The sequence below is a fragment of the Mugil cephalus genome, chromosome 17 (assembly GCF_022458985.1).
Source record: "Mugil cephalus isolate CIBA_MC_2020 chromosome 17, CIBA_Mcephalus_1.1, whole genome shotgun sequence".
Taxonomy (NCBI): domain Eukaryota; kingdom Metazoa; phylum Chordata; class Actinopteri; order Mugiliformes; family Mugilidae; genus Mugil; species Mugil cephalus.
This window is the reverse complement of record NC_061786.1, coordinates 15,245,907-15,372,129: the sequence shown is the minus strand read 5'-3', so window position 1 is coordinate 15,372,129 and position 126,223 is coordinate 15,245,907. Positions and strand designations below refer to the sequence as shown.

Below are 126,223 nucleotides of genomic sequence, written 5' to 3'. Positions count from 1 at the left end.
GCAGGATGATGTTAGTGGAGGTGTTTGGGTCGTCTGGGTTGAGGGGAGGGGCCTCTCTGGATCAGATAGTTGATCAGTTTGGGATCTAGTTTGTAGGCCAGGTCAACACCATGTGCTGTTTTTCATTTTTCTTTGTTTTTCTTTTTTTTTTAGTTGTTTCCTAAACTATTTTTTTGTGTGTGTGTTTGTGCCTGTGTCAGGCTGCATCCTGCTGGGGATGGCTGCTGCCATCATGGAGTGTCATGGCTATAGGATGGGTTGTCTGGTCTGATCTGGTCTGGTCTAGGTGGGTGATACATCCACATGAACGCCAGGTCCCAGCAGAAAACTGAATTGTCAGAAGCTGGTCAGTGTTATTTACTTCTCCTGTCAGTGGTCGTAATGTTGTGGCTGATCGGTGTACTTGTGACAAATGATCAATGTCTAATTTATTCAAAGTTGATTAACCTTTATAATCAAAATGGCTGTAATCTGAGCCCAAAGCACCCAGACACTATTTAAATTTAAATAGTGTCACTTCATGTAAGAAAAACCAACACAACAATAAAGTCATTCTAATTCACTTATACGACTAATATACAACAAAAATGTTTATGGCAGTTCAGTTTAGTGCTTTCACTAAATTTGCATAAAGAGAGTATTCTGAAATCATCTAAAGCACAGCTTGCCTCGGGATATGAACGCAGTGTGCAATCGTTGTTTCCCAGGTTTTTATGGGATTTAAGAACATGTCTCCTCTGGTTTACTCATACATATAATAGTGGCTGTTGCCATGGTTTTGTTGCTTCATTAAGCAACATGTTGAGCATACAATGTTATGTTATAGAGCTCAGCATTGGTTTTGGTGTTTAGACAATGGAAAGCTGGAGAGCTTTTTTTAGGATGATGTGATTCACTGTGCAGTTACCACAATCACGAATGGTCTTTGATTTACAGCTGTATGTGGACCCAGGCGGTTTAAGCACATGCTGAAAGCTGAGTGAACACATAGTTCAACAAATAATCCAACTCGGGCAGAGCCGGTATCTCCAGACAGGCCGGGCCGAGGAGTAGTGGAAGAAGTCTTCAGATCGTACACTTCAGCTCAGTACAACAAAATGCCGCTGCAGCATAAATTCTATATTCAGAACATTACTTGAGGAGGAGCAGTGAAGCAGTCTGGCAAAATATGTTTGAGTCGAAAAAAAATGATGATTTAGATCTTTAGTCCGATCTGTTGTAACTTCTGAGCCCTTGGTTTCCTGTGAAAATGAAGAGAAGCCATGGTGCCATTTCTGTAGCAAAAGTATTTGCAAACGTGTATTTTGATCCACAAATGTGTGAAAAAAATCTTCAAATGCGTACACTGATTTATATGCGCAGACAGATCGGTAAGCGCGTACATCGATCTATAAAACGCTTGATCTGTAATTATTGCATATCTGTCTGGGCGTATAAATCAATGTATTTTTTTTTTTACGCATTTGTGGATCTGGCTACCCATTTGTGGATGTTTTTTTACGATCAAAATACACATTTGCAAATACTTTTGCTGCAATAATGGCCCCCTAGGAAGCGAAGCAAGGAGGAGAAACAAGGTTCGGGGCACCATACAAGCATTGCCCTGATTTAGTTTCGCAATTCTAGGTTAAGAAACATATGGTTGAGCATCCAAGTTCATGCGGCAGAATCAGAAATATTGTCTTTATTCCAAACATTTTTGTGGAACCAACGCAGCCACCCCGGAGTTTTTTCAGCTGTAACCATCGACTGTGTAAAGGAGATGGTCAAACCACCCCATGTCACCCATAGGATTCCTGAAGCCATTTTGAAGTTCAGTCTGGTGGCTCTAGCCATCTGCATCTTGGCTCTGCCTGACGCTGCCTAACTCCTGGCTAACTCGAGAGTGGACAGGGGAGGTGGAGCGTGAGTGGAGTGGGCAACACGTTTAACCATCTGCACCATTAACTGTGCGTCACTTGACATAATTTGAACCAGTTAAACACACAGCCACTGTACAGTTGTCACTAATGGGGAAATTAGCAACAGAGACCAAGAGAGAATCTCTTTTGGCTTCATTTTCTGCCCTGGAAAGTTACAGCATGGCTTCTACTTACAGTATCACATTTTTATTCAACTTGTTCTTGTTAAAAAACTGTGAATAAATTACAAAAAATCTGCACCACTTGAGAATAGCAGCAACAGCTACTAAAGGACTAGAAATGAAGAAGAATCTTTTTTTTTTTTTTAGATGCAAAGTGATGCTTGGGCACTCCTGAAATACCCTCAAGTATGGGTATGTGTTGGTGCATGAAACCACAAAGTGCAGAGATGCTATGCAGCTTCACGTCAGCTGCGAATCGTCCCATTCTTCTGTGCTCCAGGCTAGTTCATAAACTTAATGAAAGCCTTGACCTATCCTTGCGCCGATGCTTCCAGAGATGTTCGATCTGTAGAAATAGAATTGTAATTCTATGCCCAGGCACAATATACCTCTAATTTGTCTCTGCCCTGATTGAAACTTTGATTGCTATATATAAGTTTATGACAGTCCTTCGGCAGATTGAATGAACTGTTTTGGGGTTAGAATAAGTTTTCATGTCCCTCTTGGGCCTTTATTGTGCGGGTGAAATTAAGTTCAGTCCTAGATAGCAGTGTGAGGGCGCCTCAAACTCCAGTGGTGGATATCAGGGGGCGTTGGGACATTTTTAACTCCCTGGGCTATCTGTTGTGGCGAAGGGTGTGTTCATCTGTGGGCAAGATTGGCGCTAAATGTCTAATTATGTGTGATCCTATTTCCCACTTTCCCAGGGTACAGTAACAGTATGTTAATGCAGCACATGCTCTGTAATCAGTGATGTCAAACACCACATGAGGCGCAGTCACACAGATAAAGCTCCCCTGTGGCGCAGAACACACGTACCCTCTGTTGTCTGAGCTTTAATTATGTTCGTTTCACACAGGAAAAACCATCAGGGCCATTTTTGTGGGACTGTATTCTTTACCTTGCCAAAAAGATCACTTTGAACGTCTGCGGCTCATCGCAAAGAGAGTCAAAATGTAAATTAGCCCTTGTTATATATCCAATTGTGTCTTTAATAGTTTACCTTCCATGCAACAAGGAAACAGATTGTAGTCAGCCAACTCAGCATATACCGTATATATTTTTATTTTGTGCTCCTACCCAGAAATCCAAACGGTCCAGAGATATAATGTGTCAGACCTGGAAATGAGACAGCCTCTAAATTCAGCAAACCAGGTGGACACCTCCAGCTGGACCCCTTGCGCTGAGTACTTAGCTCCCCCACCTGAAATCCACTCAATTTGAAATGAACTGCGTAAACACACGCAGCTGCCAAAAGGACCAAAAATTAACTCTCATCCTTCACCTAAAATTGAGTCATTAGTGTTAAATGCATCCCATTAAGCTAATTCCTGTTCATCTATTTATGGTCGCACGTTAAGCCGGGTTTGATATTATATTTCAGGCACATACGTAGCAAAAGCTGAAGTGGACCGTAGGGAAAAATTTTGCGAGCTGAGCCATGTTTTGCTCCTTTAAGTTGTAACCTGCCTCCAACACTAAGCCTTGTGTTTCATGATTTTGGGAAAATCAGCAAAAATCAGCGCACAGATATGTCAATGAAGAAAGCTTTCATGGCGATCATAAACGTTTCACATAATCACAGTGTTTCAACTGATAGTTTGTAACATGAGAGGCGCAGTTTTATCATCAGGAGATGGAGGAGACCAAACATGGAGCTTAAAGATGATTCATATTGCACCTACGTTGGCAAGGCGGACAGACAAACAACTTTGAATAAATCACAATGTTGTTCTGTATAAGTTTAGTTTAACCCACACAGGTGTTTTGATTTTAATAAAAAAAAATTGAAAATATCAACGCAGAACCGATCATGAAAACGTTTTGGTGTGTATGACTTTCTTTCTTTCCCACTCGATAAATCTTCAAATCATAATTTCCATTTCCCTAAATAATTTAATTTGACATTTAATTTAAAGTGACATCTATGTCAAAAGTGAAATATATGATATCGCCCTTAAACTATCTAGTCAGGGAAACACTTTTGAACTTCAGTCTATACCGTACTTTATGATGTATATAACTCATGCCTCGGTGCGGCAGGGCTGGGTGGGTATCTGTGGCCGCCGTCTCAGCTCAGCGTGGGCCACCCTACACATTTTCCCAGTGGCGTTCTGCCAAACCCCAAGGTAGCAAGCCCTGAAAATGAGAGTGTTGCCTTAAGGAGTTTAAAAAAAGATACGGTTTGATCATCCTCTTTGGCTATTTATTCCCATACTTGTTAAGCTATATCTACAGAATTAGTTTTGCCGGGGAAGGAGGGAATTAAAGTTCAAATGCTTAGGTTTTTCTGCTACCTTACCATTATTGCTACCAAAAGGGCTGCAAATTAAGATTCTCCTTGTCTCTCGGCAACCACCAAAGGCTGAAAAATGCGTCATAAGGGACATGATACGGTAATTTGTGGCTTTGGCTATAAATATGTGGCATGATGCACAGAGGAGCATTGTGTGTTCATGGTTCCCATGGGCTTTTGTTTAGTGAGGGGTACCTGCTCCTCAGGCACAATGTGACTGCACAAACTGGGGGAATACTCAGTTTATCTTCGTATTTTTGATATTAAGCGATTAACCGAGGAATTAAATATTAAAGTGACACCGACTTACAGTCCTGATGAAGTGGTCTTTACTATTAAATATTATTTATCTGTGTCCTTTTCTCTTAAAGTGAACTGTAGAAAAACAGAAGTAGAAATGTTGGTAAAGGTTGTGAAAATACAGGAACTACCCCACAGCATTATGATTATTATTACAGATAAAGGAACGGCTGACTGATTTGTGTTTTTTGCCACTAGACATCAGAAATAAGTAGCATTGTATTTCCCCTTTTGCATATTGAGATTTTCGTGACAATGTACTGAGGTCACGCATGTTGTTGGGTTGTTAAACAGAACATTCCTTTCATTTCTATAACATCCAGTGTCAGTGCAAAACAAACCGCTCCGTTCTAGCCCGTTTAAATCCTACAGCCCAGACTGGAGACATTTAATTTTTATATTTAGAAAAGCACAAGAAGAAAATGTTCTTGTTTTCCCTCCTAGTTTCTGACTCTGTGGCTGCGCGGATATTTATAATGGGAGGCCAGTGTCTGGATACCCACCGTCGTTTCCTCCGTAACTGTTGATTTTTGAGCCTCTTCCGTCTGGCTTTCACCCTGTAGTGCCGTCGGGCCCCCTGCTGATCCCGTGCACTGAAACCCCCTCGCTCCCCCTGATTGTGAGAGTGTCTCAACAGACACCGCTCATTAAAATGAGGCAAACACTTATTTTGGAGAATTTATACAGAAGTGGGCGTATTTGTGTTTACGTCTGTTTATTTTTACCTGTCGGTTACTTGTTGGCTGACATCAAAGGTGAGAAAAACACTTTTGAATCCATAACCTCAAACGTTCAAAACAACATTAATGGTCCATGAGGAGGAAGGAGTGGACATGGTGTCCCTGGGTCCACCCAGAGGTCGCTAGTCATCAGACACGGCCCGAAAGATCAGCCACTCAGAGAGCAGCAGCCGTCACATCACAGCCGGTCCATATAAACTGTAAGAGGTCCCTTTTTTCATATCTCAAAACAGGCACAAAACAACAACAACAACCATGCTTTATGTTTTTCTCCGCTCCAATACCTTTCAACTGTCCGTCCAAGGGGTGCTTACAATTACTTAACAGAAGATTAAAACTGGACGGCTAGACTATAACAATTACAGGGGGCCGATACAGAGGAGTGGATGTGGCAATTTTCCTGCAGCCACATGAAAGCAGAAAGCAGAAAATAAGGTTTTCGCGAGTCGGTTTATTTGCACGAATCAGAGGTTTAATTTATCCACTCGAAGAGAGAAGTTTCAACATGAAGTGTTAAAAAAGCACAACTCTCAGACCCTCAATAAGAACGATAGAAAATTGGAACTGGAAAACTGAGGAAATCTTGGCAAACAAATCACAAAGAGCAGTAAATGATTTATCCATTTCCTAATTAGTCACCCACCCCCAGCCAATGCATTACAAGGCAGCCCAAATGCCCCAAAAAAAAGGTACAGTTCCAACCTTTTTAGGCGTCTTGCCTCAAAATGCATCGGGATGGAGAAACAGCTTAGCCTTAATGACAAAATTACAGCGCCAATAGACAAGTGCGTCACAGGTCTGCTGTCATCTGACTTAATGACATGTGTTTAAGTTTATTCTGAAGACTTCCATGCTGCGGAGACACAGGGGCTTGTGTGTTATTATTTTGAACCTGAGATGCCCCCCCGCCCCCCACTCCCCCTAATGATACGGGGACGACGGCGGTAAAGTGGAACCCTGATTTCGTATTCCCTGGACAACACAGACATGTCATTTGGTCGCTTGTAAAATTAGTTTATAAAATAAACCATCCAAATCTCTGCACTTCCTCAACCTGTTTGCGTGTTTGTGTTTCATTTTTAAACCTGTAATTGGGACTTTAATTTTAGGACGGCGGAGGATTCGAGGGGGTCGTAAATGTGTATTAATGCTGAGCTCAATAAAAAAAAAGTGTCTCACGTGCAGCCTCTGTGTTATTGACTTTCTATTTCCAGCTCTATGCGGACAAATATGCACAGTGGAAAGCATGATGGCGGGGATGCATATATACAGAAGTGGAGGCTGGTCACATTCCCTCTGGTCGTCAGGTTGACCACCGGTGGTTTCCCTGTAAAACTCCATGGTCTGATCAGTGAAAGAGAGTCCTCCACACTTCACTCTATAGCTATTGAAGTCTACAGTGTCTCTAGGAAATGGCTCAGACGTGCCGCCCCTAAAAAATGCACCGCTTGCTCTTTTGCATTTGGAAACCAGACGTTTACACAATGTATTTTTTCTAGAGAACAAGTCATATCCACAAAAAGAAAGAGTCCATGAATTGAGTTTATGTACCAGAAAATTGATCTGGTCCGGAAGTTGAGCCTCCAGACAGACACGGACAACAGACTTGAGTAACAATGTCTTTACAATGCAGAGTAACTGATGCAGCTTGTGTGCATCAACTCACCCCGCAGGTTATAGGCGAACTGCGGCTGTGCAAGGTCTCTCTGACAAACCCTGCACTTCAGCCCCTTGTCCACCCTGATCTGCGTTTTTGAGGCCTGCATCTGCTGAGGATGAGAGAATAAAAGGGCATTCATAAAAAAAATAAAATAAAATAAACAGGGAGTCAGGCAATGTCCTTTGCAGTTAAAAAATAAAATAAAAATAAAAGCAAAATATGTAATTAAACTCACCCAAATGACCTTGTGCGTGGAGAGCTCTGCCTGGGCCAAAGCCCGTTGCAACCGTGCCATCTGCTTCTGGTGGAAGCTTGCCCTGAGGGATCCAACTAAAAACCGTGAGACGAGCTGCACGGACCAGGACTCCGGAAGGAGCTGGATTACCTCCTCCACTTCAAAATCCCGACCGTGGCTGTTGAGCAGATCCACTGCGGCTCCTGCGAGGTCCCTGGAGGCCAGGTAGATCTGGAGCAGGGTGAGCAGCAGGACCTGCCTGGCCTGTGAGTCCTGGCCCTGGGCAGCCCTGCAGCAGTAGGCCTCTGCAGCCTGGAGGTCTCCCTCTTGATGAACTAGCACCTGTAGTGCCTTAGAGTGTTCACCAGTCCTACCAAGAAGAATGGCTTTCTCTGGGTGTAGGGCTGTTGACTTTACTCTCTCTGGGGGGAAAAAATGAAAAATGAAAATGCAATTCTGTAATTTGCTGTTGACACTCTGATGATTGATATCTTATAATCCATCCACGCACCATACACCGTGGAGTTGTCATAGAATTTGGATTCCCACAGCAGCTGCTGCAACTTCCTTCTAGTGACCCTCGCATTTGACTCTGTCTCCTCTTCCTCTTGCAGCGTCTGAGTAACATATGCCAGGGCCAGACGGCTGTGATGGCTCTCCTCCTGTGGACAGGTTACGTTAATCGCGTCTCTATACGTTTCGTAAAAGAGCTATTAAATTCGGTAGCTGCTGCCGTGCCCACCTCACTGTTCAGATCACGGATTAAAAACTCAAGATACAAAAGCAATGCCAGGGGATACTTCTCCAAGAGAGCAAGGACATCCTGAGTCTCGAACCGACCATCTGGCGGACGCTTGACGAAAACCTGCACACCTGCCTTTGTCAAATAAAGAAAAGCTGTTCAATTTAATGAGCACAATCACCTCGTAAGTGGGGCAATTTTGTTAATATAGAGGGTGGTATTTTAGAATGTGTTTATGCCTCTGACACAAAGTTACATTGTGCAACTCTGCCCTCTGCAGTTTCGTTGGGAATTTGAAAAATAGAAAAGGCACCTCTTGGTTTCTTTGCAGCGCCCAATCTGCAAATGTCCACACAGTCTCTTTGTCTTCCAGCTGAGTGAGAGTCCTCACAATGTGCCCGTATACATCCGAGCAGGAGGGGTCATTTTGGAAGCCATCTGCAATCTTCACCCAAGTCTGAAATAACATAGCCAAGGTAAAACACTTTTATACACAATGTTTCCGTAATAGTGGGAAATATTATGGGATAGTATACCTTTATTGCATCAATTTCCATTCCCTGGCTTTCATATAGGGAACCTAATGCGAAAAACCTTAAAATGAAAAGAGGTCAAACAGGAAAGGTTTGACACCATTCATTCTTTTCATATTTGCGTACTGAACAAAATACCCTATGCGTTTATGCGTGTAACAGCGTTTTCACCTGTCGTGCTGCTCCAAAACAGGAACACACCAGTCAAGGCTGCATTCATTGGGCAAAGTCACCAGCTGCTGCAGGTTTTCAGTGTCCTCCAGTTCTGCATACAGCCTCAGGAGGGCGCTGTCCACCTCTTTACTGCTCTTCAGGCCCTGCTCCGTCCCTCTCACTGCTCTGAGAAAGTCTCCCAGGAAGGCCAGGTAATGAAGAAAAGTGTTTCTGTCCTCTTGCCAGAGCACCTGGAGATCTCTGCCCTTGTTCGCTTGATGAGGACGAGATTGAAAGTCCTCGCTGAGACACGACTGCATGCTGGGATAGAGGCAGATGATTTCTCTGGGGTCCAAGTCACCTTTACTGTTCAGGCAGGAGTACAGAGTAGTGTTGGACTATAGTTTAGTAGAATTTAATGGAAATATTATCACTCTGCAGTTTTCTTAAGCATGCTTTGAATTGCTTTGGAGTGTGTTGGTTTTTTTTTTTTTTTTTTTTTTTTTTTCTCTCACTCTCACATAAATAGATCTCTGGCCTGGGAAAACCCCTCCTGGTAAAAATGTACAAATCCAGCGAGGCAAGTGATGGCCTTGTGCAGCTCCTGCCACTATAAAAACAGAAGAAAAGAAAACAAACAACCCCTCTTCTTATAACGGCCATAAATTGCCTAACAACCCATTATGCATAGGGAAAAAACTGAAGCGGAACTCTTTCTCTATCTCATAGGCAAACGCTAATTCAAGCAAACAGCATATATGACTCGTATTTACATGACGCATGAGATGCGGCGTCTATTATTACAGTAAATATCAACCACCATCTGCTGCCCCCCCTCGGTTGCATTCATCCAACTGGAACACACCTACGATGAACTCACACGTTCATGTAATCAGTCTACAGCGTGGCATCCTCCACCAACCTGTTCTGCTGCGATGAATTTCAAGCGCTATTGGTGCACCGCCATCTGGGTTTGTAATGCACGTTATCTACACAGCAGTAGTATGGATGAATGAGCAAAGAATTCAAATAGCCAGTACTGAGTACTGCCAAGCAAAAAAGTTTATATTTCAAAGCAGGAACATTCTTAAGCGTATCTCTCAATCCCATTTCACCTTGTGCGAGTCAACAGGACGATGGCTCTGGACACCCTCCAGCAGTGATAAGGCCTCCTCAACCCGCTCGTGTCCCGCCAGCGTCTGAATCTGCTCCTCGAGTGGCACCAGGCTCAGGCTGAAAATGTCTCCCTCCGTGAACACTAACACGCCATCTGAGGGGAGATTTGTTTTTAGTTTTCAGAAAAACGCTCAGCGTGCGGTAACAGTGGGCGCTAGAATGAGTGACTGAATTAGCGCAAAAGGTAGGTCGTTGGCCTACATTCTGCCAGCATCGGGTGGCGATGAACTGATGTCGCCAGTTTTACCTGGTGTGGAAAGCAGACCCTTCGCTCCGATGATGCTCACGGTCTGTTTGCACTGCTGATCTAACATGCTGTAGACAGACAGCATTTGGGGCTGCAGGGTTAGGACGTAAGGGAAACATACTCCTGCTGCCAGCACCTCCTGAGGCCACTGCAGGGGAGGACGCCGGCATATCCCCGTCTTCATCACAAACATGCCTGAGGGGAGAGGAGGGGGTAATGATGTCTTGGAAAAACAAACATCCCCTGGCTAAAAGGATTTATCATTCATAAGTAAAATGATTAAATCTGTAGCTGCTTTGGAGACTGTGATTACAGGCCAGAGGATATTTTGGCAGCCCTTACCTAAATTTTCGGGCCCTTTCAGGAGGAACTCCCCTCTCCCCACTGAGGTTACAACAACATGTTGCCTGCTGTGATTGTGAGGAAAAAGCTCCTCTTTGCTCCCAGTCTGGATGTCACAGAGCAGATATTTGTCGCTGGAGGCAACGCAGAGGCTCTCGCCATCTACAGCCAAGGCCATGGGATCTTGGAGCAGAGAGACTTCCTTCACAACCTCCCACCTGTCTACTCCCACCGCATGTATCCGGATAACTTTCCTGCGACTGGAGGTCGTCACCATCTCCACGCACGCAGCCGGTTCTGTTCCAAGTGACGAGTCGCACACCTCAAACAAAGACACATCCTGGATCTTCCGCAGAGTCGGAACAGGCTCTAAGGAGAACATGTTGAGGGCAGTAACGCTCCGGTCCCACAGGACTAGCAGATGGTTGAAAAGTGGGACTGCCCTCAGTTGGATTACTGAGTTGCTTGAGCCTAGTTTTCTTGCCCTACCTTCTCTGGTTTTGCTCTGGCCAGGACTCAGGTCTCCATTTGAGCTACTAGTAAGAATTAGGTGCTGGACTGTTGCATCTTTGGTCCCTATGTAAACATTTCGGTCATAGCACTCAAGACACTGGATGCTGGATTTAGCTTTATCTTTTGAGACTGCTTGCTTTTCATAGACATGTGCTTGTCTAAATGCTCTAAAAGCCATTTTTTCCAGGAGACAAATGCAGCTCAAGTCCAGAGGTAACTCACCAGCAAGCAGAGAAAAAGAGAGCTCTTTAATACCAAATCTTTTTACCTCTAAAATGAAAGCTGTGACACGTATCGAGTAAGATGTCCCTACCTCGCCGCTGTTCAGAGTTCAACTGATTTCTCCAGAAGTTTATGAAGTGTAAAGTCGTTTCACCTTCCCCCCCTCATGTGACAATATCCTGACAGGAAATCTGTGTCAGCATTTTCTGGCCCTCATTCTTCCGTGTGCAGAAACTTACGCAGCTCATCCAGCAGCCCTCTCCAAGAAAACCATCTTTTACAAGTATCAAAACAAACACACGGCGAGGAAGATGGATATTTTGAAGCGGCCACGGTTATGGTCACTTGTGTTCCTGGTATGTGCTGTGGTGGCTTTGGTCAGCGGATAACAGACGAGCAAAAGAGCAAATGAAATATCGAAATATATACAGTATGGCGGCTGTATTTGTTTACAACTTGCACGAGCTGGGTGTGATGGGGTCAAGAGGGGAAAGAAATGCAAAAAGATGTTTGTTTTGTAGCAGTGGTTGTCGTAGGGATGACTGAGAGGTCATGTTGTGGTCATAAAAAGCATTTTAAACTTGAACCCGGTGTCTCTTTAGTCATCACATACCTTCTTTGGATGGTATTGCAGAAAAAAAAAAAAAATATTAAGACAAACAAAACCAGGCTAAACATCTTTATTTGAACAATCTACCATAAAACACAAGAGAACCAAAAATCATGCATTGAAATGTTCTGTATTTTGGATAGGAATCATTTTCAGCACCAAACATTGTTTTATTCTTATCAAAAGTGCATAAATCTTTACAGAAAAACTATGTGTATATCTCTCTGCAAATAGTTTTTGTTACATTTCAGATCAGCCGCACAAACAGGAAATATTCCTGCATTGATAATATCTGACTATGAGCTGTGACTGACGCTTGTTCAGAGCTGTGAACTTCACTTCTCCCTCCCGCAGTCGGTGCACAAAATGTTGTCTCGCTGGGTGAGGAAGCCGCGTCCCACCAGTGACACGGCGCACTCCATGCAGCTGAAACACTCACTGTGCCAGTGGCGCTCCTCAAAGGAAATGTACTTGGCCCCAGCCAGACCTGCGCATATCAAAAACCAAACTAAGCATTTACATAAAGGTCAAGATTAATGTGTCGTTGCTGTGATGACAAACGCAGGCAAAATTTAAATAAAGTCAGGAAATATCCTAGATCCAAAAGACGTTGAATAAGGGCAACTGGATGTTTCTATAAGTTGCCCTTATTCAGTGCCTTTTGGATTACCAGGACATGGATGACTGAGAACTTTAACAGACAAAGATCTTATATCTTACTAGTGATAGGCTTGGTGCAGCCAACGCACTTCTTTGCATACAAATTGCTGAAACAGTCAAGGCAGTAGGGGTAGTTTTCCCTGGAAGTGAAACGCTGACCCGACAGCTGCCTTTTGCAGCCAATGCATAGGAAACATTCACGGTGCCATGGCTTATCTTGATAGGTCACGCCACCTGTTGTGATGGCCTGGGGAAAACACAAATGCGGGAAAAGAGGAAGCAAAAACAGAAGAGATACATAGCAGCATCGTTCCTCTTGATCTGCATCCTTTCACTATGACACCACAGTGCGAGTAACATTATAACACCTGAGTCAGGGGGATTTACTGCAGAGGTCAATACATATCAACCAATGAGCTGTAACCATACCTTCTTACAAGCACAGCACTGGTATGCGAACTGCTTCTCGAAGCAGGGCACACAGAAGTAGCCGGTGTCTTTGGGGATGAAGGACTTGGTTCCTATTGGCTGCTGGCAGCGGTGGCACAGGAAGCAGGTCTCATGCCAGCTGTTCCCCTTGTATTCCATTTTGCGGGAACCTGGCACACGGGACAAGAGCAGCTTAGTCAGCATATGGTAGCTCTGTGACAGAAACTCACTGCGGCCCAAAATAGTCCCGCTTTATCTGCCGGGATGGGATGACACACTCCTCTCCAAGAATTCTTGGACAGAAATTTGGGAAAGAACGAAATAGAAGAAATGACCGAACCACCAATTCTATTAAGTTGATGTTTAAGTTCTTTTGATGGTTTTATGCCCGCTAGCTGTCGCTGATCTGAAGATTTACGACTTAATCTTTGCTATGACGCAATAAACGGTTTCAGTTTTTGTGGGGTGGGTGTTGATATAAAGATGTGAAAAGATGTTAATATTTGGTTAACTGGGTTAACTGTGGACATGTTTCGGCTAACTGTCCCCATTTCCTGCACGTACCTGGCATGATGGTTTTCTTGCAGGTGTTGCACTTGGAGGAGTAATCATTGGCATGGCACTCGGTGCAGAGCAGCAAATCATCCTTGGCAGCAAAGGCCTTCTCCACCAGAGAGCGGCTGCACCTTGCACACTTGAAGCACTGCTCGTGCCAGTGGCGATCCTTGTAGGACAGGTCCTGTAATATATTCCATAGGTTACATTTGTTTGGAATTTGCATGGATGAAAACACACTGTAAAAATGACATGCATCAAAATGTTTCTCGTCTGTAATGGGTAGGTGTTGTTAATATCCACATATTTAATAATTAAGCACATTACTGTTGTGAAATCCATTGCTCTCAGAACAAGTGGGCTTTCCTTACCTTGCAGTTAGAACCAATTGGTAAAGTGCACCCATCACAGCAGTTAGAAAACAGGTTCTCATAGCACTTAGTGCAGTACTGCGTGTCCTCTTTCATTATGTACTTCTTCCCCAGCAGGGAGTCTTTGCAGTAATGGCAGTCGAAACGTTGGCTGCCGGACATTGTTGTTTGCTTTTCTTAGCTGCAGGTCAAAGACAGAAGGAGGAGGACAAGTGGACAATAAGGAGAGATGGAAAAAGCCCTGTAATACTCCAGGCAAATTATTCTCCCTCTCATCAAGCAAGAAAAAAAAAAAGGAGTTGTATTAAAAAAAAGTCTGTACCTCTGTTGATGTGGGACGGAGATGAAGCTGAAGCCAGGGACTGCAGAGACTGAGTGGTCCAGGCGCATGGATGGAGCAGGGATGAAAAGGGGTCAGGCAGGATTATGGGGTATCCACTGGGGGGGATCTTCTATAAATACGGGCCCTCTTATTAGTGGTAATCTCTGGGGAGAATGGTTATACTCCACTGCGTCATTCTGCACCTTTTAAGGGAGCTGATGGTGCACAGATCGCTAAGCCTTTGGACTGAATTCATCATCGCCGCTTTATCCCAAAATTGCTGAAAAGCGAAATGAATTGAAAAAGTTAGGACAAGAAGATTATTGTTGCCAAGCATGACGACCCACTATTGTGGCTATTGTCAGTGTCCAAATGTTTAGTCAGTTTTACATGCATACGGTAAAAGCTTAAATTTGAGCTTCGCCACTCACCAGTATCATTTTGGACATTGGTGCCAAAGCAGATAGTCGGCCGTTTGGATGCTGTGACGTATCTGGACACACTTGTGGCCTTTGTCAATGGCTTGTACACACAGAAGCAGTTGCAGATGGCTGATGAGAGGTATGTGCCAGCAGCTTTGTTGATGCCAGGTACTCTACTATACTGCCAGGACCTCTCAGTGGCTATTGAGAGCACCTTGGCATCACTTTAGAAGCAGGAAGCTGCAACGCTCTAGATGTTCAGTCCATACGTAGTGGAGGGGCAGAAAAATACACTTCGAAAACCATCTTTCTAACGGCAGCAGAAACAAAAGCGCATTGTGTGCTTTCAAGTTCAGGCGTAGGTGTCTAATTACATTCTTGGAACATGTGTTCATATCAGTTTTCCACAAGGATCAGAGAGGCAGACATCTTCACAAAAATAGCCCGGGAAGACCACGGGCCCAACCCACAGCCCTAATCCCTCGTATACAAACACAGGAAGGTCACTGAGAGTGTTGAGGCTGAGGGGAGAGCAACTCTGCGTGGACGAGCTATCTACTGTCCCTTCAGTATCGCCGCTCCTTGTACAGAAATTCATCTATAATTACACTCTTGTACTGAATGTAACCCATTTTTGGATCAACAGATGATGTCGGAACATGGTCCCGCAGAGTATGTAGGAGTTCTTCATTCCTCTGAGGGATAATGTAAAGGCAAAGTGCTATTTTTGACCTAAACGATGTGTGTTATGTAAGACTTTCAGCACGCCAACAACAAAACAAAACAAAGCACATATATTAGGAATTTACCTTGCTATTCTACAGGTTCCTCTAATATCTGAGTAGGTGGATCTGGCAGATTACACAGAGTTATCTTCTGCTCTAGATTAAACCGTCACTGTTTTGCATCCCCACCCCCTTGCCTCACAAAATCATACAAACCTTAAATAAACCGAGAGCACAACCACAGGAGAAATGCATTCATGGCCCCCCTCAAAAGCTTCTTATGTCTGTTGCATTGCTACACAGTATGTCAGTCATCATGTGACATACCGGCAGGATGGAGGTGACCTACATTATCCAGCAAACAAAAACGCTTGTCTCTTTGAGCATAATAAAAATGTCATGAAAACTAAATTGCACGCCAACAACAAGAAGAGATTATGGTGTTTATACTCGTTAATCTGCATTCGTGCTGGGTGGTTTTGTTATTTTATTATAACCACTGTGAATTGTGTCTGATGGACAACAGGTGCTGGTCTTTATCTGATGGATTATTAACTTCTGCATCAGACAGTGCCAGCCCTGCCGAGCAAATAGCCTGCTGATCTTGCATATTCCTTTTTGCCTGCTTAATCCTCTGAAGTCAACTCGTGAGCAGCTGCCAACTGATTTTGTATGCGGCCTGTCCAGACCAATAAATAGGCCTTTAGCTGACCCGGACTCGGGTGTCCTCTTATCTTTACGTATTCAGGCTTTACAATAAGGCGTTAGCTGCTGTTTTTTCCCTCTTAATCATATGATCTCAGAGAAGAAGAGAAGCATTTACTTTGGTGGCTCCTTTGAGGTGCATGACTTGTTGTAGGATGAGACGGATCAACAGCACACAGTTGCATCTCTCTGAAGCACAAAAGCTGTTGCACCAAAGCTGACAGCTGGTTGGCATGGCGATGACAGCATAAGTGGGATCCATTAGGTTGAGATGAGGGGTGGATCTAGCGGTTAATAGGAGGGCTCACACAGACCTGTTCCTTTGAGCAAGCCTCTGCTCTCCTGCGATGTGGAGACTTTGCTTTCACCACCGTATTTCCAACTGAACTGGATAGCCACATAGGGGGTTTGCAGGGGGCGAGGAGACACAATCTACTAAGTCTACAATCTCACAAAACCTTACACCTCTTCAGGGAGGCCCCGTGAGTGCCCGGGTAATGCCTACTCCAACTCTAGCCCCCCATACCCACCCCAGCTCTCACCAAAGTGAGTCATGGTATGAGTGGGTGACAGGACCTGTCACAGAGCCAGAGACATATGAGCTGCATTCACTAAAAAGGAGAAAAAGTTGTCTACTCCTAGGTATGCACAGCACATTAAAATGCTCTTCTTCTTTTCTCTCTCTCTTCAAGAGTGAGTGTGAGAAGTCAAACATACCTCAACACATCATTCTATGAAAAGCCCATTCTATAAAAACAAAACTCAGGCTTTCTGGGAAACGTTACTTCCCTGTAGGTAAAAGTGTAGATGTTTCACGCATCATAGCAAGAATGTCATCAGATAAGATTTATTTTCTGCTTAAGTCTGTTATTTGTTATAGGTGCGCTAGAGGTGAGGCATGGGAGAAACCAGCTGGACAGGTTGATAGAGTGGTATGGAAGATCTCAAATCAAAGCTCAGGTAGGCACAACAAACTCTGGTTATATATTGCATGGCTTGACTGCGGGATAGGTTCAGGCGTGAGGGCTGATCGGAGAGCTGTGGATGAATATGAAACCATGAATTCACACATAACAAACATTCACAATGTATTTGCCTGTGTTAACTTTGGGTTTCTGCAGTTTGGTGCTGATCTGGAGGTGCACGGCACATTTGTACGACTTTCTATCTGACAGCCTTGAAGGAATCAAAATATTTTTTTTGGACTGCACTAAAGCATTTAGTTGGGACTAGGCAAAAATAGAAGCGGAAAAAATGCTAAAATGCTCCATGTAGCTGAGAGGAATCACTCTCACTATGCCCCCACCCTCCTCCCCACTCTTGGATTACACGTGCTTTTAATCCACTGTTATTAAAAACATGATACAGTCTGTCAGAGACATGTTGCAAACACACACCATATCAAAGGAAGCATGTTCTGTGTGGCATTTAACAGTGCAAATATGAAATGCACTGCTTCTCTGTGCCACTGTCTTGAGTTCCACAAAGGGACAATCCACCCACACCACCACCACCTGAACTTTCACATTAATCCTCGACTGACATCGATGGATTATTTGTGCTACTGATCCCAGCAACACACATGCGCTCCGTTGACTGGGTGAGCTCGACGTGTCATCTCTGCGCGGCGGTGGAGACGACTGTAAATACCAGAGTGCTAACGAGGATATGGGGTAACTAACAACAGCGGGAGGAACACACTCCCCGCCCTCTCATCAATCACTTAGCAAGGCTTTTGGATAGCTTTTTATACCAGCAGCTGCATTGCATTTTTTTTTTTTTTTACCTTTTACCATTTTCCTTTGTAGCACAGATAAGAAGGGTCTCCTGACACACTTGCTAGCTCTGCCTTTAGCCTGTGTTAGACGGTGACCTGCAGTAATTATTATTAATAATTCCCAGTTGGTTCTAGGGTAGAAATCATTCAGTACATAATGTTAGGTCAGCTTGTCTTACAATAGTTAAGCTTTGAATCTATGTTGTAGCCTACAGAATTGGTGAACTCCAAAAAGGAGATTTCGACTTTCGATCGCAGTTGGTGTTGTTTACCACTACAGTGAAGTCCTTTTAGTTTATTTCATATTCTTACACTGAAAAATGGAACTCAATCACGTTGGAGCGAGTAAATGTTGAATGTGCAATCACTGCAACCGAGAAAGGACAGACCATATCGGAGGAGATGGTGTGTACAACCACTGAATTGCCAAAAGGGGGCCGAATTTTACACATTTCTCTGGCCACTTAGAGACACTAAATGAAAAAAAAAAGAAATTTTGGATCACAGTCTGCGTTACAGTGACATACATATCATATCTGGTGGTGCACAGAGATTATTAAATAAATATTAATTAAAGGACCCCCAAACTGATGGAGAGATTAAGTAGGGACCCCCTGCCTATTATATGTGTTCTACATTAAACTTGGCCTAGTGCTATTCATAAACGTACATGATTATTATCACTTTACATGCAATATTAAGCTATTCAAACAATGCACACGTTAAAATATTTATTTTTTTCTAATGTCAAACATGTGCAACAGTAGGGTGGCCGTGCAACTGCCGTAAACATAAACATACAAACATAGGGACTGAATACGCCCTCTTTAAATTTGTTGGGGAAAATTAATATATATATATATGTCTAATCAATCAAAGATTTTGCGTCAGTTTGACCCTACACAGACCCTAATACTGTAGCCTGACATGCACCTCCACAGAAATGTAACTGTTGCAGGCTGGAAGAGCTGTGATTGGTTTCGCAGACTGAGCCAGACTGACAGGTAAAGGGTACCTACACTGCCTAAATTTAACCGAATTTATCTACTCCAAACCAAAAAACTAAAACTACACTCATTCATGGTTTTAATTTCAATCAAATACATCATCAGGCATTCCTGTACAAAATGTTTGCTTCACTTGTGTTTGCTCATTTGTCCATATCTTTATTTTTCTTTTTGACACCATCAGTGACATCTACAATTAAAACACAACATTTGGCAAAATACAATGATTTGGCAAAAATCTTGTACTGACCGACTCACTGATTATTTCATTTAACTAGCAGAAAATGAGCGTTTCAGGAGAAATCACACACCTATATTCCATCCCACCCAAAATATAGTGTTTTTAAGGACACTGGCAAAATCAGTGCCAGGTCGTACAGTATCCAGAGACGTCCCCATTCAGTTTTTCTGGTGCTGCGACGCACTCAGAGACCCACAGAAAGAGGACACAGAAGTATCAGCTCTTCATGTTTGTTTTTGTGCAAAAAAAGAGAGGAAAAGGGAAGAGGATGAAAGACACAGACAGCACGCCAAAAAAATAAAAAAAATAATTAAAAAAATTAACTTATACTCCTTTAAGTTACCAACCACATTGGACAAGAAAGCTTTGTTTTCATACATGAGATGGAACTGTACAATATGAAGTGGCAGTTTCATAGTTAATTCGTGGGGCCGGGCAAGGTCTTAAATGACATGATTGTGGGCTCACAATAGCGTCCTTTTAAGACGGCCACCAACACAGTGAGCCACCCAACTCAACATGAATGGAAGTGCTATATCTCTGCTGCTTTTTGGCACAACTTTTTCAATTGGGTCATGCCAACAGGATTACCACATAACACAAAAATGTCTTGAATGCGAAACTGTCTCTCTTGATGAAAACGGCCACTTCACAACTCTAACAGCATCGTCTCTGCTAATCCTTCACGAGTGTCGCTCTTTATTTCGACTTGTTTCACAGCCTTTTGAAGCACCAGGCTTTACTTTACAAAGATACGGCGAAATAACATTCACTTCCTGACAACATTTGCATGTTATAAAGAGATCTGAACATTAAAAATATATACAACAACTTGCTTCTTTTGTCCACAAATGAAAAGACGTCTTGAGTTCCCACAGTTCGTTGCACATACGGGAATGATTTGCTAGTGGGCCCGTTTGATCGAATTGATCCTTTGACAAAACAGTTTCCTGCTCAGTTTGTTAGTCTAACCAGAAGTACGGTCAGCATTAGCAATGGTATCCATGGCAGAAGCCCTCTAGTTACTGGGTCAGCATCCAGTCGGAGGGCCAAGAAAGGATCAGTTTATGCTTTAGTCTTTACAAGGTTTATATACACGTTTGATGGTGGCATTTGGAACCATACTCATAAAAATAATTGGAATCGTCCTAATTTACATCAATGATGGTCCCTTTGACACTGAAAGTATATCAAAATGATAATCTAAAACATATTTGAGACTTTGACCAAAAAGTCCCGGCTCATCTTGCATAAAATGTTCACATGGTTTGCACAGTACTTTCTTGGAACTGTTTTGCCAGTAGCTGCTGAGTGCTGCTGAAACGCATTGCTCGTTTAGATAGTGATCTTTTTTTGTGGCATGATCTTGAGTGTGTGGTATAGTGCTGTAAACAGGAGTGTAAACAAAACCGTCCAGAAACATCTATAAATATATATGTAATGTTGAGTTCAGAAGCCCTGCCCTCAGTATGACATGATTGCATTCGTGCACATTTCTTTCGGTAGCTTTACTGCTGTGTCACTTCGGTCACATTTATACCACGTAAGAAGAAGAATCAACAACCCTGCACAATGAATGTTGCAAGGAAACATTCATACAATGAAAAACCAAATAGTAAAAAAATAAACAAAAAAAACATAAATCAATATACGGAAGTGCATTTGTAATTCGTAAAAAAAAAAATCTAAATCATAAATAATAAATGAATCAATGAAGGCAAAGTAAGGCTTAGTAAAAAATTAAATAAAAAGCTGGATTCCGACATTGTGCCCCTGAACCAAAAAAATGACCCACTGCTCTGGACAGAACAGTAATGAACCTCCATGTTTACCCATACACAAAAATCTTAAAGCATAACAAACACTGCATAGCCCTTCATGCACTATGCACCCCAGTACCACTTGTCAAGGTTAGTGAATGCCTTGTACTCCTTGTGCCTACGCAGGTAATCACAAGCCAGGCATGTGTGCTCTGCCCAGAAATGGGCCTTCTTCACTTTAAAGTGCCTCCGCCACTCAAAGTATCTGAGGTACAATTCCTCGTTCTTGTCCAGGAGCAGCAGGTAATTGGCCAGCTCCTTGGGTGATTTGAAGTCGTCCACGTGGATGAAGGCGCCTCCTGGGATGAAGTTCTCGTAGTTCTGCCTGGGCGGTCCGAGAACCACTGGCACTGTGCCTACGGAGAGTGGGTTGTACAGTTTCTCAGTAATGTAGTCCTTGTGGATAGAGTTCTCGAAAGCCAGGTAGAACTTACAGCTGGCCACGATTGGGAAGTAGTCTTTGTCAGAGATGTGCTCCCCGAAGGCCTGTCCGTATGTGTGAATCTCAATGTGTTTGTACAACTCATTGTAATATTTTGACCGAGCGTGTTCCTGGTTCCAGTTGCTCACAATCCAGCAGATGAGTTTGTTTTTGCTGGGTGGAACAAAGTCGTCCTCGGCCTCCGCTGCTACAATGGACCCATAAGGCACTTCAATGTCAGCATCCTGACGGTAATTGAGAGTCAGATTGAACAAGTTCCCTATCCCAGGAAGCTGAGACGAGTGTGACGGTGACTCTAAGTTCATCCATATCCACTTTTGGAACGATGGTCGCAGGTGCTGTGGCAGGTTGGACAGATCACTGCCAATGTCTCTGTGATGGATGATGACCCCATCTGACTTGTTGTAGAGGTTTCTGTCCGCTGTGATGAAGCAGCCTTCGATGTTGAAGAGGGAGCTGCAAACGGTCAGGTCATAGGTTTGTCCGAAGGGCCAAAGCCAGATCAGAACGGTGGTGACGTTTTTATCACTCTTGGTGGAGAAGATGTTCTTGACTCGGTCTGTGGATTCCGTTGACTCTAAAGGGCTTGTTAGCCAGCTAGTGGATGGTTTAAAATACATGAAAAACACAGTCACAAAGCATCCCAGGATGACAGTACCGAGCAGAAGGGGTCGTAGGATTTTGTGAGAAGCTGTAGATGACATACTCTGTCTGAAAAGGACACACCAAAGAGAAAACACAGAATAAAGTCACGGTCAACAGGAAACACCATCAACACTAATTATCTGATCATGTATGTGTCTTGCACATTACCATTATAAATTAATAATATCTATTATACTGTATATATTACACAAAACAGACAATATTGGGTTATTAAGAAAAATGTGAAGGCTCTTCAATCACATTGCTATACAAACCTGGTGTATTTGACTGAATGTTGAAATCCAAGCCCAAGTAGAGGTTGTGAGAATTGGAGGGCAAAGTTCCCAAACTGAATCGACAGCTGGATCAATCACCTCTGTCACTGACCGCTCATAGAAGAAAGCTTTGCAGGCCAGAGCTACCAGGTGCTTCTTTGCCGTTACACAGAATAGTAATTATCCTTAACGGTGTAATGAGGTGTTGATATTGAATGCACAGGTCTTCTTAGTGATACCTCCTTTAGGTGAACAGAGAGGGAGAGAATTATCAGAGGGGATGAGAGGGGATAGGCTAGGAGAACGAGAAGAAACAAAACCGTGTCTGGAGATCAAATGCAATACACATGCAGACATGAGCTTAATCTCCACAGTCTCTTAATTAGTCGGAAAACTTAGCAAGAGCACGGATATTATTTTAAGCATAGCAGGTTAATCATGAATATTATCTGAACATTTCCAGTTAAGCATGGTTGTGAGGTCAGCTGTTAGTATTATTATTATCATTTTTAGGTTGTTGTTGTGACAGTATGCTGCCATCTTAAGGTGGAGGAGATCAGAAAGCGCCCCTGCCTCTCGTGCTCTACACACCAGCAGGTTGCATAAAGAGGCCTTATGAGCAGACTGAGATCCCTAAAATAAGCATTTGGAGATGATGTTTTTGCTGCAGCTGAACCGTGTCAACAAGTCAAACGCTGATATCCTTTGTGCGATCTGCAAAATAGAGGCAACGTTCCCATCAGCTTTGCCATCACCTTTGACTTTGGTCCACCAATTGGTCTACATGGTAAGGCTACTCAAACCTGGAGAGCTGAGTATAACTCCTTTTAAAGACTCATGGTGATACGTTTTCATGGACAAATCCTCTTACACCGCTGAAATATGCTTTCTGACAGCGGCAGTGATAAGCTCTTTGGTTTACAGAGGACGCAGCTCACATATGCCTTCATATGTATATATATATATATATATATATATATATATATATACATATACATATATATATATATATATATATATATATATATATTATATATATATATATATTATAAATATATAGAGATCAAATCAGGCTTATTAAATATGTAGTGTGTGGTAAAGTCAGATCCGCAAAGATGGTGCTATGGCCAGAGTCTAATATAAGAGGGATTCACAATTTTTTTATTGTGCCCTGTCTCTGTACCAACGAAACTAGCTCATTCACATTTTAAACAACCTAGCTGTGGTTTTAGCAAATGCATTGTGATGTATTTGGGCCAGTGAAAGTGCACCACATGGGTGAGTAGTCTGCAGCGTTTGAAATGACTTGAGAGCAGAAAGAAGGAGAAAAAAAAAAAAAAAGATGCAGCCACAGATTTTGGCAGCATCAGTCACAGAGATGCATCCAATCCCAGAAGGGGTTTTTAGTAAGAGGTATACCACAGGCGAAAGAGCTCATGTCCAGGAAAATATACCTTTTGGTTATAGATTTGCCCCACGATTTGTGCATACTCTGTCAGAAAGGGCATTGCACTGGCTGAAAACGGACACTCCACATGCCAGCAGGTGAGGACTAATTTCCAGCCACCAGGCACTGAAGGTCATTTTAAAACGTGATGCTATATGGTGGAGCCGCTCTTTAAAATGGTTGTCTATTCGGCGTGGCACTGCGTTGAAGTTGACGAACAGCAGAGATCCATGTTGACCAAAACGACACCCCGGTTCCAAGGGAAAAACGCAAAGAATGCATATAACGGCGTGGAGGAGAGGGGGATGCTGAAACATGCAGGCTATAGTATTCACGCTGCAGACACAGCTAAGGGTAGCCATATGCGATTTAAAATACCAGTCACATTCACCAGTGGAAAACCTCATGCATTACAGTTAAAATAATAATAATAATAATGCAGTGCAAAAAGAAGCAAACAAAAAAGGGGGAAATGGGAAACATGCAGTCAGTGTGTTTTGACATTGACAGCGGAGATCGTTTCTAATTAGCTGGGGAGGATGCGCCGTTAAAAACAGGTACCGTTGCTCAGGCATTGGGTGAGGGGAGAGGAGAAAAAAAACATCCATGCATACTCACCATCTCGACAGTCAAAATAGTGAAAACAGAGCGATCTCCTCATTTCCTTCAGAGGTCCGTATCCTTCTCAAAGGCACCTTGCAACATACGGAAGATGGGGATGCGTTTGGAATAAAAAATCAAGCCGTAACCCGTCCGCCGTAGTCGCAGGGATAGATTCGGGCGAGAGCGCATCCATCGTCTTGATCTTGAAAAAACGACACCTACCGTAGCGATATGAGCCGATTCTTTCTCACTGCTCTGCACCGACGCAGATAAAGATGGCTGCGAAAATAATAGTAGGCTAATGATTTAAAAAAAAAAAAAAAATACTACTACCTCGTCAGCTTGCACACTAAATGCATGGCTCCGTGTGTGAGGACGCCATGTATGTTCAGGGATGTGATGCGATGTGGAATAAATCCCTGCTGGCTGCCCATGCGCTACCTTGCTCTGTTTACCGTCAATGCAGCTGTGGGCTGTTGCGGAGCTCTTGCGTATATGTTGGATGCTGAGATTTTCGTGGCTTATAAACGCTCCACGCGTCTTCCCCAGCTTTCAGCACACTAACAGATTTTCTGTGCTGATAGAAACCAGTAATGGCTTATTGGTGCGTCTCACTTGGCCAACGCCAAGATAATGGCAAACCTGTAAGGGACCACTGTTAGTTAGAGCTGAACTGTGTCCGCCAGTTAATGGTGACAGTGCACCACAGCCACTCACTTGTCTTCATTTATGCAAATGCTCACCACATTTGTAAAGCGATTCATGTAAATGAAACGAAAGGAGACCCTAGCTCTGAATTAAGCAACTCTATTTAAGTCTTCCACTCGTACACCCCCTGCTATCAGGTGATGTACTTAATTTATCATTTAAAGTAAGATATGTGAAAGAGTCATTCAGAGAAAACACCCCTGTATAACACACAGTTAAATGTCGCAGTAGACGTACAGTGTCATGTATACTGCACAATGTTTTCTTTGTGGTAAACTATAATTTCATTTTCAGTTTTGAGCGAATGGAATTCGTTTGCATTTTTTTCCTTTCTTTCTTTCTTTGTTTCTTTCTTTCTTTCTTTCTTTCTTTCTTTCTTTCTTTCTTTCTTTCTTTCTCAGTGACAATACAGGGTAAATAGTGAAATGCAACACCTGAAATCACACAAAATAATCCTTTAATCCTCTAAAATAAGATAATCCTTTAATGTATCCCAAAGATCAGTCAACTGGCTTGGCAGCTGATGACATTTTGGAGAAGACTTCAGGATACATTGCGACTTTCTTTTGGGTTTTAGTTAGGTTGGTGGTAAAACTGCGACATAAGTTGTTCAGAATGTTGAGTTGTTCATTGCTGGGAGAGAAGGATGACTAAACAATTTTCAGGCTACACAGCAAACACTCTTCCAGTGTTCCTGACTTTAATCCACCACTGGACAGTACTTTGAGTAGTGAACAGAAAGTTTAGCTAAGATATTTTAGCTGTGGACTGTAACTTTTTGTGCGTGTGTCAGAGGGATTACTAAATTACTGCCCACTCCTCCACTGAGCATGGCTTACTCCTGCAGGCAACTCGATCTGAGCTTTTGGTGGAATAATCTAAGTAATGGGAACTATCACTGTGGAGTATTAGGGATGTATGGGGCGCTGTCTGTAAAGTTGCACATGCTAATATGAGCACCCAGTTTTCCATACAGTTAGCTCTAAAACACTAAAAAAATGATGAGAGAATTTTTAAAGTCACTTTTTTAAATCACATTTACTAAATGTTAAATCTGAATGCTAATAGCTTATATGCTAATTGACCATGCCATTCAGCGGAAGTACCAAAATAAAAGCTTCACTCTGATCAGTGTTGTGATGGGACCGCTCCACTCTCAGACATTTCTCTGGAAAGCGTTGGAAGAGTGACTTTTGACTGAAATTCAGACTGTCATCTATACATGTGTTCAGATGCGACTCCTTCCAGCTTCGAACCACGACAGCACTGGTAAGTTTGTCCCCCAACTAGCTTAACATGTGTAGGGTGGAAGTTAATCTATCTAGCTAAAACTAGCAGCAGATTTAACCAACTCTTTGCTAGATTAGTTAGTTATCTGCATGCTGTGTGCAAACCACATTTGTTTTGATTCCGCAGCGACTGTCTGATGGACATTTACAATTCATATCATTCTAAAGCTAATGCTACTATACCTGGACAGAAATGTTTCCTCAGGGCTCCACCAGCTCTGAACATGGCACTGCACCAGAGCCAGCGACATCCACTGTCTCTACTGGGACAGCACATTTAAGAAACCCAATACGCATATAAACACCAGTATTTATCTATGAACAATGTTCAGGAGCTGCACCGAGGTGGACACAGCGAGGCTTCAGAGGACAGTGAAGGCATCCCACAGGATTTCTGGCTGCCCTCTCCCCTCCCTGATCCTGGACATCAACACTCGCGGTGCCTCAGCAGAGCTCGCAATATCACCAAGGACAATTCACACCCTGGTTCTCAGCTGTTTAAGCTGTTGCCCTCTAGGAGGAGCTACAGATGTATCGGTGCACGGAAAAGCAGACTGAAAAACAGTTTCTTTCCGAGAGCCATCACCACCTCGAACTCTCACATGCAACATTCTACGTAATATAGAATGTGCAATAACAGACTTGTAAGTACATTGATGCTGCTATTATGTCTATTTCTGTTTATTCTAAAAACCTGGTGCAATACATGTTTAGACATTTACACTTTCCCCACTGCTGCTCCACTTTTACCTCTGCTGCAATAAAAAACAATATGTATCTTATTTTATGTAGTTTACACAGACATATCCACTTCACTACCACATGCATATACCAAACGTTCCAGATTAATCTTAACTACATTCTGCAGGTATTTACAGAGGGGATTTTTCTCACTCATCATTCAGAGCCTCATTTATATAACATTTAACTTTTTTTTTGGGCTGTTGACAATATTTTGTGATTTATGGAGTGATAAAAAGAGACATCCAAAATCTCATCTCATCTTCCACCACCGCTTATCCTCATAAGGGTCACAGGGGTTGCTGGAAGCTGTCATTGGGCGCCAGTCTAATGCAGGGCGACATCTAAAATTCCCCCTACCTAAATACCCGGAAATATAATATGTTAACATAATGGTACATGAATTTTGAAGATTTCTATTCTGGAAATGTATGCAAATGAGTGCATATTTAAGTAGATAACTCCTCATTTGCATATTTAAATATTAATTCTCAGAAAACATGGAACACAAGAAAAAAAAATGTATTCATGTAAGTAATCAACTGGAGAAGGTTCATGGTGATATCTATTACTTAAAATGTGACAACATTTAAAACTCATCATAAAAATACTACAGATTAGGCCACCCCCATGACCAGTGACCCTGGGACTCTAAGGGCCTGATTCCAAATGAAGGTCATACCAGGCAAACACTTGCCAGGAACATAAACGTATCAGTTTATTCTAATCTTTATTAGACTATTAACCTTGTTTAGTTGAGGCATTTTTTTTTTTACTTAGTGTGGTGTGACTAGGGTGAGCGCCAACAGTACTAAGGAAACGCTTTTGGGAATGTTCTTCCGCGTTCCCGAAAGAACATGAAAGATAAGATAAGATGAGATAAGATAAGATAATGTTTTGTTCATCCCACAGTGGGGAAAATCTCATTGTTACCAGCAGCAGACATTCAATATTCAACATCACAAACAGTGCACACAGTGCAAATATGGGTGTACTAAAAAAAATAGAATATAAAAAATATCAAAGAAATATATAAAAAAGCTATATTACAACAATAACAATAATATAAATGTACGTATCTGTTCACACATCTCCCATTGGCAGGGAGATGTGGACAGTGCAAAAAATGGCAGGTATATAAACGAAATATAAACGGTAATTAATTAGTAACTACATGAATTAATTAATGTAGTTGTGGGTCTACTGGGAGCATGCCTGCTTGTAGAGCCTAACAATAGAGGGGAGGAAGGACCTGCGGTACCGCTCTTTTGCGCATCGTGGATGAAGAAGCCTGGCGCTGATGGAGCTTTCCAGGGCTCTGACAGTCTCATGCAGGGGGTGGGAGGTGTTGTCCATGATTGACGACAGTTTCGCCAATATCCTCCTGTCCCCCGCCGCCTCCACAGGCTCAAGACTGCAGCCCAGGACTGAGTCGGCTTTCTTCACTAGCTTGTTCACTCTTTTTCCCTATACTGCCATGATGCTGCTGCTCCAGCAGACGACATCATAGAAGATGGCTGACGCAACCACAGAGTTGTAGAAGGACCTCAGGAGGGCGCCCTGTATTCCGAAGGACCTCAGTCTCCGCAGCAGGTGAAGTCTGCTTTGACCCTTCCTGTATAGTGCCTGAGTGTTATCAGTCCAGTCCAAGTTCTTGTTTAGGTGAACATCCCAGGTACCTGTAAGAGTCCACTATCTCAGTGTCCGTTCCCTGGATGTTCACCCGTGGTGGGGGAGTGGCTTTGCTCAGGCGGAAGTCCACAACCAGCTCTTTGATTTGACATTAATCCGGAGGTGGTTCTGCAGGCACCAAGCCACAAAGTTGTTGTTCAGTTCTCGGTGCCCACTTCGTCTCCAATGTTGTTGATGAGACCGACGATGGGTCGTCCGAGGACTTCTTTAGGTGACAGTTGGTCGTGTGGTGGGTGAAGTCGGCAGTGTAGATAGTGAAGAGGAGAGGGCCCAGGACTGTCCCCTGCGGCGCTGCCCCATGCTACAGATCGCTGTGTCCGACACACAGTCCTTTGTCCTCACAAACTGTGGTCTGTTGGAGAGGGAGTCCAGGAGCCAGGCAGACAGCTGTTAGTGCACCCCAACGTGGTCCAGCTTGTCCCTTAGGAGTTCTGGCTGAATGGTGTTAAAGGCACTGGAGAAATTATAGAACATGATTCTCACAGTGCTTCCAGACTTCTACAGGTGGGACAGGGATCTCTGCATGAGGAAGATGACAGCGTCGTCAGCTCCGATGCCAGGCTGGTAGGCGAACTGCGGTGGGTCAGCAGATGAGCTCACCAGGGGGTGCAGTTGTTGGAAGACCAGCCTCTCCAGGGTCTTTGCCAGGTGGGCTGTTAGATCCACTGGTCGGCAGTCGTTGAAGTCGCTGGGTTGAGATGACGTGGGCACCTGTACCACGCAGGATGACTCCCACAGTAGCAGTACCTTTTGCAACCTCAGGCTCACGTTGAAGAGGTTCAGGTCGTTCATCCACTCCTGGTCTCTGGCCAGCTCAGATCTGGAGTTGCTGTGTCCTGAGATGGTTTTCAAACTCCTCCAGACCCCACTGACATCATTCTGCTGCAGCTGTTCTTCCATCCTCCTCCTGTAGCTGCCTTTTCCCTCCCTGATCTTCCTCCTCAGTTCTTTTTGCATAGTTCACCTGCTCCCTATCCCCCAACTTGAAAGCCCTCTTTTTCTCCTTGAGGAGAGCCTTGATGTCACAAGTAATCCAAGGTTTATTGTTGGAGAACAGTCTTACAGTCCTGGTGGGAATGGTGAGTCTGCACAAACGTTTATGTAATCAGTCAGTACGTTTACATGCACGTGAAAAAAAAAAAAAACGAATTATTGCCTTAATTGGACTATAACAGGAGAACTTAAGTGCATGTAAACACGTTACTCCCATTAAAATCGGAGTTCTCATTATCCGGCTGAGACACCCAGGTAGTGCGAGTGGAATCTGAGTTTTCAATCCGATAATGCATGTGCGCATGCTCCACAACCACTGCGCTGGCGTGTGACCCCGGAACAAAAACGTCCAAGAAAGCCAATCGCAGAAGAAGTAGACGAACGGAGCCGCTAGAAGAACCGTCTGAGGGACAGACACCAGAAGTAGCGCAACGTAACGTATGAGATTAAAAAATGTACTATTATCCGTCTGGTTGTTGTTTGAAATGCCGGTCTGCCACATGAACGACTCTTGTTTATTATATCACGCAATAGGTCAACCGGAAATAGGGCCGTGTTGACGTGGTATTATCCCGCTGAAAAGACACGTATCGCCACCTAGTGTGGAAGAGGAAAACAGTTATTCGATTGTCTTGTGCTGCATGTAAACTGGGAGAAGGACTGTAGTCAGAAAGTCGAATTTTGAGCATAGCTCGATTAAGCTCTGCATGTAAACACACTGAGCTGGTGAGACTGTCGGTGTCCTCCCCGTGGTCCTCACACGTCCCACGACAGGTCATGATCAGATCTCCCCAGGTGAGGGAGGGGGGCTGAGGTGTATGCCTCCTTAATGTTGGCGTAAAAGAGGTTGAGGGTCTTGCTTCCTCTGGTGTGGCAGGTGATGTATTGGTTGAATGTTGGCAGTGTGGAGGTGGGAGAGGCATTGTTAAAGTACCCAGTAATTAGGATGAGGGCTTGTGGATGCTGTGTTTGTAGCCTGTTTACAGTTGAGTGGAGGACGTTGCGTACGCTGCTATCGCGATTAGCCGGTTAGCTGGCCTGCGCTACTTAGGACTAACAGCTGATCCAGGGTGTAAACAATGGAGTGTGCGCTACCTGTTGAGTCATGGTGTAATGGACTGGGTAAAAATAAGCAGAAATGGTGACACAGTTTTAGCGTACATGATGCCACTCAGTAGACAGAAATGTTTGTGCAGAAGTCAGCAAAGGAATATACACAAAAAGACATAAGGACATATGGAGCTGCTGTAACAAGCGGCCACCTGGCGCGGCGCCATTTTGTCAATAAATGCGTCATCGTTACACAAATACACAGACTGTAATCACGAGGTGAGGTAGAAGAGTCGACTGCAATACTGCTTGGTAGGATTACAGGGACTACAGTGGCAATACCTTTATAGTTATTTGGTATAAAGGCAATAATAATAAAAATAAATCACTTATTTATTGGATATCGCGTTTGCCAAGGGGAAGCACTATGTGAAGACTGTTTTAAACCTTCTGTATTGTGTGTCAGATGTACGTTGGATGTACGGAGCCAGTGCAAGCAGGGGAATTTATTTATTGATTTATTTTCATAAGACAAAGACGACACAAGATGCAGTTTTTTAAATTAAGCTTTTTATTATTAAGGGGGAAAATATCCAAACCTACATGGCCCTGTATGAAGAGGTGTTTGCATGTCCCATTAAAATATAACTTAACTGTGCTTTATCACACCTGAGATCAATTTCTCTAGCCACACCCAGTCTGATTACTGCACATGTTCTCAATCATGAAATCACTGCCTCAATAGGACCTGCCTGACAAAGTGAAGCAGACCTGTAGACATTACGCAGAGATCCAAATAAATTTAGGAACAAATGAAAAAGAAAGTAATTGAGATCTATCAGTCTGGAAAAGGTCAGAAAGCCATTTGTAAAGCTTTGGGCAGGGACAAATCCTCCTAGAGGTCACAAAAGACCCTGCAACAACAGGGGAAAATGCTGGACTGACGAGACAAAAGTTTAACTTTTTGGAAAGCGTGTATCCCATTACATCTGGTGTAAAAGTAACACAGCATTTCAGAAAAAGACCATCGTACCCACAGTAAAAGCTGGTGGTGGTGGTGTGGTGACCTGGGGCTGTTTTGCTGCTTCAGGTCCTGGAAGACTTTCTGTGATAAATGGACCCATGAAAAGTCAAAAATAGTGAATCCCATTGAGATGCTGTGGCGTGAACTTAAAAAGGTGGTTCGTGCTCCAAATTCTCCAATGTGGCTGAATAACAACAATTCAGCAAAGATCAGTGGAACAAAATTCCTCCACAGTGCTTCAGAAGACTCGTCGCAAATGCTTGGTTGCAGTTGTCGCTGCTAACGGTGGCCCAAACAGTTATTAGGTTTATAATTATTGGTTGTTTTGTTCTTTCTTTCTTTCTTTCTTTCTTTCTTTCTTTCTTTCTTTCTTCTTCTTCTTCTTATTATTATTATTTTAAAATAATTATTAATGGAAGCTTTATATTATTTTATATATTCTTATTTTAATGTAATATGTAATAATAATTATTATTACTTCATTATTATATTCATAATTTGCTGATAATTATCAAATGTAACACCATGAATGGTCTCACACACATATATGGACATATTACTATTAACCATAACATATTATGCAATAAAACAGTATTTGCGTATGAAAATTGGATGAATCTACACTGTTATACTGAATGATACACTGATATGAAAATTATAGACAGATATGGAGAATCGTGCAAACATTAACCACCTCTAAAATAATTTGAGCGCACTGCCATTCTTTGTTATGGCCGTAAGGTTACTGTTTAATTACAGTTTGCGTTCAGATAAAAGTTTGTAAGTTGCTGGCAACCGTGCTACCAGTAGCAAAGACTGTACGCATCATTGCATTTGATTCTCAATTTTGGGGTTAAGAACATTGTTTGGACTACCTTTTGATATATAGGTTATTATATAATGTATGCAATTACTACAATTTTAGCAGTAACTGTTATAATTAGCAATAATCTATTTACATAATTTTTATAGTGCTGTATAGCATGATAGAATACAGTAGAAATAGACAAAATTACAAAATACATTAAAATACTTTTTGTAGTGTTACAGTGTATTTTTTTGGACTGTGAATCACATTATCTCAATGCTCTTGCTTTGTTACAAAAAATAGTAAAAAACAATAACTGTGACACCAAAGAGTGCCCATTGGCGATATGTTAGAAAGGTTGGCAGCAGCAGAGGTGACGGCAAAGATATGATTGTCTCAGATAATACAAACTCAATAGACATACAGGAAACCACACAGTCACAAAGTGTTGAACTATAGGAAATGAAATGATATTTGATTTGTGCAGTCATGGTTAGCCGCTGAACGTTTGCCAACAACTCGCAATATTTAGTTTCACAGTAAACTACAATTATACTGTAGTGGGAGAAAGTACGGCCATGACAAAGAGTGTCCGTATATAGACTTACACTCTCTCTCTTAAATGCTGATATTCATTTCGCTCCATTTTTCTCTCCAAACATGCGCCGTTCCATCCCCAAAGTAGAAGAATTACACCCTGTAATAGAAGTTACTATTTTTTTTTTTTTTTTTTTTTTTTGCTATTTTATTCATTTTTTTGGAACGAAGCCAGAGGGTTTGAGATGTAGTTTTGTGGTACTACAGTATTTTTTTGTAGATCGTTTTACATTCCAGTAGTGCTTTCGAATCACACATGTAACTGTAAGCTGATAACAACCAAACTGGCAGAGCAAGTTTCTTGGGAAACTTTAGATTGCTTTACATCCAAGCGTGCCAAATGTTCGTTATTGCCACACATGAAACTATAAGCTGCCAACTAGAAGGGCACGTTTCTTAGCAAATGGTGCTCCTTGTTTCTGTTCGCATATAGTAGAGCAACACCGAAATTAGTTTGTGGAAAACTATTCTTTATCAGCAGTGCTGCTAATCTTTAGTTAGAATGAGAGTAATGTAACGTCTTGTAATCGTAATACTATAAAAACTATTTTAGTTTACTGCATAATGACACATAACCATGCCCACGATTTACAAGTTGCAGCTTGTAAATTTAATTCCATTGCCTTTTGTTCAAGCCATTCAATAATTTTTAACCAAAACTATTGCTGGTATATCATGGGCATCATTGCCTTGTATAGTTCTGACAAGGTTATGTCAAACCCTCTTGCTTTGTTCCAAAAAAAACAAATAAAATAAAATAAAATAGCAAAAAAACAACAACAACCGTGCCACCAAAGGCTGCCCATTGGCCTGCCTTTTGTTCAAACAACTGCTTAATTTTTAACTAAACCTATTGTTCATCGTCATGGCCATCATTGTTCATAATGACCGCAGATAAAGAATAGTTTTCCACAAACTAATTTCGGTGTTGCTCTGCTATATGCGAACAGAAACAAGGAGCACCATTTGCTAAGAAATGTGCCCTTCTAGTTGGCAGCTTATAGTTTCATGTGTGGCAATAACAAACATTTGGCACGCTTGGATGTAAAGCAATCTAAAGTTTCCCAAGAAACTTGCCCTACCAGTTTGGTTGTTATCGGCTTACAGTAACATGTGTGATTCGAAAGCACTACTGGAATGTAAAACAATCTACAAAAAAATACTGTAGTACTACAAAACTACATCTCAAACCCTCTGGCTTCGTTCCAAAAAATGAATAAAATAGCAAAAACAATAGTAACTTCTATTACAAGGTGTAATTCTTGGAGATGGAACAGTGCATGTTTGGAGAGAAAAATGGAGCGAAATGAATATCAGCATTTAAGAGAGAGAGTGTAAGTCTATATACGGACACTCTTTGTCTTGGCCGTACTTTCTCCCACTACAGTATAATTATAGTTTACTGTGAGTTGTTGGCAAACGTTCAACGGCTAACCATGGCTGCACAAATCAAATATCATTTAATTTCCTATAGCTCAACACTTTGTGACTGTGTGGTTTCCTGTATGTCTCTTGAGTTTCTGTTATGATATCTGAGACAATCATATCTTTGCTGTCAACTCCGCTGCTGCCAACTGTGGTTTGCCAATGGTTTAAAGTGTATGCAAGAAAGTGAGTCATGCAGATCAAGGTATTGATGGAATAGCCTAGTCATTCAGTATATCCAGGTAAACAACTGACCTCGTTCTTTGGGCATAATGTTGCTGAACCTAGACCTGAGCAACTGCAGCAACCTCAGATCATGTCGCACTACCCCCACAGGCTTGTAGAGTAGACAATAGGATGATGGGTGCATCACTTGAAGCCTTTTCTTCTCAGTTAGTCTCACTGATTAGTGTTTTTTTTTTTTTTTAGTGGTTTGGCTACACAGCTGTTCACTCCCAATGTCTTTAGTTCCCTTCACGTTGTGCGTGTGAAAATGCTTTTACTTTCACTATTTAAAATAGCGCTATTGTTGTTTTCTTCAATTTTTCCTCTTTGACCCCATCTCAAGCAGACTAACATCTTTCCCACGGCCAGAGGATGTGTCTTTCCACATGGCTGTTTGAGAAATGAGAATCTACTCGTTCCATCATCAGTTGAGGTCAAATATATATACACACACAGACACACACACACACATATATACATTGGCATGCCATTCACGAAGTTAATCTTTGAATATATTGCATTAAACTTTGTATTCTGCCTGCTACCACAGCTGGACAGACAGCGAATCCACAACATTAGACCTTGACAGACTTTAATGATCCACGAGGGAAGTTATATGTCACTGTAGCTTCGTTGCACATAGAAATAAACACTCATAAAACCACAAGCATTCGCCAGAGTGTTAACAACGGCAACAATCAAATGCTGAGCCGACTGACTCATTTTTGCTGCAGGTACAAATACAAGATGGCGGCAGTGCCTTCATGACGTCAGTCAAGGTTCATTCAGCATATTCACAGTTTCATTAATGCCACAGTATACATGTGTACACACACATACACACACACACACACACACACAACCTTTTGACATTGTTGAGAGGAGAGCTGACCACTTCTTATTTATAATGTTGCTGACTCATACACAGAACAGTAATTGCAGAAGTGGTGAGATATTTGCAAGCCAGCAGAGATGTGCAAGCCGATACTGAAATATGGATAATTTCCATACCAGGTCTTTAAGCTCTAAAATCGTTTCTCAAATAAAAATGTAGATACTTTCAATACTTAAGTCATTCGAGTGGAATGTGAATAAATTTGAACTGTGGCAACACAGTAAACCTTGTGAAACACCTCAGGTTAAACCACAACACAGGATATGAGACGTTTATAATGAGAGGACAGAATTAAGATGTAAGTTTCCATTTTTTTTTTTTAGGTTTCCCAGACACATTACGGTGTATTTACATGAAGTGTCGGTATTGGATTGGTATCGCCGATACCAGTCTGAATTTTACTCAGTATCAGATCGGAAAAGAAGTCGGCTGTATCGGTAACATCACCACAAGTAAGCATGTGTTAGCTTGTCTAGGTCTTGGTTTGTGGCAAACTGCGTGATGCGTTAGCCGAAGTGCTAGCATAATCCTAGACTGACGCATTGGTGTGGTACTTTAAGATAGAAGAGCTTCGGATAAAAGAAAACTCCTTCCTGCGGAGTGTGTATAATACTCTATGTATAATGTAATGTATAATACTGTTCCGTCTATAAAAATATAAATAATGATAGTTTAGTTTTATCAATTTACAAAATGCGAAGTGAGCGTACAAATGAAAAATCTAAATCACATGCTGTCACTACACTTTGCCTTCAAACCAGCATCAGTGCTTGTAAGTACACTTGCAAAAAGTCAGGGATTTTGTAGGATTGTCACATGTAGGTTGAAACACAGTCTGTAACGAAACAGAAGTAGCTGTGTAGGAGGCCTAAAACTGGGAGAGGAACAAACTCTGCAACCGAAATGGGGTTGTTGAGTTGGTCACAGGTAAAAACACTATGGCAAGACTGAGCACAACAACAAAATACAAAATAGTTACACTGCATCAGCAAGACCTCCCCCAGACCAACAAGCAGACTGGTATTTCATGGTGCTATTACAGCTCTTTGGAAAAGGCACAAAAAACAGATAATGTTGAGGCTTGCGGGCGCAGTGGTCGGACAAGGAAACATGCAGCAAGCTTATTTCCCTTTGAAATTGGAAGATGTCCAGCAGTACTATCAGCTCCGAACTGGCAGAAACCAGTGGGACCCAGGTAAACCCATCTACGGTCCAGAGAAATTAAGTCGTTGGCAATCATTCTGCAATTATTTTTATTTTCTCATAGTTCAACACAGAGAGCTCTGTGTGTGGTTTCCTGTATGTCTGTTAAGTTTCTCTTACGATCTCTATGAGCCAATCAGGTCTTTGCTGTCATGTCTGCTGTAGTCAACTGTGGTTTGCCACAGAAAAGTCAGACAAAACTGTGCATGAGAATCCATGCTAGTCATGCAGGAGTTGTCTAGAGGACATTTCCAAATGCATTTCTGAATGTTTTATTCTTATGTTTTATGCTTTGCTGTTTTTATAAGATGATGTAAAATGTGTTATTATTATTATTAATGATAATAATCTGTCCTTATATATTTTGCATTACAGTAAAATACTAAAATACTTTTTATAGTATTACAGTTACTCTCAGTCAAACTACAGCATCAAAGACAGGCAGTATCACAGATAAGGATTAGTTTTAGGTGTTGCTCTGCTATATGCAAACAGAAACAGGGAACACCATTTACTAAGAAACATGCCCTGCCAGTTGGTTGATAACAGGTTAAAGTTTTATGTGTCACGCGAAAGCACAGTTGGAATGTAAAGAAATCTACAATATATAAAACAAAACTACACCTCAAACCCTCCTGTTTTGTTCCAAAGAAATAATAAAATAGTAATAAGTAGCAATAAAACTGTGTCACCACTTTTATTTAAACCACTGTTTTTTTTAAACAATTATTTCCTTGCCCAGTCCTGACATGGTTGTGTGGTTCATAATGTTTTCTGTAAATATTTTTATACTTTTGTTTGGAGAACAGTGCATGGATGGAGAGAAAAATGGGAAATCTATGTACGTGTGTGTTTAATTTTACTGTTTACTCTTTATACACCGCTCTCGACGACCGACAATGAAGGCTATTGTTCATTCTACCAGAAGCGACGTAATACTTTATGCTGTACAGTACTGAATAACATAATGAATCTAAAAGCAGTTCAAACAAGTTCTAACAGATTCGAATGATTTTAACCTAGTAATTATAATTTTATTCAGTTGCTCGAAAGTTTTTTTTCTTTTTTTTCTCTTTTTTTAAGTTTTTCTTTTTTCTTTTTTTTCTTTTCTTTTTACAAGAATTTCTTTCAAGAAATTCAAGCAGAAGTTTTTGGAACCCACCTTACACAGGGTGTCGGGAGTCAGTTTCTCCGTCGGGATGAGATGTGCGGCCCCTTAGTACCCCTCCCAATGAAATCAGTCCGATGAACGTGCGTTCAGAGGAAAGCTCTTCTACGGAATGATGCGCGAGTCGTGCGTTAACAGCAAAGCTCCCCCGCGACATGTTGTAGCGTGCACGTACGTGAGTTCAAAGTGAAAGCACGCCTTTAATATAACTAGTTCCTTATAGGTCGGAGGTTTTATAAGGACACTGTCTACACAGTGTCCTTATTGAAGTTTTGAAGTGTCCTCATTAAAGTTCGGCTTTCTTGCTGAATTTGTTAATGTAGTAATGTAAGTAATCACAGTATTTGTTAATTTATAAGTATATAATTTCTTAATAATATGTCCAGTTTTCGCTCATGCCCGCTAAGGATTTTGATGACTCTTATATAATATTCTCATAACCGTGGCAATAATGTAGATTTGTAACAAAAATTCAAACAAACATCATTGCCTTCCCTATTTCCGATATTGTTATGGTTCATAACGTGTTCTGTAAATTTGTTAATTTAGCGAGTAATTATAGTATTTTTTTTAATTTACAAGTTAATAGTTTTTATATGGTTCCGGCTCATGCACGCTAAGGATTTTGTTGGGAATATAATATTCTCAAAACTGTGGCAGTAATGTAGGTATGTAACAAAAATTCGATTGAAGTGCATAAACATAGACTCTGCCAGTGACGTTCACAACCAACCTTCGTCTTTCTCGCTGGTGTGCTGCTGAGATGAAACAGGATCTATTGGTCATATTTAGTGCGTGTTTTTGTGCTGATTCGTCTTGATACACTGCATTGAACTGCTACACAATTCTTGTACTTCTTTGTGCATCTCCCAGTTCCTCATCGTCCCACCATTCGGTGTCACAGACTTTTAATTTATTGCTTACCATGGATGGTGCCAAGTAATCAGTTCTCTTGGTGCCAAGATGTTGCCTAGGGCTCATCTCGACATTATTTATGTGTTTGTTTTTTGTTTTTTTGTTAGTTTTGCTTTTCGTTTCTGTTTTTTCATCATGGTAATTACCACCTTTGTTCAAAGACTGATGCATCAGTCTTTTTTTTTTCTTCTTTTCCACTCCTCCTGTCTGGCAGGACCTGCACTGGAATGACAAGATTGGATCTTGAAGTGGACTACTGTCATATAACAGATAGAAAAACCTGTAGAGTGTGTTTGAGGTTGTTTATAAGTGTTTATGTTCAGGAAAAAAACGTGTTATATGTTCTACAACATAAATCATGGGAATCACTGGGAAACCTTTGGACCTGTTGTTGATGTCAGTTATGTTAGGTATCACCCGCCTAGACTAGACCAGACATCCCAACCCTATAATGTTGCACAATGTACACACAGCGCTAAAGGACAACCCAGTTGTATTCAGTTATATTTAACTTCGTTTGTGTAGAATTGTCACGACCCGTCGGCCATGAGCTGGCTACTTTGTATGTGTGTGTGAGGGCTGCTGGTGGGTGTGGTTTGGGCAACTCCAGACTACACACCTGCTACTCATCTCACCTGCACTCCGGTTCCTCGTCACCTAATCAACTCCCCTATAAAGACCAGTCCGACCTTCCAGTCCCCGCCTGATCGTCGCATCAGCTTGTATGAGACACGCCAGAAAACCTGAATTTAACTTCGACAAGTAAACTTGCCTCTAACTCGCTTTTTTCCTGTCTTTACACCAGACCTTCACACCCTCTGCTTGAAACTAGATCTGCCTGCCAGCAAGCCCAGCACGACTCATTTATGTGTTTTCAAATAAAACTCACTGAAAATCACTTTAACAAGAATGGTAAGATGTAGGCTATGAAGCAGCTAAGCTACCACCGGCCGCTAATCCTATCGACATGTTTGCTTCGATCTTTGGTTCTGGTTGTATTTACCATATAGTTTCTATATCTGAGGTATTTACCTTGTGATCAGAGATTGTATGGTGCGTGTTTATCTAATGGACAACAGCTTCCGGTCGAACTTGCTGTCAGTATGCTTTATTTTATTGTTATGTTTCGTCGCTCCTGATTGTGTTAGATGTTGTCATGGTGACAGTTTACTAGTTTACGTCCAGAGGAAGTCAGATTTAAGGAGAGTGGGCACAAAGTGTACTGTTTTCTAACTTTCTTACTGTTCTCTAAATTTTCCTTTGGAGTATAGAATAGAATAGAACTATCCATCCCTCCTTGAAGGCAAGTTCAAGCAGCTTACAAGAACACATCACAAAAAAAGATAACAGAGAGCAATAAATAACCTGTAACAAGCCAAAATTGGCAAGGGCAAGCAATAGGTTTTAGTGTACTGTACCTGTATGGTATTTTGGAAGCAAAACTGGATCAGTGATTTGTCAATGAAGCTGTCAGCAAAATGTCCATCTGCTTTCAGTTGATGAAAATGGTCCATCCAGAACTGGGTGCATTCGTTTCTCAAGGTGCACCACCAGCGTTCGATTCTCTGATTACCGGTCCTCGGACCTAAAGTGACACACTCCGCTCCGTTTTCATCCTCGTCTTCTATGTTGCAAAGAAACCTCTGTATCGCTGCAAGGTGCGTGTTTTCAGTACTGTAGTGATGACATCCATTTTCATTTCAGACTACAGCCTTAGCATAGCTACGGTTTCGTTTCAAATTTAGACTTTTGATCTCCAGATTAGTAGTAGACTATCTCATAATTTTGATTTAGTATCTCATAATTATGACTTAGTCACAAAGTCAACTTTGGGGCTGAGCTCCGTCCTATTTTTGTGGACTGTTCCAACCATTGTCAGCTTTCTTTTGAGAAGCTCCTGTCCCAGGCTGTACGGTGTAAAAGAAATTGTCACAGGTAATGTTGTGGCCACTGAGGCCTTGTGACATATCTAGCACCACTCGTGTCCCCTGGTTTCTTTCCGCATCTCCTCCTTCCAGCTTCCCTGTATAAGCCGTTCGTCCACAGTTACAATGGGCCCAGGGTTATAAAGACAGGGAAGCCGGTCCACCCACTGGTCCCACACTGTGCGGATTGCTGCCAACTTGTCCCCCCGCCGTCTAACAGTTCTTGATTCCTGGTTGTCAAATCTGAATACATGGAAACTCTTCAGAGGCATGGTGGCTCTAAAAATTGCTCTGTGTGCGTGTGTGTCTGTGTGGGCATGCTTCTGTGTCTCTGTGTATGCGGGTCAAAATCACCCGAAGACAATATGAAGGATGTAAATGTGTGATACAAGGGTGAAGTGGTAGTCCTGCACGATCAGGGCCCAGGGCATGATTTTTGTTATACATGCGGGAGAGAAAAGTGAGAGGGTCTGTAAACACTGCCACTGGCAAAGAACTCGATCTGAGGTAAACGTCAAAGTGTTGGAGTGCCCACAGCAAAGCAAGAATTTCCTGTTCAATGGTGGAGTTTTTTACCTGGTGTTTGTTGAGCTTGCGGGAAAAGTACGATACCGGATAGTCTACCCCATCAGCATCTTCCTGTAACAACACAGCGCCGGTTGATGCCAGCCCCAACAGCGTTGCCATCAACCTCTACTTTGAAAGGACGAGTGAGATCAGGCGCAGCGAGTACAGGGCATGGCAAAGGAGCGATTTTACGGTTTCAAAGGCATATTGACAATCTGGGAACCACACAAAGTCAACTTTGGGGCTGAGCAAGTTTGCCAAATTCATACTTTGCCAAGTTGACTGCGAGCTGAAAGATGAGCAATTACCTGCTCCAAGGTCTGAATGTGTTCCACCAAGTGGGTGTGTACACGATCAGATCATAGAAATAGGCGTTAGACCAGACCAGACGCTGAAAGGTGGCGGGTGTGTTACACATACCAAAAGCCACGACGGTGCATTGCAGAAAGTAAGTGACAAAGGCAGAAATGTGGGAGGCACGTTCGGTTAGTGGCACTTGCCAGTAGCCTTTGAGCAGATGGTAACAACGTAACAATTTTTGTAAATCGGGCACTACAAAAAAATCCATCAAAATCAATGTTGCTACTGATCCTTGACAGGTCCACGACTCTAATAATCCCCCAATAAATATCCACTTTGCTTTTAGATTATTGAAAATATTTCAATTATTGTGTTTTATTTTTTCTTTTTCTTCAAAAAATTTATGATGCCATCACAAACACTGGCATATAAAGGGTTAAAAGTGAGAGAATAATCAAACTTTTGGTATTTGTGATTAGTACTGAAGTGGATTAAAAGATTTATGTAAAAAAAAAAACAACGTGACAATTTTAAAATCAGGTATGAGGGTTAATTAAGTGAACTGAATAATAAGAGTGAGAATAACTAAATCAGTAGATGAGGTCAATGGTTTATTTAAGTAGGGTGCTATTTGTGTCAAGTGGTGGACACCAAAGGACATTAAGGTAAACCAATTTAATACATTAAAGTAGTGCTAATTAAGTTGTACTAATCAATTTGTCGACTTCACTGCTGTATCATGATGCTTTAAGCATCACGTCCATTAGTCACTGGTCACCTGAAAATAACAATGTGGAGTCCTCCAAGATGACAAACAGCAGTTCTTCAAGTTTGCGGATTGGTGAATTTCAGTGTCAAAGTTTAGCTGCAGTACACTGAGAAGTCTTCAGAGAAATACTGCATTTTTTTAAACCTGTACTATCCCAATTTACAGCACGTGGTGGATTACTACTAAATGCTTTTGACTTTGCTGCCTGTTCTTATACAGGCTACAAAGCAAACTGAGAAGAGTTGAATTCTTGGTGTTAAACTAGACATACGCTAGTAGAATTTATTATACTCTGGGTAGAGTCAATCTATTATAATTAACTCTCAGTTGATAAATAGTTGTTGTCGTAACCGAGTGTCAAAAGGAAGTGTCACTAATTCAAACCTCTAGGTGTAAATGTTTAAATATTAACTCTGAACTTCTTACTCTAAACTCTGATCCTGTATTTAACACCTCAAGTGTTAAGGCAGAGTTGCTAGCTAGCGTGCTAAAGTGGTGCTAACGCTACACTGTGCCTTACTGTTGCATGTTTTAATATTTGTGGTTCAAGTTTGAAAATAAATGTTTTTGAACTTCCAAACTGCTTTTCCAAGTATTTTTTGTAGATTATATAAAAATTATATTGAGACCTTTTAAGTGTTATGGGGGTAACACTTCTGTAGTTAAGAAATAGTCCTCTGAGAGAGTTAATTCCTAGTACTACACAAAAGTGTTAAAAAAAAAAACAACACCGGTTGGTGTTAGGCAGTGTGTTAAATTAAACTACAAGAAGAGTCAAATTTACACTAACTTAGTGTAAAGGTGGACCCTTTAACTTAGTGGACCCATATAGATACTTTAAAAGTGTTGAAAGTGTTGAGACTAACTCTTACAGTGTTAATTTGGGTATGCTGATTTTACTGTGTATACACATACAAAGCACACAGTGCATGAGCTCTCTGTTCTCAGCACCACCTTTTAGTGACATACTTTTGTCCATCCTTTATGTAATCATCAAGAAAAAAACTGTAAAATTACAATTCATATTTTTCCTTACCACATATTTAGTGAAATTTGATTTTATTCTGTTACAACAGGATATCTTACCTTAATTATCCAGTATTTATTTGGCTGCTGTCAGTAATTTGACTGTTGTAGTCCCTACTTGGTATTTCCTAAGCTTCTTGTGGTTCTTATTCCTGATTTCCTGATAACCTTAGTGAGTGGGATTATATGCAGAGGATGTGAGACCTATGGAAACTTTGAAACCCAACATTGAGGTTTACATTGAAACAGCTAGTAGCTCATGTCCTTGTATCCGCAACTGCTATTACAACTAGAGATTTATGAGGTACAACGCAGATTGTCCTTCCCAGATTAACGCAAGGTCAGTTGATCTGAGATTGGAGATCATAAATAAGATGGGCAGTTGCCAAGACTAAGTGAAGGACCTTGTGAAAGTCTACCAGATGTAAATGCAACATTACGAACAATCCCTACCATGACCATCACTGACCAACAAGTTGATATTCAGTGTAGATCCTTTAGGTTGGGTTTTAAAGCTTCCATAGGTTCCATATCCTCTGCATATAACTCCACTAACACTCACTAGGGTTGTTTGCATCCCTCATTCCTCATCCGTGATTGCCTTGTTCCAGAGAAACACTTAAATTTTTCGCTGTCATCCTCGTGAGGTAGGCAGATGGTAAATAGACCTTAGTTAAGGGCCCGTTCTGGCTGTGTACTCAAGCCCCACCCTCCAGCCAGCGGCAGATGTTAAGTAACTTTGTACCACAAAGAACCAAGGACAATATTGGAACGGGAGAGATTTCATAATTTCTATCACTGAAAAACTCACAAAGTACTGCAATAAAACACTTTTAGTTGGAACACTGTCGCTCATAATTCACAACAGAAATAAAATGCATTTCTCTTTTCCAAATTAACGCCAAACACAACGATCACTTGGGTTTCATGCCTCTCCTTTACAACTTCCGTGGTAAGAGCAACACGATTCATGGACAGGCCTGGCTTTGGACGTGCGTCTGTTACACTGTTTAAAACAGGAACAGCTCAATAGTAATTTATAATCCCTATGTATGTTTAGACAACCACCAGACTGGAGTGTGTAACTGATATTTCCATAGACTGTAAATACCGATAACACGCCTCCACTTCCTTGTGTAGGTTAGACTGTAGGTATTGGGAAAAGGGCAGGGCAAGTTTGGAATTAAAGTCTGTGCAGTGTGGTCCGAGAGAGAACTAAATGAAACTTATCAGAAGAGCCGACAACTGCACACACATCAGTCTTATATTAACTACCTAAAATAACAGAAAAGAAATTGATGTGTAACTTAGTGTTTGGCCCAAGTCCCATCCACTAACACTAGAGGGTCTAGGGGAGCTGTGGAGTAGTCCATGGCTGTGGTGCCCTGAGCAAGCATCTAACCCCCAAATTGCTCCCCGGGCACACTACTGTGTGAACAAATGGATGGGCCAAACAGCAGGAACTGCAACTTCCCCACTGTGGGACAATTAAAATGTTAAAATGTAAAAGTCTATCAAAGGTTAACATGGAGGAAGCAGTGCGTACGATCTACACAACAGCCAGTTAGTTAATGGTTTACACAAATGATTAATTCGGACAAAACACGGTCTATATTTGTGGGAAGCCATGTGCAGACATGTTGTTCAGGAGATCAGGAACCAGAAAATGGGCATCCATATGAATTCCAGCTCCACCGGTTTGCAGGCAGAACAAAGTTAGTTAGTTAATCACTTCGTCTGTTGGTGGTTTATACTTTGGAACATACATTCAAGTGATGGGTGTGCATTTTAAGGCAATGACACCATGTACAAACACATATCCATTTCACAGACAATATATATATATATATATATATATATATATATATATATCTTGCCTTCCATCCTCCCGGCGGACTGCATTGTCATCCCTCTCCTATTTGCATCGGTCTGACTCATTAATATAATGTGTGGGATAAATAAACATCGGTCTTATGTCTTATCAGTACTTTCTTTTGTTGTTTTGCAATATGGGTTGAAAGCAGAGTGAGACAGTGGATTTATACCAGCAGACTTTACTCTACTTTTATTAGTTTGTCTCCTGTACACGCAGGAAATTGCTCCTCCCAGAGTTCATGCAAGGGCAGCTTCTCTCCAAAGTCTGTGTGCGGCAGTTGATCTGTAGGTTACATTGTTCCTTTTTCTTATTTCGCACCATTGTCTTTTTTTCCCAAAACCATTGTGTGTAGTAAAAGGGGAATTTTTTGTTTTTCACACTGTAAAATTGTTCTGTTATATAAACAGGGCTATTTGGCTAAAGTATTTGTGCTGTGTAAATAATCAAAGTTACAAAGTTTTTCAATGATCAATAACATTTCAAGCAAAAAATATCGGCATCGGCGATACTAGCCCTGTATTGTATTTACTTGATATCAGATCGATACCAAAATGATCAGTATCAGCCAGACGGAGACTGGAATGCACAGGTATAATAAAGCTCATAACTTTTAATAACAGAAATCTTGATTTTTCAGACAAAAGAACGAAAGCGCAGAAATAATATTCATTCATACGAATAAATTAGAGAAAGACATGAGACCACTCTCACAAATAAGCAGCCAGACACTGAGATCACATGACGATCACATTTTTGCCCCCCCGAGGCACACGAGAGGGGCTGGTTTCCATGACACCTTTACACCAGCATTCAGAAAGAGTAAGCGATGGTGGACATACACCACATTAAAAGTGGACCTTGCTCTGAGTATCAGCTGTGTTCAATGGCCAGACTCTGCGGCTGCATATTTATTCACAATTATGCTCCTCACATGCTTCTCACTTATCACTTAAACACACCCAGAGTGAATTCTGATGACTCAGCCACATCATGATTTTTTTTTATCTTATGTCCAAATAACATAGAAATCACGTGACGGGAGTATAGCGATGCAACTGTTGCAACAGTTTGTGTAATGAGTACAAACCCTCCACTGTAAAAGGACACTAAAGCCAATTGATTTTATAATCCCAAACTGTTCCTCTAACAGCTGGCATCAATAAAGAGAGAACAAAAGTTAAAAAAAAAAAAAAAGTAATAACCTTGCCATGCAAATAGTGGTGAGAGATTCAACGTAAATCATACAGCTGTGTAAACAAGAGGTAATTAATCATCCACAAAAATGTACCTGCAAATGCAAGACATACAGTAGATTAGTACATTAGATGTGGCATAATCATTTGCATTTCATGTTCAAAAACAAAACTTTATTTAGTTTTCCTTCAATTTGATTATACTGCTATGAATAAACAATAGCCATGCCTCCAAAGGAGATCACTGCTGCCATTTTCGGCGCTCCCCACCAAATATTACAGCCCATTTGCGAGTTATCTCCAAATAGATAGCTGGTTTGTTGGGTAGGTAGTCCAGATACTGCGTCTGGCTTGCTTTGGGAACTGCCATTTCGATCTGAGTCCCCTCATGCCACTCGTTGAAAGATGTTATAGAGATAAAATCAGGTTTGGCTTCTAACGCGGCACTGAGCGATGTTTCATAGTATTTGCCGTTGATGCGATTCCGAGTGTTTTGGAAGTTCCAGGGTCGAACGCTTGTGTCAATGTATCCTGGGCCCACACTCGGAATGAATATGAGGTTGTTATCTTCACAGTAAGCTCTAATGGAGTCCCAGTGGCGCTGAGTGGAGCCATAGGAAAATCCGTTCGTGGCAAAGTAGGTGTAGACGCCATCGAATCCCGCGGTCACTATATCCCTCTTGTGTTTCTCCTCAACCAGCAAGGCGATGAAGATGGCGTCATACGGGGTATCCCTGATGCTGTTACTCTCTGTGTGCTTCAGCAATTTGGCCCACTGCTCAGAGTTCATAAGATACGAGTCATACACATAGAAGAAAGGAAGAAGCTTGCCGGTGTTGGTCTGGTACTTGAAAAATGCTGGGTGCTCTCCATATCTGAGTAGGGGAGATATCAGTTAAACAACCAAGTAGGAAGACACGTGCAAACATGTTACCCTGAAAAGAGTCGTCTCTTCATTAGTAATAAAAACACAGAAAATAGCATGTCCTTGTAGTCGCAAACCTGATAAATTATCAATAAATCTAAGTAAGAAATACCCAAAACAATAGTCCCAAAACATAAATGATCTATAAGACCCCATGACCATTGTTTATGGTTCTGAGAACCATTAGAGACTTCTGATGATGTTGGTGTAATTTTACATACAGGGGTGCGATAATGTGAGATGCCTTTGGGGCCGTATTTAACACTTGAGTTCAGAGCCAAGACGCAATCTAATACGCAAGTCAGAACAAGTTGTGAGCGAGCGTGAGACCAGGAACACGATTCGATTAACACTTGTGAAACACTCACTTCTCAATAATGTATTTGACATTAGTGAACATGTTGACTTCATCCCGGCCTTTGTATGGCTCAATGTGAAAAGCAACCTGGAAACACAGAAAAACAGAGACAATGAATGACATTCACAAAAAGGTTAGGTACCAAAAAAACAAAAAACAAATCAATCTTCAAACCAGTATAACTATTCAAATAACTACTGATTACATACAGACCTTAATATGGAATTTATGTGCCACCTCCAGCAACAAAGGCACAATGTCATCTGTTGGCTCACCGTTGTCATCCTTCATATTGGGAGGATACCAGGAAACAGCAATGACACCTGGGAATAATCACAGTTACAGCTCTAACACAACTACTAAATCTGATTAACAAGAAAAAAAGAAAGCCATGTGACTGTACTGTTTGAAAATTAATTTCAAACCTAAAATCTAAAAAGCGATTCAAATAGATGAAAAAAAAAAAAGCGTGTTACCAATGGCTGCTGTGCGCAGCTGCTGCATGTGAGCTTCTATAACGGAGGGATCCCTGGAACTGTAAGCCCCTAAAGCAGGGTAAAAGTTGGCCCCTATGTCATCAGGCGGGCTGTGTCTTCCTTGTGGATATCCCTGAGCCACCTTTTTGTCCCAATGTGGCAGCTGGGGATGGTCCCAGTGGATGAATTTACCATCAAACTTGGGGCTTCCAAACCACGTGTAGTAGAAAGCGTGGACGTAGTAGTTCGGAGGAGGGAACCTCCTCAGCGTGGCTTCCAACTGGGCATCCTTCTCTGACTGAGCGGACTCATTCATTTTGGTCTCATCAGGCTTATTATCGCTGCCTCTCCGGATCTCCGCCTCCTTCTTTTGGACTGGGAGGAGCTCGACGCCTGCTGGGCTTCTGGACGGAGAGTCCTCCGGTGTGAACGCCTTTAGGACCACTGTTACGATGAGAACGAGCAGCACCAAAGCAATTAATGTGATGCAAGATTTACGCCTGAACCTTGCCATTCTTCAGTCGGTGATTGAGGATGTCCAGAGTTCATTGTTGAGACAGCAGTGAGGGATTGTAGTTGGGCAGTTTGTTGTTGAAGCTGGAGGACTGGAAAAACAAGGGATAGGCGTGTGTTATAAAAGGACTTTAAGGTGGCTACTAGGGAAGTCACAATCAGAATTGGACTTCAGTCAAGTTCCATCTTTAAGGCTTGTAGTGCCTCTTCTGTTTTAACGGTAGTCGGCTGGTGGCAAAGCTTCTGGAAATTTTATTTCAGATCGGATCAGGACTCATATTGGCCGATATTGATTATTAAAGAGTGCAAGGATTTTTGGGACATTCCTAGTTGCTATGCAAACTTCCATTTGCATAATTAATTATTAATTAAAAAATATTTGTCATTAGTTGCTTAAAACATCAGCTGAATATTTAATTGATCAGTAAACGCTCGTTGTTTACTTGTACTATTTTTTATTCTCTTTTTGTTTCCCCGTCCGATGACAAACCAGTCAAACGACAAACAGCTTAAGTTTCACACGAAGCTAAGGAAAAGCAAACAACTGTCACTTTTAAGAGGATGCAACCATTACATGCTTGGTAGTCTAGCTTGAGGATGAATTTAACCAAAAAAATAATAGTTAAAGTAGTCTCCAAGTAGTCACGTCGAGTGATTAATGCAATGACAGGAATACACTTACACAACAACAGTTCAACTCCACCTGCACTGAACGTTAGAATGAGCCAAACCTAAACGCACCGACTCAGCATTAATCTAAAACACACAGGAACGGGTTTGGCTTGTCTCTCCAAACTGCGATATGATTAATAACTAACACACCCGTTCTAGGAAAAATCTTCACCAACTATTTCCTTTAAAAGCTGCGCTCGGCCACAATAAGCACACTATGTGGAGCAGTGACTCGTCCCGGAAATGCCTCGCCTCACATCACATCACATCACATCACATCACGCTTATGCAGCGGAGACGGTTTTAGCGAAATGTTGGACAATGTCTGCCTCCCCTCTTTGGTTGGAGGGTGTATTACACACACAGACTTAAAAAAAAAAAAAAAAAAAAAAAAAGCAGTAGTACGTTTGGTTTTGTTTTGTTGCACAGTATTACCACGTGTCGTCCGTTTTTTGAAAATAAACATCCCAAGTGTCTCTAAGTTTACTTATAAAAATATGCTTTAAAAATATACAATACTTTTATACCATTGTGAGAAAAAGTAAGTGAAGAACACTGCAGACACTAAAAAATGAACACGATCATGACTTTGTATTGCTGTTAACATCTACTAATCTATCAAAGGCAACAGTGCTTCCGAGATAATTAACATTCCAACAAACAATAATCCGATAACTTGAATTTGTTTTTAATATATCTGTTGGTCATAATTTAATAATTACAATGACTTGTTTGAAGCAATCAAAGGTTATCCCTGTAGTAACCGGACAGACTCGCATTAACAATGGAAGAACCGCAGCTACGCCGACTTTCTGTATGCAGAAGGGAGAAAAGAAGTTATCCGTGTCATGAGAACTTAAACAACTTGAGGTCTGAGGACAGCGATGATGGGAGGACAGCTACAGCTGTGGGTACACAGGTGAGGAACGATAACACTTAGATAGACTTTAATGATGCACAAGGGAAATTACTTCGTCACCACCGCTTCATTGCACATAAAAGCAAACACTCATAAAACCCACAAAAAAAGATAAAATAAAATTTGATTACAGTAAAATAAAATAAGTATTATCTTTGAAAATAAACAGTGTAATCCAAAAATTACAGCATTAGACATATTTTCTCCAACTACTTTTGTATATTTGTTCAATAATGCTAATTCTGTAAATTTTTTGATTACACCGTTTATTTTATTTTGCTAGATGATACTTATTCTTATTTTACTTTAATCTAATCTAATTTTGTTTTATGTTTCTAAGTGTAATATACAAAAGTAGTCAAAACAGTGTCCAAGGTGATAGCAGTTTGGCCAGTTGCATAGCAACAGCAGCATATCATCGCATGGTGTTTCCTTGTCCTTGTCGCTGAGGGAGTGTGTCGCCTCTCGTGACACACTCCCTCTGGGTCCCATCAAGCGCACACAGTCCACCCATTTGATTCACACACACAACATTCACATACTGTGTGCACACAAAAACACGGTAAAGTTGTTTCTTTCTCATCTCTCATCCTCCAGAACTCAATATTCAGCTCCGAGAAAACCATCTACTACACTCTCCTCATCCTAAAAGTGGCACTGTGGATCACCTTTGTTTGGATTTTATCTCACCTCCACATGGGTCTGCCGTGTTTTATCTTGTCGCTGACTGTTTGGTTGTGTCCAGAGCCAATGCAGAGAGCTCTGAAGTCGGTTAAGAGGCGTCTGGAAGGTCAGGCTGCCTGTCACACTGCTTCAAATGAGTAACAGTAAATTCATTCTCACAATGACTTATTGACTGTACATAGTTGTAATAATAATAGGCATATGTGCAACATACAGCAGTAGCTGTCCATGAGTTCCTGACAGTATAGAGATTAGATTAGATTCATTATAATAATGAAACCATAGCAGTTCAGTTGGTTCCTCTTTCTCACGGCGAAACATTGTTATCTGACCTTTTTGTTTTTACCAACCAGACCAGTTTCAATCTGTAGACCAAGGTACCTATACAGTGGGGGAAATAAGTATTTGATCCCCTGCTGAATTTGTAAGTTTGCCCACTTCCATAGAAAGGATCAGACTCTGGTTTTTATGGTTGTTTACTGGTTATGGGTATAGACAGAATATCAGTCGAAAATGCATAAAAAACACACAATCTAAAAGTTATAAATTGTTATGTATTTTATTAAGGGAAATAAGTATTTGATCCCCAACAATACACTTAGAATTCAGGCCCCTACAGATTGGCTGGTGCGCATGTGGCACACAGCTGTGCTCAGTCAACTAATTACCAATACTCCTGATCTTAAACTTCACCGCATTATGGGGCCAATGAATGCAGCCATGTACTGTAACATCTTGGACAAAAACCTTCTTTCCTCAGCAAGAACACTGAAGATGTCTCGTGGGTGGGTTTTCCAACATGACAATGACCCAAAACATACTGCCAGGACAACAAAGGAGTGGCTCAAGAAGAAGCATATTAAGGTCATGGAGTGGCCTAGTCAGTCTCCAGACCTTAACCCGATCGAAAACCTGTGGAGGGAGCTGAAGCTCCGAGTTTCCAAGAGGCAGCCAAGAAACTTGAAGGATTTAGAGACTGTCTGTAAAGATGAATGGGCCAAAATCCCTCCTGCGTTGTGTGCAAACCTGGTGACCAACTACAAGAAACGTCTCATCGCTGTGCTTGCCAACAAAGGTTTCTCTACAAAGTACTGACTTGTGTTGTGCTTGGGGATCAAATACTTATTTCCCTTAATAAAATACATAACAATTTATAACTTTTAGATTGTGTGTTTTTTATGCATTTTCGATTGATTTTCTGTCTATACCCATAACCAGTAAACAACCATAAAAACCAGAGTCTGATCATTTCTATGGAAGTGGGCAAACTTACAAATTCAGCAGGGGATCAAATACTTATTTCCCCCACTGTAAGTCTGAACCACCTCTCTTGATGGTTACAGGCTGCATCTCATACATTCACGTGAATGGATCAGCACAAAGACAGACGCAAAAACCAACTTTGGGTTCCATCCATTTTATTTAATTTATAGACTTTCAAACAAACTTGTACAAATTGCAAAACAGCTTTTGGTAACACCGCATTGTTCTCATATGATCATTATAAGGAAATAAATTAAAGTGAATTAAAAGTAAACAGTGTAAATAGAGAACATAGAAACACAACAGAAAGAATCATACAACGAATAGCAAAAAAAAAGTAAAAATAAAATAAAAATAATAATAATCAAAGAAATCAAACAGGCAACTGTTTTCCACAAAAATTCGGCTGCATGTCAGTAGACTGAAGCTGAGCCGCTAACCAGGCTTGCTGGTCAGAGAATCTGGAGTACCTCCCTGTAGTCACCACATTTTGTTCTAAACTTGAGCTGTCTATTTTCAAATTTACAACACTGGATGTATACTAGTTTGTACTGCAGTACTGTATTCATACACCAGATGGCAACGCAATCACACACCAACGCTGTAACAGCCTGGCGCTGCCACCCACTCCACCAGTGCTCACCCTGTACCTCAACAGATTGGGTGATGTGAAAGCAAGATAGCTGGCATTCTACTAAAAAGCCTTAAAACGCAAAATTGTTTGTTACCAGGGTGTTATATACAAACTGCACCTAACAATTCCACTTTAGCGAAGCTTGGTGTGTGTGTGACCATTTCCTTTTCTTCCACACACACTGATAATTCAACACTCATTTTCTTCTCCTTACAGATTGGAAAAGCACAAAAACACGTATGTAGCGTCTCTGTGAACTTTCCACGAACACGAAATTCTAACTTTTCCCCCTCATCTTTTGTTATAAATCCACACTATTAGCAAGATGAGGGCAAATAATGAACACGCCAAGGAAACGGTCAATACCAGCTCTGTGTGAGAAGTGGCATGTTGCGGTGTGGGAGTGGAGTCGAGGCACAGGGAGGCATAACAGAGCGGAGCAATCGATCGAGTGTGTCCACTGCAAGCAGCATCTGATTTAGCCTCTACATTTCATTCACGCCGGCCGGCTCACATTCTTCACTACTCCTGGTGGAGGTGGACTTCCTCATCTGGTTACATGTATAAAATGTGCTCGTGCACAGCAACCACAAAGTGCACTGCACATCCTGTAATGACTTTAAAATGTTAAACTGGAGATTATGAAAAGTTATTTGTATCTATGGATTTAGCATCGCAAGGAAACCACAGTCCCAGAGGGAATACACACAGGAAGGATTCTCTCTGCTCTTTGAGAGGTCAAGGCAAAACAATGTTTAATCGCTTGTTTTATTTTATTTTTTTTTTAAAGAACTGGAAGGGATTTCTTCTTCAACTTGGTCATAACGCCCCTCTACATAGAGGAGGCATTTCCTTACACAACACCGAATCTCAGAACACCTCAGATAGCGTTGGAAGATAAACCACCAAAAAGATTATTTGTTAATAATAATAATAATAATAATATCAAAAATACCAACAAACAGGCAAAAAATAAAACAGATTGGTCACAGCAAATTTATGTACACATACACATTAAGAAAAAGAGCTGTCAGTGGAATCGAGGAGAGGGCGAGAGAGAGACGGGGGAAGAAGGGGGGGGAAAGATTTGGGCAATTAGATAAGCCCTGTATCTTCGCCATACAGGGGAGTTACAGAGGTTGCCATGCTGGCAGACCGGGAGGGACAAGGTGAGAAGGAAGGAGGAGAGCCACCGGAGCATGTTCACCTCTTCTTGGGGGCTTGGGTGGTGCGGGGTGGGGTGACGGGCCGGCCAGAATTCACGCCGCCATACTGGTACTTGGCCTTCTTCTCCGAGGGCTTTAGGATCTTTAAGACATCACAGACAAACAAGCAGAGAAAAAGAGGATGAACGTGTTTCTGGGATAATATCACAAAAGGCAAAAAAAACCCAAAACAACTAATGCCTACACGGTTCCCCGTGATTTTCACAGTACCTGGAAGGAGCACATGAGGGATTCGTCGACACTCATCATGCCGCCTGCGTTATCAAACTCCCCGCAGTAGTTTGGAGCAGAGAAAAGTGTGACCAGTTGGCGTTTGGCAAAGAACTCGTATCCGTCCTCCACAACCTGTTGGCAGACACGTGACGTTATTCCAACGCCTCCACTGATCGATACCGAGAAGCAAATCTTCAGCTAGTTTCAGAGTCCAACTGATATCAAGCTATCAAGGCTGAGTGCAGAGAAACACCTACATCTGAATCAATATGATACGCTAAACTGAAAAATGAAATAGCTGTGCACAATATGACAGCGAGAAATATTTATTTATAAGGCAAATACATCTGACGGCTGTTACAAATGTGATTCTTTGATTCCATTTCAAGCAAAAAGTGGATTAGATGCTATGTAGGATGCATGGAGGAAAAGCAGGAAGCAGGAAATGAGAAGCTACACTATTCTAGTGTCTAATTAACAACAAGAATTAAACAAGAGCTGAAAGAAAATAATCTATTGGTAAAGTAAAGATATAGTCTGTTTAAAGTCTCAAAAGATTTGTTTTCTCTCCATATTTAGTCCTAATTACCTGGTGGGCTCTGCAGATGAGGTCCAGGTCGTGGCGGTTTAGGAACTTACTGACCACATCCGCCCCAAAAGTGAAGGAGACCCCGCGGTCGTTCTCTCCCCAGCCCTGTACGTCCTTATCTGGATCCGACCACAGCAGGTCGCACAGCAGGCCTGAGAGGAGGGAGGACGAGAATAAACACATAAATTTGGAAAGAGGTGAACAACGTGCTACAAATACAGTTGATGTAACATGGGGGATCCACAGTCAAATGCAGTTTTTTCTTTTGTTTTTTTTTTTTTTTTTTTTTTGTTTTTTTTTTTTACACACAAACTTTAACGTCAAGGAGGAAGTGAACATGTCCAGCATTAAGTGTGAGCGCGGTACCTGTATCGGGCACGTCTGTTGGCCTCATGATCCTGCGAATCTGCTCCATTGACTGCAAATCAGGTGAGAGCCCTGAGGCAGAAAATAAGTGGGTTAAAGGTGCAAAAAGAAAGTCAAAAGTCACAGTTCAGGCATGGAGGAAGTGGGAGGAAACGAGTGCCAGCGGAAGCTTCCTCACCTCCATGGCAGCAGAAGATCTTCTCATCGATGATAGCAGCGATGGGGAGGCAGTTGAAGCAGTCGGTGAAGGTCTTCCATAGCTTAATGTTGAACCTGCGCTTGCCTGGTGGAACAGAGAAGCACACACATATATATATATATATATATATATATATACATATTCAGGACTATCTTTGTGTGGATATATGCGCAGCGTGAGTTCCTTTCTACTTACACTCGTCGTAGAAGCCGTAGATGCGGTTGATGGAAGCACACTCATGGTTGCCCCTGAGCAGGAAAAAGTTCTCTGGGTATTTGATCTTGTAGGCCAGCAGAAGGCAGATGGTTTCCAGGGACTGCTTCCCTCTGTCCACGTAATCCCCCAGGAAAAGGTAGTTGGCCTCTGGAGGGAAGCCTCCATACTCAAACAGCCTCAGCAGGTCTGTGTACTGGCCATGGATGTCACCTACAAACGAGTGGAAAGGGAAACGTGAAAAGGGGAAGAGAAGGTGTTAATGTGAAGTTAGCCACGTGTCTACACATCTAACAAACCCTAAATCCCTGAAGTTGCTTTGATTTTAATAATCACACATGAAGTCTGAGGGTAACAATACATGTTAATCACAAAAAAATGAAGGACACACACGCACACACGTGTATTCACATCTACACAAACTAACTTTAATTTAACTGCTCTCCCAGGATTTGGAGTCAACCTCTTCTCCGTTCGACATCAGTCTGATGAGCTACAAAATCTCTAAAGAGGAGACTCACTTCATCACCTAGCCAAGACCTGCTTCCTTTTATATCCTCATGCACCAACTTAAGAGTTGCTCTAATTTGGGCTAAGCGCTCCAGACACAGATGACTGAACAGAGCCTTACCAGGAAGGCCAGAGCAATAATAACAGGGTTTGCAGGGACCAAAAACAGAAAGCAAAATTTTATGGCAAAGCTTCATTACAAGGTGGCAGGGCACACAAATTAAAATGAAATTGTAGTTCTTGTTAAGCTGTCTGGCTCTGACATTAAAATGACCAACAAAATCGGCAACGTTATTTTGAAGACATGACACTGGTTGGCACGACTCTTATTCCATTTCACTGTGCCCATCAGGGATCTATGCACCAAAACCCAAACCAAGTCTGGCACCACAACCTACACGGCTGCAGGCATAAACTTATTTTTGTCAACGTCTTGGGGTGGCATGCAAAAGGACACTTTTCTATGCCAATGAATGATTTAAAAATGTCTGAAGGCTGACGGTCTTATTCTCAGTGCTTCTGAGCTTTACTGTCTCCTTCTTTTTTTGTCTTTGGCTCCGGACACTTGACTTGCCCTTTAAAGTTTTAATGCAAGTACTGGTAGTTAAAGTAGTTCTCTAGCAACATAATACAGGGTGTAGTCTGTTGATATGGAATCATGAAAGCTTTTAAATTATACAATTATTAAACAACAATTAAACCCATTTTTATTGTTATTATTAGTATGTTTTTAGGGAGAAGGTCAGGATTTTCTTTTCCAATATTTCAGTTTCAATGTACTAAACATGTTTTGTGTTCCAATCAAACATTATTTGAAAGTTAGTCTGCCACTGCAACTCCACTGTTGTTAACTTGATGAAGCGGGAAAAAGGAAGACACAACCGTTCATATCCATAAACACTACGCAATAAAACATAAAAACAAAAAACAACTCCGACCAACAGATATTTTTAGTTTGGCGCTCAAAAAGCACAACATGCCGGACAACACATTAAATGCAGGCGGCTGAGTAAATACAGAGGACAGCACAGAGAGAATAATGATTACTGCATGCGCCAACACGAGAACAGAAATGGACACTAGGAAATAAACAATTAGCGTTGCTCATTTGTACCGCAGTGTCTGCTCAGAAAAGGAAAGCCAATGCGGTAACAAAGCCACATTTGAGAAAAAGAAGGGATGCAACACAGAGTTAGGTTTAACTGTGGTCTTGTAAGTAAATCAGATTATAAAATGGTACTCAGCTTTTTTTTTTTTTTTTTTTTATGTTTTTCGGTGGTGTTTGGTGATGCTGACTGATCCTGATTTCATCTGAAAAAATGTGGTTTGTTTGAACATGCCTGCCTCCAGTTAAAGATGCTCAGTTAGTGTCACACCAAGTATCCTCGGCTTGTAAAGCTCCAAACAAAAACAAACAAAAAAAATCAATGCTGAACCTGTGGTTAGTGTCACAAATGAGCATTATCGGCTTCATCGGCAGACTGTGGCTGCTGTTAGTCAAACACAATCTGGGCACTGGTAATTATAAAGGAATAAATTCATAACACCAGAAACACATAATAACAGGGTTATCATTCATAACTATGTGTGCTGTCTATTTTTCGTGTCACAAGATCCATGTGACACCTCATGATGCACATGTAAACAATATAAATAAATGAGGACTTGCACTCAGCGACCTGATTTGAACCATGAGGAAAGTAAACAACTACCACAAATTTATTTCAGAGATATAGCAACATTTATTTATCATTTCAGCTTTAATTGCAAGTTTTTTTTTTTTTAATAGTGATGTTAGTTAGAACCATTTTCTCCTGGGTTTTGCAGAGGTCACCCCCATGAGAGCCTGCTATTGAATTGCGTGATTTAATAACTGCAGCAGTGAATGCATGAAAAGAATTTAATTTCAGTCTCTCCAACAGACTTGCAATCAACTTCTACCAGCCTCTTTAATCAAGAGCATAGCAGACTTGTTAATTAAAGGAAAGGTTCTGAACTTTTCAAGTCGGTCTCAAAACAACAGACACTTAACAACATCAAGACTGGTTTTGTGCTGCAATCATTTGATCAGTTCATACTGGCTGTTTAGAGGTCTTTTTTTTTTAGGGTGTTTTCAATGTGGAGACGAACGCTGCAGTCCTTGTTCAAGTTTCATTGCTTCTAGTGCAAAAACTCCTCTTGGACAGAGCTTTTAAGCTGAGCCACAGTGGGAGGACAGCAACAACATGAAGGACCGGAAGATGACTACTTCATTTCTTTAATTCAGACCATTATGAAATGGTTCGTATTAAAACATAAACTCTTCTTATGCTTCTCACCCCCCACTTCCACTGAAGCACATTCATGCAGGCTAACTTAAGGGCCAGTGTGAACAGGAGGGATAGTTATCGCAATTAAAACACATTTGAAAGCTCACACGGACACCTGACAAGGGAGACTTGTCCTTAAACCTTTACATTCAAAACAGCTGGAGTGTATCCTAGAAACAGAATAGCACGCATGCATGTGGTGTTTCTTCAGCTCAACAGGTTAACTACATTATGCTCTGAATTACAAAAGTCCTTTAAACTTTAAACATGTGAAGCTTTAAAGTTTAGCTTTAAACATTTGAAGCTTTAAAGTTTAAAGTGAAGCTTTTTAAAGTTCGTATTTCGGCAGACAACTGTAATTGCAGGGTGTTAGTTTGCACCATCATCACCGCAGATTTTTTTTGGGGGTAACAAAATTAGGATTTAACATGCCCTCAAAATGATCACTGGACAAAGAACACCAACAGCTCTGGAGAACAATGTTCATGTATTAGAATAAACAAATGAGAGCCTAACAGTGGCCAAGCTAGCGCCAGTGACATGTAGATTAATATGTGAGAGTAAGAGTGAAACCAAGTAAATAATTAAAGAGTTCAGGGTTTATAGTCACCACTGATACTTAGCTGCCATTGGAGCCGTAGGTTTGAGGCAACTAATCGGACTCAGGTTAAAAGTTCAGAGGCAACGCAGAGAGAGCTTCCTAGACGTTAATAGGCCATTAGAAAATCATTAACTGTGGAAAAAGAGGATACCGCCCAAGATAATCTGAACAACATCTTATAATTGCAGGTAAGTACTGGGTTGTTAACCTAGGTGATGTGAATTTCAGACATCAACAGTGTTTCAGACAACAACCATTAAATTCCTCACCAGTTATTTAAAAGTACAGGAAGCCACTTGGAAGGGAAAAAAAAAACTCAGAACAAGTTCAAGCCCAAGTCAGGTTTTTAGACATACCATGGATGGTCAGACATGAATACCTCACTCTTTTAACATTAAACACATATTAAATACATACAAACTTATGCTTTGTGTTAACCTCAAAATACAAATGATCTCATACTGGTACAGTATGAGATCTACAGCATAAAACAACTTCACCAAGTAAATGTGTGTAGGAGGAAGCTGCTCACAGTGTATGTGTTTTCAAGGACTGGCACATATATTAGAAGGTTCAGAGTTGTTTGCAGTTGCAGCGCTGCACTGTAGGGAAGAGATAAAGCACGTGGGAGTGTGCTGAGATATGCAGGAGCCAGAGATAGTGACAGCGGCAGCTATTTTGGCTGCAGAGAGAAGGAGCTCGCTTCTGATCGTGTGCTTCTTCGCGCATCTTCGACTTGTCTATGTTATGAGCATAAAATGGTGATAAACAATGTGTGCATGCGTGAATATATGTACCACTGAGCAATTTACACAGGGCAGCTGAGTTAAGAGCGCAAAGCCGTGACTTAATATATGACCCAGGCCGAGGCAGTTTCATCCACCACGGTTACATAAGTAAACTCTGAGCCGTATCAAACAAATTGATTGCTGCTCTGGGCTGTGCAGACCACTCTCTGTGGTCTGTGCTCTGCAGAGTGGGAATTTGCCTTCAGCCTTCAGATTATGTTGTTATTTGTCATCTGAGAAAGGCCATAGGAAAATACTCGAAGCGTATACAGCGCTCGTAAAATCAATTACCGGCTACACTGAAAACAGTGAAAACGCTGATATTTTTCTTCGCCTATGTGCACAGTCATTTTCAGTGCAGAGAGTGTGCATGTAAAGCAGTGTCAAGTGTTCAGCAGGGAACTAGTGTTTCAGCAAAATAACTGGCAACATTACATCTGAATATGTGACACAGCAGAGAAGGGTCAGAAGAGAGGAAAACAAGAGAACAACAACGAAGAACTCAAGCTTAAATACGCCTGAGATGTTTCGAAAGTGAAAAAGGGCACGATGAGAAACCACTAACCACAGATCTTCAAGGGTGCCTCAAGCTCCAGGAGGATGGGCTGGCTGAGGAAGATCTCCCTGGACTTGATGCAGAGGCCCCGCACCTCTGCCTCTGTCATCTGGACGATCTTCCCTGGACGACATCCCCGCACTGGAAAGGAGAGAAAGGATACAAATGACATGGGGAACCCCCCAACACTATAAGGTGCACCGCAATAGGACGATATGTTCAGCTAAGTTGGGAAAAACACTCGCAAAGGCTATCGTAAAGCTCACGAAATGTGGGTGTTAATGGTTATAGCTGCTTAGTTTCAGCCACACTTCGGAAACCCACTGCTTAGGACATGAGAGCAGCTTGCATCTTCAGCAGTGGTGTGGGTTTTATTGGCTGTGCAGTTGCACTGTTAGCTCAAGCCTACTTTCAGGCTTTCTGCCACAGCTCTGGGTGCAGATTAATCTTATAACGATGAAAAGAGGACAGAGAACTGCAAACGTTGGCTACAGTCAGCAGCTGAAATAATCAAGAGAGATGAAGACGGTGATTACATATTTAAAAAAAAAAATATTTTGCTTCCTTTTCACTCACATATATACACAATACATTAAATGGTCATTGGAATACATTCACATGGCGCGTTTAAATTAAGCAAATCCCTCTGAGCGAAAGGAAAAGTTCAAGATGAAAACAAATGTGAGGAAAAAAAAAAATCTAGAACTGAAGAATTATGTAAGGACCAACCATTTTGGTATTGCCCTAAACCTAGATTCCCACTAAAGAGTTGTAGTTAGTAGTTAGGAGAGGAAGTTCTCTATTTACTTTTTTTGTTGGCTTACATTACAGAGTTTTTTTGGGGTTCTTTTTCAAAAAACAAAACAAAAACAGAGTTGCACAGAATCGATATATTAATGTACTGGAGAGGAATTCCCAAAGCTAAGAGCATGCATTTGTGCACACATATAAACAAACACGTGCTACACACGTGACACGCGAAAACCCTCTGGCATTCAAAGGCTCATTAGTCATGTAATCTAACCAAATATGAAAGAAGTAAGCAAACCAGGGCAATATGGATCCTCACAGATGGTGATTGTGAGTGCCAAAATCAACTCAAGAGCTCCACCAAATAAAATTAAATTGCTTTACACCATCAATTTTCCTTATCCTCCATCTGCTCCATCCATCGCCGCAGCTCCATACACACGAGCGGCTTGAAGCATGAAATTACAGAAGCAGTGCTCTTTACTCAACTGGCCGGCCTCATCAGAGCAGAGTGAGTTAAGCTCGGATGCTGAGCCTGCTCGGCTTTAACACCGAACCTTTCACTGTTCACGCTCTGCGGGCTGCCACTTTAAAGGAGATTACGTTCTTAAGAACACTGAGAGGGCAAAGGCTAAAATGAAGCAATGGCAAGAATCGTAAAATCACTGTTTATGTGTGTATTTGGACTGCGACCGTACACGTGCTTGGATGAAGTGACTCTGTGTACTGTAAATTTAAACATTAATTAATATATAAGCTCTCTCGCTGACACTTGGCTTTTCCTCAAGGCCCAAAACCTACAGCAAGCTATTGTGTGATGTTGGATAACAAGATGCAGGCTCAACGCCGTTTAGAGCGTCTCATTTAAAGACCTAGACAGATGTTAATTTCTTGATAACGCACTCAACACCGATCAGGCACAACATTATGTCCTATATTTGTGTAGGTCTCCCCTGAGCCAATCAATCAGTTCTGACTCATCAGAGACAGACTATTTACTTCTCCTGCAAAAAAAAAAAAGCAGTAGGTCATGATACTTCATTAAAGGTATTAATTGTAAAGGAAGCTTTCACATATACACACACAACCACACACATATATATACATATATAAAGCTAAAAAACTTTCTGTAACAAGCCAAAGTGATGATAGCGTCCAGTTTAATTAGTCACTTGTGTCACTATTATTTTTGGCGTGCACACAAACAAGACCGCGACAAAACTGACCATCTATGAAAGATGCCACGTCCAACTTGTGATCAAAATACGAGCAACTTAATCAACAAGTCACAGTCTGAGCTAAGTGCCACAGAAAACTGAATGAGAGAAGGATCCACTGGCTGTCTGAGTGAGAAAAATGGCAAGCCACAAGTCATTGACCCTAGATGTCAAATACCAATTTCCCGATGACTGATATGACAAACACTACAGATGAGATTTAGTTTCACAACAAATAACAGGCTGTGGAGTAATTATATTACCCCATTTCCAGTAAACTAAATGTGTAACAAACACAGAGCAGCTGCAGTGTGACAACAACTACCAGGAATAATTATAAATGACCAATCCTTGCGCAGCACTGTGTCTCATCGGCCCTCCAATGGAGCCACAGATGAGACACTGGTGGAAAGTATGCCAAGGACAGCTGAATTTTTTTGCCGTAGTGGTCCAGTCTGACTCAAAAAGAGATCTCATGGGGGAACACAAAGCTCTCCGTCTTCTCTGGAGCAGGTGGGGAAACAGCACATTACAAAAAAAAATAAATAAATAAAACAAATCACTTTTTGCACATCCATTTCTCTCCCTATGGTGCAACACTTGGTCCAAGTACAAAAGCATTAAGCATGGCTTTAGGCTGCAGATATAAATATTTTGGTAAATTTTTTTTTAACTTACTTATGTTACATTTGAGCTTTATTATTATTATTATTATTGTTGGTATAGAGAGACATTTATTTGAATATGTGAGCATGAGTGCCCTGAATCTCAGCAACCTGCCCCCAAACAGATTAAACTGGTGCATGATAACATTATTTAGCAGCTCAAAATTAGTCCGGGGTCTAGTCATCTAGTGACAGATTAAAAACAAGCTATGCATTTGTGTACAAGGCTCTCAACACATTTCTTTTCTCAATTAGGGGACATTAACCAGGTCACCACCAGTAGAAAGTGAACCGTATTAAAATTACATATATACGGGCATATCACTGTAAATGCAATAATGACAATGATAATGATAATATATAGCATTTTACGTTAAGACATATTATAACCGTTACAAGAAATGATTTCAACACACATGAAAAAAAAAATAACGTCCCTGCTCCTTTTTTCTCGATACCAGCCTTACACAATTTGGCAAAAAATAATAAATAAAATAGCCAGAATCCCGCAAACACACCAGGCAGAGAGTTGAATCCAAATATAAAGTTAAATTTGACGCCGCGGTTTGCTGTATTAGTTCCCGAGAGTAGCGCACATATTACTGCGCAAACGGAGACGTGGAGGCGTTTCACCGCTAACAGTGTTTATAAACACGGCCAGCTAACGGTAGCGTTAGCCGGAGCTAGCCGACATTAGCCGAGCTAGTTGTGCGCACTTGGAGGGGCAACAGTAATAGTTATAAGGATGAAGCTTAGAGGCATCGCAAAAAGCGCAAATCTCCGTCTCCGACTTATATCATAGACAGCGTTAGAATCGTTCACCTTCCAGGAGTCGAGAGATGAGGCTGTCCACGTTCAATTCACCCTCCGCCATCTTCACACTAGTGCTGGTGGTGGTGTAATGTAGTGTTGTCCGGGCCGGTTCCCCCCCGCGGACACCAGGGGGCGCTGCTGAGAGAAAACCCAGCAACGACAACCAGAGAGCAGATGAAGAAGGACACGTTTAATAAGTTATATTTAAATCCAGGGGCGATTCTAAGGTCAGACTTTTAGGGGTGGTTTGTACTGTGTTACAAAGCTATCGTTTGGTTTAAAGAATAAAATAAAATAAAGAAAAGAAGTTGCATTTAAATGAGAAGATGATGTTGGAACTATAGGTGCAAGATATTTAGGTCAGCAAAGATAGCCAACCCTGCCTGTCTTAACTGAGATATGAGACAACATCATTATATCATTTGTGTTTCCTTTTGGACTGAACTGACCCTGCAGACTTTAAGCAGACAACCCCCTCCCGGAACTGTCTTTCTGTTTGGGAGAGTTAATCTATGCCGCCTCACCTTGAAAGAGGCAATTCTGTCCTCGTTAAAATATTATGTTTAAACCACACACCTTCTACTATTGTGTTGATTTCTTTTTTTGGCATCTTATCACAGACAAACATTGAAACAAACAAATGAACAAACATTTTTTTCAACTCTTATTTTTTAGAGGTGTATATATACTGGGTAAAGTTTCTGGAGGTCTGTTTGTGTTAATCTAGGCTGCATCCAGCACTGCTATTTGGGAAAACACATGTTCTCAGCCACGTAAGTAATATTTCACTGAATTTTACTTTTCATACAATGCTGTAAAAACACTTGTTTACAAGTGAAGGAAATGCATTCCAAATCTTACTTGCAAAGAGTGGAAAAGTGCAATAAAATGTGGAGTAAAGTACATTAAATAAAATATAAAAATTGAAAATTCAAGCTTCCCCAGTTGAATAAATGTACCTTTCACCGCAATAACTAACAGGCATAATTACAGAAGCAGTCTTTTGCTCTAATCACTACAAAGTGGTCATAAAATGACCCGTTGTATGTTTTATCAGAAGACGATATAACAGGTGGTAATAATTAATTAATTAGGTTAGGACGAACAAACACACACATCACGCCATGTCAGAATTGAGCAGTCACACTACATTGCATGATATTCAAATTATTTATTCCTAATTACACTTTCACATAGAAAAAAAAAAAACAATAACAAATAAAAGACAAGATAGAGGAAATTGATGCCTAATTACATTGACTCTTGTTTGCATGATTGTGCAAAATGACAATATTTACATAAATACACTGTTGTAAGATCCAGAGTAATTAAGAGCATTCAAGTTTTAAGGCTAGTGCTGGGGTATCTAAAAAGGTCAAAAGCACTGCATTTAAATAAAAATTAATTGGAGTCAAATAAAATATACAGAGCAGCAATAAGTTAATGTGCAGCCTATGTTTTTGCAGAGGAAACCTGCAGTTTGATTCGAACTGGCTGGTGATTTTATCGGTTCATTAAGTTAGTTGTTAGGCCAGCTACAACCCTGGAACATGCAATACTGCTTAATACAACAGTGATGACATACGAAATCATGAGCATTCAATAATTTATTGCGTAGTACAATAATCATCAGAGCATTCACCTGGACAAGGTTTGAATACAGGACACCTCATTTATTTATTGTTTTCCCTTTGTGCATCTTGAAATGTTAATTTGTCCAGCAATGATGAACTTGTTTAGTCATGAAAAATAGCTTGTCATGTCTTATTATGAAAGATGGCCGTGTTATCACCACTGACAATGTGCTTTCATCTTTAAATGGCGTGATTGCTCTGCGGTACGTGTTGTTCTTCTATTTTCCTTCCAATAATCGACAGCAAAGATACATCAAGTGGCACTTTAAAACATTGTGCCGTCCTGTTTAGGCATCTTCACCTTGTTCTTTCTCTTACTCTTGCCTCTGCAGTACATGAAGAGCCAAGAGACAAACAGGCCTACCACGAGACCAACAACAGCCAGCACGGCTGTGAGCCATACTTCCACATGACCTGAGCAATCTGGGGTGACAGGCAGCAGTGTGGTGTGTGTCGTGGCCTCTGTGGTGTGTGTCGTGGGCGCCGTGGTTGTGGTTGCTGTTGCTGGGTTGCTGTTCACCTTTGTGAAGATGTAAGGATGCTCCTGGAACACACACATGAGAAGTCTTTAAACGGAGTCCCACTTCCACTGCCAAATTGTCATCAGCTGCACATAATAAGGCCAGCAGTGGCATGCGGGAAGTGCTTGTGTGGCGGCTTTCTTACCTCAGTGGGGCACTTGATGTTATTCCTGGAATTTGTGAAGTTGTTGTACGTCTGTTTTTCACCCACTGGCTCCAGCTAGAGATAAAACAGAAATACATCTTTGACCTAATTGCAGCGTCACGTGGTAATTTAGACTTCCATCCAAAATCCCCTCCCCTGTCAAATTCAGTTAGCCCTCTACTGTTTGCTTTGCCAGACCCACCATGTTGTTCCACAGGGCTGTAGCCATGTCAGCATGTCCCCGCTCACTGAAGTGGAAACAGTCCTCAGAGAAGTAGGTGGTGTCAGGCTTGGCATCCTGCAGGAGAATGAATATAACGTCGCTGTTTGTGGGTTTAACGTCCTCTGAGGAGACGGACGTAACACCATCCTAAAGCTTAAATACTATGTGTATGTGGAGTGTGCAAGGAACTTACAAGGTTCAAAGGAACAACTGTGTTTTTAAAAAAAGGCTGGAGGACCACAGCAAAGTCCTCTCTGCCGTCGTAGCGGCCTCCGTACACCAGCTCCTCAGTCTCAATCTGATGAGAGATAACGCAGATTAAATCACAGCTAATGCCATCGACACACATTCTTCTGTCGCTGTTCCCGCCCGCTAACCTGTAGCTCCCGATTGATGCGTTTTATTTCAGACAGCTCTGGGGAATCCTCTCCTGGTAACAGGAAGCATGGGCACACGTTCCTGTATTGGAAGTAAACAGCTAATTTTAGAAAGTGAAACGCTCACACGCATGTTCATTTATCATCGCTCGCAACACGACCGATTTCAAATGGGTAAATATTTTCATTTCCGATTGAATCAGGGAGGATGTGTTATTTCATTAAGCAGCGAGTTGTTACATACACAGATATACACCACAACATTAAAACCATCACACCTGGGGTGGTGTTTAGCTCAGTGGGTTGAGCACCGACCCCATGTGTAAAGGCTACAGTTTCCTGTCTATCTCTACTTTCTCTATCCATTAAAGGCCAAAAAAGCCCCCAAAAGATAACCATCATACAACCACCGCCCACCTAGACCAGACCAGGCACCCCCCACCCCATAGCAATGAAACTTCTTGATGGCAGCTGCCATCCCCAGCAGGATGCAGCCTGACACAGGCCCATTCACAAATGGTTTAGGAACAACTATAAAAAAAACAAATGTAAAGAACACAAACTAATTAAGTATCTGTGGGATGAACTGAAACAAACCTGATCAACAGGTGATGCCAGTAAGTGTTACTTAGTAACGTACACTTTTTTCCCATTAACGAGTAATCTAGCACATTACTATTTCCAAACCAGTTATTAGATTAAAGTTTCTTATCCAAGTTACTGTGCGTTACTATTTTTCCCACTTTCCTGAGTAAAAAGATATACTTTTGCTTTTTTTTTTCTTGGGGCGTGACATCACATATGTGACAAGTCATGTTTTCAGCATGATTTAGATTTCACTTTTAAAATCAAGTATTCAGTTAAGTAATTCAAGTTACTTTTTAAAGGAGTAATCGGTAATCGGATTACTTTTTCAAGGTAACTTTGGCAACAACGCCGTCCACTAACAACATCCTGTTACCAGACACCACAGGACACCCTCAGAAGGCCTGTGTCCATTCTCTGATGACTGTTTTAGAGGCACAATATTGGGTCATAATGTTTTGGCTGTGGCTAAATGGTGTATTTTCATGCCGGCTTCAGTCTGCATTGAATCAATATCAAGAGCTTTTGGCTCAACAGAGCAATCTGCCACGGATTCAGTGGTCTTGGTTCATGAAGAATTGATTTGGCACGGTGTGGATCGGTGAGCTTACTCTTGGAGCACAGTGCACCCAAGACTGTCCCTCTTGATCCTGCGAAGGCCTTCAATTTCCAAGATGCCCAGGACGTTGACAATTGTCCGGGGAACCTAAGAAGACCAGAAAAACGTGATCTCAAACTTTAAAATTCACATAGACCTTTTGAAGGAATGATAAGGCAATGTTTTTTTATGGTAGATCATACCACCTTACCTCTTTATACAGGATGTCCAAGCTTCTCATCATATGATAGCTGTAGTTCTTCGGTGACAAAGCGGCCTGTAGTTTTGGAGACACACAGTGTTCAAGGCTGTATACTGACTTACGCACATGCACGTGTAAAAGCTCACAAACTGTTGCAATGTTGTGGTCAGAGAAAAGCAGCGTAATTAAAGCACATTTGAGAGGAAGTGGCCAGGTCTGGGTGCAAGCACACGACGGCCGAGAGAGCCACGCAACATGTTAGATGCACACCAGCAACAGCTAACCCCGAGCTGCCACTACCACCAGTCTCAGAGCTCATCTTAAATTGATGCTGCGCTCTGATATTCTGCTTCAAAGCGCAAACGTTAAAAGAGAGACTACCCTGCCAGTGGGGTGTGCGGATAGTAATGGAGAGAGGAGAATAAAGGGGAGACAAGATAAGAAAGGGGAAAAAAAAGAGCTAGGAGAGAAGGAGTGAACGAGATAGGATGAAGAGAGTCTGGGTTGACTCCGGTGTTGTTTATGCCTCTTAGAGAACAAGGCCCGTCACTGTGCTCCTGCGTGTGCTTGTTTAATGCAGACAGAGGACGAGATAGAGGAGGGCGGGTGGGGCGATCCGCGTTGGAGGGGTGAAGCGACAGAATGTGCTCATTGAAAAGAAACCATGTCTGCTCTCATCTCGCTCTGACACAATAAAACAATCAGGGGAGGGCCGCTCACAAAGCTTGATTATTCTGCTCCAGTACTTAGTCCCATTCGGAGAGCGATATCATGAGACAGCACTACACAGGGCATCGCACAGCACCAAGGGATGCTTAACCACCGTACTACGTGATGGAAAATTACATTTTTATTTTTACTTCTCCCATATACACTGTCATTTGTGACCTTTTAGCCGACATGAGATCATAACAAGTCAAAATAAGCTCAGCGGAAGTTCACCAAAAGTCCATGATAAGTGCGACATTACGTTACATTTTCTATGTGCAAACGTCCAGACTGAAGACGTTAAGTTGTCGCGTTTGACTTCATTAAAACTTCCTCTTGACCTTCTCACTTCCTTTCTATGCAGAAGTAAGATTCAAGAAGTGGAAAGAACATTTTCACCATATTTGGTGAAAATGTTCATACATGTACCAGACATGGGAGTGGACTATAAAACATTCGGTGTGACATACTCTCACGGTTTTACTCTGTGTGTGTGTCTCCTTCTGTGCAGAATATTTGCAAATAAACCAACAAAAGTGATCACTGAGTCTGAATCATTACTAGCTTCTCAACAGCCCTCACTTGTTTGAATTTTTTCCACGACAACTACAGAGTTAGATCCCTTTTCTTGAGGGGGAGTGCATTTGAGAATGCTCTGATCATCATCATCATCATCATCATCATGAACTCACCCGGTCGTTGCAGTACTGACACAGGTCATTGCCTCCAATGAAGAGGGTCACAAGTTTCCAGTCATTCTGAAAATCCACCGTCTATTTCCAATGAACCAATAACAAAAGAATCCAGAGAGACAAACAGATGGAGCAAAAATTATCATCTTTTTCATGCTTGTCACTATAGAAATCGCATAATTTGTCGCAACAAGTCTGAATGTCCTAAAAGAAACTCACGGTGTCATTTTTCATGGTTTCAATCAGGTGGTGCACCTGCTCTGGGATTCCTCTGTATATAAAGACACAAAATACATTTTCATCAGTGCGCACTGATACTCGCAACACAGCGACACATGAACATTCAAACATGAACCCATACGGATATATGTTAGTACTCACGCTACTTTAGCCCCCGATACAGCCACGTTGAAGCCAGTCTGACTTTTCCCTTCCCCTTTTGACATTCCTTTGATGTTGGGATTAAACTTCCTAAGGATATCTGGTGTAAAACAAAATAAATAAATAAATAAAGCTTTACTGCATTTAAGACATAACAGTAGCTTTGTCGCAGACCAACTCTGACATCTAGTGGTGCTGTTGTGCATTACACTGCAACAGAAAGACTTACTGGGCAAAGTTGTGACAGTCTCGAGTGTTTCATCGCCTCCGATGCTGGTGAATAAAGAAAAGAAAAAAAAGGCCACAAATAAATAACATGCTTATTTTATCCTACTGTATACTACAATTGTGTGTGTGGCCCCTCACCTCCATGACACCCCTCTGTACTCAGTTGGTAGCTGTATCAGATTCGTTGCCTTAGCACCAAAGCTAGCCTAGATGCAGAAAAAGACCATTAGTTTATTTCCAATCACACCTCCGTCTCCCTCAGGTTTTCCCCTCTTTAAATTTACACCTCTAAGCCCAGATCGACTAAAGGGCCATTATTACTAATCCATGTTGCATTGACCAATATTAAAGAAGAGCTCAACAAGAGATAAAGAACAACGTGGCATGTTTCTGGCTCAAAACGTACCGTAATAGAGTCTCCTAGGGCGGCCACCACCTTGATGTCTGCCGGCCGTAGCCTGTGAACTAATCAAAGTTCCACACATTTTAGATTTAATCCTTCACTTCAGATAATCACTGAATTGTCTTTTGCTTACCTGAAGTGGGGATGGAGCTGGACGGAGCCGTGTTAGCACAGGTAAAGTCGCTGCCCCAGTTCTACAGATCGGCAAAGGTTTCTCATTATGATCCACTAATAATTACTTGTCATTCTGAAGATATGTTGTGCATAAAACTTACTGTAATTGGTGGAGGACTGGGTGGAGGGCCTGGAAAGGTGTAGTCGCTATTGACAGCAGTCCTAAAGAATGGGTTGGCCTAGTAAAGAAAAAAAAATCATTAAGAAACATCAGTAAACGAAAGTGTTAAAAACAAAAACTTATTATGTACATTTTTAAGGAAGTTTTAATAAATTGTTACCATAGTCGGACACTTCAAATCAATGCCCATTGTGAAGTCTTGTGTAAAAGTCTTGTCTCCGACCGGCTCTAACTGAAAGTATGGACAAGTCATTATGAGCGCAATAAGAACCAGACGTATCAAAATACAGATGTGAATCGTCTTCTTGTAAAGCGAACCCTACCATGTTGTTCCAGAGAGCACGGGCCATGAGAGTGTGAGCCTTCTGGCTGAGATGGAAACAGTCGGGTGAAAAGTACGAGCGGTCAGGCCGGCCATCCTTTTCACAAAGAAGACAGAGGAGGCGCAAAATTAAAAGTGAACACGCTGCTGTACGCGTTGAATGTTTTGGATCATCTGCTGCTTTTCACCTACCTCCAACCTGGGAAGGAAAACCTCTCGGAAGAAAGGCTGCAGCACCACGGTGAAGTTGTCGTGCGTGTCATAAATTCCCGAGTCGATAAGTTGTCTCATGGCACGCTGGATGGAAAAGCAAGGTACAGTTATTTTGAGTTGTCACACTGCATGACAGTCATATTGCACTCTTCAACCTTTAAACTGTCAAGTTTGGGTTCATCTTTCAGTGACTTCCTTTTTGTCTAGTGTATAGATATACACGGATAGAGAATTTAGAGGCCAGGTCAACGCCTTGTGCTGCTTTTCACGCTTTTTTGAGTTGTTCCTGAAGAGTTTCTGAGTATCATTGCTATGGGGTGGGGGTGTCTGATCTAGTCTAAGTGAGTGGTACATGTCTAAGTAACGTCCACATGAACGCCACCTCCAAAAGTTTCCCAACAGAGCATTGTATTATCACAAGACGATCAATGGTGTTTACTTCACCTGTCAGTGGTTTTAATGTTGTGGCTGGTCAGTGTAAGTCAGACTTATCATTTGTGTTGGAAAAAGTAAAAAGCAAGAAAAAAGTCCACATTTTCCTTTGATAATTTTAAAAGTAAAAGCATCTATGGGTGGATATGCAGCAGTTTGTGGTTATGTCACTTTTTTATCAATGCAGATGAAGCTGGGGTATTAAAAATTTCTGTTATCATCTTTGAAAAATGTCTCACAAAAAAGGAATGAGATAATATGACAGAATTTTGTGCCTACACATTTTTGTTTTTTACTTCTTTAATGTCAAGTAACAGTTATGTTTTCTTTGCTTTACCTGATAACCCCTGTTGAAGGTTTCGACCTTGCCGAGTTCAGACGATCCCTCAGTGGGCTTCAGTACGCAGGGGCAAATCAAACTGAAACACACACATCAAAAACGGTTGAACAGTGGTAAATCTTTTTTTTTTTTTTTTTTTTGCTCATAATGTCCATCTACAAACCCCACTGACCTCACAAACCAGGTGGGACACTTCAGGGTTTTATCGTTGTGCAGATCACGCAGCGGTACGATGTTTAACAGCTCAACCAGATTGACAATAGCCCGAGGAACCTGGAAGATACCAAACAGTCTGTAGGACGTCCGAAATCTGCACAGTGATGTTGTGTGGTTGTGCAGATGAAGATGAAAAATGTACCTCTTTGTGGAGTATGTCCAGAGCTTGACGGATACGACCGACCACATTTCTGGGTGAGAAAAACAACTGGGGAATAATAAAAAAAATAAATATTTCAATTCACACTTTCAATCTCGTGAAATCTCTTGACGTCCGGTACCATTTATATAACAATGATTATCACTAGTTAAACGTTATTATGGTGATTTTCTGCATCAGAAATAAATTATAAATGAAATTAAAAAACTGTCCACTGATCAAAATTAAAATACTACTGCATTTTGTCCTCTAACATAATTGTTGGCCGGTACAAATGGAAATAAATAAAGCATAGTTCTAGCACAATATATATTATGTTACTGTAAAAATCAAAAGCAAAAAGAGATTGCTCACGGTGTTTGTGCAGAAGTCACACATGTCATTGCCGCCAATGAACAGGGTGATCACTTTCCAGTCGTTCTGAAAATCGATTCTCTGAAACAGATGAGATGGGGTGTTATTTTCTCAACTATACACGTAAAAAGCCAGAGACGGTTCACACGAGCTCATGACTAAATAATAAAATACGGTGGCACGTCGCCGCCTTACCGGGTCTGCTTTCATTTTGTCCACAAGGATGCGCACCTGTTGCGGCATATCCCTGGAAGAGGGAAAAAGAGCGATGATTTGAGAGGGTTAGTTCCAATTTTTTGTCTCTTTAAAGGCGAATAAAAAGTCGAAATGTGTGACTGACCCGCTCTTTGCTCCTGCAACAGCCTGATTGAGAAAAGCTTTAGGTGAGTTCTGGTCACCGACTCCCGTGGAGAATCCGGTTACATTGGGGTTAAATTCCTTCAGGATGTCTGCAAACAATCACAGATTTAATAATTTTAATCAGAGCATTTTTATTGTATTTTTTGTTTTATTGTTTGGTAGTATTCGGTTAAAAGCTTTGGAAACTGCTGCTAAGTGGATCTAGAGTTACAGTTTAGAGTTTGGTTCTTGTCATGTCAAATTATTTAATATTTTATTCAACTGATAGCGAAATCTCTTTGCATTACCTCACATTTGCAATATTTTTTGAAGATTAAGAATTAGCAGCATCAATCAATTATTTATGTATTTGCAGACAGTGAACTCTAGGTTGACTAGGTTGCTACCTGGCATGTAACTATAACTGACCAATACTGATGAACTGTGAACACAATACACTCAAAGCAGGTATTTATTGTTAATATTTATATCATTTAAATAAAAATAGAGGCAGACATACTTGGTAGAGTGGTCACGGTGGTTATGTTTTGATCACCGCCAATGCTGAAAGTGGCAGAAACAGCTTTCGGTTAGATTTAAATGAGGCCCACTCCAGAAAATGAACTGTGGAAGTGTTTTCTCAAACAGTGAAACATTTGAAACTAAACGTGTGCTTCAGCTTGTCTCACCTCCACGACAGTCCTCTGTACTGATTCATCACTAGAAGAAGGTTGTCCACCTTTGCACCCACGCCATTGGCTGCCTGCAGGGAAACATCCCATGTGAGACAGTAAAACCAGAACCAGTGGAAATGGAGGGAACATTAATTAAACCGATATGTAGAGAACTGGTAGTGCGGCTTTCTTAGCAAACAGTACAAAACGCTCCGGTATAGTTGGAGTTTAAGGAGGAGCTCTGGATTAGCTGTTATATTTAACCACACAAAAAATATTTTTTATTTTTTTACATTATGTCATCCTGTTCTTTACATATTTTAAATACCTAGTGACAAGCTACATGCATGCTAATTGGAAAAGGTACAGCCTTTAGCAAAAGTATGAGAAAGAAAACACTCACTGTCAGAGAGTCGCCTACAGCTGCCACCACCTTGATGTCTCCAGGTCTGACCTTATGAACTACGAAGGATAAAGAACAACATGGGTGTGTGAGCTTTATTTAAATGAACTATATTTCCCCAAATTTTCTAACGTTTTTCAGCCCCCCCCCCCCAAACTGATGGACCCCTACCAAATGTGTTCTACATGAAACTTGGCCAAGTACTATTTATAAATACATTATTATTGCCATTTAACATTCGATATTAAGCTATTCAAATAATACACAGTAGTTGGTTGATGGGAGAGCAGGTCGCAATGCTTCTCTTCTGCTAATATAATCACTGGGATTTCCCCCGGTGATTGAATAGGCTCTCGGCCAATAGCGTGGAAGCTGACAGAGTCAGTGTGTAATATGCGGCCTCATGATTGGCTCAGCAGCGATAGGGGCGGGGCCTACTGTATACAGGAGGCTTAGATTGACAGGTCCAGTGTGTGCTGTTGAGACGGCTCCTGTATCGCTGAATGAGTGCAGTGCTGACTGAAAGATAACGACTTCTGCCTCCATTTATAAAATATGCTGGATTCATGTTAATGTGTATTTAAAGACATTTAAATATGTGGGGGAAAATTAATATATATGTGTGTGTGTGTGTGTGTGTGTGTGTGTGTGTGTGTGTTTAATCAACCAAACGTTTTGTGGGCCCCCTGTTGAAGACCTATGTTCTAAGACTTGGTGAATTTCTTTCATTCTTTCTTTTCTTTACCTGAGGTGGGTACGACAGGAGATGGAGTACGGTCCAGGCATGGTATCTCCGTGCCCATCAACTAAAACATAAAGCGTGCTTCAATAAAATGTATTACACAGTCAGTTGCTCTTCAATCTATTTTAAAATATGTCAAAGAAAGACCCTTACAGAATCTGCTAGTGCAGAGGCTTTGCTATGAGATTCCTCCTCCCTTTCAGCGGGGGAATTTATCTGTGTCCGCAGGAAAGGGTGCTCCTGAAAGGTGAAAAGTCAAGTTGAGCAATACTGAACAGGCTGAAAGTCGGCTGCATGGGCTGGAAATCAACAACAATCTTAATTTCACCTTGGTAGGGCAAGGAATCGTGATGGCGCCATTGACTTTGGACTGCTCTGTTGATGGCTGCAGCTGTAGGGGAAAAGGTTGTGATAGAAGTTGGGGTCAGGTGTGGCCAATAACACAGTGCTTGCGTAATTTGTACATGTGCACCAGGACAGAGTGAACAATGTTAGAGAAAAAGATCTTGTAGATCTCACGTGGTTAATCTTTACATCTCTTATCTAATCTCCTACCGCTGTAATCATTGCTCCATCTGACTTTTGCTTTGTTGGATCATTGGGAGTCTTTTCTGGCTCATGCGAAAACATAGAATGACAGGCTTTGATCGATGAGAACTTACCAGGTTTGTCCATAGCTGAACAGCTAGTCGGTTAAGGTCAGACAATGCGTCAACCTTCAAAGCAACAATATAGCAAAAATAGATCCAAGTTACACATTAACCTTTATTAGACTTTGATGTATTGCTCTCAGAAAGCAGGCTGATTAACTTGCACTCGATAGGAACAGTATGTATTGTAACAATTGGGAATTGCTTTTCTCCACTTACAGAATCTGAGCTGGGATCAAGGATGGCTGGGGTGGACTGCAGCACAACGGTGAATTCTACACCTCCGCTGCGCCACTTCGGTTCATGCAAGACCTGACTTAGGGAGTCCTGAGAACAAGCCAAGCAGAGAGTTACAAAACAAGCAGTCAAATGTGGCTCAGGTTTGCGGAGGTGTGTATTTACAAGTACCTGAAGTGCTTTCAGGAAATATGCTTTGTACAGTCCTTGGTTTATGAATTCCTTACACTCACAGCTCCTGTGGAATATAAACCAAGCACATAACTCTAACAAGTCTTGTAATTATAAATAAACAAAACAAAATGCATTGTTTGTGCCTCTTTATTAGTTTAAGACACTCACGCATCCTGCTGAGAATCTCCGCTCCAGACCACAACATGAACTAAAGTGCGATGCAGCTGTAAGACAACACTCAACGTATTATTTCCTTGTTTTTTACTTTTCTATCTGTTTATGGTCAAAAATGGTGTTCAACAAAAGCCCCATACCCGTTTCTGCAATATCTGCAGAGACGCTTCCACTTCCTGCAGTGCGGCTTTGACATCTGCAGCGGCCTGAAGCACAGAGACACTGTTTCCTCTCCTTCCGAAAAACAACCCGCAGCTTAAAATATACGTGAATCATGCAAACTGAGGGAATCTTACATGTGGTGAGCAGGCACACGTGAAATCTGCAGGGATGAAGAGCAGCACCAGCTTCCAGTCTGTCACCTGCAGCGACATACAGTAGCCAGATTACTTGTTTTTCAAAAGATAATCTACATATTCCAAAACAGACACAGAGAAGAGAGAGCACAGAAAACACAGTAGAACATAGAAAGAAGAGGGTGGGGGATTTCTGAGCGTGCAGAAATAACAACAAGCCTCCCTGATACAGTTTCCAGTGAACAAAAGCACACAGGTGTTTCACAATTAAGATAAAATTAACTCTGGGAGTATCCTGGAAGATGTGTCATGTGATTGTTGAGATGTTTGCCAAGAGTTACATCACCGCCGTGTATCAGCCTACCACGGTTTTATAACTGTCTGTGAATTCTGAAGCTGACAGAGAGGATTATATAGACTTAGCGTGTCGATTGTTTTGTTAAATGTAGTGGAACTTGCTCATTTCTGTTGTGTCGATATCCTGCTGGGAGTCAAATTAGTGCGTTTAAAACATATAAAACATGTTAAAAAAAAATGCTAACGAGGGGTTTATTTGTACCTGATGTGACAGAGAGAGAGACAGCTCCTCAGCTTCCTTTGTTAGGCTCCTGCAACACAAGGCGTAGTATGAGGAATCGTGCATCTTCTCATACAATGTTTATATATGCGACCGTGCATGTGTGTGTGTGTGTGTTACCTTGTCTGCAGTGAATCTCGGTCTACTTGTTGGTCTGAGTTTATCACTTCAGGATTAAACATGGACAGCAGCTCTGTTCAAACAACACAGACAGAATTGCAGAGGCTTTGATACGAGTCTACCTACTTACAACACATTATGAGACCTTTGAGGTTGTGAAAGGGGACATCTGGTGAGAGCTTTCATTTATGTTGTCAGTTTTAAAATGTACTCAGGAGGTCGACAGCCTGTGTTTATGATCCACTATCTTATCCTCGCACATAAACTCGATATGAAATTATACGTTTATTGTTCTAGTGGCTTTTCCACAGAGCGTGCTCGGAACACGGTCTCGAACCCTAGACTGGACTCACTGTTTACTGGGAACACTTTGAATTACATCACAAGTAGGATCGACATCAATAAGATTTTACTGACGCCATCATCGATCCGATTCTTTATCGATTCCCTGTCAATTCCTCCTGTGAATTTTTGGTCTACAAAAAGTATGGGTTCGTGGTTTTGTGTAAACAACAGCAGTTTTATTGAGTTACTAAACAAGAGATACGAGCTTGTGTGAGAAATCAGACGGGAAATTAGCCACTGGATCCTCCCTAGCACTGCTCTCATGAGACTTCGCCATAGCGGTACTCTTTGGCCGGAGATTGTTAAACACTCTGGGTATTTAATTCCGTGCGTCGTCAACAAATGCTTCAGCTTGTTCGCGGTGTTAAAATGACGGTGCTGTATAAGTTGCACGTTGCGCTCTTACAGTCACTTCTGGAAAAGTGAAGCCACACTTTTGATCATTTCAGTCTCCCCACCATCAGCCTTGTCATCAACGCTTCAAACTAAGCTTCTTCTTCTTTCGTTTTATTGCGGTTGGAAAACAACTTTTAGGTGCATTATCGCCACCTTCTGGACTGGGATGTAAAGGTTCAGCACAAAAAGTATCGATAAGCGGAATCGATGAGCATGAAGGCTAATGATGTAGATGAACTGAACAAGTTGGAACCGGTTCTTTAAAGGAACCAATTATCGATGTCCATCCCTAATCACAAGAGACCAAAATGGCGTTCAAAGCGTTTGTTTTTAGCTTCAGATCTCTCCTTAACGTAAAAATCTTTATCTTCATAAAGTCTTTAAAAAACAATTTTCAAAAAAGTTTTTTCAACTTAGCTAGTATCGAGTGCATGCCACAAGACTCTTCTAGTTAGGGCAACTCAATTACTTTAGTGCAAGCAATACGATTTTCTTTCTTTCTTGTTTTTATTTCTTTCTTTCTTTTTTTTTAGTACAACAACTTATTTAAGTCAGAATTAACTGAATACACATGATGTTGCGTTAAGGCAGAAATTTCAGTTGAAAACTCACGCACTATTGAGTTGAGACTATTTATTTAGACCAATGTTAAGTTATCAACTTAGAAAATCGAAATAAAAATATATATTATAGAAAATAAAGATGTTTTGAAAATAATTATCTGTTATTACATATCTTTGAATGAAACAGTTATTAGCAAGAATAGAACAACAGTTAAAAGCCAAATGCCAAATTTCTGGGCAACATTAAATAGTGCATTAAAAAAAAAAACAATACGAGCAATCTACATTTGTAATCATTTAAAATGGATGAGATTATCGGTAAGTGAGAGTTTAGACTTACCCGTTAGTCTTCTGACAACTCTGGATGCTTCATCCCTGATAATGAAAACAGACAGAGTGCCATATGTGAATAAATTTCCTATTTAGCTTCTGCAAACAACATATTCTGTTACTGAAAGATGTATTTTTTTCTTTTTGCCTTCTACCTCTGTGAAGCGGGCACTCCCAGTGTGTAAACAGATGAAATATCAGCAGGTCGGAGAGCATGAACTGAGGACAAGGAAATACACATCGGGCAATTTTATACTCACTCTCGAGTGTGTCAAGTGAGTAAAGAAAAATAATAATAATAAAAATGGTTTCCTTATACCTAAACAAAGTGATATCTTATTCTAGTAACACATCAATGTGCTTGATTATGACTGCATTACCTGAAGTGGATGGAGACAAGGGAGGAGGTATTGGTGAGCAGAGCATCGGCATGTACCTGTCAGCCTGTTTAACATAAAAAGACACAAAATATATGAAATGTGGTATAAAAAATAAATAAAATATTGTACGTAGAGACATAGTAATGCATGTATTTTAAATGAACACCCATGTGTTATCACTGACATACAGTACCTGCTCAGATCTTTCTGCTGAAAGTTTATTTTCTCCAGCTGCTTCTACATGCAACACAAGACAACAGAATAAGACATTTCTATGAGGTTTGAATAAAATGCAAATTCAATTTAAAGTAAGAATTACCCCATGCCATTTGTCTTTTTCCCCCATTTAAAACAATGTAGTAAAGATCTAAACACATCAAGTTTTGCTGTTAAATAATGCCAGGACATTTTCAAATTTTCTAAGCTACTTTTGTGTAATCATTTACGTCGCCTTAGAGGCCGATGCTTATTCGTATAGAATTATTAACCACTTCTTGTGTCAGTTATGCTTTCTTTGTGGTTTACTACTTTTGTATTCAAGACAAAAAGTCCTTGAATGTTTATAACTAACTAACTCAACAGTTACACTATAAACTTAACCTACTGTGAACATCAGCAAACAACAGACATCATATAACGCAAGTGAAAGTGTAGGCCTTGTTGCAGACGCACAGATAAAACGTATCCCGCTTTCATCCATGTTTTGGCAAATGGCCGATTAACTGCTAAATTAGGTAAGGCATGCATCAGGAAGCAAAGCGAACAAGTCAACAAAACAGAACAGGCTCACTATTCAATCAAATCTCCCTGATCTCATCACACGGCTGCCTTGCACCGAAAATCCCTGAGCGGTTTAGCAAAATAAATTTGCCAAACCAATTATATACCACTAGACAGTCCTGTATTTACCTGTAATTGTAGCGTAGGATCCAACAAGGACCGCCAGAATCAGGAGCGCAGATCTGGTCATGATGTGGCAGGATATTCAGAGCCTTCCACACTGGGGGATTTGTGTGATTCTCTCCTTGTTTCCCCCCTCAGCCTCAGAGAAAGAATGACGGTCAGTTTTCCCAGACTGTAAAAGTACACTGTACCTGTGGAGGGTGTGGAGAAGGCAGAGACTCCCCAGAGGGCAATGTATTAGAACAGGAAAGAAGTGGAGGAGGAAGAGGGACAAGTTCTTGTGTGAAACAAAAAGATGTGAAACATTTATCAGAGTAATCCCTTTTTTGTCTCCTTTATAGCTCCCTCTTATCAATATACCTGAATAGCAATTAACCAGTGACTAGTCACTCTAGGCCCCCTCCCTATCTCTACTGCTGTCAGTGGGTATCTTGTCACCAAGATAAAATACTTTGAATCAAAAGACTATCATATTGTCTGGCAAACTGACAAATTATGAAGGCCAGCAAGATATTATTTCACATCACACGATACCAAATCATCAATAAATCTTTATACTTGTAATAGCTGAAGGACACACGGTTCCCCCATCAAAGCCACATCATATACTGATGATAATTTATACACTGGTAATAAAAACGAAAAATAAAATGCGATCAATTACTCTGATATATCAAGTGAGACGATGAACTCACGCAGCAAGAGAGCATGATGCAGTGAAGGACCGTTCAATGTATCACGAAAATGCCAAATGAAATGCTTTGCTTTTCTGTTTCTCTATCTCTTAAAAGGGAAGTTTCACATAAACAGAAGCAGGAGTAGCGTGAGTTTGTGGACACAGAGATAAGAGTGAGTGTATTTCCAGGGAAATTTATACACTCGCGATTCATAATAAAAACTCATTTGGCTGTGAAGACGCTCAAACAACCTTACGAAGTCTTAAGTCTAAAGCTTTCAGGGATTACTTTAAATATTGAAGCACAAAATGAATATTATTTGTTTTATATTCTGCCCTGTAACTTCTTTTGGTGCAGGTCTTAGATATGTATTTATTTTATTCTTGCATGCACATAGTTATGCATCTTAACAACCAGCAATTTAGACAAAGTTAACACGTTTGCATTTGGAGATGTTTCAAGATATGATTAGATTGCTTAACAATTTATGAGTTCCTGCTTAGATTGGCTCCAAAGATAAACTGACCCTTGGAATGAGTGCAGAGTAAAACAGTGAGATATCTTGATGTTGAGGACTTATCTGATTTTCATCAAGCAGGAAAACCTTTATGTTTATATGACATCACGGATATGTTGCATAAACGTATAATATAACACAATAAGTTCAATTCTAATCAGAGGACAATGACTTTGGGAATTTGAAGATATTGGAAGCTAGTCCGATTTCCTCACATACTAGAGAGTCACTTGGGACTGTTATGTTAATAATCACTATTGTTAGTCCATTATCACAGTGTCTGGTTTGTTTTTTAAGTCGGCACATGTCTGGAAGTGGATATCTTGTCTTGCTGGCGAAGGGGGCTCAAAATCCTATAGCAGTTATGCTAGTTCATGAGCATTCATAAAAGGAAGACCGTAGAATCCAATAAATCTATTTCACAACATTTTGACTCGTCAAGGTAGGGGAAGGACAGGTGCATTAATGTTGGCTAGGTTCCATCTTAGTAGGCCAGCCAACTGCACACACAGAATCTGAACCTTTCTTGACTGGAATGCAGCCATGTGATGTTTATGCCATATAAAATAGATATTTTTATCTCGGCTTATGTCAGCAGAGGAGTCACTGGCATATAAATGAGTGCCTGATTCCCTTGAATGTTCCAATAAGTAATGGTTGTTAATAGACATTCAAAAAAGCTAAACCTCTCCAGACTGTAATGCTGCCATCATTAATACGCCTTGGTGATGGTTCTGCAATGACAGATAGACCTTTTTCACGACAGACATTTTGACTTGTCTCAGTGGGGAAGCACAGGTATGTTATTGTTTGCTCATTTCCATTGGGAGTCCCAGTAAACCATGGTCGTGAACCAACTTGCACAAAAGCAGAACCTTCCTAAGTGGATTGTAGGTGACATTAACATGATTAACGCAATTAATTCAAGTCAACTCTCCTCTATTGTACAGTTTTTTTTATGCACCTGTCTTCTGCTGTTATTTAATATTATTTATGATCCATTCCTACCTCGGCAATAACATGTTAATATATAATCCCCTGTAACTTCTGTTCACACTTACCTCTAGCTGCACTTCATTCACTTATTAATATTACTCACGCAACCATGTTTATACCCTCTATGGGCGGTTTAAAATGTTTCAAGTGTTTATGGCATTTGTTCTATTTTTGGTGTTTTTTGTTTCTTTAAATAAGTGTGGAGCCCATCACCATCCACGGGCTGGAGGTGGAAGTAGTGGACCGCTACAAGTACCTGGGAGTCCACACGAACAGCAGACTGGACTGGAGGGACAATATTGATGCTGTGTGTAAGAAGGGCCTGAGTATAAAAAAAGAAAAAAAAAGAAAAAGAATAGAACAGAATAGAAAAACCTTTATTTGTCCCTCAGTGGGGAAATTGCAGTTTGCAACAGAAAAGTAACAAGAATAATGAGTGGACTGTGTAAAAAGATAAAAAATAAGAATAAAAAAGTAGAATAGAATAAACAATATACAAGTATTGGCATATATACAAAAAGTAGTGAATTGCAACAGAAAGTAATTGGGTTGTAACACAAAGTATTGCATGACAAACCAAAAGTGTTGTATTGCAAAACAGATATATTGCACAGTATTGCACAAAAAGTAATTGGATTGTAACAAAAAGTATTGTACAACAGAACTTAGGTATTGAATGGCAACAAAAAGTATTGAATTGCAAACGGATATATAACGGATACTGCACAAGACTGAACAAAGTACAGAGTCGGTAGTGAAATGATGAGGGTATTTAAACCTTGAGGGGTTTATAGGGGATGATATTGCACATATTATGAGTGTTCATTGTGGAGCCCAACAGCAGCGGGAAGGAAAGACACTACTTCTTCAAGAAGCTCATGTCTTTAAGTGTATCCAGCAAGTTGCTGGAGATTTTCTGTTGTATTGTGCTGTGGTTTGTTGGAGGAGAAGTACCAGCAAGAAGGACATCAGTACAATTGGCAAATTGATCTGAAAGTCTGGACACGTTATTGGCAAAGAGTTGGACACGTTTGAGTCTGTGAGGAACAAAGGTGCTTTTCACCATGGACAATCCACTCCCTGTGTAGTGTATAATATTATACACATATACATAATATGTATATAATATTATTCTGTATCTATTTCTTGTACATTTGTTCATATGCTAATTCTGATTTTTTTTCACTTTATTTTAATCTTATTTGATTTTGTTGTTTTATTTTTATTTGTGATTCTTAATAGATAGATAGCGTGTGTCTCAAATTGGCCACAAATATAGTTTTCTGCTTCTGAATCTGAAAGTGAAAAAAAGGATACATGCTATGCTTCGGCTGATGTCAGGGACACACTGTGCACCTGTGAGTGCAGATGTTCAGACGTGTCAATGTTTTACAATGACCAGACGTCCCGTTTCTTCATTTCATTTTGTTAACGTCTAATTCTTCCACTAATTCTTCTGTAAATGTCCCCGGATTTCAGAAATCTGGTCACTTTACTCTACTGACACCTGCCGGCTCACTGGTCACTGATTGGTCGCTGCGGCAGAGGCGAGCTACGTCATACCCGGATGTTGACAGTGGCTCGGAGCGGAACAGCTGAAAAAGAAAAACAAAGCCACGACGACAACGACACAAACAGCTGATGTTCTCTCGAAATATAGTTTAAAACTCAGTGACATCGTCGTCGAACGAGGCATTTTGTTCCGCCGAGGCGAATTTTAAGAGGTAGGACGCCGTCGTTTCGAGTTAAACAACAAACATGCGTTTTGTTGTTGTTCCCCTGATCCTAGCTTGTTGTCTTAGCTGTTAGCGCAGCAGATAGCTCTTCGTTAGCTTTCTTTGACTCGACTGGATTTATACACAACCACTCAGCTACATCGTCCCAAAAGCTGCTTATATATTATTTGTTTATCATTTTGGAAAACACTTTTAATTATTCATGATATTTATATCATATCACATTTGAGCGACATTTAGCACCATTCAATCCCACCTGCCATCTACAGTCAACATTACTCATGACAGGCTGGAACATGCTGAGACAAGGAGCGGGCATAGCAAGAGAAAGGATCGATAAAAAAAACTAAAGTTAAGCAAATACTGTTTGATTTGTGCCGGGTTAGTATGTTATAATGTGGTTATATCTTGTCGTGTATTTTTTGTATTGGAAATGATCTGTACTGCTGTTTTTATTTATTTTTATTTTATTTTTTTATAGTGCTTATTCTAATGTTTTCATATTTTGCGCTTTTTAAGCTGGGATCTACCTCCAAAAATGTTTTTTATGTCCGCACAAAATGACAATAAGTGATTCTTCATTGATTGGTTGGACATTAAAAGTGACAAATTCTACTCATTGGCATTTACTCTACCGGTGTAGTGTAGCATGATCAATAAAAACATATAAACCAAATTATAGCCTAAGACCTGCACATGAGCACATACAATGCAAGAAAGATGCACAAAAACATGCAAAAATCACTCTACACCGACGCTGACCTTCATCATTGCCACAATGTAAAAGTTGTTTATCGTGTTACATGGCAGGCTTTTATTTGATCACCCTAGAAGCCTGGCAGACAGATCAAGGCCACCTTTTCACACAATCACAAAAATGCATAGGTATCTATATAAATTCCACCAAGTGTTAGAAAGTACTCGATTTGCTTAAGATTGTTGAGGAGTCTTCGACTCATGAAAGGCTTCATCCTTTCTGACTGTTTAACAAAAAGCCACACACACACTTACAAGGTCATTTACAGCGGGGGCACAGAGTTTGGCTCAGTTGCTGAATTACTATGGGTATGAACTCTGGATAGGTAGTTAAGACAAAGATGGAGATTGTTTGTAGGTTCATGTGCCCATTTGCAAATTGTGCATGCTTTGGTTTCAAAAAGGCTCTCTCTGTTTATGATTTCTAAAATGCAATTACTATCCTCAATAGAGGCCTCACTACAGGCCTTGTGTAATTTTAGCTTATTAATTGCAATACAAACTGTCCTGAAATACAGTTTAATTGCCTTTGTTTTCTTTAAATGCTTATTTTATTTAGTGCCTTGAGATAAATAGTGAGCAGGAGCAATTCTTTCCTCAGGTGCCTTTAAACTATAATCACCCAACATGGTGAAAAACAATAAGGAAAGATGGAAATGTGAAATTTCCGTTATTGTGACAATTCTGCACAAGTCAGCTGAAGCAGTTGTGATTATGTAATAGTTGTGATGCATTTAATTGTCACTACTACTAATAAGTAAGATAAAGAAAAAAGGGCAGAAGAGAGAGGAGAGGAAACCAAAATCACATGACACGTATTTCCTTGTTGGTTCTGTATGTGTGACAGGTGACCTTTGACATTTTGAGGTGCAATGTATGAGAGGCTTCTACTCATTCATTAACAGAACTGCCTAAAAACCAGTCATGCATACAGTTTAAATAAATGTACTATACCTTGTGATGTACATTGTCATGTTAACCAACCATAGACTATTCTATTATCAGATGTTGCATCTGGTTCGTAGTCAGGTCCTCTTTGTATTTAACTTTGGCCTTTTTTCTTCTCATGCACAGTCCTTTAGTTCAGACCCTCCCAGAGATAAGACGATGGGACGTATCTTCTTGGACCACATTGGTGGAACTCGCCTCTTTTCTTGTGCCAACTGCGACACCATCCTGACTAATCGGTCTGAGCTCATCTCCACGCGATTCACGGGGGCCACAGGGAGAGCTTTCCTCTTCAACAAGGTGCTCTTAAATTAGCCACAAAGAGCGGAGCTTTGACATGTAGCTGTGACATGTTCATATTCAGTGGTATGTCTCAACCCCACAGGTGGTGAACCTCCAGTATAGCGAGGTGCAGGACAGAGTGATGCTTACCGGGAGGCACATGGTGAGGGACGTCAGCTGCAAGAACTGCAACAGCAAGCTGGGCTGGATCTATGAGTTTGCCACTGAGGACAGTCAGCGTTACAAGGAGGGACGCGTCATCCTGGAGAGGGCCCTGGTTAGGGAGAGCGAAGGCTTTGAAGAGCACATCCCCTCTGACAACTCATGAGCCCCCTGATGTCGAATGGTCCGCGAAGGCTCACTCCTGTGCCCTCCTTTCTCTCTCCTTCGCCCCTTTGCCTCTGCGCTGCACGCCACCACATGCAGACTTCGTGGTTTGTGAAGTTTTGACGTCACCCACCACAGCCCTTCCCCGTCTCTTGACTTACGACCTTAGACCTCCGCTGATTAGACGATTGGTGTGCTGGATCTGTTCGTGCTGAATAGGCTTCCCCCAAATTCTCCTTGATTTATGTAACACAAGGTAGTCCCTCAAAACACCTGGGAGCACTGTTAGGGAGTTGTACCTTCACTTAAATGTTCAAGTACGCACACAGAATTTTCATCATCACTGCACAAGGCATGCACCACACTTTCATGGTAAATACATGCATGATAATACACAGGTCAGTTACACTTCAAAAACATGGTTGTTTTGTTCATCTAGATAAAGTAGACGTCCACATGGCACTGTCAAATGAGCCTGACGAGATGTCACTCTGTATATTGTTTTTGTGGTATTCGTGCTAATGTGTAGTGAATGTTGTCTCGATGTACATGTCACTGCTTTGCACTGAACACAGTCACTTATTCAGTATCGGTTACCTTTTCTTAGCTTGTAGTGTGATTGGATGTAGTAGCGTTTCAAATCATTTCATCCAGGTGATACATTGAGGACCGCACAGATTGATGTCATATTTTAGTAGTCATTGTTGTGGCAGCTTTCCTTTTAATCTGCCGCATTTATTTTGACTGACACTCTCGAAGTGAACACAAGGGGGCGCAAGTGAATCATAGAAATATGTGATATCCCACGAAAAGACAATCATTTAACCGTCTAATTCAGCTCTTAACAATCTGTTTCCATAGATTCTGTGCCTGTGTGTGTGTGTGTGTGTGTGTGTGTGTTTGCCGTGTGAAGAGCAACATGTCACTTTTGTGCATGTACCTTTCAGCCAAATGCGTCAGAGTGAGTCTGAGACGTGACGGAGACTTTCTCTGGCCAAGATTTGGACAGGGTGGGTCATTCGAAAGTATGCGTGAAGTGGTAATAGTATGAGCATCTGAAGGAGTGAAACACAGTGGGCACCTAAAAATATTGATGTAATATATCAAGCCTGGGTTACTACGTTCATTCAAACACAGTTCACTGCAGATGCTGACTCATAGTGTTAGCCCACTCTTTTTATAATCGTATGCTTATTCAGTCATAAGATGACTTGTTTCGTACAACACAAAGCCGAGCCACCTTTAGTGGCGCGTTTATCGTTAAAATCAAGCCCCGGTCCTTTGACGAGGCCTCTATTTTATATTGTAAAATGGTCATTTTCATGACATTTGAGGTTAATTTTGGACTTGGTCGGAGCACAGCTTTACTGTGAGTGTGAATGCCAAAACGGTCGAGCCTTCAGTAGTGACACTTTTGATATTTTTCTCGCATTTACGAGTTCGTGCAAGACAGTTCAAGTTTGTCGTTTGAACAAAACAAGGTTAATTAATTAAACACTGACAGCAGTCATGTCCCAGGGTCAGTGGCCACAACATCACTATCATTTTGCTCGACCTATAAGATTTTACTGACAGGCTTACTGTTTTTATTTGCTTTGCGTTATATATGGTTATTATGTTGTTGATTGATATCTTACTGAGCATTTTCTTGATTGCAAGATTGGAAAAAAGAAATAGTTTGTTCATCTAGAACAAACTATTCTCGCTATGGCTATGGCGAGATTTTCTCTGAAGTGGTTTCTAAATAAAGATGCAGTCTTGCTGGTTTCAAATCTTTTGTCGGTGTTTGAAATCTACAGACAAATTTCTTTATCCCTACAACATGGGAGACGACAGGCGTTTGAATGCATGTGGCCGTAGATACTACCAAGTGCTAAACCTTCCTCTTGAATAAAATTATTTTTTCATTTCTAAATTCGACACAGTCTTGGTGTTCGTGACAAATTGAGGCACACTTGAATTTACAATTATTGTTTTACTGTTGTGTTTCTTATGGACCACGATGACGGAAGCCAAAGCCTTAGACCTCAAGGTGGCAGCAGAGTACCGGGAGACGTGATGAAGATGTTTTCTTTCTGAGGACTGATGCTGAATCCCTAGCCTTCCTCCCACATTTACCTGCTTGGCAAGATGTCCAGATCTTTACTGCAGTCTTAAAATACACATCTGTGATGTAACGGCATTTCTTTTACTGGAAATACTTAATTCTAAGAGACAATGTGATGCAAAAATGCTCCAGTTGAAAACTTATGTGTCATTTTAATCCTTACTATTCAGCACTTGCTGTGACTCACCCACGGCGAAGAGGTTTGACTGCATTGGGTTTATAAATAGGAAGTGACGACTCACTCCTAATCCAATGTTGCAGTGCCGAGTTATTTATAGCCCCGATCCCGTTGGAAGGCGTCTTTGTCGGCGTGTCTGCGAGGGTCTGTGTCACCGGGTCCGCTTTGCTGCGGCCACCTCTGGAGGCTGAGCGCTAAACTTAGCTCGCACAAATATTAATTAAGGTTTTTCAATACAATCGACCGTTCTGGCCACAGCCAGTGTGAGATGCGCAGCAGTCGCGTCTTTTTTCAATTTTGAGGAATCTTGGCCATTTATGGACAGAAACGATGGAGGTTTTATGATCCTATTTGGGGTCATTTAAAAGTCAGACATGACTGGAAACAAAAAAATAAATAAAAGAAACAGGTATCTCCATCTCCAGGGAATGTGGAGATAAATGTGCTGCTTTATAATTCAGTTGACTTTGCCCCAGTATAACCCCAGGATTGTCTGCTGTCTTTACTAAAAAGCCATCTGGCCAGATAAGGATAATTACACCCACCTCCTTGTTGATCCTATTAGTCTGTGTGCAGGTGGACAGGCATGGGGCAAAACTAAATGTGACCGTCTACATTTCAACAATTGATGAGGCACTTCCACTGGGCTCATGGACTGGAACTGGGACCGTGACCTCCGGCTCCCACACACTCAGTATCATATTAAAAAAAAAAAAGTTGGTCTTTTAGGAACAAATCTAATAATAGGAGAGGGGGGGGGAAAGACACATTAGTGAAGTGACGCTCTAAATATGTCTCATACGACATGATGGAGTCTGCGTGCATCATCTGTCTTCCTTCCGCACGCTGCCAAACCTGTCACAGCATATTTGAGGTTGTATTCACATGAACTAAACAAGTTTAAAAAAAAAAAAAAAAAAGAAGCGGGAGCATAATTGCACTATTAATTGGCCCATGATTCATCATTCCCGGACAGCTATTTTAGTTTATCCTCTCCTTTTGTCTTTCTTTCATTCGACAGCATGTCATCACCTCCCCCTTCTCACCCCCCCCTCCTCCCTATAACCCCTCAGGAGAGAGCAGAGATATAGAACATAGAAATAAACTTCTCTCTTTCCACCACTCTCTTCACACACACACACACACACACACACACACACACAAAGGCGTGACATCATTCTGTCACCAGGAGAAAATAGCATGCTTTCCATTGACATCACTCCACATCCCGTTGCCGGGAGACAGGGGAGTCAACATTAGTTACTATGGCGACTGCTCTTCACCTTCAAAGCTCCTGACCTTTTTGGTTGTCTATGGCAGACTCGAATTGTGTTTGTGTGTGCAAAACAGACAAGGCGAACCTCGGCCTTGGTGTTGTGTAATATGTCCCGTTGACTCACTCGCTGCAGTGATTGTTACAGTAGGTACGTTCTAGATTAAAAAGGACGCCCGAGACAGGGCGGCCCGAGGCAAATAAAAATGTCAGCGCAAAAAAAAATTAAAAAAACACGATACGCTCTGCACGAGCTGAATGATGATTAAAATAAATAAAACTGTAGTCAAAATACAGAGTGATATAATTAAATAAATCTCAGGCATGTCTTTGTGATGTCTGTAACATGACAAACTGTCAAGTTTAATGATGGGCCATTCAACACAAGATCAAGCACTATTAAAAAAAAAAAAAGAAAAAAGAACCAGTGGAGACAACAACGAGCTGATATAGTGTATTTATTTAGATATTCATTTCATCTACATTTCAGAACAGACTGATTTTTAACAGTGTCCACTGTGTTTACCTGAGGACAGTGACTTTGAAGAGGTCCAGCATCAGCAAATAATTGTCAGATGAGCAACACAAAACACCACCAGGGCTAAGACCAACGTGGAGATTCAACAGTAGCTGCTTCAGGAGTTGTACGTGGTTTTGAAAAACTGACGGTCGGTAAACTACGACATGCTGATGACAGAATTTTTTTTTTTTTTTTTTAAAAACACAGTGGCATCACAGTGACTTGAGTCAGCCCCTTTACACTTAAACTACAGGAGCTTCAGATTTGCATGGATTTAAAAAAAAAAAAAAAAACATCAGTCAACTTTAGTGTTGCAAACAGTGACAGATTGGTTCGGATGATCACACATTGCTCCTCTACTCCCAGAATGAATGTGCTTTAAAATGGTACCAAGAGCAGCTGCAAAGTGCGACTGAAGCACCGCTCCAGTCCATTTTTTTTTCTTTTTTCTTTTTCAATTTCTTTCCTTTTTTGGCACAATTTGGAGTAGCTTTCTCAGCTGTCATGTGCTAATTGAGTTTTGCAGGCGCATCAATCAGCCGCCCCCCCCCCCCCCCCCCCCCCCCCCCCCCAAGAGGGACATAGGCAGAGGTGGGCATTACAGGGCTTAGGCTGAGTTCCGGGCCAGTTTTCCACTCCAAGTCTGGTTCTCCGTGGCACCCGGCACATTGAGGGGTAATGTTGTCCCAACAGGACATTCTTCCGCCCCCAGCACCACCCCCCCATCTTGCCTTTACAAGGCATCCCCTTCGTTGCCCAGAAAGGGCACAAAGCTCATCTGCGTTTGAATCTAATCCAGAGGTAAGATTTCGGTCTTTGATTTCGATTTGATAACAGAACAGTATAAACGGTATCAAGTAATTATATTACTTTATATTATACTGTTGGGATACCGAGGCAAGAGTATCGCGACAGGCAACCTTGAGAGTTGTATGTGAAGCTACGCCTTCCTGACAAGACAGACTACATTCTTTTTTTTTTTTTTTATTACTTTTCATCACCTTTGGCTTTTATGTGCAAAAGCTACAAACAAGACAGTAATAAACACCACATGGGCTGTCTCTAAGGATTAATGGGGTGGGGGAAGTTTTTTCCCAATTGGTATAAAAAGGGTAATTATACCCAACAACAGTAAACAATAGTACACATATATACCTGTATACTCCTTAATAAATGTGGGAATTATTCCCATAATTTTCTCCTTTTCTGTCCTCGCTCGACATTACGAACACAAAATGATTGATTACCTAACGTAACAGTGCTAATTTGAATATTGATTAGAGTCAAGTCATCATATGTACAGGTGCTCTGTACTATGGCTGTGCTCCATTTATGACATAAAAATAAGGACTACCGAGAACACAATAATAAAACCAGTTTCAAAGACATGGCAACAGAATAACAAATACTAACAGCATTGTTTGGTTACACGTGTCCACACTGAGGTTCTGAAATTGCAATGAACGCCAACAACATAAAATTGATAAAAATGTGCCAACACCCACCTAAGTAACAGTGAACATACACGTAGAGACGAACAAAGATCAAGTAACACATCATGTGTGATGAACTTCCCAACACAGATAAATGTACTTAACATTCTTTGTTTTGTTTTTTTGAAACAGAAAGGTAAGCTCTCTCTCCACTCAAGCCGTGCACTTATTACTTTCTTTCTAAGGCATGGAACACTGGGTTCCTCAAATGGATCCTCTAGCCCTCTGAACAACAACAACAGGTCAAGACAACTGAGTCCTCAGTGTCCTCGCTGAGTGCTTTTCATCCTCATTGCATCTTCCCATCCAGCACTTTTTTCTTCTCACCCACGTCAGCAGCCACCGACTTCCAGTACCGATGGCACGCCATCTCCAGCAGCTCCAGCCCCCCGACCAGCTTTTGCTGGGCCAAATACACCCCAACCATGACCACAAAGTAGAGCCTGAAAGGCGCCCAGAGCCACAGCCCGGTGAAACACAGGACGATGAAGCCGCTCCAGTACAGCAGCGAGGCGGCTTTGATCAGAGCCACTCGCAGCTCCGACTTACAAGGCGGCACCCGTGCGACGCCCTCTCTGTCGAAGGCCCGAGGCTGGCTCTCGTAAAAGTCCCGCAGGCGGACCTCCTTCTCGGCCCAGCGCGCTCGACACCAAGACTCCAGGTCGGAGGAAGAGGCGGGCAGCGAAGACAGAGGGTAGCGGCGGACGTGGAAGTGGATCTCCCGTGGGAAGTGGCCCAGTATGAGGTGGCGTTCTGTCTGAGGGATGTTCTTTGGGTATGCGACTGTGATGTCGTGGACGGCATCCAGGTTGTCTCCTGGGAAATGGCACACAATTTTAAATGATTTTAAAAATATAATATAAATACTTGCTGACCAAATGGTACTAGAGCGAGGCAGAAAAGAGCTTGTGCCAGAGTAAAGTTCAGTGGAAACTTTTCTCACTCAAAACAGTTTAACAGAAACTATCAAGAGCTCTAGGGCGTCATCGCTGACCCACAGTGGACTTTCAACACACACACTGATAACTAAATAGCTTAAGCTTAGCTTAGCCCTGCTATGGTAAAAATAGCGCTGAGAGGGGAACAGTGGACTTGGGCAAAGACAACAAGAACAGCGTGTCAGTCAGTGGTGCATAGGGAGGGAGAGGGGAGTTAGCTAAGTCTGATGATATCACACTGATTCACAACACCTGCTTGGAGAGTTAGTGCCATGCTCAGCATCCAGAGTGGGTGGGGGTGCGACAGCAGGGCCAGAGGTGGTATTTAAGACCTCTGGAGGACTGCCAGGATTAGCTCATACAGAAACATGAGAATATCAGGGGAGTTGTAATGGCTGACTGTAGGATGAAGCACACGTCTGAGACTTTGAAGAATAACAGGTATGATCCCTCTTCTACAAACACTGTCAGTGGAATAACTACAGTCAGCACAGTATGTCATTTTCCACAGTTTTTTTTGTTCCACTGATAGAATATTTCCACATTGATGCACAGGCTGTGTCCTGCTTACTGTCATTTGAACAAATCATGCTGATCGGGACGATGAAGGAACACATAAGTGTCCGCTCTCTGATTGAAGGAGATTGTTGCCATGTTAAATATACACGATTACAGAAGCTGGGTCTAACCTCACCTTTTCTTAGGCGGTCGACGATGAAGGTGAATCCTGTGCTACGGGGATGAAGAACATACTCCAGTTTCGGCAAGTTGTTCTGCGCAGCAAAGGCATCACTCCTCGCTCTTGTGTTTTCTGCAGGAGACGCACATAATAATCGTCAGACAAATATTATGCATGCAATATTGCCTTATGTGCTATATATGGTAAATGTTTTCACTTAGAACACACAGTATGTTCCTCTGCATTAAACTGGACATTTTAAAACGACAAAAAAATTATACAATTAAAATATTAAAGTAACTTACAGTGTACACATTGAATGCAACGCATCCTTAATATTATGGGACTATAATAAAAATAGCAGCAAAAACAATAACAGCTGGTTCCGGGATATGACCACATTCACAAATATATCCAGAGACAAACACACTTCCACATTTGTAAAATCCTCAGGGGGACATAAACACAGGAAAGATGACTCTTTATTAACCAAACATTGCTCATGAACTTGTTGCGGGAACATGTAAACTATATCATGACTCTTCATATTATGTAACTGGCAGCTAATTTGGACAGAACTATGGACAGACTTCTGGTGGTCAAACAGATCTGTGTCTTTCATTCAGTTCACATGAGGTCTATATACTTCATAAGAAGTCGTGGAATTTTTTTAAACTTAAGTACACAGTGAACTTGATCTTCTAGGTTGGAGACATGCATGTATGGCTCCAGAACAAGCATTAGCGTAATAATGAACCGAACACATTAGATGTCTGAACATACTGTATGTCTCCTTGTTTCTTGCGTCAACTTAGGCCTTGAGGTTTAAGAGGCTTAAACACGGGCCAGTGTGCACATGTAAACACACACACACACACACACACACAATCGCAGACGTCAGAACGTAACACGAAACGTAAAACAATATTCAAAGCCTTAAATCTGCCAGCGAATTATGATGTAACTGCATCGGACGTTGTGACATATGTCAAGCTTCCCTCTGTAAAGCTACTCAGGACTTTGATTGGCTTAGCAGTGATCTGCAGAGGCTTTAGGAACTGGTGGCACTCTTACTCGGACTGAAAGATCAGAGCATTCTTGCAGAAATGTCCGTGTGGGACACATGTAGAGGGATTTTGCTTTGCCTTATCACCTCGAAATTGTGTTTGCATGACAGTGTTGGTGCGAAGGTGTAAGACAGGTGTCTTCTGGTCCACAGTGAGCTCTGGAAACTGCTCGGTGGGTAACACATTCTGAGAATGACAACTGAAGTATGGGCAGACTGTCTTATGAATGATTTAGCGTTAGGTTTTTTTTTTTTTTAACTTCTCACCTGTGAGGTCTGTGCCCTCAGGGAAGATAAGCAGCTGCAGGGGCTCTCTGATGTCACAAAAGTAGTCCAACATGTTCTCTAAGTGCTTCTTGTCATCCTCCCAACGACGCTGAATAAAGACGAAGCAGGCCACCTGCATTGCCCAACCTAAAAAGAACATATAAAGTTGTTACCTGCTCAACTAATCGTTTCTCGCGCTCGGATTCAGCTGGGTGTGTGCACCTTTAGGAAAAACACCTGACATTCTTACTATGTGAGGCAGCTGGTTTCTCGTAAGATCACATGACATTAACCACAGATTACTAAGTGGAATAGAGGCCAAGAGTGTTTTTGTTGTGACGACAGTCTACTGTGACGGCAGCACGAAGCGCTCTGATTGGTTAAAAGTAGAACATGATAGGCGATGACAGATGATACATCCGATGCCTTGCCAAGTACCTGGCGTGTGCCAGCTTCCAGGGACAACTTCTCAGAGAATTCTGTGAGACAAATCATCTGACCTGTCAGGTTACTGGCATTTAATTTTCCATCAGATGATTGTATACTCTGTTAATGCACCTTTAGAATTTAGGCTTGTCATACTAATCCTTTTCAAATACATTTTTCTTTAGAAGTACTGAACCACAGTATGTTTCAACGATGTTAATTACGACTGCACAGACATGATACAGGTATAAGTGTACAAGAGTGTGTTTCCTGCATGTAGGGAAAGGGCAGAGCACCCACTGTATACCCACCAAAGCCGGGTACAGCCTTCAGTGCAGCCTTGAGACAGATCTTTTCCAGGCGAAGATAGCTGTACCTGAGCAGACAACACCAAAGGAACATCCAGTCCAGACGGGTACGGTGGTTCATGATGATCACACTACGCTCCCCAGGAATGAAGCCATCGCCCGTTATCACCACCTTCACCCCAAATACCAACTCCAGCAAGGACTGCAGGAAGCGGGGACGAAGGGAGAATAAAACAAAAAGGGAATGTCACCATAGCAAGAACTGACTTTTAATTTAATCTGAATAAACTAGTGATAATGAAGACTTAAAATCTGATGACACAAGGAGGCATAAATTAGGACGAGATAACGCAAATGTTCATCATCTCACACATAACGCAAGAGCATCTGGCACATACAGAAGGTAGGTTAAGTAAAGGCCAGGCAGGTGTACGCACCACAGGCAGGGTGAGCCAGGTTGCAACGATTCGATCAGTGATCCAGCGGTACCAAGCAGGAGACAGCAGCATGAGGGGCAAAAATGGGCCCAGCATGAAGACGCTTCCGAAGAAACTACCCAAAAATAGGGTTATCACAAAGTACAGGCCGCGCACCGACACTGCCATCTGCGAGAGATAAACGAGACAACATAAGCGTAAATTGAAGCTTGAGAAACGTAAAATTGTTGCGCAGTCAAGGCAAAAGGTTTCGTGCTGCGTAGGATAAAACACGATGACATATATGGAATTTATTCCCGACTTGGAGCTCCACCATGGAAAGTGGCTGAAAAGGGAGAAGCTCTGTCATCTGAAACTAATGTGATTATCAAAAGTCTCATCAATAGCAAAGACTGCTGTTCTTCTGACAATTTTTCCCCACAAACAGTGGAAAATCCAGGCCAGACATTCCTGGCAGCGGAATGTAAATAGGGGAACTTTTCTGACTGCATTGTCACTGAATCAAGTGGAGCTGGGGAATTAATCACTGTATATGCAGCAGAATAAGCTTTGTGTTACACTTCTTGACACTCGTAGCATAGTAACTGTGGCAAAATGTTATCGTAATATTCAACAAAGCTCTAAAACATAAGTAACTTTTTAAGTATAACTAAAACAATAGATCTTTTGACATTTTCTCATTTAAATAACTATTACAGAGACTTTCTGTGTGTATACATAGCATGACAATCTAGGTGTTAATAAAAAAAAAATATATACTCATTTGCAACGGCCATTTTTATTCATCTAAACTAAGTTGCATTCATTTAAATTGAAATTAAACTTCCCACCAGGCCGCACACAAACAGCTGAAGCTGTTGCAGTGGTGCCACAAAAAATGTTCAATTACAATCATTTGACTGATTACATCAACTATTAATTGTCACATGAGCAAATGCATGATTATGGATACAAATTGAGGTCAGAATAAAACTTTATAAGACTCTATATAAGAACTAACACACACACAATACCCATTGGTCAGTGGACTTCTGAAGGAGGTGAACTGAGTCTGTAATAAAATACTTCTAAAATTAAAAATCAAGTAATAGGATCGTCCAGTGTCCATGGCATAGCTGGTGCGTTAAAAAGGACCCATCTGGATATGACAGTGGAGATCCCTTTTAATTTCAGCAATGCCAGAGGTGACCACATAAGGTTCCAATAGCAACACTGCATTTTAATAACGCATGCCTTGATAACCAGAACTAACCCGTGAGGACGATGACAGGCTCTGTGCCTTTTTCTTTATTGTCGAAGTAGCGATGGAATTCGCAATAGTCAAGAGTAAAAGCGAAACCATTCTGGACTGTACGCATTTAGATCATACCAACATCAAGTAATCTTTTAGGAATTTTGACATACAACCTGTTGAACGATTTGAATTTGAAATGACATCAGTTTTACTGTAGCCGAGAACCACCATTGTCTATCTGCAGTCTAGGTGAACAATCAGTAACAAACTGAATCTGAACAGAAAAATAATCAAACTTTCTGCAGTTACACAAAAAAATGTCATGTTGTTGACCTAACACCTAAATTAATCAAGCTATGAGATCAGGTGAGAGGGCGCTGGCGAGACAGTAGCAACAATTAGCGACATTTGTTTAACGTCAAAGATTTCCCAGCAGCAAATTTTGTTTCCCAGTGATTATTACTGATCAGTCCTGCACAAACCTGTCTCGCCTCAAACAAACTTATCCAAGTCAGAGAGAGTGGATAATTAACACATATTCCCCAGTGTAGCAACCAAATAAAGCTTGAAGAATCCACTTAAATGTCAGTTATTTTGTTACGCTGCACTTTCACAAGCTGTGACGGAAACTTGAAATACAAGAAATAAAATGTATGAGTCAGAGGCAGAACGACCGTTAAATTTGCCTTTCTTAAAGTTAGCACTAAAGTAAGTCAATACACCCAGTCCCCTAAGAAGTAGGTTTATAGAAATACTCTATCTCCTGATATGATTATGCCCTTGGCCTTGCTGATGCAGGGAAGTCTGAGCTTGTGTTACAGGGAGCGATTTCCTCCAGCAGGTTTTATCTTGTCTTATATGAACTTCATTTCGCACCTTTCCTTCTCAATTACTGTTATGATTGCACCAGACTGACCAACCCCAACTGTCTCGTTATATTGCTGTGGTTTACACCCTCTGTGGCACTATGACGCAGCGAGTCTCGCGCCAGAAACCAAAGCAGCTGATGGTGTATTTAAGCGACGCACGAGTGCTTGTGTGTATGATTATGCTGGCTGTGAGGATTTAAGGGTTACTGGTTTTTAACAACGGAAAACGTGAGGCATGAGAGAGGTGAGGAAAACAGGCTGGCTCAGCACAATCACCACAATTAGGCGGTGTCCCCATACACACACGAGGAAACACACCCTTGGGTGACTTCTGGAACAACCAGATGCGCTTATTCATACAAACAGCAAAGACGGACGACACACCTGGAGCCAGGGATGTGATAAGTGAATGGAATTATGAAAATTATAGTGTTAAATAAACATGTTTTTCTTCCGCTTGGAATGGACACCAGGGACGGCTATTTATATACGGCATCCTAAGAGACTTTTGTTTTCATATTCCACAGCTAGCACCAGTTGCGAGTTGTTTTAGATCCGTTCATTTGGTTGGTTTAACATTTATTTAATCACCATAGTAATGGTTGAGAGCACTTCCCCAAACACTGCATGCAATGAACAGCACACCCCTCATAGTCCAAGTCTGGATTCTCTGGCAATCATTTTACATTCCTAACTTTAAGCCAAGTCCAGACATCCCAACAGAGCAAAGCAGAGTTAAGGGGTCAAGCATGTCTAGGCTAAACAATGAGCTTAAGTGCTGTGTGTATGTGTGCGTTTATGTAAGAGACGGAGGGAGAGGGAAAGGGAAGGAAAAAAATATAAGTAAAGCTGTAAAATGAATAACACACGGATCTGTTTTACAACACTGAGGTCAAAAGTGAATGTGAACTACTCTCCAGCCTGCTGTCACATGCAACACACCGACCATGTCGCAATTTTCTGAGCTTGCAAAATGAAATAAAACGTCTGGGAATCAAGTCTCCCGACAGTTACCACACTGCTCCACAGAAATCCTAAAATAGCTTCAGTATCCTTTTATTTATCTTAAAAAGGACATTCAATTGTTGCTTCAGTCACTGATGCCAAGAGCAACAGGCCTTTAAACCTGTAAGGACAGAAAAGGTAATCGTACCGAGAGCAGGGAATCAAACACAAGACTAATGTTTGGGAAAGAATCACCAGGGAGCTTGTGAGTTTATCATCAAGTTGGAGGTAGTGGAAATACAGGTTCCCTAGAATTCATTGACAAAGTCCCTTTTGTGTCCACAGGCAGATGATGGGGGTGATACTCATTGTAAGCATACTTCCTGCACGCACGTGAGGAAGTCAAGGTATCGGTTTACTACTACCATCAACAACTATGAAAACAATCAATGCACAATAAGACTTTTTGGCAGATAAGGAAGCACTTAACAATCACCATGTTTTGAATGACTTAGTGTCAAATGAAGTGAACTGGTGGGAGTTTATTAGCAGGTAAAACTGCACATGAACCCTACAGATAAGATGTGACCGCTTTGTGGACCTTTCCGATCTACCATTTTATTTAACCCAATATGGCTTGGTACTATCTATGATTTAAATAACCCTCATTAGGAAAAACTGACTGAACCTCACCTCACTGATGCAATAAAACAAGAGTCAATAAATAACACGTATCATATAATTTCCATAATGCCTGGGTGGGGTTTTTTTTAAAAAAGGAATTCAGCCAGAAAAACAAGGGTTAACCATAGTTTAACTTAAGAGTTATGTCAAGGTCTCTGTAAATTATCATTCTTTCATAGACTGCTGCGTTGCAAATAATTTCTTTGTCCTTGTCATTCGTGTAAATAAACAATAGACAAGACAAGAAATGGTTGAAGGAATGGAAAAGATAATGTTATCATAGTTAATGTTATGACTGTGTGTGCTATCTAGTGGCCGCACTGACGCATGACCAGCAGCGAGCATGCGCAGTCATTACAGTACTAAACCTTAACTTTACATTAAAAAATAAGAACGCTTTATTTTACACGCAATGTCCACTCCAAAAAACCCGATGTCTTCGGCTTAAAATGCACGTGAAGTCACAGCTAAGCTAACGCAAACAGCACAGAGAACGCTAACTGCTAATTGTCGCTAACTTAGCAAGTCAAATGTAATGTAAATTAGAAGCTAGCTCAAGTTAGCAAGTCTTATCTTGCTTAATTTAATGGGATTGGTTAACGCACCAACTGCGATTTAACTGCCACTACATAGATCTACCGACACAACAAAATACCCACCTTTCGAGGTTTTCCCTGCCGATTCAAAGTTTGTTTTAGGTGTGCTAGCCACGTTAGCCTAAGTCCAAACGCCCGTTTGCGACATACTAACTTAGCAAGCCAGCGGCTAGCAGCTTGCTAACATGAGCTAACTAGAGGAGCTCACAAGCCTTGCAGGAAATCAGCTGCCGCGGGGTGAAATTTTGTTCTTCTCGGCTTCTATTAGCTGATGCAACCATGGAGTCGGACCAGCTTCGCTTGACTTGAGCCCCTTTATTTATTTAAAAATGCTGCAAAAGTGCAGCCGCCCAGCCGTTTAGTCAGCTAAGACGACCTCTCAACTTGTTACCTCCCACCCGTCCTTTCACACCGCCAACGAGGGGGGACGCTGTTTGTACAAGGTACGCTCAAGGGACGGTCTGACTGTGAGTTGCAGACACAGCATGTGGAGCAGAAACATGCCCCTGTGCCCTCGTGCTGAACGCTATGTAGATTTTACATGCATGGGTAGTGTTTAAACTGGTTGCACACAAAGAGTCGGTAAAAATGTGCCGGAGAAGAGGGCAGTGTAAAACAAACAAACAAACATGCATGTAATGCCAATTAATAAAAAATTTCGATCTTTTACTCATGCAGAAGTATTTAAGCTACAATGTGAAATGATCCATTACAAGTATTGGCCATGCAGTGAGTGTGCAGAAATAATAAGACGCACCCATTGAACAGACAAATGACTGCTTTTTCTTTTTTTTACATTGTGTCCTTCAATCAGTCGGCTGTTATGGGTTTATGAGCTTCATTTTCACCTTTTTGGCTTCTAAAGGTGAAACTACAGCCTTTAACTACTTGACATTACTTGGTAGAAAGTGACATATTAAGAGCTGACGAGATTTTGTAGTTTCTTTTTTTGTACAATAGCTGTCAAATCATTGTAAAACGGTGAAAAGTACAATACTTGTAACGGAGTAGCGTGACACGGTGAAACTGATGTTCAGTCCTGTATCAGTATCTCTCAAGCTCAGCGCGTTATAAATAAAACAGCAATCACATGAGATGAAGTGGCAGCAGAGCCGCATGGTTTAATTAGACACTTGTAGACCAGGTGAGAATGGGGAGAAAAACACTCGCTCAGGTTAAACAGGTTAAAAAATGAACAAGACAAGCCTGAAAAACTACTCGGAGCAGCTAATCGCAACTTCTTCCCCTTAGTTGAAATGTTTAAAGGGTGAACAAGCTGTAGGGTTCGCATTGTTACATCACACTGCAGGGAGCATAACAAGGTTTTAAGTCATGTTTGATCTGACTGAAACAAATGTCCACCGGAATGGTATGTCCATTTCAGTAACTACCTTTGTGCTCGCTAATCCTCTTTTCGGGTTTTTAAGAGGTCTCGTTCACGTTACAGTGTTGTTCCCCAAGATCCCTATGTTAGTAATATGTCAGGGCTCATTCAGCGTGGTATTGATTATATACTTCTTGAACTGAGTCCTCCAACATAGCCTTTTAAAGTAGTGTAAATCCCAGCATGTGTCATTTGTTTCTTTTACTCACGGTTATGAGCCGTTCTACTGTTACAAATTACCTCAGCATTCAGTGATGTGTGTGCGCAGATCGGTCAATGTGTCTGAGTGTAACCGAGCATGTACTCGCTTGCGCGCATGTATGTGGCTGCGTGTGTGTGTGCGCACTCGGTGAGTGAGTGAGGTAGGGACGGACTGACAGACAGAGGAAAAGAGAGAGTGCACTTAGTCAAACTCAAGACTTTTCCATGACCTGCTCCCTGTGGCATGCACTCTATCTGAGAGACTGAGTGAACTGTATAGCTTTATCAGTATAAACTTCTCAAGGGTCAACCCATCACTTCAGAGGGAAATGGAAAACTTTGCTTTGAAACACTTCAATTTTTTTCCAATATGGTGCCAACTCACCTCCATAAGAGCTGCCCATCGACAAGATTAATAACAATTGCCCAATATAATTTAGCAAAATCCATATAAGATTAAGTACTCGGAATCCTATTCCATTGAAGAATTCCAAATATTAAAGTGATCTGGCCAGAAAAACAACATTATTTCACTCCATGGAAAACATACACACACGTTTGCTGATAAAATATGACCTGGGAGGTAGGCCAACCTTAGTACAAGTTAAGATCAAATTGAGTGACACCGGCAACAACATTCATTTATGTTAGAAATGCCTTTCCACTTACATAAGTCCATGCGGGAGAGACAGGGTGACTTTTCTTCAGGCATTGTAAGCCATGTTTTGGTTTATTTTCAATGGAGTCTATTGATAGCGCTTTAATGAGGTTTTTACTGGAAAAAAATCCCATTTGGTTTGTTTTTTATTTAACATTCCAGCCTCTAATGACTTCTTGTGCTCTTTGCGGTAGTTCGAAGTGGGGGCACGGATGATTAAACTTGAGCCCTCTTCCTTTTTGCTTCACTTCCTCTCCGTACTGACACACCTCGGCTTTACACCTGTAACAACATATCGCTGCAGTTTTGCATCTTAATTTCTGTTTATCCCCATCTGTGTCCTCGGCGCTGTACCCCTCTGTCTTTCCTTGCTTTTTTTTTCCACCCCGGTCTCTAGGCAATAAGGATTATAGCGGCGGGACCACAGGCTGTCTATTTATAACAACAACAGCCTATGGAAGAGCAGCAGCCTGTGGCTTAGCACATTAACACACAAAACTAGAGCACAAAGCAGATGCCAGCAGCGCCGTATTGATCAAAGCTTTAAAAGCTTGAGGATGAGCTGGAGATGCTCCTTACATCACCTTGTTAAACAGAGAACGCGTCCCATTGTGTTCAGACTCGTCCGTCCGTATGCGACTGCGCCTGCGAGTCGAGTACTGACTCCACTTTGCTGTACAGTTGTAGAAGATTTGCTTTAAGCAGCAGCCTGCAGTCTTTTGTTCTTTGATATCACAGAAGATAACAAGACACAAAAGAGGTTGCTGTGGGGTTTGCAACAAAATCCCCTCACACACCTTCGTGCCCTGAGGCAGAAGGAGTTTTACAGCTCTAGTTTAGCTTTTGTAGTATTTCTGTTCTGAAAATTTCAGCACTATCTGTGAAAAATCATGAAAATCCTTCTTAGGTAGTTTGCTGCGTCAGTCACAAGCGCCGGCTTGTTTGGACCAAGGACACGCTTTTAACGCTGTGGGAGGGTGCAGCTTTGTACAGCGTGGCAAAAAAGTGTGCTGCTGAGTTCAAACATTGACGAAAAGAGTCCGGAAGATGACCCCTGTCCTGTGAAGTGGTCACGGTCACCACACAATAGAAAGATCTGTGACAAACAAATAAAGCGGAGGTACACTGCCGCAGAGCAGGGGTGCCATTGCAGCAGGGGGAACTGTGTTGTAAGATAAATGCGCCAGGTTTTCTAAAAAATCTGACTAAATAAATGCGTCCGTCGCATTCCTCTTGCGTGTTTCTTTTCCGCCTGTGAAGTTTGTTACGTCTTTTGTTACAATTTTTTTTTTCGGGCAGATGACACAGAGCACGTTCACAAGTGTCACTTTTGCATTTTATCTTATCTCATCGCGTGTTATTTAAATTGTCCACCAAGAGAGACACACAGTCTCTACAATCTATGATTTAGCAGCGTCATAGGCCACGTTCCATTTACGCTTTACCTCCTCATCATCCTTTCTTTACTCTCTCTCTCTCTCTCTTGTCTGACTTCTTCACCTTTTAATCCCCCCTTCATGTTGTATGCCTCTCAGCGTATCTTATTCTAGCTCTTCCCTTGTTGACGGTGCCAGATATGCGTCTACGCATGGTGGGCCGTCTCCAGACAGGTTATAAATAACTATCAAAGTTTTTTGCTCCGTGTCCTGAGAGCTCCACTTTCTTCTCACACTTGAGGAACCATGGGAAAAGAATCTTTCCCTTACGCACATGGCACTCGTAATAACAGGCACGGGTATACATAAAACCTCCGAGCACACACACGAGCGCGTGCACGCTTGCAAGCTTAGCACAAGCACATGGGTGCGGATACGCATAAACACATAGAATAAAAACTCGGCGGCTTATGCCGTAAGGTTGCAGCACTACATTAAGTAAGGTTATAAGAACAGGGGCGCTGTTTATAATGAAACATAACCTGCACTGTGGGAATGCGGAGTACATTTCTGCTGTTGTGTAAGTATGGGAAACTTGCTGAAACAACAGAATGGGATAGAAGTCTGGCGGAGCAAAAAATAGAAAGCTCAAGAAAACAACCCGACGAGGAGAAAAAAGTGAAGCGTGAAGAGGGAGTGGAAAAAGGGATAAACATTATTTTTCTCTGCACAAACCTGGGTTATAGGAAATTAAGTTTGTCTTGGTTTACATGCAGAGGAGGAGTGACAGTGAAACGGTGTTAATGTGGACTATAGTTGGGAGTTGGGAGAGAATTCTGGGGTTGGCAGGTCAGACTCTGCTGACACACTGGGATCAGCGATGGGATTGTTTCCACTGGAAAGAATTCCAAGAATGAGCTAGAAGAGCTATCAGTGACTTCACTCAGAGGACTCTGACAACAGTTTTAATGCGCAGCCAGGCACACACGGTCTCACACTTTTAAAGATACCGCGCCCCATGCCAACAATGGTGTGCGAGACGCTCTCCGTGCCCCGTGTCACCGAGTTCCCCACGCTGAGTGCTCATGTTGCCATTTGCAAAATGAATGTTGTCACCTCTGAACGCTGGGCGGGCTGGTTAAAGAAAAGATTTACAGTCAAGAAATTACTTTGACTCAAGGGATTTGAGACATAATAGAGGTTGAAAAATCTGGAGAGTGAACTCAACTGAAGTATGAGGGCACGTTCAGCAGGGGAAGGAAAGAATAAAATGTGGTGTCACATCGTAAGTCATATGAAATTATAAAAAAGCCAGGGCTAAATAAGCCACAATCGGATGTACAATAAAAGGGGGAAAAGTTTCTATTAGAGTTTACGTAATAGACATTTTGGGAGGTGTGTTGAAGCCAGTTGTGGGTTACTATAGCGGTTTTTAAACACGTTAAAATAGCAATATGTAATGTATTTACCACGTACAAAGATGCTGAGAGGAACAAAGCCAGGCGACATCAGTTCTAAGCGTTGTTTGATACAAATGTCAGTGGCTAGGAAACAAAAGCAAACAAAACTGTCAACAGTAAAAAGATAACTGAGGGAACAGGTTTTCGTCAAGTTAAAATGCAACTAAGCTGCACTTAAACCTTGACTTGTCCAAACAGATGACGTCTGGAAAGAAAAATAACTTCCATAAATGTAACAATATGAGGATCTTCTGTTAATATTTCTCAGTCTCTGTTTTGCTTTAACAATCCGGTGTGAAGGTGGGGGGGTGGGGAGCAAACATTAATCACAGGGTTGCAGGGAAGTGGTCTGTGGACGTAAAGGTTTGAGTTAATCAGCTGAGCAGAGCGGCTGCAGATAAGAGCTGCACAAAATGTCAAAATGCTATGGAAAGATGCTGCGGGGCTCGCTTTCATATCTGCTTTGGTCTCTGAAACACAGGACCTTTCTTTATTAAAACCAAAGTATATTGCCTTCCCCGGCAATATCTGAAAGACGACACAGGGTTTGGAGGTCTCAGGCTGACGTCACGTGATTGCGTGGCTGGATGAAAGTTCACCCGGTCTAACGACTGCAGTTGTCCTTTCCAAACTTCTTGTGATTTCTTCTTTCCATGATCTCATGACTTTTTCCACAGAGATCAAAGAACAGTCATTAAGGCAGTCACAAAGGACATTTGTTTTCTAGACTATTCGGATCGAGACACCGGCTCACTTGGCCAGACGTACACGCCCCGCAATCTATTGCTGACCACCATTTTCAGTTGGGGTGGGGGGTATTAATAACTCTTAATGCTCCATTTTTTTTCCAGGAAACAGGAAGCAGGATAGAGGGGCAGGTTATTGTTCCCCTTCCAGGAAGTGGCCATAAGGCTCTGAGAGGACCACCTTGGATAGTCTATCAGGCTCTTGCACCCCTAAATGCTCCACCGCAGAAACTCTGATGTACTATTCCCGGTTGTAGGTAATTAAAGCCTGACCTTTTGGGTCACAAGTAAATCACCTGAAAAGTTTCCATTGTAACAGTTCTCCTTTTTCCTATAAATTCCCCTTTTATCCATTAGAGAATTTCCACCTAACCACACTTTATGAGTGTCACTGTGATGTGTTTATGGGTAGTGCGTGAGGAGCTGCTTCCATTGGCTTATACTCCGTGTTATCCTTAATATCTCTGTAATCGTAAAAGCCTTCCAACCCCAGCAGGTCAAACCACTCCTCTCCATACTGATGGACGCCATTATTAATATTTTACCAACTTAAAAATGAGAGTGCGCTCGGTGTCGAGTTTTTGCTGTAACTAGGAACGAGCTTGTGTGCAAGTTGAAGACAGGAAGCTGCATGTGGCTCGCTCTCGCTTCTATATATACACATATTTCATGTGCATCTGTTTTCGTAGAGAGGGAGAGAGAGATTCTGTATGTGACAATGCCGAGCAGGAAGCAATTCTACTTTTCTTTAACCACTGCAGGTGAAATGAGTGGGGGAAAGGGGAGTAGGTTGGAGGGGGTTCAACGAAGGAAGGAAATCAAAAGTAAACACGCAAGTAAAGTCTCCCTCGGAAACTACAGTGCTTTAAAATATGCTGGGAGGAGAACCCCATCAGTTCACGAAACAAGAAAAAGATTTAACCCTTTAAAGTCACACAGAAGACTCACACAGTTGGATAGCAAATTCAAATGTTTATTTACAGCCTTCACTGAGAAAAGTGGTCTAAATACAAAAGAAAAGGGAAAAAAATAAAATAAAAATCAAAGAAACATGGTGGCTAATCTCCCTGAGCTTTACAAAAACAACGTGGGACCTGTAGATGACAGACAGGAGAAAGAGAGGAGATGCTCTGTACACAGCCCTAATGCCACTCAAAATGAGAAATTACAAAACCAACCAAAAAAAAAAGGACATATCTCACTCATGCTTCTATAACAGTAACAGTAGACTGTACATGAAAAAGTCAAATCTTTTCCACAGCCTTGTTACACAAACAGTAGGTTGTGATGATTGAGGAAGGAAAAAAAGAAAAGAGAGAACAACCACTTTTGATATTACATACAAGCAGATGACAGACATCACTACCAGAGAACAAATACAACAGCATTTGGCAAACATCAGAAGTCATTTTTTTTAATTTTTTTTTTTAAATGTGAATAAAGAGTACGGCTTTTTTCATTGCGTACATCCTTGTCTGAATTATCAGCAAATTCACTGTGTCAAAAGGTATGTCTTTTTTAAAAAAAAGTAAGAGCAGGAAGACCAAGACATTTACCCTTCGGTTTAGAATGACTCTCAATCTTTGCCTTGTTATAGCCAAACCCATAGTACAAATAAGATTAGCGCTCTACAAGGCCTCAGGGGTTGGCTCACTGTGGGAACAAGTATTTACACATCCTTCATTGGACCTGTACATTGCTTAAAAAAAAAAAAAAAAAAAAGTACAAATTTCCATTCTTACTCAGCTTTCCCCTTTGAACACCAAACCGTTTGTGTCGAATTTCGTTGTCAGAGTCGCGCCATTTTGCCTTGTCATGCGTCTCGTGCCTAAAGGAGGCCGCCGTGACGAGAGCATCGTAGCATAACTCCGCTTCCCTCTTCCATTTTCTTCCCACTCCACTAAAATAACATGAATGCCTAACATAACCTCAACAACAAAAAAAAAAGAATAATTAATAATTTAGATAAATCCTGTGATTGGAGAGTTAACTTTTTTTTTCCCCCGCAAAACACCCACTTCCCAAAAGAAACCAGAAACAAGTCACGAAACGTTCACTTCTCGGAAACAAACAAATCCACAGACGTCGGTGGTGATCACAACAATTAACATAGCAATCCAGAAACTGAACACAAACATGGACAGGGCAACTGTACAATAATAATTTCCGGGGGGTGGGGAGTACCACAATAGTTCCGTATGCAAATGCGAAGTCTCTGGGGTCATGACGCCAGCCATTTTGGAGAAAAGTACAGAGCAGCAGTGGGCCCCTGCAGAGCTAGAGCTGTCCATGGAGTACTGAGCTGCCCTCGTCTAATGAGACGTCCGGTTCGGGCCGAGACACAACGCGGTGGTAGACGTGGGTTAGAGGTGTCCAATATTCTCGCGTCAGTTTAGATGGGCTCCAAGAGGATAAATTATAGTGTGGGAAAGTGTGCGCGTGTATTGCTTCTTCTCTTGCGGGAGTGATTTTTTGGTGTCACGGACAAAGAGGTGGCATCACGGGACACCGAACGCGTCTTTCAGTGGAGTCCGCTGGAGTGCTGAGGTGAAGCGTAACCAGTGTATGAAAGGGAAAGTCCAGAGAGGAAAAAGACAGAACAAGTGTATGGGTGGTACAACACAGCCTCTAGTGCTGGGAATTCTGTGTTGGCTGTCCATTTTGGATAATGCCGTTATTCTGTTCCTCCTCCTCTTCTTCCTCCTCCTCCTCCTCCTCACTGACCAGGAACTCCTCCGGTGGCCAGCGAAGCTCCCCGCTCTCGACTTCTCCTTCTGTCGGCTCGACCACGATGGATGGTAGGCGATCTTTCAGCTTACAGCAGCGGTCAAAGTCTGAGGGGTCTGGAAATATCTAAAAGAGGAAAGACACGGTAGTTAATCTTTCAGGACTTGGTACAAATCAACCTCTGGAATGCAAGGCAGGCCATAACAAGATTCAGTCGGTTATACGATTGGAGGGTCAGTACCTCTGAGGCAGAAAATTATTTGTGAGCATTTCTGATCAGTGCGAGCGGTTCTTGGATACCAGAACGCGAGTCTTGAATCTTGTAGAAGTGTTGCAGGCGCCATTACAATGCCAAACAACTATGAAGGAAGTGACGTGAAGACTAAACATCTGTGATGGAAACTGGTTGCTTAAAATCCCAGTGGCATACCTGATCTTGCCCATCCCACATTCCTCCTGCTAAACCAAGCGCGTTAGACTGGTTAAACTTGGCGCATACAAAAGCATTTCATGATAAATGCTGCATCATTCTTAATCACAATGGCTCGCGAGGCGTCGTGCCAAGCAGCTCGTGGCCGCATAGGAACTCACCACATCATCAACTAGTCAGTAGATTATACAAGAGCAGACTCATAGCGCAGTGAGGAAACAGACGCACGGGGGTATGTGAATCTAGATCTCCGATATGTTCGCTCGCAAACGAGATTACACGCATTCCCTGTCCTGGTGAGAATGGACATCAACCAAAAACTTTCTCTGTTCTCAGGAACAGGAGAAAACGGCCCAGGGGGAAAAAAAAGGCCCGCCACTCCTGGTCCAAGAACAGCATTTTTCTTTTTTGCTGTTGTTTGGATAAAGTGGATGAATATTTTTAGACCTGCATATTTCACTCCAAGACATTTTGTGAGAGAAGAGAGGGGAGTGGGGGGTGGGGGGGCAATGTCGCTGTCTGGGCAAAGAGCCGAGTGGAAAGAAAGCATTAGATGAAGCAGAGAGACGAGTAGAGATAGAGGGGATCCAGCTGTGTCCAAGTCTTTCCACGAATTCCATAGGAGACAGATGAGAAGGGAGGAAAGACAAAGAGCTATAAATATGCTCCGCAAACGTGAGAATTTCTCAGGTTAAGAAAGCATGTACGCGTCCGTCAGCTTTTATGTTCCCCAAAAACCAGCTGCGTACAGGAACGTGCCAGGAGGCTTAATTACACGCGCGTGAGCGTATCTATTTTCTATTTACGCGCAATGCCCACGAATGCGTCCATGAATTTCAGGCCCGCCGTCACCACGCCTCACCGCGGGTCAGCGCCGCGGCGACCTTGCCCTCGGACCTCCAGCCAACACACACGTAACAACGGCTTCTTTCACTTCCAGAGATGGGAAGTGACGACATCATCCAGAAACTGTTGCGGCTATTTTAGGGTCTGCACGCCTGAATCGCGACAATGCCTTTCGATGCGATAATCAAGTAGCCACCATCTAGCTGCTCCTCTTCCTGCACTAAAAAGTCACATTCATCTCGGTGTCTATTGCGAGCGCATCTGGAATTTTTTTTTTTTCTGCGGAAACTTCAAATGGAGGAAGTGACTGGTGTGGCATCATCGTTTCTCAAAAAGCCGGCCTGGGTACCCTGGGCAAAAGGCCGAGGTGAGGAAAGAGCGTAGAAGAAGTTCTCTTGGCACCCGCCCCTCGTCTTCTCAGACAGAAATCACAGCTGCAGTGTGAACTGAGGAAAGAGGAAGCCAGCGTTTTCCTCTGGGTCAGTCTACATCCTCTGAGTCTGTGCACACAGCAGGCCACTGAATAAGGTTTATGGATGCACTGAATACACACCACTAATGGAATGATAAATAATCTTGTAGAAAATTAGCTTTCAACAGGAAACGGCCTCTCGGCTAATTCATCGATCTCCCTATGCATCCCACCGTCACTTAATCTAATCACTCTTTTTTATTTTTTTATTTAATACAGTAAAGCGGTTAAATGACGGGCGGCTAATTGTTTCTTTTTCTTTTCCGTCTAGATAGAAATGTGACACTGAAACAAGCGAGCAGCTGTGTATTTAAATAGTTTAGTTTCCAAGATGGCCCTGTTGAACTGACAGTAAAACAAAGCCGCAAGCAGCAGCTTGTCAAGACCACCTGATGGCCGCTTCTTTCATCTTTCTGACTGTGCAGGGTTTATTTTTGTGTAAATCGCGATAAGCGCAACTGTCTGTAAGCTTAAAGGTTTGACAACTATACTCTGTTAGGACGAAAACAATAAAGATGGTGAATTTTTTCATTATTAATATTAATTTTGGCTGCCAGGATTACATAAATTAGTGGAATCAGTGATAAATGTGGTCTTACTCTAATAGATGAAATCTCAATTCCCTCTTTTCTGTTAAACGTATACTGGCACCTCTCACCGCCACATATAAAAATGCAGTTTAATCACAACATGCGGGGCCAGCTCCCCGTTGCCCGCGGTGCTGACGTCAATCCAGTTCATGATAATGAATGGATGAAGACAGGTGTAAAATAGCGACGGCGCATCAGAATGCACCGGCAGGGAATTGGGAGGGAGGTTGGCTGTCGCGAGCGTGTGCCAGAGTGCGTGTCCTACCTGGAAGGAGAGTCTGTCCTTGCTGGGGCTGAGCCTCATGTCCTCCATGGGGGTGCTGCTGATCATCACCTCAGTCATATCTCGGCTGGGCACAAACACTGGGCTGCACGGTTGAAAGAGGAGAAGAAGACATGTGAAAAGGTACAGTGATGACCACGGGGGAATATGAGAAGAGAAACAGATCCGTTCGCAGGCGGAAGTTCCAGAGAGAAATGAGCACTAAAATGTTTTAGTGCTTCGTAGTTATGGTTTGACGTGGACTAAATATGCTAAGGAACACGTATGCAGTGTAGGCAAACAAATATTAAAAGCTGCGATAACACAGAGGAGACTAGAAAAAAAAAGTACCCATCACATTACAGTCAATGCCTGAAAGTCATGGTTTATTTATCTGCCTGTACTGCCTGTTTTGTTTATACTCTGACCACAATGCACCAATCATCCACCTCATGCTCCTCTGTGCTAATGCTCTGCAAAACTGCACAGCTCATGGTGCGGCTTGCATAAGGTGGCCGTTTCTAAATACAGGATGGTGCGCTCTTGCACTAGCAAACCAGAGAACAGTCATTGTGAGAGTGTGCTGGGGGCGTGTTGTGGTATTTGACTGGGGAGGAACTTGATGCACTCAGTTCCATCAAAGCTTGGCCAAACTTTCCATTTTAGATGAAAGCAAAAAGGGGTTGTTTATCCATGCTCAGAGCATTCGCCATCCAGTATTGTCACAGTAAAGTTGAAAAAAAAAAAAAAAACATGACTTGAAGCAGGTCCCAGGACTGACATAGGATGCCGTCTTGAGACAAGATGCTGAGCGGCCTTCTCACGCTCTCTATTTAAAGCGTGGTGCCTGGTGGTCATTGGCCAAAGGCTCGCGGTTTATGTGGTCACTGGCTATATAGGACAAAGAAAACAGAACACGACAAGAAGCTCTCTCGCATTATCTGATTCGACCGGCTCGTTTATTTTACTTATTTTTTGAGATGTGTGGGCTTCGCTCGACCTACTTTGAATCTTTTGATTATTTTTGGGTACAGCAGAATGGAGAATAATTATACCGCCGCGGTGATTAAAACGGGGTTTTAAAAATAAGGGACGATTATGTAAAACATGTTTTCCCCGAATTAGTCTCCTACAGTCTTTAACAAAACACCCTCGCATTAAAGCCTATTAGATAACACTGGAAAAAAATACTGAATCATTTCAATGTTTGGTAAGTTACACAGTAACAGTAGCTGCTTTAAAAATAAACCTTGTCAGAACTTGCATTGCTTTCACTTCATCTGCAGTTATTACATGAACCGTATAGAGTGGAATTTCTGAGGAACACACTTCTGTATTCCTTTGTGACTCATCCAAAACCTCCAACTCTCACAGGTACATCTCCAGGTTTAAGCTGAAAATGCAAATGCTTTTAATGTTTGCTTGTCACCCTGAACACCAAATACATTAAAACGCAGTTTAAATAATAAAAATAATACTTTCCTTAATATGATTTTAATTCTGTATTGTAGTTGAAACCACACCACTTGTAGTTGAAACTACATCACTCTTCCTATAAATAAAAAAGGGAATTCAGGTGCAGTCAAATACACCATTACTCAGTTTAGGGGGTTTTCCTACCCACAGCTTTTCTTGTTCCGGTGTAGCTTGTGGCAGCCAACTACAGCTTCAGTTGTGATGAACACTTCTACGTCTCATCCCAATAGCAGCGCCACTACCATACAACCTTTTAGCATTAAACGTTATCTTATAGATGTCAGTTGTGAGAAATAAAGCTCAGATCATTCAATGAACTTTTAGGCTTCAAATGACTTATCTACAACCTTAAACACAAGTTTTAATTTGTAAGTTTCACACGGACACAAGAAAAAAAGACACATTTCTCAGTTCATCCTGAGACTCAGCCATGTGACACGAGTCATTCAATCTTGGGAGATCATTAACCCCTTAAAGCAGCGGCCATTTATCACTTTTTCCATCCTCAAAGCGACGCACACATCACGAGGAAACCCTGACATCACAGCAGGGTGTAGGGTGGCCCTGAAATCATTAAAATTGAAAAGCTTCTGCGGAGCAACCTTTCCTGCGCGGCTCGGACGACACGGCATGCCTGGCTGAAAACAATAGCCGGATATCCAAAAATAATAACAATAATAAAACAAAAAAAAAAAAAGAAAGAAAGAAAGAAGGAGGCTTGAAGGATGTGCGAGGCTTAACATGGAAAAAATGTCAGCTGGAACGAGCTCTTGAACTTATTTCATCCTTGAGTGGGGTGCAGAGGACAGTGAGACAGAAGGCATGCAAAAAGCAGTGGAGGAGGAGAGGACGGGTGTGGGGGGGGGAGGACGGTGACAGTGAAGACCTGAGCAGAGGAGAAGAGGGGTCGGAGGGAGTGAAGGGAAAGAAAGATAAACACTCGGGCCTTGCCAGTCATATTTCTGTTCGGGGATCGTATAAACATCCTGCTCAGCTAAGAATAACAGAACATCGGCCTAATAAAACATAAAGGGGCACAATGAGGTGATAGTGGGGGCGCGCAAGTAACAAGTTAACCCGGGAGGAAACAAACATCGCGGCTCCGAGTGTCGGGGAGGGGTGGACAACATGTCCCTCCCCGAGTGGAATGCCTCAAGGACGTGTTGATACTCTTCCGACCAACCTTTAAAACATGACATAAGCTCGCCGTGTGCCGCAGCGAGGTAGCTGCGGCCAAGTCCGCATCAAAACACTTAGAAGACGCCCGGTTCTTTAGGCAAGAAAGAGGTTTTAGAACCAAAAAAAAAAAAAAAAAAAAAAAAAAAGCCATGCGACTAAAAGGTTAGGGTGGCGTGACAGATGGCAGTAAACTTCTTTGCCTCTTGATCCAGTCCTCGTAATGCGGACGGACCTGGTCCTGCCAGCTTCTTAATGCCACAGACAGACAGATGGGCCTGGGGTCACCTAATGAGACCATTACGTACCAAAACTACTACTAAAGTCTAGAGCTGAAACATTTATTCAGTTAGTAATACTGACTGAACAGTGATCAAATGAAAAAGAGCCTTTTGCTCATTCTATTACCAATACAGAGCAAAACTTTTTTACTACTTCAGTTGTAGCAGGAAAAGTAGACAAATGCAGTGAACCTGTGATCAGTGGAGAAACAGACATGCACTGGACAGGTACAGCAGTCATGTTTAGCAACCAATTGTTCGCCCCAACCGCCCTGACCTTATGCTGCAGCTGTCCATACAGAACAGTAGTCGTCACATTAACTTGTTTGCGTCTTTGAAGCCATCTGCTTTATGATCTATGTAATTATATAAGCGTTTCCTCCACCTGTCTCGGGACTGTGGAAAAGGCCACGGCTTAGCTCGCCCCTCGCTCGCCTGTACCGTAGAGTGGTCTGACAATGTCGCCGCACAAGAAGGGAATCTGCATTGCGCGTTATCAACATTGTTTCCCCTCTGCCAAACCCCTAGTTCTTACTACTACTGTCATAAATCTCAGCCTGCGCGGCGACAGCACAGAGCTGCTGATGTTCCATGCCAGCTCTGTGCTTTCCACCAGCCCGAGTCACACAGCTCTGCAGGTATGTGGGTGGTGGTGGTGGTGGTGGGGGATCTGAGTAAGATCCTCCCCCCCTTCCAACACAGACACACACCCCAGGACTGAAGCAGGGCTGAACAGGTTGTATGCAAATTTGCCGTAGGCTGCCACTGAAAATTATTGATCAGTAACCTTTGTGTGTGTGTGTGTGTGTGCGGGGAAGATAAAAATCTCCACATAATGTATCGAGGCTTGTTTTGGACGGGATCCAGACATTGTTTTGGAAAAAATGCTCTCCTGCTCATTCAGAGATAGATGGACACAAAGATACGATGAGAGATGCAAATCACATTCCAGTCATTCTGCCGAAATGAAGCGGCCGAAAGCACCAGGGCGAGATCCTGTTATTGTTAGCTTTCTCACAGAGGCAGGGAAAAACATGAGGCAACTGCAAGCGAGCGCAGATGAGAAAGTTAAGTGTGGTTACAGTAAAGAGGTCGATTCTCAACTTCCTGGTAGAGGCAGACAGAAGCCTACTGAGGTTTTAACAGTGCTTGCAAAACAATATTTCAAAGGCGGCTTGCATATCCTCTCTACAGAAAGAAAGAACACTCAGAGAACAGAAACGAGAAGATGAAAAAAATGATTAATTCCTGCAGTGAAGAGTGAATTAAGATGAAAACCAATAATTTAGCGATCCAGTTTTATTTTTTGTTTTGTTTTTTTAAATACACTGAAAGGGGATATTAGTAACGGAAAGTGTGCATTTATCCTTCTTCAACTGCACTGCACCTGCAGCACCGACGAAAGGATGAAAGCGATGTCTTACTCAGTTCTAAGGCAGCTAAGTGAGCCTACATATGCGTGCTGAGGTTCAAAAATGTCCTGAAAAGAGGATTAAAGTGCATCCATCCCTAAAAGGAAAGTGTAAAAACGAAGCAGACACCGTGTGACCACAGTGACCTTTCTACATTGGCACATGCAACACTGTTTGTCAGAACAAACGCGCCCAGAATCTACGAGGGACAAAAAAAAAAAAAAAAAAAAAAGGTGAGACCTAGAATTTTCTTTCTTTTCCCCCTAATTTTGTGCTGTGACATTTCCAATTTCAGGGGCAACACCCCACAGAAAATCTCAAAGGAAACAAGAGTGGGTGTAGCAACCCAAGGTGGCTCTTTCTGAGGGAAATCACCAGGCAAAATGAACCACCAACATAGTTTTTCATTGCTCCTACGTACCAGATGCAAAGGAGCCAGGAAATCAAATGTTTGATATCTGGTTTAAAATAAAGCACACACAAAAAACCATCATGCAACCAGGTGAACAGATCAGAGTACTCACCAGTATAGCTGAGGTGAAAATACAGACATGAATTCACACCTGCTGTCAGTTCTGCTGATGGGATCTAATTGCTGTCACTGACTTCTCTCGGCTCTTTGTCTCTTTTTTTCTTTTTTTTTTTCCACCAGTCACGCAAACCGAAAGTAACTGTGACAGCCTGAGAGCGGAACGCAGCTCCTTCCAATTGGTGCGTCTGATCAGAGGCTCAGCTGTGGGGAGCATTTATGGGGGAGGCGTGTACTCGCGCTGCCGGAGACACACCTCCCGCTCCGCACGAGCCAAAAATCCTCAATGGCACCTCATTAACGGCGAGGGCCAATCGGAGCGCGGGTGGCTCTCGCGGCTCCGCCCCCAAAGCCCTGATGACGGCAGCAGCGGCCGAGTCCTCTTATTGGGAATGGGCAAAAAGATACCGCACGATGTGGTTGATTTGTAGTCTCCAAGGCAACAAAATGACAGTCTTACCTCCCCTTGAATGACCGAAAAAAAAAAAGAATGAAACACACACACAAAAAACCACTGATTTGCCCGTTAGGTAAGCCGTGACATTTATCCAAATGAGAAGGAAGAGGAGGAGGAGGAGGAGGGGAGAGGCAGAGCTTCTCTAGCTGGGCTCATTCACAAATATATTCCAAGGGCAAGTCAATGTCTGTTTCAGGAACAATGACTAGTCATGCAGGAGGGTTTCTGCCTTTTAGCATCATCTAACAATGCATGTTCGTAGGTATGCACCACAAACCATCCTGCACAAATAAATGTCAAAACTGTACCAGCGAGGCATACACGAGCATTTTTTTGGCCAAAGATCTGATCACTCCTGACATGTCACGGTCAGGACCTCCAGCACACTGGTGACCGTCTTACCTTGAAATGCCCTAGTTTTTATTTTTATTATATATATATATATATATATATTATATATATATATATATATATATATATATTTTTTTTTTTTTTTTTTTTTTTTTTCTCCTCACCAGTGAGTGTGCTGTGCATTTGGCTTGGGGGGAAAGAAGCAGGTTCACAGGACAGGCTGCAGTATCAGGGGCCCTGTTTTGTAACGCGAGTAGTGCGCCACTGCCACCTTGTGACCAAATAAGAACATCTAAGTGCTTTCATACCAAATAGAATTTTCTATGTACAGATCAAACTGGCACAAAAAAATGTTAATTTTGCAGGTAAATGCAGCTCTGTGCGGTTTAATTGACTCAAACTGTTGAGTTTGATGCTTCAGACTAATACACTGTGTTGCAACAAGTGACCATATCTGTGGCGCGGCCCAACAACCCCAACAATCAATGGCTCAATTAAAAATGCTGAAAATGTGAAGCCAGACTGAGGTGTGTGTTTGTGTGTGTTTTTTAACAAGTGCGTAGATCACGAGCCAGACTTTTGGCAACTCTGCTGACTGTGTAATAAGTTTTAAAGCCGAACAACCTAAACTCCACCTCACCCTAAATAGCATCTTAAGCTATCCATGGCCTCTTTTGTTCAGTTCACAAACTAACACTGAAATAACACACAGGTGCTGAATAAGCTCACACAGGCCTACTTTTGAACCCCATCTAAGCAGTCTCCCAGAGTTCTTTCAATGCTGGCACAAAGCTACTCAAATTAAAGCTGAAGCCTAGCCGCTCTGTCCAAAAGGACAAATGACTCTCATTTGAAGATAACAACGCCCAGAGCCAGAGAAGACAGATGCTTTGAAAAAAAAGTAAAAGAAGCAATCTATGTTAGACTGGGGGAAAATAAACTTCTCTAAAGAGAGGAGGTGGCCTGAGACATAATCACAAACAGTCCCCCACCCACAACAACAGGTAAGTATCAAGCAGTTCATGGAAATTAGTTGTACCCACAGAGTTTCCCTCCAGTCCCTTAGAACTGAAGAAGCTACCTTGCACTTCAATGTGTCACGTTTTTTATTAACAGTATTTTTATAACTATTGTTTTTATTACTTTTATTGTGGTCATTGTGTTCTGTTGGTGTCATCTGATGTTGTCCATGTCCACTGCGTCTCTGCAAAATTATTTTCCTTCAGGATATCAATAAATCTAAACTGAACTGTACCGGTGGTGAAACATCTTTTCTAAACTCAACACACTTTTTGGGTATATACCATGACCTGGATGACTGAGAGACTCCACAGACTACACCGTCTAAAACACAGAGCAAAATGAATCTGTCCAAATATTTATCTGGACTCATTTGGATGATTTCATTTTGCAATTCAGAAATAATTCAAATGGCTTTTTCACTGTACTGATCACAGAGCGTGAAAGCAAATAGTCCAATTTTTTCTTGCCTTAACTCTGAATAAAAGTGCTGAAATTAACAGTAGCCCATTTCGCAAATATGTAGGCAGAGCATATTGTGTGTGGTTTTACAAGTGGTGCACACATTTAATTTCTAATTTTATTCAGTGTCACTGCAAATTGTGTGTGAGTCATTGAGATCAGCTGCACGTCTTGATGAGGCGCTGCCTACATCTGCCAGATGATTCAATCTGCTGACATTGGACATAAGGCGGGGTCTTGACCCTGGACAGGTCGCCAGTCTATAACTGTTGTGGCTGACATTCACACACAATTCAGAGTCCCCAATTCACCTCACGAGCGTGTCTTTCAGAGTGTGCAGGAAGGAAGAACCCACAGAAACCCCATGGCACCCTTGCACTCTGGCGCGACACCTTCTTGCTGTGAGGCGTCAGTGTTAACCACAACAGTGTATTTTTGGTACGTTTTTAAAAGAGTCGTTGTCATAAACTGACCACAAGATGTCGCCAGTGTCTAAGACGTTTTCACAGCTGGGCCTGCGTGAGGGGCACGGAGCCCTCGGGGAACTCGTGGTGTGAAGGTTTGACTGATATTTAATAATGTCTGAGAAGTACTTTAAGCAAACACGTGTGAGGACATCATACATATATGCATTATAGACATTTGAACATTTTAAACATCTTCTAACATTTTGTTGGTTTTGATGTTTTTCTTCGTATTATTTATCTTATTATTTTCTTCTTTTCTTGCTATTGGTAAGCATTTTGTTCCCCAGGATAAAACTGAAACAACAAATTTAAGTCATTATATTGCCGATGAATCATTTTTCAGGATCTGTGAACTGAACTTAACAGTTTTTGTCAATATGAAATATGAAAAATGCAATGGACACCAAATTTCCTACATCATACCCATCATTACAGCAATTTTCCATTCTCATAATTTTGCTTTGCAGCTTTAAAGCGTAAAGGATTAATAAGGTTTTATTTGAATCTGTTGAGAGTAAGACTATCTGAGCAGTCAGTTCCTTCCTCGGGAGCTCAGTGCCATGAGAATGGCGGTCCCCTCTGTTCATGTTGAGTACGTGCAGGCCAGCTGCATTTATCAGAGCTCCACACAAACAGCTGCACATCTGGACAGGCGGGGATGTCTCGGTGGAGCGGAGGGGAGGCCGAGGGCCGACTGCACAACGTGTAAATGAACGAGGCCCTGAAGGGGACGACAGTCGACAAGCACCCGTTGTCCTCCTGGCTGCTTTTCAAAGCAGGCTTAGGTTTCTTCTTGGACTGGGATCACACCGAGCAATGCTGTATCCTTTGTTTTCTTCCTCTTTTTCATCATAAGGCTCGTAAGGATTTTGCTGTCATTTAAATCTGAACTGTAATTCATCGGAGAAGCGTCATGCAAGAGAGAAAAAAAAGTAATAATGTATTTCTCATTGTGAAAGAATCTGCAGCAGTTCCATTTATTACAGGCAGGAAATCCTTCCCCATACATCATGAGTGTTTCCATGTTCACATTGTTTTTTTGTTGTGTGTGTGTTTATGTCCATTAATGTAAGCATGTGCAGGCCTGCAGGTTTATCCTGTGTTGGTGAGTATATATATATATTTTTTTTTTTTTTTTTTTTTTTTTTTGCATACGTGTACATGTGTGTGTTTGTGCTTGAGTGTTGCTGAGGGACATCTGAGCACCGGGCTCACTGCACGCCACGCTTGCTTGCAGGTGGTCTGTCCGCACTTAGGGGCCGAGCAGATTTAATATTTCATAGGCGCACAGCACACCCCTGGACGCCGTCATTGAGTCCACATGGCCGGCCAGAAAGCTGCTCTGTGAACACTCGGCTGAAATATGCGGCCTGCCAGCCCCCTCTCCACCATGCTGCTCGCTCACTTGCTGGGCCTCACAATTAAAAGCTAACCACGGCTACAGATGTTGGCAGCTGTCTTTAACCCGTGAGATTCCACTCTGTTGTCCCAGTCCGCCGTTCTTTAAAGTGTAAAAAGCTAGAGGTTGGCCGGTGAAGGTCAGGTACGAACTTGCACCGGCTCACAGAGAGAAAGAGGTGTAGAGTACAAGGCGAAAAACAAAAGCAAAAAGCACGGAGAAGCTGCATTAAAAAAGAAACGAGAGAGGAGAAAACAGCACGATTTTTCCCAAAGCATTTCATTTTGAGAGGTTCCAGACCGAGTGTTCATGCTAAACCCTCAGCCCAGTTTTAGTGCCCCCTCCACCTCAATACACCATATAAACAGGAAACCAAAACCAAAAGTGTTTATGACCACCTCGCAAAATCCAATGTTAGGAATTCACGTTCAGGTCATAATTTCTTTTGCCATTCGTCAGATTCCAATCAGGCTGGCCTTGTTCCCCGCTCGCCGTCGTGTACGGTGTGGAGTTGGACCTCAGCCAAAGAGAACAGAAGGAACTTCACCAACACCATTATTCAGCAAGGTCAAACCCGATTTAGATTTGAAACCGAAGCCAAAACAGGGCATCTTGAAACTGTTAGGAAACTATTCCAGATCTTAAACAGACCAGGGGGACTGTGTACATCTCCCTAATTGCACATGTCAATTTATGTACAAGCGCTTGGTTTAGTCAAGCTCCATTAACCCCCCTCCAGACTCCCCTCCCGCTTCTCTTTTCTGTCTTACCTACATGCATAGAGAAAATTGAGATATGGTCATATGCGTGTTGTCTTAATTTCTGAAATCGGCGCGCTGCTGCAGAGGTACAGAAACACGCACTCAAAGAATTTTTTAGGCAAACCAACAACATGTCACTGAGACAAACCATGTCAGCTCACAGCTTGACAGCTTGTTAATGTTGTGTGACTTCCATGTGAACAAAGGATGCATTGCAGAAACCCAAGATTGCATGTAATTAATCCAATCCCTGCAATAACTCTCTCAAATATTTACTGTATTCCGCTATCACTGGTGAGGGGGACAAATGAAGACCTCACACGTCCGTGGGAGTATCCAGCTTCCAAAGACTGCAGCGAGCAGAGCAGGTGAAAGGAGCCGCTACTCGCTTCTCAACCTTCGAGGACTATATAATGTTTTAACACACTCACCATAACCCTTTGGGGACCTGTCTGCCATAATGCTGTCATCACCTGGTTTTCGAGAGCCGGGGCTAGATGGTGTGACACAACCGTTCACGAACCCAAGGGGGTGCGGGTCCATGGGAGAGTGACCAAAGCAAACACAAAGCGGAGTGTGCAGACTTTTCCACATGACGTTCTTTAAGTTTTTTTTTTATACATTTATTCCAAATTTCAGGGATAGGTTTTAACACTTTTTACACATTGTCAGTACAGGAGCACTTTAATGGTTTAAAGATTTCTTTGACACCACTAAATGACACGTCTCTTAAGGGGTTGACATAATTTATCTTTAAATGCCAATTTGTTCAAATTATAAAAGGTTGCGTGGCTTTTATTTGCAGTGACTTTGAAAGTTCTGCACACGAGTTGAATATTTTTCATGCTAATCGGCTACGCTGGAGAGTAGCTTTGCATTTTTATATTCCCCTCTGTGTCCTCCTTTGGTCAAATCGTCCATCCAGAGAGTAGGGGTGAATATAGCCCCATCGATCACAGTCAACCATTTAAAATGACACACACAGTCTCGGGGAGCGAATGTATTAGTATATTCTCTAAAATATGCGTTTTCGTCGTCCATTCGTACCAAAACAGTCAAAAGAAATGTACTAACTGCCGTTTACAAGGTGTTTGAGATGTTTGGCATCCACTCACATACCTATATCTATGGGTCTATTCAATCAATGTGTCCACGTGGACAGTATGTGAAGGACCATGTGGTCCCAACCTCAGAGGTTTAGTGTAGATGGTGATGAAGGAGTGCTAATGCTGTTTGTACTCCAAAACACAGATTCAGTTCACATTGTCACTTGTAAAAAAGTAAATGAGCCATTGACGTGAGCAGAATTTTACTTAAATTTAAAGACGGTAATGCACCGACATTCTCTTGGTCGTCCCTCTGTGCCTGAGACGGATGCCCGCGAGAAAAACAAGGAGCTAATATCATCGTAAATTGTAATGCACACATGATATTAATGATCAGCTTGGCCTTTATTGACGCTTCATCAGATGCCGCGCTCCCAACGCCGAGGCTGCAGGAGCGGAAAAAAACCCGAGGTCCTCTCAACAATAGCTTCTCAGTGTCTGAAAGCTGGCTATTTTGGATATGAGTAAATAGCCGAGTTTGGAAAGCAATCCTGGCAGACGCTTTTACAACGAGTGGGAGGATGAAAGTGAGGCAAGGTTCAGGGAAAGGTGACCTCACAAACAGGAATAAAAACAAAGTTGTAAAACTCATCTTTCTCTGCATTCACATCAGAAGTGCTCTAACTTAAAACAATAAACCTTATAATTAATAGCCCTCACAGTAACCTCGCAGTTACTGGAAGCAGGACTCAGCCACGGTGAATCTTATTTAGGTTCGGTAGTTCGTGATTCCCCTCAACCAGCAGCAGGTTGCAATGTTGTGACAGTGGTTCCCAGAGATGAAGCTCTGGTGTGAGGTTGTTTTTGTGGAGCTAAATGGGCTAGGATTAATCCTGGATATCGAGCAAGGTAACTTTCAAAGACTCGTTGCGAGCCATAATGACTTCAAACACTAGAGGGTAGCCTATTCAAACAGGATTAGCCGTTTTTCCACTTCACACAAATGAAATTACCCTGCCCCACCAAATATTTCAATAGCGGGACGATAGGGCCATTAAAATACCTTTAAAAGGTCACAGAAAGCCAACTTCAAGGTTTGTTGTCTCACCAGTTCTGTGTCACACAGAGCAGCGGTCGGGATGTCTTATGGGCTTTGCAGAGAGGGGGGTCCTGCCATTCTCCAGGTTCACAGGAAAGATGGCCAAACATGTTTGCTCATGCCACGGGACGCAGTGTTTTCTGGGGGAGCAGCGGGAGCAAGCGGAGGGTGGGTGGGGTGGAGGTGGAAGAGTCTGGTGGCCACATGTCGCCGTTGCTGCTTAGTGCTTGGATATCGCAAGCTTTCGTGTTAAACATCGACGCAGAGGCTGGAAATAAATCCTGAGCAAATACAAGGGGTTGGGTGGTGGTCTGGTGAAGACAGGTCCCGCATGAGGTTTCCGCCGACATCCTCCTCCTACTGAGCCCCCCCCCATCCTCGGTGCATTCAGGGCCAAACGTCGACCCTGACCTCCAACCCTGGCTTCCAGCTTCCAGCTCCGACCAGTTAAGGCTAATAGAGTGAACGCTGTGATACCAGAATTTCCCTAAAATCCATTACAGTACTTACTTTTATTCTTTGTTGTGAAAAAAGTTGCGCTATCCCCTCCAAATAACGTGTGAACAGTTTCTAATGTGATAATTTTTCCATCAAGGTGGTGTGAAACTTTATAACTGATCCCACTATATTTACTTATATTTTACATAGCGACAATACCATCCCTCTGTTGCCATATTAAGGGCAGACATGTCTATATTAGTGTCAGAGACATGCGGAGGAATGTCACATTACCACACAGTAAAACAGGTTAAAGAGGACCTTAATTGCTCGGTTGGTCTCCTTTGAAATGCTCAGTTCTCCTTGGATGAAACCTTTCCAAAAGCAGACAAGCTGAGGTCGAAGCAGAAGGAGAGAGCCACATCAAACGGGGAGAGCGCATGAATCTGTCAGCAATGAAGGGCTATTACTACAGTAGCAGCACCCTGCCTTGGGGAATATGCTGTCAGCTTCGTCATTAAAAGACTGACCTGGGTAGGAGAGAGCCTCGGGTTAGCTCGCATTTTCGGGCTGCTCCCGTCGGCTGGCTCGCAGTCATTTCGCAAAAAAAAAAACCTTCCCGTGTTTGAATCTGCGTGCGCGAATGTGTGCATGTGGTGGAGGGAGCGAGGCCAACGCTGAGATAAACAGCATATGTGTGTTTGCATCCTGTCTGTGAAATTAGAAACACAAACACATCAGATCTTAAACAAGCTTACCACATCCAACTTCTGCAAGCGATTAGAAAAGCATCAACACCATTACACACTGACTCTGACACGCTATGCCTAAACCCTTCACCTTAACCGATGAGCAAACACACACACACACACTGGTGATAAAGCTAATGGGGCTCTCGCAAACGAGCCGCGCGAGGGGTAAGAGAGGGAGAGTGATTCATCTCTATTGTGAGAAACCATCGGTGGAGTCCAAAGCGGGGACGGGGGAACCACCACTGAGCTTGTGCAGTAGTTAGTGAACCTGTCTGTCTGCTGTCAGACTGCTGTCACACACACATCGAGGCAAGCATCAATACACATTGGCCTTTTCTCCCTCCCTTTTCTAGGTCTATATGCACTGAATGCACATGTTTTGATTGCTGACGGCCATGTCAGGAGTCAAGTAGAGCCTCTTAAAATGTGGCCTAGGGCCAAGGGTCATCCGCTAATGAGTAAAAGCTTTTTTTCCCCTTTGTTGCCAGGGAGGGAGTAAGGAAATGTGCTCACTAGGTGGTAGGGAGGTGAGGAGGGGGCGGCCGGGAGGGAGGGAACGTGTGAAGAGATGGGTAGTGGCAGGGGAGGGAAAGGGTGAAAGGGCCGAACGGGTGGAAGGAGGGGGTGTCAGGAAGTGGACCGAGAGGGGAGACAAGAGGTGAGGTCTCAGGTGAGAGGGGGTGATAATGATAAACTGTGTTTTTCTGCCTCGACTGACAGCGTGATGTGGAGAGCGGAAAGAGGAACAAGAACATCAAAGGCGCCTTTTATTATCTGGGAACGAGCAATTTGTTACATTTTTGAATTTTGAAATTAGTTTCCATAATATTTTCCAGGAACTATTTGGAGTCTGAAATTTTATGATATGGTCTCGTGTTGCTGAATTGATGGGAATGCTTCACGAAAGAGGACGAAGGATATAGTCAAAGTTTTAACAGAAGAGTACCTCTATCATGCAAAAAAAAATATATCCTTGCCACATACAGTAGGCGAGAATTTAAAAAGAGCTTATTCAAATTCCTCAACTTTAGACAAGAACTTTAGTAAACGTCCATTTATGGAGGTTTCTTATTCTGCTTCGTCTCCATTAGTCTGAGCATTGTCTCCAGCTCTGACATGTCATCCATCAGCATTTTTTTTACATTATTTTGAAAGTCTGTCTTCTTTCACCGTGTTTCACCAGCTGAAAGGAGAGCCAACTGCACGAT

The 126,223-nt window shown here is 41.9% G+C and overlaps 9 protein-coding genes and 1 long non-coding RNA gene across 13 annotated transcripts; 2 read left to right on the top strand and 8 right to left on the bottom strand.

Moving 5' to 3' along the window:
* Positions 1-5,377: 5,377 nt before the first annotated feature.
* Positions 5,378-11,669, bottom strand: si:ch211-266g18.9 (transforming growth factor-beta receptor-associated protein 1). 2 transcript variants are annotated; one of them, XM_047610323.1, is made up of 11 exons: positions 10,508-11,669; positions 10,166-10,360; positions 9,858-10,012; positions 9,264-9,352; positions 8,761-9,108; positions 8,593-8,650; positions 8,370-8,513; positions 8,057-8,191; positions 7,826-7,976; positions 7,315-7,736; positions 5,378-7,185 (listed from the first exon to the last, which is right to left on the bottom strand). In XM_047610323.1, exons 1-11 carry the CDS (start codon positions 11,196-11,198, stop codon positions 7,042-7,044), a joined length of 2,532 nt encoding a protein of 843 aa, XP_047466279.1. In that variant the 5' UTR covers positions 11,199-11,669; the 3' UTR covers positions 5,378-7,041. The 2 variants fall into 2 exon arrangements, with proteins under 2 accessions (XP_047466279.1, XP_047466278.1); XM_047610322.1 differs by having other exon boundaries at positions 5,378-7,188; positions 10,508-11,666.
* Positions 11,670-11,907: 238 nt separating this feature from the next.
* LOC125023749 (four and a half LIM domains protein 2-like) lies at positions 11,908-15,844 on the bottom strand. Its single transcript, XM_047611251.1, has 7 exons — positions 14,621-15,844; positions 14,190-14,469; positions 13,868-14,048; positions 13,506-13,680; positions 12,942-13,111; positions 12,573-12,759; positions 11,908-12,339 (listed from the first exon to the last, which is right to left on the bottom strand). Exons 3-7 carry the CDS (start codon positions 14,027-14,029, stop codon positions 12,188-12,190), a joined length of 846 nt encoding a protein of 281 aa, XP_047467207.1. The 5' UTR covers positions 14,030-14,048; positions 14,190-14,469; positions 14,621-15,844; the 3' UTR covers positions 11,908-12,187.
* Positions 15,845-18,958: 3,114 nt separating this feature from the next.
* fut9a (fucosyltransferase 9a) lies at positions 18,959-38,297 on the bottom strand. Of its 2 annotated transcripts, none has more exons than XM_047611558.1 (3): positions 38,111-38,297; positions 22,249-22,490; positions 18,959-22,039 (listed from the first exon to the last, which is right to left on the bottom strand). In XM_047611558.1, exon 3 carries the CDS (start codon positions 22,030-22,032, stop codon positions 20,950-20,952), a length of 1,083 nt encoding a protein of 360 aa, XP_047467514.1. In that variant the 5' UTR covers positions 22,033-22,039; positions 22,249-22,490; positions 38,111-38,297; the 3' UTR covers positions 18,959-20,949. The 2 variants fall into 2 exon arrangements, with proteins under 2 accessions (XP_047467514.1, XP_047467513.1); XM_047611557.1 differs by lacking the exon at positions 38,111-38,297 and adding an exon at positions 24,314-27,560.
* A 7,779-nt stretch (positions 38,298-46,076) lies between these two features.
* manea (mannosidase, endo-alpha) lies at positions 46,077-49,925 on the bottom strand. Of its 2 annotated transcripts, none has more exons than XM_047611793.1 (5): positions 49,782-49,925; positions 48,447-49,051; positions 48,184-48,293; positions 47,981-48,057; positions 46,077-47,562 (listed from the first exon to the last, which is right to left on the bottom strand). In XM_047611793.1, exons 2-5 carry the CDS (start codon positions 48,958-48,960, stop codon positions 46,929-46,931), a joined length of 1,335 nt encoding a protein of 444 aa, XP_047467749.1. In that variant the 5' UTR covers positions 48,961-49,051; positions 49,782-49,925; the 3' UTR covers positions 46,077-46,928. The 2 variants fall into 2 exon arrangements, with proteins under 2 accessions (XP_047467749.1, XP_047467748.1); XM_047611792.1 differs by having other exon boundaries at positions 49,642-49,892.
* Positions 49,926-50,252: 327 nt separating this feature from the next.
* Positions 50,253-51,398, top strand: LOC125024113. Its single transcript, XR_007114698.1, has 2 exons — positions 50,253-50,550; positions 51,148-51,398. It is a non-coding gene; the product is annotated as an uncharacterized LOC125024113 (long non-coding RNA).
* Positions 51,399-52,635: 1,237 nt separating this feature from the next.
* LOC125023722 (serine/threonine-protein phosphatase PP1-beta catalytic subunit-like) lies at positions 52,636-64,276 on the bottom strand. The gene is made up of 8 exons (XM_047611191.1): positions 64,156-64,276; positions 60,711-60,842; positions 55,920-56,150; positions 55,704-55,808; positions 55,526-55,597; positions 55,160-55,311; positions 54,568-54,702; positions 52,636-54,439 (listed from the first exon to the last, which is right to left on the bottom strand). Exons 1-8 carry the CDS (start codon positions 64,205-64,207, stop codon positions 54,335-54,337), a joined length of 984 nt encoding a protein of 327 aa, XP_047467147.1. The 5' UTR covers positions 64,208-64,276; the 3' UTR covers positions 52,636-54,334.
* Positions 64,277-65,302: 1,026 nt separating this feature from the next.
* Positions 65,303-81,213, bottom strand: plb1 (phospholipase B1). Its single transcript, XM_047610198.1, has 43 exons — positions 80,485-81,213; positions 79,769-79,812; positions 79,576-79,639; positions 79,351-79,414; positions 79,206-79,240; positions 77,562-77,634; positions 77,424-77,472; positions 76,865-76,930; positions 76,709-76,774; positions 76,563-76,618; positions 76,392-76,458; positions 76,203-76,310; positions 75,996-76,049; positions 75,662-75,724; positions 75,487-75,573; positions 75,337-75,397; positions 74,592-74,650; positions 74,204-74,277; positions 74,035-74,078; positions 73,516-73,624; positions 73,371-73,422; positions 73,176-73,256; positions 72,804-72,869; positions 72,618-72,718; positions 72,443-72,524; positions 71,653-71,757; positions 71,462-71,557; positions 71,299-71,370; positions 71,119-71,196; positions 70,977-71,037; positions 70,847-70,905; positions 70,579-70,646; positions 70,442-70,485; positions 70,213-70,312; positions 70,051-70,102; positions 69,832-69,912; positions 68,441-68,506; positions 68,243-68,337; positions 67,047-67,128; positions 66,863-66,967; positions 66,649-66,744; positions 66,447-66,521; positions 65,303-66,324 (listed from the first exon to the last, which is right to left on the bottom strand). The coding sequence occupies exons 1-43, from the start codon at positions 80,543-80,545 to the stop codon at positions 66,046-66,048; spliced, it is 3,300 nt and encodes a 1,099-aa protein (XP_047466154.1). The 5' UTR covers positions 80,546-81,213; the 3' UTR covers positions 65,303-66,045.
* Positions 81,214-84,225: 3,012 nt separating this feature from the next.
* Positions 84,226-88,632, top strand: LOC125024106 (protein yippee-like 5). Its single transcript, XM_047611780.1, has 3 exons — positions 84,226-84,392; positions 86,235-86,408; positions 86,494-88,632. The coding sequence occupies exons 2-3, from the start codon at positions 86,268-86,270 to the stop codon at positions 86,716-86,718; spliced, it is 366 nt and encodes a 121-aa protein (XP_047467736.1). The 5' UTR covers positions 84,226-84,392; positions 86,235-86,267; the 3' UTR covers positions 86,719-88,632.
* Positions 88,633-91,661: 3,029 nt separating this feature from the next.
* Positions 91,662-101,161, bottom strand: lclat1 (lysocardiolipin acyltransferase 1). The gene is made up of 6 exons (XM_047611536.1): positions 100,801-101,161; positions 96,410-96,577; positions 95,976-96,174; positions 95,239-95,385; positions 93,921-94,037; positions 91,662-93,104 (listed from the first exon to the last, which is right to left on the bottom strand). Exons 2-6 carry the CDS (start codon positions 96,575-96,577, stop codon positions 92,578-92,580), a joined length of 1,158 nt encoding a protein of 385 aa, XP_047467492.1. The 5' UTR covers positions 100,801-101,161; the 3' UTR covers positions 91,662-92,577.
* A 6,353-nt stretch (positions 101,162-107,514) lies between these two features.
* lbh (LBH regulator of WNT signaling pathway) lies at positions 107,515-116,968 on the bottom strand. The gene is made up of 3 exons (XM_047611705.1): positions 116,759-116,968; positions 111,893-111,995; positions 107,515-109,415 (listed from the first exon to the last, which is right to left on the bottom strand). Exons 1-3 carry the CDS (start codon positions 116,785-116,787, stop codon positions 109,191-109,193), a joined length of 357 nt encoding a protein of 118 aa, XP_047467661.1. The 5' UTR covers positions 116,788-116,968; the 3' UTR covers positions 107,515-109,190.
* Between the last annotated feature and the right edge of the window lie 9,255 nt (positions 116,969-126,223).

What these genes read in the sequence shown, in the direction of transcription:
- LOC125024106 (XM_047611780.1), top strand. Translation starts at nt 86,268, where the DNA reads ATGGGACGTATCTTCTTGGACCACATTGGTGGAACTCGCCTCTTTTCT. An exon ending in GAGCTTTCCTCTTCAACAAG is followed by an intron (nt 86,409 to 86,493) that starts GTGCTCTTAAAT and finishes TCAACCCCACAG; the next exon opens with GTGGTGAACCTCCAGTATAG.
- plb1 (XM_047610198.1), bottom strand. Translation starts at nt 80,545, where the DNA reads ATGACCAGATCTGCGCTCCTGATTCTGGCGGTCCTTGTTGGATCCTAC. An exon ending in CAGCAGAAAGATCTGAGCAG is followed by an intron (nt 79,640 to 79,768) that starts GTACTGTATGTC and finishes TATGTTAAACAG; the next exon opens with GCTGACAGGTACATGCCGAT. An exon ending in ACAAAATGAAAGCAGACCCG is followed by an intron (nt 73,257 to 73,370) that starts GTAAGGCGGCGA and finishes CATCTGTTTCAG; the next exon opens with AGAATCGATTTTCAGAACGA.
- LOC125023749 (XM_047611251.1), bottom strand. Translation starts at nt 14,029, where the DNA reads ATGTCCGGCAGCCAACGTTTCGACTGCCATTACTGCAAAGACTCCCTG. An exon ending in CAAGAAAACCATCATGCCAG is followed by an intron (nt 13,112 to 13,505) that starts GTACGTGCAGGA and finishes CCCGTGTGCCAG; the next exon opens with GTTCCCGCAAAATGGAATAC. An exon ending in AGTGCTGTGCTTGTAAGAAG is followed by an intron (nt 12,760 to 12,941) that starts GTATGGTTACAG and finishes TGTTTTCCCCAG; the next exon opens with GCCATCACAACAGGTGGCGT.
- lclat1 (XM_047611536.1), bottom strand. Translation starts at nt 96,577, where the DNA reads ATGGCAGTGTCGGTGCGCGGCCTGTACTTTGTGATAACCCTATTTTTG. An exon ending in GAAGGCTGTACCCGGCTTTG is followed by an intron (nt 95,386 to 95,975) that starts GTGGGTATACAG and finishes TGTTCTTTTTAG; the next exon opens with GTTGGGCAATGCAGGTGGCC. An exon ending in CGTCGACCGCCTAAGAAAAG is followed by an intron (nt 93,105 to 93,920) that starts GTGAGGTTAGAC and finishes GCCATTTCCCAG; the next exon opens with GAGACAACCTGGATGCCGTC.
- LOC125023722 (XM_047611191.1), bottom strand. Translation starts at nt 64,207, where the DNA reads ATGGCGGAGGGTGAATTGAACGTGGACAGCCTCATCTCTCGACTCCTG. An exon ending in CATCTCTCGACTCCTGGAAG is followed by an intron (nt 60,843 to 64,155) that starts GTGAACGATTCT and finishes TCTCCTTTCCAG; the next exon opens with TGCGGGGATGTCGTCCAGGG. An exon ending in CCCTCATGTGCTCCTTCCAG is followed by an intron (nt 54,440 to 54,567) that starts GTACTGTGAAAA and finishes GATGTCTTAAAG; the next exon opens with ATCCTAAAGCCCTCGGAGAA.
- lbh (XM_047611705.1), bottom strand. Translation starts at nt 116,787, where the DNA reads ATGTCTGTATTTTCACCTCAGCTATACTG. An exon ending in TTTTCACCTCAGCTATACTG is followed by an intron (nt 111,996 to 116,758) that starts GTGAGTACTCTG and finishes TCAACCGTGCAG; the next exon opens with CCCAGTGTTTGTGCCCAGCC. An exon ending in AGGACAGACTCTCCTTCCAG is followed by an intron (nt 109,416 to 111,892) that starts GTAGGACACGCA and finishes TTCCTCTTTTAG; the next exon opens with ATATTTCCAGACCCCTCAGA.
- fut9a (XM_047611558.1), bottom strand. Translation starts at nt 22,032, where the DNA reads ATGTCATCTACAGCTTCTCACAAAATCCTACGACCCCTTCTGCTCGGT.
- manea (XM_047611793.1), bottom strand. Translation starts at nt 48,960, where the DNA reads ATGGCAAGGTTCAGGCGTAAATCTTGCATCACATTAATTGCTTTGGTG. An exon ending in CACATAAATTCCATATTAAG is followed by an intron (nt 48,058 to 48,183) that starts GTCTGTATGTAA and finishes CTGTGTTTCCAG; the next exon opens with GTTGCTTTTCACATTGAGCC. An exon ending in GTCAAATACATTATTGAGAA is followed by an intron (nt 47,563 to 47,980) that starts GTGAGTGTTTCA and finishes TCCCCTACTCAG; the next exon opens with ATATGGAGAGCACCCAGCAT.
- si:ch211-266g18.9 (XM_047610322.1), bottom strand. Translation starts at nt 11,198, where the DNA reads ATGGCTTTTAGAGCATTTAGACAAGCACATGTCTATGAAAAGCAAGCA. An exon ending in GAAAGGGCCCGAAAATTTAG is followed by an intron (nt 10,361 to 10,507) that starts GTAAGGGCTGCC and finishes CTCTCCCCTCAG; the next exon opens with GCATGTTTGTGATGAAGACG. An exon ending in CAGGCCAGAGATCTATTTAT is followed by an intron (nt 9,109 to 9,263) that starts GTGAGAGTGAGA and finishes CTGCCTGAACAG; the next exon opens with TAAAGGTGACTTGGACCCCA.